At 42.3% G+C, this 144179-nt stretch overlaps 1 protein-coding gene across 1 annotated transcript; it reads left to right on the forward strand.

Annotated features, from left to right (window-relative positions):
* The first annotated feature begins 22436 nt into the window (after positions 1–22436).
* On the forward strand, positions 22437–86923 carry LOC126337753 (NPC intracellular cholesterol transporter 2 homolog a). Its single transcript, XM_050001496.1, has 4 exons — positions 22437–22729; positions 78267–78374; positions 83572–83768; positions 86716–86923. The coding sequence occupies exons 1-4, from the start codon at positions 22648–22650 to the stop codon at positions 86800–86802; spliced, it is 474 nt and encodes a 157-aa protein (XP_049857453.1). The 5' UTR covers positions 22437–22647; the 3' UTR covers positions 86803–86923.
* The last annotated feature ends 57256 nt before the right edge of the window (positions 86924–144179 follow it).

Consider the following 144179-nt stretch of genomic DNA (forward strand, 5'->3'; position numbering starts at 1 on the left):
ATGCAGTGCACAAACACTCAGTGTGCATGAAAAAACGTTTTTCAACTGTCATCAGGTCACGACGTATCAGCGAACTGTTCCACTACAAAGGTTCCAACGTGTGCACACACTGCCACCACCGGCTCTGGACATGAGCCACCACCAGAGAGATAAACGCAGGGGTGTGAGCTATTGTTCAAAAAATGGTTCAAATGGCTCTGAGCACTATGGGACTTAACATCTATGGTCATCAGTCCCCTATAAGAACTACTTAAACCTAACTAACCTAATGACAGCACACAACACCCAGTCATCACGAGCTATTGTTCTCAAGCCACTGCTGCCTACAGCCGGTAGGTGAAAGTTGCATCTATTTTTGAGTATACAGTTAGAATTCTTCGTGTCTTATACTGACACCACATGCCTACGCAAATAAGACACCAAACCACCATGGCTGAGGCATACCTGCCAGTCCAGTGCTGAGAGAGATGTTTGTAGAGTGAGTAATTACTTTTTTTGCTCTGACTTCAAGGCATTAACACTTCATCAGGCGACTCCTGTCCATTCCCTCAAAGAAGTCATCATCATCATCTAATATGGCCAGATCAGAGCGCCTATCCTTCTCTAGTTCAGTAGCTAGTCTGACCCATTCAGGCATGTCATCAGCCTCGTCAGAATCGACATCCAGTAATTGGTCGGTCTCGCCTACAACAACAGCAGCAAACAACATATATAAACCGAAAAACAGATATGAAATAAGAAAATTTTGATTTGCTGCTATACAAGAACAAATTACAATGAAAATTAAACTCACATAGCAATTTTAGCTGTGAACTCACCACATGAGGCTGGACTGCGAGTCTGCCACAGTCCAGCTTCCTCCTGTCTCTCCTTATACTCCAAGATAAAATCCTGGAGTTGTTCTGTAACAAGGAGACAGAATTAAGAAGGTGAATTTAACATACTTATGAAAATTTGCACTCAAAATACAAATCATTTACTCAATTGGTAATCCTGTCTCCAGAACTCTATGCCTCTTGCCGCTACACTCTGAAGCATCGCTGCAGCTTCCTCTCTTTATTTTGGGGAGAGAAAAAGCAAGTACACACAGAGATGAATGAATGCACAACAAGGCAGACGACAGCAGACTGAGGGCAATGGAGGTTGGTTGTGGGTTTATATATAGACCGACGCCCAGTCAGAAAGCTTCATTTGAATGTACAGCCAATGAGAAGCTTTTATGGAATGTCACTTTTCCTGGAAGGACTTGATGCGACCATCGTCCCTTTTTTTAAATAACAAGAATGCTTTTATGATTAACGGTGTTTTCGCAAGTGTGCACGTACATGGTGAATGCTTTCAGTGGTGAGAAGTTTACCGCTTGTGTGACGTATGTTGAAAGCAGGACATTACCATTTCTGGGAAGGGTAACTCGTGGTGCCTCATTAGGACCATCAGGAAGAATGCAGTTCATACTATTCTGGGCTATTTTCGCGAACAGGACATGTTATGACAAGAATTTCCATGCAGACGAGCTGAGACGTCGCGAAAGTACCAACAAAAGTGACGGTTAACTATTTCTGTGACACTTAATCCCAAGAAGGGACTGATAAGTAACGTGACGGGCTGTCCCTTTATGATCGCGAGGAAGAATGCAGTCGGTGTTATTCTTGCTGTTTTCGTGAACAGGTCCTGTTAGGACCAGAATTTCCATCCAGACAAGCTCAGACATCACAATAATTCCTACAAAAGTTCTTATTAACTTTTCATGCAGCACTTTACTATTACTGAGAGGTAGACTTGCCACTTATTTACATAGACATGTGACATCAGTATAACATTGAGAACCTTTTAGCTGTGTCTGCAAGGGTGAGCCACTATGCAAACATATCTATCGGCGATGGACAGGTAGGTACACCTCAGCCACAGTGGTTAGTTGAACACGTGCATGTCCAGAGGGTGACTTGACTCTTATTTGCATAGACATGTGACATCAGTATAACACTCAAAGAATTCTAACTGTATACCAGAAAATCGATGCGACTTTTACCTATTGGCTGTAGGCGGCAGTGGCCTGAGAGCAATAGCTTGCACCCCTGCATTTGGCGCTTGTATGCGTTGGAACCTTTGTAGGGAACAATTCCCTTGTACGTCACGACTGACGATAGTTTGAAAGTGTTTTTTCACGTGCACTGAGTGTTTGTGCATTGCATTATTTTCGGCTGTTTAAGCATTGTGAGCATGTTTGCAGAGCCTCTTACATGCAATACTTTGACAATTTACGAGTTGTTTGCGTGTCTGTAAACCAGTGTATGTATTATTTCGGTGATTTACGAGTAGTTTGCAGGTCTGTAGGCTATATAATGTGACATCAAAGCACACAAGAGTGAGTGTTTTGTAACAGTGTAATAAATAAATCATGTGAAATCCATCCCTAAATAAACTGTTCCAAAATAAATAAAATACAGTCCTTCCTATCCAGCAGTCCAGAAAAGGCTGACTCATATTCCCGCCATTTTTCCCCAGACCGCCGCATGACCATAGTGCCCTCTAGTGGCAGTACTGTGTACTAGGTCAGTTGGACACTAGACCTCATGGTGAACACACTGGATGGAGCTACTGCTTGTGACAACTCAAACTGATTAAATAAACACTGCATGCAAAATAAAGAGTTACATCCACCCTATCCAGCAGCCCGGCACAGGCTGAGTCCTTTTCCTGCCAATAACAAGGAAGAGGAGGCTGTCGGATGCCAATTTACCAATTTTCCCGCCAATATTTGAACTTACCACGATTACATCATTGCGATATTACCATATCTACTGTCGCCATCTTGAATGCGCCATCTTTAATAAATTTGGCAACAACACCATGTGGGGTGGTACATAGGTTGTCCCACTACTATGTAGATGGTCTGCATCAAGGGTACAATACTACGATGTGCCTTGACAGTCATAATGCCTTACACGAGCTCCTCTTGACTCATGGATGCCCACATGAATGTTCCTCAGTGCATAATGGAGCCATTGCCAGCCTGTCTCTGCATCTGGCCATCCAGTTGTTGGTTTTCCATGATGTCCCTAAATCGTTCGAGGCAAATGCTGGCATGGCTCCTTTTCATTCGCCATCTATGCTACAATCCAAGCTTTTGCTCCATCTCTAAGGACCTCGATGTCGCCAGGACATTAAACCCAATCGTCCTTCCTTCTGGCTTGTCTCAGTCTCACAGTACAGATGTCAAGCAGCTGTTTTCCTGAAAGACGACGGATTCGCGCTCTCCGATCGGCATGATGAAGACTGTATCGAGATACATCAGATCATGTATTATTCTGCCAGTGCACCTATGTCCAGCTTCAAGAATCACACTCCCATTGCAGTCGTAGTTGGAGATGTCATGTTGCTAACATTGGCACATGCATTGGTCATCAGCTTGTTTCGTCGCATGTTGAAGATCCTCATCACAGCACTCCTCGAACACCAAACAAGTCTTGAAGTTACCGAAATGCTCGCACCAACTCTCTATGCCACCACAATCGGGCCTCGGTTGAACTAACATAGATCTCGCACCTCCCCTATTCCACACAAAGACGAGCACACTCACTGATACTGCATGCACCATGCATGTGGGGCTGGCTGCCAGTCATTCCTCGCCAGGTGACGCTGCTATAGCCTGTAAGGGTTTGTATCGATAGTAGGCAGGTGGTCATAATGTTCTGGCTGATGAGTGTAAACCAACACTCTATCAAGCAAAGATACTGTCTTTGCACGAATAATGTCATTCTTTTAATGTTTTTTTTTTCTTTTTCTTCAAATAGTGTAATGTTGTTGCATTAATTTGTTCTGAAAGCGGTGCTGATATTCAGGACCATAAAAGTGGGTTAAAAGCTGTGAGCTATCTGAGGAAGTTAACCTTGCATTACTGTGCAACTGTTTTACCAGGTATCCAGTCTAGCTTACCACATTCCCAATCAGATTAACATTAATTATAATCTTTTAGTACTCATCTTACGATAACCAGTGATATATATACAGGGTGTTTCAAAAATGACTGGTATATTTGAAACGGCAATAAAAGCCGTCCAGGTAAAAATAAACTTCATCAGTAAACCAAATGCTGCCCACATGCATATCGCCGTCATCAATCCTGTGCACTATATCGTTAGTGAATGTCTCTCGTGCAGCACTGGTAGCGGCGTTGAGCGGTTGCCGCGTTTGAATTTTGTATGGATAGAGGTGCAAACTCTGGCGCATGAGACGATACGAGGACGTTGGCGTCATTTGGACCGCAGCTGCAACACGGCGAATGGAAACCCGAGGCCGCTGTTGGATCACCTGCTGCACTAGCTGCGCGTTGCCCTCTGTGGTTGCCGTACGCGGTCGCCCTACCTTTCCAGCATGTTCATCTGTCACGTTCCCAGTCCGTTGAAATTTTTCAAACAGATCCTTTATTGTATCGCTTTTCAGTCCTTTGGTTACATTAAACCTCCGTTGAAAACTTCGTTTTCTTGCAACAACACTGTGTTCTAGGTGGTGGAATTCCAACACCAGAAAAATCCTCTGTTCCAAGGAATAAACCATGTTGTCCACAGCACACTTGCACGTTGTGAACAGCACACGCTTACAGCAGAAAGATGACGTACAGGATGGCGCACCCACAGACTGCGTTGTCTTCTATATCTTTCACATCACTTGCAGCGCCATCTGTTGTTGAAAATTGTAACTACTGTAATTTCGAAAGTTTGTCCGCCTAAAAATGTACTGTTGTCCCAAGCATATTGCAACAAACGGTGTATTTCTATCAATGCTCGTTTAGTTTTTATTGCCGTTTCAAATATACCGGTCATTTTCGAAACATCCTGTATATATATATATATATATATATATATATATATATATATATATATATATATATATATATATATATATATATATATAATTTAAATAAAAAGAAATAAATCAGTTTATATTTGGACATTTATTTTAACATTGATGATTGTTCCATTAAAATTTCAGCATATCAAACTTGATTCATAACTAAACTGGTGCCTTATTTAGGATTGTGAAAATGTGAGTTTGTAATCTTACGGAACACATCAAATAGGGAGCCAAGATTGGGAGACTACATACAACACTGCATTCATAAAATAACACACGAAGAACGTTGAGACATACCCAAGAGAAAATTAACCACAACCAACCAATTCAATTTTCACCCAAAGAAGTTACGTTCGTAGCGCAATCCTGTCCATCATGAAATTACCGCACACTGGTATACTAAATTCATACTAACTCTCTGTGAAATCTTCCCGAAAAGAATAGCTGAGGGCTACTTTGATGCTTACACCACATGCTTCACGTGGTCAACTTGGTTCACACAAAGAGTGTAACTCCACAATAATTTTGATAATTAAAATGAATTACATCGAAACGCAATTTACAAAAGAAAAACCTCGAACTGGTTGCAATCGTCTTACTATTAACCTGATGGGTCAAACAACTGTATAAGCACGTGATACTGGTCTCACAAAGTACACCCCACGTGGCTTGAACATAAAGAAAAGTTGCTATATTGAAACATATTGTCAAGATGAGACATTATAATCTCATGCACATTCGCATTTAAGATTGATGATCTTAGTTAGAGTTACTGATCAACACGTGGTTCCACTTTACTCACAAAGTAGCGACAAAGCAACTACCGGAAGACATTCTGAACTTCATACTCGAATTACACTGCGTTGCAATTTAAGATAACATTAGATATTTTAGATCTGAATCTGAAATACAGGTGATTAAATTTTCAGTTAGGATGAACTTAAGAAATCCATTGTCCTACGGACTTAACAGAGACGCGCTTAGCCGGAGATCTTACCACTTCAGACGCTCGCCGTAGACAGACTGACCTGGACCCTACCGAGCGTGCTTCACAGATACAAACGGAAGTGACCAGAGAGGCAGCTTCCTATACCAACATGACAAGGGACGGACAGGACCATACTAAGAATAGAAATCTCTCTGCTTTTAGAAAGCGTAGCCACCTGTTCCAACGTTGGTCGTACTGTTCTCTAGCAGACAGGCTTGTCTGCTACCATCAAGCATGCAACTAGAAATACATTTGCTCATTCATCCTCTCACACAGAAGGGAAGGGGGATGACAGTATCTTATCATATAAAGTATATAAAAGAAAGCGGATGTCGGTTCCGTATGAGACTGGGTGACATGAATTATATATAAACTGTGTTTTAAAGTGTAGTAGTGTGACAGAGCGTTTTTTTTTTATGTGTAAAAGTAACACATTTCACTGCTTAGTCTCCTCCCAGATAGTCAGAAACACCGCAGTAAATTTAGAAGAGGAATTTATGCCGTAAATGACAACAGATTTAAGAAATTAACATGAAAGGAATCCAACAGAGACCTTTCAATAGTCTAACAATACATTAAGTTTTCGTAGAAAACTAATTGGTAAGAAGCGGTTCAGCTGCCTGCTGCCATATTCAAGTTGCTACATAGGTAGTTTACAATGAATTAAGCACATCTGAAGATACAGTCTGTTTCAAGTGGCGATGTTTTGATTAATTATTTCATTTACGTTGTACACGGGATAACGTCTGTCAAGCAATATACTGTACCCTGTGATGAATTATGTATATGAAAATAGTAGATGTTTTGTAAGGTTTTTAACATTAATAAATCATAATAGAATACGTTTTTCGTTCAGAAAACTCTTTCACACTGTATATCAGTTTCTTTTTTTTTCTTTTGCAGACCTTACACCGGCAATGGATAACACGTAATTCTGTCCTGAGTTTGAGCTCGTCTCACTCATTATGGAAAGATGAAATCGGGAACCGTGATTCACAAAACAGAAACGACACATCATTGTCATGATCGTAATGTGTCACTTACATTGAAGTGACTGGAACGCTCCAAAGATTCTTAAATGCCTATATTACATTGCAATACGTATTACTAAAATACTTACTACTGTGTATAAATCGATAATGAAGATTACAACGCGCCACAGAAGCAGGTGGAGCTAATTTTACTTGGTTATGAACAGAGGGCAAATCCAGATTTTGCTATACTGCATTAAATTCTTATATATACTGACTCAAGTATCCAGGCATACTTATGTAACGGCGTAATTGAGCACTAGATGTAACGTGAGCCTAACCGTCCAGTATACAAGGATATGGAGAGTATCGTGTTATCAGTCAGTAAAAGCAGAATATTTGGGCGGGGGGAGAGACCGGTGTCTTAGAACAGGGACTAATCGTCGGTTGTGGCCTCATTAACAACTCCACAGCAGCCACTTCAGCCTTTTACAGCCTGTTAGTAATGTAGTTGTTGTTGATGTGGACTTCAGTCCTGAGACTGGTTTGATGCAGCTCTCCACGCTACCTACTGCAGCCTACATCCTTCTGAATCTGCTTAGTGTACTCATCTCTTGGTCTCCCTCTACGATTTTTACCCTCCACGCTGCCCTCCAGTACTCAATTGGTGATCCCTTGATGCCTTAAAACATGTCCTACCAACCGATCCCTTCTTCTAGTCAAGTTGTGCCACAAACTCCTCTTCTCCCCGATTCTATTCAATACCTCCTCATTAGTTATTTGATCTACCCATCTAATCTTCAGCATTCTTCTGTAGCACCGCATTTCGAAAGCTTCTATTCTCTTCTTGTCCAAACTATTTATCGTCCATGTTTCACTTCCATATATGCTACACTCCATACAAATACTTTCAGAAACTACTTCCTGACACAAATCTGTAATTGATGTTAACAAATTTCTCTTCTTCAGAAATGCTTTTCTTGCCATTGTCAGTCTACATTTTATATACTCTCTACTTCGACCATCATCAGTTATTCTGCTCCCCAAATAGCAAAACTCCTTTACTACTTTAAGTGTCTCATTTCCTAATCTAATTCCCTCAGCACCACCCGACTTGATTCGACTACATTCCATTATCCTCGCTTTGCTTTTGTTGATGTTCATCTTATATCCTCCTTTCAAGACACTGTCCATTCCATTCAACTGCTCTTCCAAGTCGTTTGCTGTCTCTGACAGAATTACAATGTCATCGGTGAACCTAAAAGTTTTTTCGTCATTTTTAACTGTTTCCCGTCTTATCCTTTAGTTGCTTTAAATTCGTAGAGGTATGTGCCGTCTATGCAACTAAATTAAGGCAGTTTGTTTGTTGCCATACGCGTTTCGCTTCATTTATTTGGGAAGCATCATCAGTGGCCTGATATACATGTTTCTTTTTATATATACAATAGGCGTATTATCTGTTAGATATAATCTGTTGATATATTACATTTTGTCGGGGTTTTTTTTAGGTTAGAAGCAACTTTTGTAGCACAAGTTCCATAAAGTGATGTATCTTTCGTTTTACATACGATTTCCAGCGCTGCTAACACATATATGTGTTTCTGGAGATGTATTTGCTGGTCTTCATGTTCCAGTTAGCCGAATCAGGTGTTGTTTAGCCATTTGCCACATCACATTTCACTTTCACTGCCATTTGGCGATCAACATATGTGTGTTTGCAGTGTGTAGTGTTGCCAACTGTTGTTATGTGTTTGTCTTTTGTTTCTGTTGTGTTTTGTGGCTTTCATTTGCTGTGTGTCTGTGTGTATGATGTTATATGATTTATATCTTGAGTTATCAGCTTTTATTAACAACCCAACAGTGATGATCAACATAATACAAAAAATTGAACGCATCACAACAAGAACACTGCAATACACACACAACAAACATGAACGAAAAATCAAAACACTCAGTAATAAAAACAACCATAGAGGAAAGTATGACAAAGTGCAACACACCCATCAGCACAAATTTCACCCCAAATTAATAAATCTCACAGACACAGAATTAACTGAGAAAGAAACACAGCTATTATAGAAAGGATTCAAACACAACATCAGCACAAAAATAGATAACCAGTACATAGAAAATTTGATTGTAGAAACAGAAAGCATCCTGACAGAGGAAGAGAAAAATAAAAATAACACTATAAATATTGGACTAACACGAGAACTAGTGAAGAAAGAAATAAATAACATAATCACCATGTCAAAGAAAGAGCAAAACAGTAAACTTCAAACAGAAAAAAACACCACTATGAAATTAAAAGAAAAACTGCAAGCTAACAACATCATAGTCACAAGAGCTGACAAAGGGAACAGCACAGTACTGATCAATAATGAACAATATATAGAAAAAAAACTATGGATTTCATCTCTTCTAACAATATCACAATACTAAAATTGGATCCAACAGTACGCTTCCAGACATACATAAAAAACAACCTCAGAGAGATCAGACACATACTTACAGATAAACAAAAACAACATATCACACAGAAGAACCCAAAAGCACCAACACTCAGAAGCCAACCCAAGGTCCACAAACCCCACATTCCATTGAGGCCTGTTAATCATACCATGTGGCAAAACACATGAACAAAATCATAATGCAACACTATGAAATGAAAAACAGCAGAACAGTGAAAAACACAAATGAACTCATAACACATATAAAAGACTTACACATCCCACAAACAGCATCACTCATCTCTTTTGACATAGAGAACATGTACACCTCAATACCCACTGCAGACACAATAAAACTAATTGAAGAAAACTTACTAACACACAACAAACTACCTGTAGACAATATTAATGAAATAACAAAAACCCTCAAAGTAATCACATCCCAAAATTACTTCCAATTTGAAAAGGAATTTTACTTGCAAGAAGATGGGCTCCCAATGGGATCCCCAATTTCAGGAACACTAGCAAACATATTCATCAACTACATAGAAAACACAATCTTCGATACAGTCATCACAAAGAAAGGATACAAAATTGTTTACTGGTACAGATACATAGATGACATAATCTGTATGGTAGATGAACCAACAGAGAAAATTGATAAACTTCATACAGATATAAACAACATACATAAAAATATTCAATTTACCATAGAAAAAGAAACACAAAAGCAAATACATGTCTTGGATATAACAATAAAGAGAGAGAACAATAAACACACATTTGACATCTTCAGAAAGCCTACAGCCACAGACATAATCATACATGCTTCATCCAACCGCCCACAAAATCAAAAATTAGCGGTCCTACGACACATGTTACACAGGCTAAATAACATCCCACTCAGCAAAGAAAATTATGAAAAAGAGTTACAAACAACACAACTTGTAGCCACTAACAATGGTTACAGCACCCATATAGTACAAAAACTCAATGAAAAAATTAAAACACAACTAAAGAAAAATCAAATCAAACAGAGATTACAGAACCCCACAAACACTACAGCACACACAGAAACACAAAACAATAACACTCATGACGTGAATAACAGAAAAAAATGGTATACTCTCACATACAAACACAAAACAACACACAAGATAGCAAATATATTAAAGAAACAGGGATTACAAATAGCTTACAGAACAAGAAGCACACTCCAATCACATTTACAAACAACAGAAAAACCAGACAAATACCAAGGAGCAGGTATATACCAGCTAGAGTGCCAAGAATGTAAAGCAGTATATCTGGGGATGACAAGCAGGAACTTTAAAACTAGGTATAAAGAACATATAAGAAGTTGGAAATATGAGAACAGTCATTCTACCTTTGCCGAACACCTGATAAAACATGGACATGAACCATCCAACATGGAATGTGACATGACAGTTATCAGAGTGAATAATCACAACAAAAACCTCCTGACATTGCAAGAAAACTTCCACATACAAAGAGCCATTGCAATGGAAAAGAAGGTACTCAATGACTAAATCCATATAAACAATAACTCGCTGATCATGCTAGCCACCAAAACAATAACAAACTGAAATGCAACCAGGATAAATAATTAATGAATATCCTTCCTCTCTTCTCTCTCTCTCTCTCCCTCCTATTCCCCCCCCCCCCCCCCATACACACACATACTCACAGACAAACACATGAACCCACTGATATAAAAAAAAGTAATGCACTCAGCAAATTACACACACACACACGCACAAAAAAAAACTCATACCCCCCCCCCCCCCAAAAAAAAGGTGAGGATTGCACACACACACACACACACAGACACACAACAAATGAAAGCCACAAAACACAACAGAAACAAAAGACAAACACATAACAACAGTTGGCAACACTACACACTTCAAACACACATATGTTGATCGCCAAATGGCAGTGAAAGTGAAATGTGATGTGACAAATGGCTAAACAACACCTGATTCGGCTAACTGGAGCATGAAGACCAGCAAATACATCTCCAGAAACACATATATGTGTTAGCAGCGCTGGAAATCGTAAGTAAAACGAAAGATACATCACTTTATGGAACTTGTGCTACAAAAGTTGCTTCTAACCTATAAAAACCCGACAAAATGTAATATATCAACAGATTATATCTAGCAGATAATACGCCTATTGTATATATAAAAAGAAACATGTATATCAGGCCACTGATGATGCTTCCCAAATAAATGAAGCGAAACGCATATGGCAACAAACAAACTGCCTTCATTTAGTTGCATAGACGGCACATACCTCCTCTAAAAGATTTTATTTCTTCTCCATGTTTCCTTTACTGATTGCTCAATATACAGATTGAATAACATCAGGGATAAGCTACAACCCTGTCTCACTCTCTTCCCAACCGCTGCTTCCCTTTCATGTCCCTCGGCTCTTATAACTGCCATCTGGTTTCTGTACAAATTGTAAATAGCCTTTCCCTCCCTGTATTTTACCCCTGCCACCTTTAGAATTTGAAAGAGAGTATTCCAGTCAACATTGTCAAAAAGCTTTCTCTAAGTCTACAAATGCTAGAAACGTAGTTTTGCCTTTCCTTAATCTTTCTTCTAGGATAAGTCGTAAGGTCACGTGTTCCAATATTTCTACCGAATCCAAACTTATCTTCCCCGAGGTTGGCTTCTACTAGTTTTTCCATTCGTCTGTAAAGAATTCGTGTGAGTATTTTGCAGCTGTGGCTTATTAAGCAGATTGTTCAGTAATTTTCACATCTCTCAACACCTGCTTTCTTTGGGATTGGAATTATTATATTCTTTTTGGAGTCTGAGGGTATTTCGCCTGTCTCATACATCTTGCTCACCAGATGGTAGAGTTTTGTCAGGACTGGTTCTCCCAAGGCCGTCAGTAGTTCTAAGGGAACGTTGTCTACTACCGGGGCCTTGTTTTGCGCAGTATTGTATCTCCCATTTCATCTTCATCTACATCCTCTTCCATTTCCATAATATTGTCCTCAAGTACATCGACCTTGTATAGACCCTCTATACACTCCTTCCACCTATCTGCTTTCCCTTCTTTGCTTAGAACTGGGTCTCCACCTGAGCTCTTGATGTTCATACAAGTGGTTCTCTTATCTCCAAAGGTCTCTTTCATTTTCCTGTAGGCAGTATCTATCTTACCCCTAGTGAGATGAGCCCCTACGTCCTTACATTTGTCCTCTAGCCATCCCTGCTTAGCCATTTTGCATTTTCTGTCGATCTCATTTTTGAGACGTTTGTATTCCTTTTTGCCTGCTACATTTACTGCATTTTTATATTTTCTACTTTCATCAATTAAATTCAATATTTCTTCTGTTACCCAAGGATTTCTATTAGCCCTCGTCTTTTTACCTACTTGATCCTCTGCTGCCTTCACTACTTCATCCCTCAGAGCTATCCATTAGCCTTCTACTGTATTTCTTTCCCCCATTCCTGTCAATTGTTCCCTTATGCTGTCCCTGAAACTCTGTACAACATCTGGTTTAGTCAGTTTATCCAGGTCCCATCTCCTTAAATTCCCACTTTTTTGCAGTTTCTTCAGTTTTAATCTACAGCTCATAACCAATAGATTGTGCTCAGAGTCCACATCTGCCCCTGGAAATGTCTTACAATTTAATACCTGGATCCTAAATCTCTGTCTTACCATTATATAATCTATCTGATACTTTCTAGTATTTCCAGGAGTCTTCCATGTGTACAACCTTCTTTTTTTATTCTTGAACCAAGTGTTAGCTATGATTAAGTTATTCACTATGCAAAATTCTACCAGACGGCTTCCTCTTTCGTTTCTTTCCCCCAATCCATATTCACCTACTACGTTTCCTTCTCTCTCTTTTCTTACTCCCGAATTCCAGTCACTCATGACTATTAAATTTTCGTCTCCCTTCACTACCTGAATAATTTCTTTTATCTCATCATACGTTTCATCAATTTCTTCATCATCTGCAGAGCTACTTGGCATATAATTGTGTATAAAGCACAATTAAAACTTTTCCGTTAGAGAAGGTTGCTGCAGTGCATATGCTATTTAGCCCGACTGCGATGCGGGTATATATGCACCGACACGAAGACAAGGGAGAAATTTGGCATTGGTGTCTTTCCAACGTGCGTGCGTTAAATGCGGAAACGTGAACTATGGCCATGTTATTATCAAATGCGTCCGAACAGGACCAATGTGCTGTTATTCTGTTCTGGGCTGCCTAAAGGTGAACATCTGTAGACATCCCTCGGGGAATAAAGAATGTGTATGGGGCAGCATGTCTGTCAAATACAACCATTGTGAAAAATTGCGACAAAGGGTTCTGCTGATTCATAATGACGCATGTCCCCAAATCGCAAATGTCGTAACTCAGTAATTACGCCTATTAAAGACACTCGAGTACCCGCCCTGTAGTCCTGTTCTGACCCCATTCGATTATCACGCATTCGACGATTGCTGCCGGACGAGGATGTGCAGCAGGCAGTTACGAACTGCTTCACGCAACAGGATTTCCGAGTCTGGAATATAAGGGGTAACTGCTTGATTAGCCGTTATATCATAGACAGTGAACACGTAGGCGAAATTGTGCGATAACAGAAGCAAAAATGTTGCAGTGAACGTGTGTCGGCAAAAAAGTCGTTTGGGACATATATCCCAATGTTATGTTAGGAGCCTCCACTGACTTCGGTATGAAGCAACGTCCTAGCTAGTACAATAATATTTGAAAACTAAAATTTCGATTAACTTTCCATCTATTTATGTTGAAATTTCTCCCATAGACATGGTTGGGCAATGTGGTGCAGAGTGTTTCACAACGTTCTGACAATTTCTGATTTGAGTAATGCAAAAACTAGTCGCGAAACAACATTTTAAACGATGCAGAACATTTATTCAAGTTTATGAAATACTGTTGTTGTTGTCTTCAGTCCGAAGGCTGGTTTGATGCAGCTCTTCATGCTACTCTATCCTGTGCAACCTTCTTCATCTCCAAATAACTGCTGCATCTGACATCCTTCTGAATATGCTTACTATGTTCATCCCTTGGTCTCCCTCTACGATTTTAACCAACCACACTTCCCTCCAATACTAAATTAGTGATCCCTTGATGTCTCAGAATGTGTCCATTCAACCGATCCCTTCTTCTAGTCAGGTTGTGCTACAAATTTCTTTTCTCTCCAAAATTTCTTTTCTCTCCAATTCTATTCAGAAGATAGTAATTAGTTATGTGATCCAATCTCCAGCATCAGTCTGTAGCACCACGTTTCGAAACCTTCTATTCTCTTCTTTTCTAAACTGCTTATCGTCAGCGTTTCGTTTCCATACATTTCAACGCTTCCCACAAATACATTCAGAATAGGCTTCCTAACACTTAAATATATATTCGATATTAAAAAACTTCTTTTTTTCAGAAACACTTTTCTTGCCAATGCTAGTCTACATCTTATATCCTCTCTGCTTCGGTCATCGTTAGTTATTTTATTGCCCAAATAGCAAAACTCATCTACTACTTTAAGCGTCTCGTTTCCTGACCTAATTCCCTCAGCGTCACCTGATTTGGTTCGACTACATTTCATTATTATTGTTTTGCCTTTTTTAACGCTCATCTTACACCCACAGGTAAAAGACTGACTCGGTTAAATCATGCGAGTTCGCCTTCATGTGTACTGAATCGTAAGCGGTTCTAGGCGCTCAGTTCTAAGTTCTAGGGGCTGATGACCACAGATGTTAACTCCCATAGTGCTCAGAGCCATTTGAACCATTTTTTTAATCGTATTTTTCTGATATCGTACCTGTCTAAGCTTCCCCTGTTAATTAGGATGCACCATACATACCACAAGCGCGTTGGGAAATCATGCGGTTACCAAACGTTTCACGAAGAACTTGCAAGGTCCTCTTGGATGTGTAGCATGTTGCGGCGCCTTGTTGGAACCAAGCTGTCCGGACAGCATCGACGACGGCTTAGCTGTGAACTGCTAGCACACGTTCGATGTTGTAGGCAGTTCGGACAATCATCCGAGGACGGTTGACTTTCGGTTCGATGCAATGGCAGTTGCTCGAAAGTTCCTCGTACAATTCAATATTGTTCCACGAATAGGGTAGGATATCCCGGCTAAATCTTGTATGCTTACCAAATGCACGTTGCACGCGCATTACAGATTCCTCGTAGCGAAAATAACACTTCACCGCGAAAGCACGGTGTAGCCGCGACCATTTACAACATTATTACTGATCTGTATAGGGGATGAAGCTTGACACTCCGCACTTGTAATACATGGCGCCTCTTTTTTAGCGCGCGTTATTCACATCTGAAATCGCCCAAACATAGTGTAAGTAGGCTGTTGGTAACGCCACGTAGCGCTCTGTATGAAAATCACTCACTGTGCTGTGTACAGTCTGTGGCTGATTTGCATTGTTGGAATATTTTCTGTTGTAGTGTTGGGCAGTTGGATGTGAACAGCGTGTAGCGTTGCGTAATTGGAGGTGAGCCGCCAGCAGTGGTGGATGTGGGGAGAGAAATGGCAGAATTTTGAGAGCGGACAATCTGGACGTGTGTACATCAGAAAGAGTAAATTTGTAATACTGGATATCATGAACTGATACATATATGATGACTTTTCAAGATTGTTAAGCTAAATACAATGTTTGTTCTCTATCAAAATCTTTCATTTGCTAACTATGCCTATCAGTAGTTAGTGCCTTCAGTAGTTAGAATCTTTTATTTAGCTGGCAGTATTGGCGCTCGCTGTATTGCAGTAGTTTGAGTAACGATTATTTTTGGGAGGTAAGTGATTCATGAAAGGTATAGATTATTGATAGTCAAGGCCAGTCTTCTGTAGGGATTATTGAAAGTCAGATTGCGTTGCGCAAAAAATTTGTGTGTCAGTTAATTGTTGATCGGAATAAGTAAAGAGAGAAATGTCTGAGTACATTCAGTTCTGCTCAGCTGTTTGAAAATCAAGTAACCTACAGGTTTACCAGCACAGTCATTTAAAATTTTCCAAAGGGGTTGTTTCAATAGTGGAACACCCTGTAGACGCATGATGAGAACTTTTTTGACGCTGACGTAAGTCAGCAGTAAGAAGTAGCGACCTGAAACAGAATTTATCGTTAAGGCTCGCCATGGTTGAAATTTGCACCTTAATCGAAAAATTTACGATTCAAATAACGTTCGTTTCAACTAGCTCATCATTTCATGCTGAAGTCAATGGGGGCACACGTTCGCCGTTAGCTGGCAAACGGACCAATGTGTACTGAATTATACACTCCTGGAAATGGAAAAAAGAACACATTGACACCGGTGTGTCAGACCCACCATACTTGCTCCGGAACTGCGAGAGGGCTGTACAAGCAATGGTCACACGCACGACACAGCGGACACACCAGGAACCGCGGTGTTGGCCGTCGAATGGCGCTAGCTGCGCAGCATTTGTGCACCGCCGCCGTCAGTGTCAGCCAGTTTGCCGTGGCATACGGAGCTCCATCGCAGTCTTTAACACTGGTAGCATGCCGCGACAGCGTGGACGTGAACCGTATGTGCAGTTGACCGACTTTGAGCGAGGGCGTATAGTGGGCATGCGGGAGGCCGGGTGGACGTACCGCCGAATTGCTCAACACGTGGGGCGTGAGGTCTCCACAGTACATCGATGTTGTGGCCAGTGGTCGGCGGAAGGTGCACATGCCCGTCGACCTGGGACCGGACCGCAGCGACGCACGAATGCACGCCAAGACCGTAGGATCCTACGCAGTGCCGTAGGGCACCGCACCGCCACTTCCCAGCAAATTAGGGACACTTGCTCCTGGGGTTTCGGCGAGGACCATTCGCAACCGTCTCCATGAAGCTGGGCTACGGTCCCGCACACCGTTAGGCCGTCTTCCGCTCACGCCCCAACATCGTGCAGCCCGCCTCCAGTGGTGTCGCGACAGGTGTGAATGGAGGGACGAATGGAGACGTGTCGTCTTCAGCGATGAGAGTCGCTTCTGGCTTGGTGCCAATGATGGTCGTATGCGTGTTTGGCGCCGTGCAGGTGAGCGCCACAATCAGGACTGCATAAGACCGAGGCACACTGGGCCAACACCTGGCATCATGGTGTGGGGAGCGATCTCCTACACTGGCCGTACACCTCTGGTGATCGTCGAGGGGACACTGAATAGTGCACGGTACACCCAAACCGTCATCGAACCCATCGTTCTACCATTCCTAGACTGGCAAGGGAACTTGCTGTTCCAACAGGACAATGCACGGCCGCATGTATCCCGTGCCACTCAACGTGCTCTAGAAGGTGTAAGTCAACTACCCTGGCCAGCAAGATCTCCGGATCTGTCCCCCATTGAGCATGTTTGGGACTGAATGAAGCGTCGTCTCACGCGGTCTGCACGTCCAGCACGAACGCTGGTCCAACTGAGGCGCCAGGTGGAAATGGCATGGCAAGCCGTTCCACAGGACTACATCCAGCATCGCTACGATCGTCTCCATGGGAGAATAGCAGCCTGCATTGCTGCGAAAGGTGGATATACACTGTAGTAGTGCCGACATTGAGCTCTGTTGCCTGTGTGTATGTGCCTGTGGTTCTGTCAGTGTGATCATGTGATGTATCTGACCCCAGGAATGGGTCAATAAAGTTTCCCCTTCCTGGGACAATGAATTCGCGGTGTTCTTATTTCAATTTCCAGGAGTGTATTTTTATGATATCGTACCTGTGTCAGGTGATGCTGAGGGAATTAGATTAGGAAATGAGACACTTAAAGTAGTAAAGGTGTTTTGCTATTTGGGGAGCAGAATAACTGATGATATTCGAAGTAGAGAGGATGTAAAATGTAGACTGGCAATGGCAAGGAAAGCATTTCTGAAGAAGAGAAATTTGTTAACATCGAGTATAGATTTAAGTGTCAGGAAGTCGTTTTGTATGGAGTGTAGCCATGTATGGAAGTGAAACATGGACGATAAATAGTTTGGACAAGAATAGAATAGAAGCTTTCGAAATGTGGTGGTACAGAAGAATGCTGAAGATTAGATGGGTAGATCACATAACTAATGAGGAGGTATTGAATAGAATATGGGAGGAGTTTGTGGCACAACTTGACGAGAAGAAGGGACCGGTTAGTAGGACATGTTCTGAGGCATCAAGGGATCACAAATGTAGCATTGGAGGGCAGCGTGGAGGGTAAAAATCGTAGAGGGAGACCAAGAGATGAATCCACTAAGCAGATTCAGAAGGATGTAGGTTGCAGTACGTACTGTGAGATGAAGAAACTTGCACAGGATCAGGTAGCATGGAGAGCTGCATCAAACCAGTCACAGGACTGAAAACCACAACAACAACAACCTGTGTAAGTTTTCTCTGTTAATTAAGATGCACCCTACATACCCCAATCAGCCAGAATATTGTGACCACCGTTCTGCTATCGATACAAAGCCGTCCAGGCGATAGCAGAGTCACCTGGCGAGAAGTGTTTGCTAGTCAGTCACACACGAGGCATGTAGTAGCAGCCAGCGTGCTGTCCGTGTGTAGAATGGGGAAGGGTCGCGATATATCTGAGTTTGACGGAGGGCAGATAGTGATGGCCGTGAGGCTCGGCACTTCGCAAACTGCAAGACTTATCGGGGGTTCGCGGAGTGCTGTGGTGAGTATCTTCAAGTGGAGAGACCAATGTGAAGCCAAGTCTTGACGTCGTGGGGTTGGGTGGCCATACCCCATTACAGATGTCGGACGTCGTAGGCTGGGCAGACAGATAAAACAGGACAGGCGGCGAACTGTGGCGCGACTAACATCAGACTTGAATGCTGGGTAGAATACAAGTGTGTCTCAACACACAGTGCACTGAACACACATAACGACGGGCCTCTGCAGCCGACGACCCACGCATCTGCCAGTGTTAACACCGCGACATCGGCAACTACGACTGAAATGGGCTCGTGATCATCGGCGCTAGAAGTTGGCGCAGTGGTAGAGCGTTACACGGTCTGATGAATCTCGATACCTCCTTCATTATGCAGATTTGGGAGGACGCGAATCCGTCGTCTTCCAGTGGAACAGCTCCTTGACACCTATACTGCAGGACGGAGGCAAGCTGGCGGCAACTCCGTTATGCTGTGTGCAACATTCATGTGGGTATGGCTCTGGACCCTATAGGACTTATCGTCTGAGGTCATCAGTCCCCTAGAACTTAGAACTACTTAAACCTAACTAACCTAAGGACATCACACACATCCATGCCCGAGGCAGGATTCGAAACTGCGACGGTAGCGGTAGCGCGGTTCCAGACTGTAGCGTCTAGAGCATAAACACTATGAACTGTTGTTGTTGTTGTGGTCTTCAGTCCTCAGACTGGTTTGATGCAGCTCTCCATGCTGCTCTGTCCTGTGCAAGCTTCTTCATCTCCCAGTACCTACTGCAACCTACATCCTTCTGAATCTGCTTAGTGTATTCATCACTTGGTCTCCCTCTACGATTTTTACCCTCCACGCTGCCCTCCAATACTAAATTTGTGATCCCTTGATGTCTCAGAACATGTCCTACCAACCGATGCCTTCTTCTAGTCAAGTTGTGCCACAAACTTCTCCCCAATCCTATTCAATACCTCCTCATTAGTTATGTGATCTTCAGCATTCTTCTGTAGCACCACATTTCGAACGCTTCTATTCTCTTCTTGTCCAAACTATTTATCGTCCACGTTTCACTTCCATACATGGCTACACTCCATACAAATACTTTCAGAAACGACCTCCTGACACTTAAATCTATACTCGATTTTAACAAATTTCTCTTCTTCAGAAACGCTTTCCTTGCCGTTGCCAGGCTACATTTTATATCCTCTCTACTTCGAATATCATCAGTTATTTTGCTCCCCAAATAGCAAAACTCCTTTACTACTTTAAGTGTCTCATTTCTTAATCTAATTCCCTCAGCATCACCCGACTTAATTTGACTACATTCCATTATTCTCCTTTTGTTGATGGTCATCTTATATCCTAGTCTCAAGAGACTATCCATTCCGTTCAACTGTTCTTCCAAGTCGTTTGCTGTCTCTGGCAGAATTACAATATCATCGGTGAACCTCAAATTTTTTATTTCTTCTCCATGGATTTCAACACCTACTCTGAATTTTTCTTTTGTTTCCTTCACTACTTGCACAATATACAGATTGAATAACATCGGGGAGAGGCTACAACATTGTCTCACTCCCTTCCCAACCACTGCTTCCCTTTCATGAACCTCGACTGTTATAACTGCCATCTGGTTTCTGTACAAATTGTAAATAGCCTTTCGCTCCCTGTATATTACCTCTGCCACCTTCAGAATTTGAACGACAGTATTGCAGTCAAGATTGTCAAAAACTTTATCTAAGTCTACAAATGCTAGAAACGTAGATTTGCCTTTCCTTAACCTATTTTCTAAAATAAGTCGTAGGGACAGTATTGCCTCACGTGTTCCAACATTTCTACGGAAACGAAACTGATCTTCCCCGAGGTGGGCTACTGCCAGTTTTTCTATTTGTCTGCATAGGATTCGTGTTAATATTTTGCAGCCGTGGCTTATTAAACTCATACTTCGGTAATTTTCACATCTGTCAACAACTGCTTTCTTTGGAATTATTATATTCTTCTTGAAGTCTGGGGGTATTTCGCCTGTCTCATACATCTTCTCACCAGATGGTAGAGTTTTGTCAGGGCTGGCTCTCCCAAGGCTATCAGTGCTCTGTCAAACTCTTCATGCAGTATCATGTCTCCCATCTCATCTTCATCTACATCGTCTTCCATTTCCATAACATTGTCCTCAGGTACATCGCCCTTGTTTAGACCCTCTATATACTCCTTCCACCTTTCTGCTTTCCCTTCTTTGCTTAGAACTGGGTTTCCATCTGAGCTCTTGATATTCATACAAGTGGTTCTCTTTTCTCCGAAGTTCTCTTTAATTATCCTGTAGGCAGTATCTATCCCACCCCTAGTGAGATAAGGCTCTATATCCTTACATTTATCCTCTAGCCATTCCTGCTTAGCCATTTTGCACTTCCTGTCGATCTCATTTTTGAGACGTTTGTATTTCTTTCTGCCTGCTTCATTTACTGCATTTTTATATTTTCTCCTTTCGTCAATTAAATTCAATATTTCTTCTGTTACCCAAGGATTTCTACCAGCCCTCGTCTTTTTACTTACTTGATCCTCTGCTGCCTTCACTACTTCATCATTCAGAGCTACCCATTCTTCTTCTACTGTATTTCTTTCCCCCATTCTTGTCAATTGTTACCTTATTCTCTCCCTGAAACTCTCTACAACCTCTGGTTTAGTCAGATTATCCAGGTCCCATCTCCTTAAATTCCCTATTACACCATCAAATTTTCTTTACCATTAATAGTTGACATATCATCTTTGACTAAAAAAATATGGAAGTGCAATATCGGCCTAAACACTATGAATTGAAGATGAGCCACTGGCCGTGGTGGCCGAGCGGTTCTAGGTGCTTCAGTCCGGAACCGCGCGAGTGCTACGGTCGCAGGTTCGAATCGTTCCTCGGTCATGGATGTGTGTGATGTCGTTAAGTTAGGTAGGTTTAAGTAGTTCTAAGTTCTAGGTGAGTGATGATCTCAAATGTTAAGTCCCATAGTGCTCAGAGCCATTTGGTCCGCAGCTCGTGGTCGTGCGGTAGCGTTCTCGCTTCCCAAGCCCGGATACCCGGGTTCGATTCCCAGGGATTTTCTCTGCCCCGTGGTGACTGGGTGTTGTGTGCTGTCCTTATGTTAGTTAGGCTTAAGTAGTTCTAAGTTCTAGGGGACTTTGGCCATAGATGTTAAGTGCCATAGTGCTCAGCGCCATTTTTTTCGGAGTCATTTGAACGATTAGAACAATATCGCTGAGTGCTGTCGGTTGGGACGGGTGCAGACTGCCACGAAATTGGTCTGTCTGTCGATGAATTGGTGCGTGTGTAGCGGCCTCAACACACAGAGATGGCCGGAGTTCTTTATGCAGCAGCGTATGTCATGTAGAGAACGATAGGGCTGTTTTGGCGTCCCTGAATAACCCTGCCCTTGCGGCTCATAATCTATATGAACTACATGTCAGAGTGTCTCCTTGCCCGTGTGTTTGCACGCTCGTCTCGTACGGTGGGCTATAAAGTCTAGAAGCAGCCGTAGCGGCGGGTCTGGACTTCCGTGTCTGCCGGCGTCGGTGTAGCGCTGGAGGGGTCAGCATAGCCGCAGCTAGAGCGAGTGAAAGCGGGGCCCGGCGGCGCATTGTGGTAGCGGCCGGCCGAAGCCAGTCCAGTGGGGCAGCAGAGCAGAGCGCAGCGCAGCCACAGCACGGTGCACCGGTTAGTCGACGTCTCGCCGCCAGCCACAACACACAGCAGGGAGCATGGCCCGCTTCGCCGCCTTGATGCTAGCCGCGCTGCTGCCCGCCATGGCGGCAGCCACAGCAGTCAAGCACTGCGGTACAGGTGGGTCGCCAGACGGTTGCTTTCTTACTACCCCAATTCGTATGAAAATGTAGCTGTACAAGACTGATCAATTACATGCGAGATGGTAGCTATTGTCTGAACAGTTCCTGGTGCAACTGTATTTTGCGTATTCCAGAGTATGCCCTCAGTGTTCAGTGCTGTTGACAAGGGATTTCAATTTGATTCCGAATTTCTGGATTTCCACCAAGTTATTGACACTGTACCACGCAAGCGGCTTGTAGTGAAATTGCGTGCTTAAGGAATATGGTCTCAATTATGTGACTGGTTTCGTGATTTCCTGTCAGATGTCACAGTTCCTAGTAATTGAAGGAAAGTCATTGAGTAAAACAGGTGTGACTTCTAGCATTCCACAAGGTAGTGTTGTAGACCCTTTGCTGTTCCTTATCTATACAAACAGATTTGGGAGCCAAACTGAACAGCCGCCTTAGGTTGTTTGCAGACGACGATGTCATTTATCGACTAGTAAAGTCGTCAGTTGATCAAAACTAAATTGCAAAACAGATTTAAAAACCATACCTGCATGGTGCGAAAACTAGCAATTGACCCAAAATAACGAAAAGTATGTCATCCACATGAGTGCTAAAAGGAATCCGTTAAACGTACTTGAATTTGACATTTAGATTTGACTGATTTATCGTGTAACCGAAGTACCTAGGAATTACAGTTACAAACAACTTAATTTGGAAGGAACGCACAGAAAATGTGGGGAAGGTTAACCGAATACTGCGTAAATGTAGCAGACCCTAGACTGCATGCACTACGCTCGTCCGTTCTTTTAGAATACTGCTGCAGGGAGTCGGGTACTTACCACATTGGCTTGACGGAGTACATCGAAAAAGTTCAAAGAAGGGCAGCACGTTTTGTGTTATCGCCAAATAGGGGAGAGCGTTATTGAAATGACTCAATTTGGGATGGAAGTCATTAAAACGAAGGCGTTTTTCGTTGCGGCGGAATCTTCGCAAAAAAAATTCCCATCACCAGCTTTCCCAAAAATGTGTGTGAAATATTGCGGGACTTAACTGCTAAGGTAATCAGTCCCTAAGCTTACACACTACTTAACCTCAATTATCCTAAAAACAAACACACATCCATGCCCGAGGGAGGATTCGAACCAGCTTTCCCTTCCGAATGCGAAAATATTTTGTTGACGCACAGCTACATAGGGAGAAACGATTACCACCATAACATAAGGAAAATCAGAGCTCGAACGGGAAGATACAGGCGTTCGTTTTTTCCGCGCGCTATACGAGATGAGAATAAGAGACTTGTGATGCTTCGATGAACCCTCTGCCAGTCACTTAAATGTGATTTGCAGAGTATCCATGTAGATGAAGTTACCTTCAGAAGAATATAGCCACTGTTCTTCGAACATGCAGCATACCCGTTGTTCCGTAGATTAAGGAAACGGGTAGCTCAGTATATATGCTACTGCCTACTTTAATATTTAAATATACAGGATGATACGATGCTATATTATTCGTATTTGAAACTTAAGTCAGAAAAGTTGAGCTGCTCTGTGCATAACATAAGCTCGGAACAGTCCGTTCTCGCCAAAACTGAGCCTACAATGCGGATCTATTTCGATCAGAGTTTTTATTTTGTTAGATACCCTAGCTTCATCAATAATAGTTTTGGCAATGAAGTTTTGTTTGCAGATCAGACACCAAACAGTACTTCCGACTTTACACTGTCAACCCCTCAAGTAATAGGCATGGTAGACACCAAAAGCGTGCTACATGCAGCTCCACGTTCTCTACATTTAATAGAATGAAAACCAAACGCTGTACGCCATCAGACTTTACACATCGGTAAACACAAGAATCATTGTTTCTGGTCCTTTCGCGGATGGAAACATAGCGTATAGTTCTTGTTTGAGCCGCGTGTACGGAGCAGATACGTAAGAGAATTTATATAATTACGACCTTAAAGTTTTGTAGTAGGATTTCTTGAGATACTAAACCTCGTTAGTGCGCCCGCAGGTTCAGATTTTTCAGCATTTATTATCCTGTATGTCTAAGAGCTACCTCACACTTACTCTTAAAGAGGTCTATGATCAGTATTTAGTACAAATGATTTGTCTTGATCGTGATAGAGATTTCATGTGATTGTCAAACTAGTTATCATTCGCACTGTTCTGTATGTGGACAGGTAGCCATACAGCTCGGGCAGATATGAATCTGTCGTGCTCGTGATGAAGTAATAAGTATTCACCAGAACTAGTTTCAGAAAACTTAAATCAGAGAGGATGGAGAAAATGTCTGTACGTACATTAGCAATCCGTTTTATCCAATGACTACGTTGTTACAGCTCGCGAATGTATAAAAACGGCAGCTAATTCACATTTTGTTGTTCCGTTCGTCTCTTTACGGAACTTAACCATGGTGTTGACTCAGTGCAAATCGAGAAGTAGGAGGTAGTCACGCAGTTTTTATGTGCCCATTATTTCACTCTATAGGAACGCTTCAGCATAAAGTTTGTTGCGAATATCTCCCTGATCCCAGTTGTGTAACACAAATGATACCGGTATGATCATGCGTTAGAGGCACACCTGACCGTTCTCAAAGACAATGTGCTTCGTTCTGTTTGCCACAAAATGCAATTAAGTAGCAGATATCGGTAGAATATCCGGCTAATGGAAAGGTAACATGTGATCCACTTCGGTTCCTCCATTACAGAATAAATGTGAAAAGCGTTGTTCCGAATGATCAGTATGTTTTGAATTTACACTGGCTGTTGCATGCAGTTCATATGTTGTGGGACAGGCATCAGAATCTTCCAAATTCCACTACATTCTAGTCATTGGCAAGAGTTCAGTTTTAAAGATTCAAAAGTATGAAAGTGAACTTCGGTGTTCTGTCGCATCTGAAATATTCTTACTTCGGGGTTATAGGTATTGCATCATGAAATTCACTTATAATTCAAAGGGAGTGATTATCTTCGAGGAGTCCCTAGTAAAATACTCACTAGAAGAACTTTCGGCATTCGATATTTATGAATAGCTCTTCACCAGCCTAATTACTAGATTTCATCAGGGACACCATCTGGTTTATAGAAACAGCTGCATGCAAATAGTTTCCATATTTACACTTATTTGAAAAGTTCTCGGGTAGGGAAAAAATAATAGATGGCAAATATTGGTTCAAATGGCTCTGAGCACTATGGAACTTAACATCTGAGGTCGTCGGTCATCTAGAACTTAGAACTACTTAAACCTAACCAACCTAAGGACATCACACACATCCATGCCCGAGACAGGATTCGAACCTGCGATCGCAGCGGTTGCGCAATTCCAGACTAGCGCCTAGAACCGCTCGGCCACTCCGTCGCGCTGAAAATTATCTTAAATGATTACATAGCGTCAACATGGTAATCTCTGACCGCTGAATTAAACAGAATTAAATTGTGGACCTCATTAAAAGATAAAAAAAACTTGTGTGTAATAGTGATAACGAATTTCGAAAAATTTCTGCGTATCGAAGCAGGAATCTTTCTTCCGGGGTGTCCAATTGTAACCCACCTACTAAGATGCCTGTTCTCATGGACCGTGAGTAGGGCTAGATACCGTTGTCAATGATAAATCCTACAGATTTGAGAGATGATTTGTGGATGAATAAATCTGATCAGTTTAGATATGGCTGAAATTTTGTCTTATCGGTGCCTTAAATTCACTGAGATTATCACACTCTTTTTTACTAAATTTCCACGTCTCTGCCAGTGCAAGGCAGGAATAAATTACTTCCACTACAAAAATCCCTTGCACCAATCGTCTGCGTTAGAAGATTCAGTTGTATATGGCAACGCCAATGGAATGACTCACTCTTCATAAACAAAACGCCAATGAACAGTTGAGGTGACCCAAACGCCTAGTATTATAAATTAAGTGAATGCCGCTGTAGGTTAGTGAAGCCAGCAGCGTGCCAGCCTAACAGGCGTCGGTAATCGGTGTGAAGGCCCACGCAGAAGGTGCCGCCCTTTCGCTGCTCAGCCGTCCTCCTTCGCGGCGGTCGTGCTGACGCTGCCAGACCGCGGGTGCCCCGTAACGAGCCGCCTTTAGTGTAAATGGGCCATTGTTTCGGGCAGACTTTAACTCCGGCTGCGTCCGTATTAACGGCACGGATCAGCCAACTGCACGAGCATCGCCCTCGTCTGTGATGCAGAACACTGCATGCCGACAAGAGTCCTTGCTAGAGTGCCAGTCGTAATCTGATTCAGCCTTCTGCAGTAAATACAAGCTTTTCACATTGAAAATCATCAAATGATAATTGAAACCCTCAGCTGCCGACAGGTGTTGATATACCTCGATGGGGACAGCTGAAAATGTGCCTAGACCGGGACTCGAACCCGGGATCTCCTGTTTACATGGCAGACGCTCTATCCATCTGAGCCACCGAGGACACAGATGATGCGCGCGACTGCAGGGACGTTGTCCCTTGCACGCCTCCCGTGAGACCCACAATTCTACATATGTAATGTACCTAACAGATATTTGCCCATCCACTCATTACTCGCGCACACTTTGGCGATTCCCGTAAGAGTTCGGGCAACTTGTGCGCATTCGCACAGACGGTCAGTGGCTGGGTAGCCTTTAACTATATCTATGAAGATAGTAATTGAAACACTCAGCTGCCATGTCTTCGGTGGCTCAGATGGATAGAGCGTCTGACATGTAAGGAGGAGATCCCGGGTTTGATTCCCGGTCGGGCCACATTTTCAGCTGTCCCCATCGAGGTATATCAACAACACCTGTCCGCAGCTGAGGGTTTCAATTATCATTTACTCTAGAGAAACTGTACGGTCATCAATGACATCTGTTCTTTCGAAAACACTATCTTCATATGTATGAAAATACATTGACGTGTAATCTCGTTGGTTTTGTTGGTACGTTGGGCTGCACACACGCCAACCGACCAATTAGTGTGCAGCCTTGGCGCGTCCCGAGCGGCTATACTCAGCGCTTACGACGAAAGATGAACTTTTCCCGGGGGGCGGAGGGGCGGTCAACACTCGTTATCGTATGCAACCGACCGCTCGGTAAAAAAGCTAGTCGGTCGGTTGGCCATAGCGCCTACACACATTAAATTTGTGGATCGCTCGATTGGTCCTTGTGTGGATTCCTGAATAAATCATTAGCGCTCCTTCCGATTCTTAGCGTCCACGGTCGCCTGTAGCAGTATTTTTAGATGCAAGAAAATTCCTGCCTACTGTTATTTTGTAGCTTCACTGCCTCCCCCTGCCCACTACCTCTGGATGCGCTTCATGGGGTGACTCGATTTGCGAAGGAAGACAGGTGATCAAAGATTATGTTCGACTAGTAATGCTTTGATAAGGCACTTATTATCCCTAACTCATTGACACCGAGTAAAAAGACCAAGCGAGGTGGTGCACTGGTTAGCACATTAAATTTATGTTCCCAAGGGTCAGTGTTCCCTAAGCCGCTTATGGTTGCCGACATGATTTGCGTTCCCGAGGATCGAGGTTTAGATTGCCGACATAATTACTTCGATAAAAGCACTATTTCCTTACATGTCCTCCCTAAACGTTTGTCACTAATTATGTCGACTAGACACTGCATCCAAACTTCATCTCCACAAGAATTGCAAGAATTGGTACTCGTTTGTGGAACGTATTGAAGTGCTCAGCTATGATAACTTTAGTGATAATTGTACAGTTCAGAAGGAAAGGTGCAGAATATATTAAAAAATACGATATGTAGGTGTATCGGCGACAAACGGTTATAGTACAGAGAGCACTTCAGCTCTGCAGCACGGTCCCTCGGGTGGTATTCCACCAATCGAGTCACTTAATAAATAGAAGCGAAGACGGACAAGGAAGTTATAGTACGTCTCATCGACATCACAGGTTGAGCGAATTCGAACGTAACACTTCTCAGAGAATTGGGCGTCGTGGTGAGCCATGGCTGGTACAGAACATGCAGCTGAGACACGGCCGCGAGTGTGTGACCATTGCATAAGAGGGCTGTGATCACCATAAATGAGCACGGCCGGAGTGGCCGTGCGGTTCTAGGCGCTACAGTCTGGAACCGCGAGACCGCCACGGTCGCGGGTTCGAATCTTACCTCGGCCATGGATGTATGTAATATCCTTAGGTTAGTTAGGTTTACTGATGACCTCAGAAGTTGAGTCCCATAGAGCCATTTGAACCAATTTTTAACCATAAACGACGGCCATAGAATGCCGTACAGCGTCACCCACTTTATTGGTTGCTGTGGACCAGTCAGTTTCTTCGGTTCGACGCTGTCTGCCTTAGACTTATATGGTGACATGCACGTCAATACGACTGCTTCCTCCACCCAGAAATAACAAGACTTCTTTGACACGTGACGAACGTCGCTGTGTGCTGAGCTGTCAGCTACGTGGTGTTTTTGGACACGCTTCAACCTGGCAGACAGGGATGGCTGAATACGTGTTGGGTGGCTACCATGTCTTCGGAGCCTGCAATGGAGCGCTGCAGAGAGCACATACACTACGAACGGGACGCGCATATTCATCAGATTTCGTCCAGATTTATCGCATATTGCAGGGCTTGACCAAAAATGAAAGTGGTGGAATGTGAGCTCCACACTGCCAAGCTTCGAGAGAAAAATGGGTTGGATGGGGTTCATGGCCTATTTATGTTAACATGGTTTCCAAAGAGCAGTTTGCGCATTAGAAAGAATACAGACGTTCAATAAGAGGATCGATTTCCTAAAGGAAAACGTTTATTTTTAATTTTCAAGTTGCTTACACTCCAAATAAACCGAAAAAATAATCAGTATACTGTATTTTATAAAAGGCATGAAAGGGAAATCTGACACTGCAGATAAATGTTAAGAAATGGATTGTAGGCCGTACCAAGATATATATATATATATATATATACGAGGATGTGCTAGAAATTAATGCCTCCGAGCTTATGTGAAAACTTACTTAAATAAAACCAACGTTATTAACATTCTACATCTTTATTCATAAAGTATTCATTTATTTCTCAGGTCAGAGGGGCGACGAACCTCTTTCTCCCATCGAGAGACTGGTTTGTTGATACCACCACTCCAGAATGTGACTTTGCCGAGTCACCTCACTTATGCTTGCATCGCTTCATCACTATCAGTCAAGTCCTGGACGCCGTTCTTGAAGTTTTGGAAACAGATGTAAATCGGATGGGGCCAAAACGGAACTGTGGAAAATAGTCGACGACAGTGAACTTAAGACGTCGGATTGTTGCAGATGTCGCAGCGATGGTGTAGGGTTCAGCCATTCTCATTCCGAGAGAGAGGATGCTCCATTTGTGTGGACGAACTCATAAAAATTAGAAGCGATTAAGCACTCTCCGTCTCGTACCCCTCAGTTAAGATACGTGCCACCATGTTACAGCCACAATTTGGGGCCCTCTTGCTGCAGACGGTTAGAGATATGTAGACATGAAGAAACTAGTAGTACCCTAATGACGTTTTTCATTTAAAGTTTTGAGTTGTCACAAAATTTGGAAGCATTACTTTTCAGCACCCTCTGTAATTTCCACAAGCGTTCGTTTTCTATTATAATTCACTCCTTTCATTTCGATCTCTTGATCGACTTGCCTGTCTGTCAGAGGAGTTTCATAAGGTACAACACAGTGACTCTTGTTGGGAAAGTAGCTGGTTCGAAATCGGGTGATGGAAAAATTATCGTTATTTAGCCAGAAAGTTGAAAAAGAAATAGTCACAGATAATGGTTCGAGTAACGTCTGTGCCCATTCCGAAATTTTGTCGTATTCTGTAACAATAATGGGGTAGTATATTTTTGTTTGATTTATTCGTCGGATACTGCATTAAGGTCGGAACCTCCTGGTGTTCTTGACCCCACGTTCTATGATCACCGCTTCACTACAGAAATCCGTCATAACACAAACGCAACATACCGCTATGTAATAGCATTCAGTGTAGTAATAAAACTTCATAGACTAAAATAGAAGATATTACATCGTGATACTTCATCTTATTCCACGCAAACCCATGAAAATGTTTTAAAACATTGGACCACGAATTAAAAAGAATATTTCTTAGATTTCATCCCACTTCAAATTGTCAGTTTGATTTTGTTGTACTGTTGCGCGATTTATACCTTCGGCCACTTTTAGGCACCTAAAGGAATTTGTTGACAGTATCTCTCTCTAGGTCTTGTGTGTAAATCATGTCTATAGCTTCGATCTTCTGCAGATGTCATTTGATCTGCACACAGAAGTAAAAGCCTATAGACGTTATCTGTGACCTAAACTTGGTCATACAGTCGAGAAAATTTATTTAGGTGCGCGATACCTAAAACCCGTCTAATGGCGAAACTGAGCAATAGTATAAAAAACATCAAAAACTAGGTTGCAAACGAGATGGTCATCTAAAAGGTATGTAACTATGGACCCAGTTAGTATTTTTCGTATTTCCAGTTTTCTTACCCATAATTATCCGACCTTTCAAAAAATATGGTTCTTTTCGCACTCATACGGGACCAATTCGTCGTCCTTTCATTTGTGGCAGTGGAGTCCATCAATAGTTAATGACATTTCGCAGACTGGCTTACAATAACGCATTTTATTCACGAACGTTATTTCTAAATGTAGCGTGTGTGGACCATGTGAGAGCTTCTGTGCGTTGTGCTCACTTGGAGTGCTTGGGGATCGTTGCGAAACGTGCCACCGTGGCATTTCACAAGCTTGGATGCCTATAAATACTGCCATTAACTGAAGACGGTTCGAATGGGCAACTGGAATACGCACCTCGATGCCTGATCGTGCGTGGCTGACATTCAAACAGCCTCCTTCTCCAGTCTTCATGGCTCTCGGTCTTTCAATTTCGCTTTCTCTGGAGACTCACTTTCTCTCGGTGGCACTCCGTGTCGTGTAAGATTACGCCGCTCACACATAACAAGGCTGGTCGCTGACAAAACAAATATTGACATGTGGAATAATCGGGTCTCCTGCCGGATGTTTGTGTCGCTGTGGCACAATATTTGGGCCACGTAACTCGTTGCCCAGTATGGACAAGATCCTCGAATACGGCAGTCTCAGGTAGCACCTGAAGAAGGCAACGGCTTACGTGGACGAAATATTGTGGAAGAGCGACACAAACATCCGGCAGTAGACCCGATTATTCGACATGTCAAGATATCGCCGGGAAAGCCTGGAGAGTTAAAAACAAATATTTTTTTGTTCGCAGAATGAAATTTTTACTGTGAAGCAGCGGAGTGTGTGCTGAAATGAAACTTGCAGCCAGATGAAAACGGTATGCTGGACCGGCAGTCGAACTCGGGACCTTTACCTTTCAGAGCAAGTGCTTTACCGACTGGGCTACCTAAGCACGACGCATGAGCCGTCCTCGCAACTCCGGCAGTACTTAATCTCCTACCTTCTGTGAATAGTGGAAGGTAGGAGACGAGGTCCTGCCGGGTTGTGAATACTGCTAGGGTAGCTAGTCGGTAAAGCATTTGCTCACGAAAGGTAAAGGTCCCGAGTTAGGATCCCGCTCCGGTACGCAGTTTGACTATTTAGGAAGCTATTTTTGGTTAGTTAGCACTACTTCTATAGTGCGGAAGGCCACATTTACTCCACAAAAAAGGTTTTTGCGCAGTTCACATCTGTCTTCCTTGTAGTAGTGTTTTTAGTAGTCTCAGAATTCCTGCCGTTTCTTCCGTAAGATGCTCCAGAGTTCTGTCTCCCACATGTGACCTGTGACGTCGTAAGTTAGTGTTGACAGTATTACTTTTTGCATCTAACTCGCACATTAGAGGTGTTAGTAACGTTTTATGGAGTATTTACCTCACTGTATTTACGTCACATCCAGAATAGTCGTATAGGTTTTTATTCCATCGACTTCAGTTGTTGTTTACATTGATTAACCTAAACATTATGACCTCCTGCCTGATAGCTTTTTGTCCGTCTTTGGAACGAAATACATAACTGATTCTGCACATCATCCGACAGTATGTTAATTTGTGGAGGTATGTGGCATTAGTCTACGCACACGTCATGTAATTCACGTAAATAACGGCCACTGTTTTGCGTACGCGGTGATGGCTCTCGATAGCGACCCAGTTGGTTACATAGGATTTACACCAGGCGAATTTGGTCGCCGAGACATCGTGAGTTCACCATAATGCTCGTCAAACCGCTATCGCGCGGTTCTGTCTGACACGAACTATTGTCCTGCTGAAAGATGACTTCGCCGTCGGGGAAGACATCAAGCATGAAGGGATTCAGCTGACTCGCAGGTATCAGCGTGTCTCAGATTATTACCACAGATCCCATGCAAGCACAGGAGAATGCTTCCATAGAAAAATACTGCTTCCAGTATGCACCGTGGAGCGCTGCACTTCCGAGCCGCCTTTTTCGATGAGGGCGTTTGGAGAGACGACCATCAACCTAGAGTAGCAAAAATGTGATTCACCCGAAGAGCTCACGTGTTTCATTGACTGACGCTCGAATCTCGATGGTCCCGTGCACACTTCAACCGTAATTGACGATATCGTTACGTCAAAATGTGAACACGTAGGCGTGGTCTGCTGCGGAGATCCATGTTCAGCAATGTACGATGAACGGTGTGCTCCGAAACACACATGCGTGCTCCAGCATTGTGCTCTTTCGGCAGAAATGCCACAGATTCTTTCACAGAGCAGACAAGTCTCCGAACCCCATGTACTGTGAAGATTCGTGGACGACCAACCATTTAGCGCCTTGTGGTAGTTTCACTATCCTACCTCTTTCTGTAGATGTTGGACATGAACATTCGACCAGCTTAGTGATTTAGAGACACTGGTTCACCGGCTCTGCGTAATAATCTGCCGTTTGTCAAAGTCGCTTATCTCAAAGAATTTGTCTCCAACCCATATACTCCCTAGGTGATCCCCGGTCCGTGTCTGCTACATACTTTGGTTTTTGCGTCACGTGTCTGCAGCGGTCATGTTTTGGCTTATTGTATGTTGTATGTACATTTATCGATTTCCTAGTTAACTAATTTTCAGGGTCGGAACAGCTGGGATGCTACCCCGCTCATCCATTGAAAGTATAAGGACCATTGAGGGCCTGGCTGTCAGCGCCCATGGTAGATATAAACAAATTGCCTGCACAGAACTTCCTCTTAAGAAATATAACAGTGATAGTTATGAAGAAGGTTTTAATGTCCAAGATGGCAGTCAATATTGAACGCAATCTGTCATCAAAAGTTTTTTCAAAATAAATACAGCCGGCCGCGGTGGCCGAGCAATTCTAGGCGCTTCAGTCTGGAACCGCGAGACCGCTACAGTCGTGGGTTCGAATCCTGCTTCGTGCATCGATGTGTGTGATGTCCTTAGGTTAGTTATGTTTCACTAGTTCTAAGTTACAGGGGGCTGATGACCTCAGATATTAAGTCCCATAGTGCTCAGAGCCATTTGAACCAAAGTACAAATCGCTCCTTCCCCTTTCTGCTTTTGAGAAATTTCTATTATGTTATCCAACCCGTTGAACTCCTATGAAATGATGGATTCTTACGGTAAAGAAGTGACCGGTCGTTCCAGTAAGATAGTTCACTCGGAGCAGCTCCTGTTCACATACTGACTGTATGAATGCTTAGGAGGGAAAGCTGCTTATTCAAGCCAAACCTGTAAGAAAATAGTCTGTCCCTTGCCTGTGACTCTGGTTGAAGTCATTCTGAAGTCTTGTCCTTGAGCGTTTCTATTTTAGGAGCGGGATGCATAAGAATTTTTTTCTGGGAACTAAAATTTTAAAAAAATCTTAGAGGGCAATGAGCAGTGAACCACGATCGAACATACGCTCCTACCAAAGCTACTGATGGTCTTAAATTTTGTCACAAGTGAACATAGATGAATCAGACACTTTACAAAACTACTACTTCACTATAGTTCGGAGAGGACTCAAAATTAGGGGCTAAATGCGAAAGAAAATGACTTGCCGGTTCGCCACGTGTGTACTTAGGCTATCGAACATGTATCTCGTCTCATACTGTTTTTTTGTTGTGTAACCAGTATGGAAATGTTGTGAAAGTTGTTGTGACTACTCAAGTTTCGGTACACTCAACATTTCCAGAGAAGCGGCTCACCGCTTTACCTGTCGGGCGTTATTTCGAAAGTCTCGTGTGACCGCGCGGACAAGTACGGAAGCGATTGCGCAGTTTGACGAACATGCGGGCATCACGCTAGCAGATGCAGCGTAGCGAGGCCGGCCTGTGAAACTGTGCTGACGCAGTAGTCGATGCAACACCTCGGCTGCTTGGCCAGGATTGCGTGACGGAAGAGGGAGCTCCAGACGGCCAAGCGTTTAGAAAAAATGAGGGCATGAGCTGCTTCTTGTAGTAGATTCCAGGTAGCAGCTGGCGCAGCGGAAAGTAGGTAATGAGGATCGTTCGGTAGAGTCCCTATGCGGAAACATTTTATCAGTCTTTACGTTACACTGCGGATATTCCAATGGTTCAAATGGCTCTGAGCACTATGGGACTTACCATCTGAGGTCATCAGTCCCCTAGAACTTAGAACTACTTAAACCTAACTAACCTAAGGACATCACACACATCCATGCCCGAGGCAGGATTCGAACCTCCGAACGTAGCGGTCGCGCGGTTCCACACTGAAGCGCTTAGAACCGCACTGCAGATAAGCCGAAATAATACTAAATATATTGTCTTCATTATTTGTGCATAAAAAGCACGATTAGAAAAGCCGAAAGAAACTTCAGAATTGCAAATGAATTTCCAGGAAGGGATTGAAAGATGGAAAGAACTTCATGTATAAAACCGCGTACTTTTATTATTTTTCAGTTAATGATTTCCACGTTCTGGGGTGATATTTGTCGTAAAAATAAGTAAATTTTTTCACACACGTTAAAAACGCCGGATTTTGCAATTATATGGCTGATAGCTTCTATAAAAAAATTCTTGGATTACATTGATGAAAGGCTCTCTTTATCATCGCACAGTTCTGGAGCAAAGCATAGTTTCGCCAATTAGTGGCTAGGGTAGCAAGTAATTTAGAATGGAGTTCATTCTGAAGCGGTCTTCTCGCGATGTTTACCTTTTTCCTCTCTCCATAAGAGCGGTCTTGAAGCTTTATGGTCATATTCTTTACCCGACGATAAGAAGAAATAAGCGCGGGGTTACGCTACGGGAACGCATTTGGGGAAGAAATGCTCCAAGACGGCAATCCTTTAATTTGAAAAATCTTATTTTTTTTGGATTTGTTTGTCCTCGCTGCGAGACAAGTAACAGAATAAATTTGTTGTCCGGCATGTACGATCTCATCACATCAGCCAAAAAATTTTTTGGGTGCTGCAAGTTTAACAGATCTTGATGTGATGATTTTCCCATTTCCTGTGCAGCCATCCACAGTTTCTGGAGGCCTACTCAACATATATATTTCTTTTCGTGGCTCTTGTAAAACCATTAGTAAATACAATATACTGAGCATTATTTTGGTTCGTTTGCAGTTTCACGTAAAAATTGAAATTAGTTTCCTCATAGGGTCTAGATGTAGGGTCTAGGCATTTATTTTTCCGCAACAACCGCTGCCTGGAACCTTCGCTAACACAAATGAAATGGCTTATGCCGCACCCAACCGTCTCCAAAATGCTATTTCTTCTACACACTTTTCCCATTTGGAGCTCGCACCTCTTCCACATTCCATTCTGGCAAGGTCCTTCATATACCAAAAATTAGAACGAAATTGGTGATGAGGATTAGGCTTGGTCCGCTTGTGAGTGTCGGAAAAGGGCTACAAAACCCACTATCAGATACAAAAAATTTCCGCGCTTTGACCATGAACAGAAGGAAATTCCCAAATGCTACAAAACCGTACTACGTAGTCAGGTTGTTCATGCAGGCTAGAGCGGTGCTGTCGGGAGCTGGATGAAACTCTCCACCATTGATAGGACAGTGTCTGAACCACACGGCTCACCCGATTCCCCTCCACTGTGTATAGATGGGTTGCGAACACCGACAAGAACAGCGTGACGCCGCCGTCTTCCCAGTTATACACACAATCACAAATTCATTTTATTGCCATCCTGCTAGTTACTTTGTTTTATTCATTCCTGCTCCATTTGCAAAAACGGATATTCATTGCACGACTATGAAGAAACTGCCAAAGATATGTAGAATGCTTTTATCTCTTATAAAATGCAACAAAAAAAAGAATTAAGAAACGCCTACAAAAAACAAGAATGGTTTCAGAATTTGTTTAAAATTAAATTCGTGATACACAAAGCAAAATGTATAAAAAACGAATGGGTGAAATAGGAACGGTTAATAAATTGCACATATCTTGGAGAGACCATGTAGCAGAATAGATACGAAAGATGTAAAAGACATTAAAATTTACTGTTAAAAAATAACAATATATGAGTAGAGCATATGGTTTTACTACAGCAAGAAAAATAGCGCCTCTAGATATGCAAACGTAGACCACTGTATTATTGGGGCGGTAAAAACTACGTATTTTGTGAGATGTTCACCGTAAATGCTGTTTAAATCTTATAATCGATGAGAATGACAGTCCGAACCATCATGAAATGTAGGCGATCACAGCCGGCGCCTTCTTTAATTCAAACTTCCGGACTAGGAGGCAGTGGTAGAATTTCTACTGTTCGACCACGGGCACATAGCCCAGAAGTCTTAATTAATGAATCCTCACTATAGTTTTAACTCAGGAAAATAGCTTATTCGTCGCATCGACGTGAAAAATCGCTCTGTGTATAACATCCAAATGAAATATCGTAACAAGCCAGTTTCCTTAGCCTAGTTGAATAAGAATGAAAAGGTATATTTATGTAATTACAGCTAACAAAATTATAGGATTTCGTCACGTGATCGAGAACGCAGTTATTCGCTGATGCTCTGGTGACGTCACAGACTAGGAGAAAGGCGAAGCTATACGTGTGTTAAGGGAACGTTCACGTACTTTTTCTGCAAACAGTTCAGGTATATATAGTCATGGAAAGCGCAATTACAACTTTTAAGTAACAATAGAAAGCAATTTTCTGAACGCTAATAGTGGTAGCCTTGCGAAAGTTGATGCGTTTATGCTCCACCCATTTAGAGCGGCAAAGTGTCCAACGGTGGACATTTTCTCTGCTGCCTGCAACATCATTAAACTCACTCAAAACCAAGAAACTGTAGAACTTTTGCATATGTCCCCTTATATAATAACTAGATTGTGGATTATCAGTCATGAGCAATGATCCAAAGCACAAAATAATTATTCTTGGCAAAACCTAGTACTGATTTCGTCTGTAGAAGAGGCTCATCAGAGATACTGCATTCAGCTGTGTTCAGTGGCGCAACGGTTAGTGTATCCGACTACTAAGTCACACGTTCGAATCCTGGGAGAGTCGTAATTTTTAAATTTTATACTAAATACGAAAATAGCGTTAGCAAGAACTGATTGCAGCAGTTGTTTAGATTGTGGGATATATTACACACAGCTTCACATTAATATTAGTCTGAGAAATGGACAACAGAGGATAAACCCATTTACTTTGCGAGCAAAAAATTTACATTTTTGAAAAGCATTGCTAGTAGTGAAGATGTCAACGTGCGCCCACAATACGAAATGTAGGACAAAGAGGTTATATGGAGAGATATAAAGCGCGTACGACATGCAGGAGACACAAACGCAAGAGCTCTGATGTTTGTTTCAGACATTCGCGTTAGTTCACACTCTGACTTCCTTCATCTTTATGTAAGATGATGAAACTGCAAAATTTTAAACAATAAGAATCCTAACTTGACACTACGAAGATAAAAACATAGTTTTTAATCATGTAAAAAGTGTGTGGTCACGTAGCTGGAAAAATCTTTTTGAACGTGACGCGTGTGAACAGCGATTGCAAATATAAGCCCATGTAAACAGCAAGGAAAAGTCTTCTGTTTCTGGCCGATGCGGTGAAGTTCCGTAACTGTGAATTGGTTTTCATAAAAGAGGACTGTAGAGTCGTTTTGTAAATATGTTGGAAATATTCTCTCGTGTTACATTCGAACCAGCGATCCATGGACATCAACTTACAAAATTCGACTATCTACCGCCCTAACAACATATCAGCCGAATGACGCAGGAAATGACAATTTACAGTAAGTTTAATTTCCTTCAGTGGCGCTACCCTTCAGACCGTATGTCGGAGGTAAATTAACGTTAACTTCACAGTGTAACACGTTTTAAATTTAGTCAACTTGTACGTCGACGTGGTGGCAATTTGCCAGTACAGTGCAACCACGTTTCATGGATCTTCTCAATCTCTGGAATATTCAATAACTTTTCAGGAGTTTTTATAGATGTATTTGTACAGTATGGTACTACACACCATTTCTAACTTATTTTCGAAAACGTAAATTGCAACACAGGACATTCTGTGAATTAGCATTGTAACTGTAGTAGCAGTGAGCTACCCAGTGACGTCACAGGCATCACATGACTCGAATGGAGCGTTTTAGCGGGCTTTAAAATTTGAGTTTCATTTCCGTTTTTATAAAATACTGAAATTAAAGAAGGAAAAAAGCATGTTGGGAGCATAAAATGACGTAATCCTTTAAGACTGTTTCCAGGATACAAATATCCGATTGAGCTATTGTTGGGGACGCCAAACAGGAAGAGTTGCGTAGGACGGAGGTGTGTGAACGGTAAAGCAAACGTTTGCGGCCAGACACGTCTGGGGCACAAAGACGGCGGCCAACGGTACAGCCGTAACGGGGACGCGACTGGCTCTTACCTACCTATCCACCCACGCAGCTGCCGATGCTTCTGCGTCATCACTTAAACACTTACTATGCTGTCACTCGTTGTACTGGCGTTCTGCCCTCGGTGAATCATTTCCTGTGCGTAACGACTTACGTGCTTTTGAAACGCAGACTGTAGATTCAGCGTTCGCTGTAACGAAGCAGAAATTTCAACAAAGCAAGCTGGCATTCGTTGATTCGTGACCGAAAACGTACCTGTAGATGCCGGTGGTGAATCATATAAGAAAACAGCGCATGTTGCTTCGATATGCCTGGAGGCAGTGCGTCACAGAACAGTGTTATAATAGATACAGGTAAGATTGTATTTCCACAGTTGAAGTCCGAGGTTAAGCGAATAGGAGCAATAACATATGAAGTAGTAAGAGGTATGCGAGGACATTGAGAACAAATGATTTTAGGGTCACAAAATTTGAAACAGACAGCAATAAATATGCGGCAGTCTGTCTGCGAAAAAATGATAAATAAGCTTCTAGCTAAATGTGCTTCACCATCCAAGATACACAAGAAGTTAACCCTTGAAATATGTAATTCAGGCAAAATTAAGGAAGATGGTGCACAGTGCCAAAACGTGCCTGAGCTGAAGTAAAAACAACCATCGAACTGTTTTACTTAAGGTGGGAACGTAGATGTTATCCTGAAGCAAGCAAGCATGGATGTAAACACTGAGCTTAAAAAGTTGCCCATTTCGTAAAGTTTAACATGCTTTGATACTACGAAGGAAGGTTATTTATGAAAATGAAGTAAAGTGAAACCACAAATTACTGTAACCAATTACATCTGTTCTTGCCGGTATTCGTTTTAGAGACTTAAAAATACATTTCGTGGATTTAAGTAAATTAACTAATCTAATGTGGTGTAGCCTAATGGAAAGTTAAATACAATAAATTAATCGACCCACTACATAAAAAGGAACACAAACAAAATGTCAGACTAGAGAAGTGACCCTCCTCCAGTGGCATACAAAATGTTACGAAAAATTATCATGAACAGTTGCAGGAAATGTAGACACAGCAGGGAGTGTATTAGGTTGTTTCCGAAAGGGAAGATCCCGCACAGAACAGCTTTTAACTTGAAATCAAAAATCCGCCACCAGCAAACGTATGGTAGTAACACTCATTGCTTTCAAGGACGCATTGGATACGGTTCATACAAACAATAGATAAAAGCATTAAAGACTTCGGTGTTGAAGCAAAATTACGCAACATAATTCGTGAAACTCGAACATAAACTGTATCTAAAGTTAAATTTATGGGTGAGATCTCAACCGTTTGAAATAAAAACTGGTGGTGGACAAGGCGGTGGTTTATCACCTTTTCTACTTAACTGCCTTCTAGGAAAAACTGTAAGGATATCGAGGGATTGGAACTAGTCACAAAATTGAGCCAATGATCCTGGGAAGGAAGAACAAATGGAGTTAAGGTACATTATCTGGCTTTTGCGGTCGATTTTGCAATACCTTTAGAAAATGTGATCGAAGCAGTTATTCAAATAATTCCCCAGAAAAAATCGCAAATAGAATTGATCTCCCTATTTCAGACAAATGCACCTAAATTTCTCCCTATTTCAGACAAATGCACCTAAATTTATAGACATACATAGGTAAAACAGAGCGAGTAAGTAACTATAAATATCTTGAAGAAACTACCCAACAGAATAGACTAAAAAAAATGGAAGCAGAGAGTTAGGAAAATGGAAAGAGAATATGGTTTGCAAAGGAATATTTACAAGAAATCCATATCTAGAAAAACAAAACTAAAACATCGTACCATGGTGACCAGAATGATTATAAGCATGTTAATGCCTAGTGATGAACTAAAAGCTTGAACGAAATAGATATACTTTAAAGACGGTTTATTAGAAAAATAATGGGTTCAATACAAACTGAAGACGATTGACAAATTGAAAGTAATGATTTACAATGTGAGAATATCAGAAGTAATAGCTAAGCGAAGATTAAATTTTTTGACACCTCCAGCGAATGAATGAGAAAAGGCTAACGAAACAATAACGGCTGTATTTCTGGAGGGAGAAATCGACAATATCATGGATGATAGAAATAAGAACTAAAAAGAACCATCGAGGACTGGGGAAAACAGACCTCTTTAAAATACTGAATTCTGAAGGTTTTCAAAGCAGAAGCAACATAAAATTAGTAACATGGACGAAAGAAAGAAAGCCAACATGGAGAGAGAACGGAATTCTGGAAAGATAGGAAACAAAGAACAGCAAGTAAAGTTGGTACGTGGTCCTAGTTGGACAACACTAAAATACAAAAAAGGCTGTTATGTACTTTTAGTTGCTATTCACAATGAACACGGTGAAGCCTAAACCAGAATCGTTGCACGTAAAAGTAAACGAAGAGAAAGTGGATTCCATACACAGGAGGAATAAGGGTGTTTCGATAATTTAATATTAATATTTCAGTAAAGTTGTTAAGTATTGAGATTAAAAGTGCGAAGAAATCTTGTAATACAGGCGGTAACATATCAAAATCGTTCAATTTCCCTGCATTTCACATGGCTTCGTGCAGTCACGCCCTATTTGACTCATTTAGGCGAAGAATTGTTACAGAACAGGACGAAATAGATAAAATAGTTACAGTGCGATGACCTCCTGGCACGTTCCTGTAACCATGGAATGACCCAAGAGCTGACACACTATTCACAAATTTCACTCACACCCAAGTGCAACGTCTGAAGGTTATGCCGTGTGAGTACCCATGCAAACTGGCCAGTGGGTAAACGCGTGTGCGCTCTAGTCTCGTATTAATGTTATCGATCACGGGGGAGAACAAACAGTGAAAGCAACTTCCATTGTTCCTCTTCTTTGGATTGGGACGCTCAGAGAAGTCAGTGAAAAGACGAGGAAAGTAAATAATTGTTCGATAAGAGGAAAGCAATCCGAATTAAGCTTGTTTGGTGTCATCCCATAAAGACACCAAGGGAAGCAACACTCTATCGCACCCCCTCCCTCCCTCCCCCCCCCCCCCCATCAGATTTATTGGTAAAACGGCGGCCCAGTGGACACACCCGTCAAAAACTGAACACAAGGTCACGCATGAAAACAGGAAGAAGGTATGCTGAACTGTGGAAAAAAAAAGAAAAATAGAAACTGAACGTTCAAAGATATAGAAGCGCAGTGTAGAGCACGGTCAAAGAGCAACGGAGTTGTGGTTAAGCGGCGAGCCGTGTTCACACTTTCGTCGTGCGTGTCGTCTTCTTTTTTCGCCGTGTAACGTCCGTTAGCAACAGGATCTATGGCAGTTGATTCTGCACAACTACAGTGTTAGCAGTCGACGTGGCTTTCGAATGGGAACCGCAAACGTTTGATGACATGACTAGTCAACCGAATCCTCCACGGGGAAAATGTCTGGTGTGCCATACACGGCATTGTCATGTGATACAAATCTCCTACTGATACACTTAATGTGCGCCTGGTGAGATATGCCTCCATTCCCAATTTAGGCGGTCGTACGAATGTGAACGTGATCACTCCAAAGGAAATGATGAAAACATAATAGTTCGTCACAGAAGCTGCAGCAAATGAACGCAACAATTTCAGAATCACAGTTCCTCTTTGCTGCGTCAAAAGATGTTCTTAACGTTTTTGAAGTTGCGTTCAGTTTTAGAAGTTTTGGTTCTTGAATTCCTTTGTTGTAACAGTTTTGTTTTCATTGCTGTGAGACGTCTATGTGGTGTCTCGCCTGCTTTCACTATTCATCGTATGTAATTGCGACGGTGACGTGTTCTTACATGACTCAAATACTATAATCAGTGTTTAGTATTAGGTCTACATCATTGGTTCCGTCGTTTTGCAGTAGACGGCAGTAGCGGCAAGTGGGGTTCAGGTGGTTGCTCATAGGTGTAATATAATAAGCTTAGGCATCTGTAAACATAATGCAATAAAAATATTAGTCGATTTGTGATTGCATCATAAGGTTATTCTCGATTAAGTACATCGACTTAAGTACCCATTTCTCGCCATTTGAGTGAAGTTTTAATTTTCTGCTTTACCACGAAGAAATCTGCGGCTGTAGCTCTTAAAATGCTGAGTAAGACCAGTGGTGAGGCAACTATTAGTGGAAGAATATGCAGAGAATATTTTTAACGCCTCAAGAACGGTGACTTTGATGTATAAGTGGCAGTGGAAGACAGAACGTTTTCGTAGCAACTGAAGCAGAGGAAGAGTCACAGGAAATTATCGAAAGCAATTAATGCGTTCGATCCCAGCACTGAAAGACAAGAGGCCACAATACAGCGATAGGCACGTAACGGTAGTTACGTAGCAGGTCATTGCTCGACCCCGTCAAAATGTACATGGAAACGTTGAAAATTCTGACTACCACCTTTTTCGATCAGTGGCATACAGTCTGGCTGACGAGCACTTCCGATCATATCAACAAGTGCAAAAGTGAATCGATTCAAGGATTCCCACAAAAGATGCCTAGTTCTTCCGCCACGGGATTCGTATGCTATCCGAAATATGGGAGAATGTAGTGGCCAGCGACGGGCAATACTATGAATCGTGATTTCTTTTTCACAATAAAGCCCCGAACTTCGAGAAAAAACGGCGGAAGCAACGTTGTAGACCTAGTATAACTGCCAAAACTACAGAAAGAACAAACATTTCATTGACCCGACGGACAGTTAATAATTTATGAAAAAAAGAGAAAGTAAATGGCACGAAGACGTTTTGAACCCAGCAGACCAACACCATAACCACTTGCCCAAGACACCACGGTTATTTGTTTTTTTGAACCCTTCTTTTCTTTCCACGGTTCAGGACACCTTCCTGTTTTCATGCTTGATTTGTATTTAGTTATTGACGGGGTATCCACTGGACCATCTTATCACCAAATCTGAGGGGATTGCGATAGGGAGTTTCAAGGGGTACCACCGGCAGATCATACATCTGCAAGGAAGACGTGTAACTAGATGTAACCGAATTGTAGGAAGTATTTTACTGCAAGGTTCACGCTGGTTTCCTTCACATCGGACATCAGGCAACCACAATATGGAATTCAGACTCGCCTAGCACACTATCCGTGTGCTCAGCGTCCGTGAAAAATGGTTATCCGTAGCATCTCGTGTGGTTACGTGACTCGCACATCCGGCAACCCCACACGTACCGCGAAAGAGCCCCACTGCACGCCAGTTTTCACAAATGACTGAGTGCCGGGCCGGAATACTCCAATTTGCAGTTCCAGTCTTCTCATCCGTGCTGATAATAGCTACGGTTAGTGCAGTAGCCAGAGACAGCTATTGACCCCCTTGCAGAAATTCTTTAAATAATTTAACAGGATGTTCTTACACTTACATGTTTCTCTTGTACAAACAATTGCGAAATGAAGAGTGGGTGCTTCTCTCTTTAGATGCCATTTTTTTGTGTGAATGTCATAAGTTATGGCTACAAAATAACGGCAATATTGCTGTAAAACACTCACTATACTCCCCACCTCTATCCGTACAACGCTCCATGCGAATTTTCAATTAGTGGAGACGGAGTTGCAAGTCATCTTATGTGAGCTCATTGATTACGCGTGGCGCTTTTTCTTTCACGGCTTCAACGGACGAAAATCTTGTTCATTATACAGCAGACTTAATCTTGAAGAATAGACAAGTCATATGGTACAAGGTCAGGAGAATAAGGTAGGTGATCTAACGCTGGGATGCTGTATTTCGCTAGAAACCTCTTAACAATGCTCTGCAGAACTCACGATTTGTTCCTCAGTTGGGATCTTTTATCTTCTCACGGAGTAAAGCAAGAACCTCAAGGCAGTAACGTTAAGTTCGACCTTCAGGAACCCAAGGAAAATAAAAATTTCTTGAAGATCGCAAAAATAATCGCTTTGAATCCTATTCGATCATTCGAGATTTTTCGCTTTCGGTGACGCTTGGCTCTTCCAGTGCATGGACAGGAACTTAGTTTTTGGATCATAAGGGAAAAAAAGATTCGCCACATGTTAAAACTCTTCTCAAGAATTGGGGATCACTTTCAGTGGTATTCAGAGTGTCAATACAAACATTTTCAGGGGCTTCTTTCGTTAGATTGTGGGAATTTTTGTCAAAAGGCCCACGCAAACTCTTCTCATGTTAAATTTATGTATGATTTGCCCTACGCGTTGTCAATTCCTAGAGTTTTAGCATTCGACCAATCCAACCGACCGTCAGATAGAATAAAATTACGTACTTTTCGAGATTTTCATCCGTTTTTGATGCTGAATAACGTCGCTGGCATGAGTCGTCTTCAACGTATTCACGGCCATGTAGGAAACGCTTGAACCACTCAAAAACTCGCGTACGTGATAACTTGGAATTGCACAATTCGTTGCTCTTACTCATTTTCCTGGGGAAAAAGTTCTAATAGAAACGAAGACCATAGCCACAATGATTTGTCTACAGACACGAGAGATACCACGTTCCACTGACAATGCTTCACGCTTCACGACTATTGGTAGTTAATCTTTGGTGCATGCGAACTTACTGTGCCCAGCATCAATCCCGTCACTTTATAGCCTCGCCTTGCAGATGGCTGACTACTTTTTGATACTACTGTCTCTTCCACAGTCTTAGGCATAGGCTGGTGTTGCTGTGGACCTCCTAAGCCTCGTTAAATTCCTAATTAGCTTGGTTTTGTTGAAACGTAGGTGTTTCAAAATGGTTCAAATGGCTCTGAGCACTATGGGACTTAACTGCTGAGGTCATCAGTCCCCTACAACTTAGAACTACTTAAACCTAACTAACCTAAGGACATCACACACATCCATGCCCGAGGCAGGATTCGAACATGCGACCGTAGCGGTCGCGCGGTTCCAGACTGTAGCGCCTAGAACTGCTCGGTCACCTCCGGCCGGCTACGTGTTTCAGCATAAAATAATGTGAAGCAGCCTGGAAATCATATTGCGAAACTAGCAGCTGCCACAAACTTCAAAGAACGAGATTAAAACATGGCAAAAAATTGCAAGATGCAATAAAGCGGGCCGTAAATACGGAGGTGCAAGTTAGAGCTCACATTAATTCTGAAGAAAAGATGTCATTTTTGTCAAATGCTTTCTTGTTAACACGGAGATGCTTTACCGTAATCGATATGGACTCCCAACTGGTGAAATGTTTCGGCATTATGGTGGAGCAACTATCCTGTAGATTCTTTGCAGTATTTGGAACGTCATCCCAGAATGACTTAGACACACGCGCTCGTGCAAGGGAAACGTCGGTTTCCTAAAATGCAATTTGGCATATCGCTATCGTGTGGACAGATCTTTAAGCCAATATAAAAAGAATTCCATTAATTGCAGTTTATGTACTTTGTTCTATCTAAACTACAGCGCTAATTAGCACATGGAATACTTGGCGGTACAGCATTCCATCAGAGAACAGAATATTCCAGCATGGCACGTATCTGGAACTGACACCTTTTGATGTCCTTGTAAGACATATTCGTTACAGATATAGACGAAGAGAGAGACCTCAGCTTATTTTGTCGCTTAGAGCGTGGTGCAGTTGCTCTCATAGTAATGATTGGAGCAAAGGAAAGAAAACAACCGTTTCAGTCGGTTGTAATTCAGTATTCGTTTATTTCTTTAGAGTGGGAGCAATTGTAGTTTATCATACTGAGTTATTCATTCTTTAAACTGAAACCAGCCTGTAGCTTTTCAGTAGGTTGAATCATATTTCAGCTGGAGCCACTTTTATTTTTTTTTTTAGTGGACCGAGCTATCCATTAATTTTTCTTGGTGAAACATCTGTAGTTCTTTCATAAGCTGAACTACAGTATTGGTATACAACTGGGGCATGCATACCCAGCAGAGGATAGCCCTACCTATAGGGATACGTGAAGGACTCCCCGAGGGTAGTACCCATTATACCTATAATGATTGCTGTTTCATATTTTAAAACTGATTAATATATCGCTGTAGACTCAATTGGTCGAAATGCAGTTAAAGAGGAACTAATAAAATGAGGCATAAGAGTTCGGCTTCATAGTTCCCATAAGGATACTTGCAGAAGAAACAGCTACAGTTTGGATACAGCTTTACAGAAAAGATATGATAAAATCCATATATTAAAAATCATTTGAATCTAGTCCATAAATGACTGCCTCACAATGGCTAGTCCACTGTCACTGCCTTTCTATTTAGTGCCGATACGCAGCTTTTACTTCAGTTTTCCGTCCGTGACTATAATTGTTGCATTTACTTAACCCTGAACTTTGCATCTGGATTAAAAGGCCGAAACGCTTAGTTGCGCTGGAAATAGGAGAAATTATACGGTTTTAGTTATATAATACTTTTATTGTTAACCGGTTTTCGGCTTATTAGGCCATCTTAAGACATGTTGTTTGCTAACATTTAACTTCTTTGGTGATACACAGTAAATGTCTGAAGATCGCCTTGTAAGCCGAAAACCGGTTAACAATGAAAGTAATATTGTAGAACAAAAGCAAATTGGTGCTTTCCATTTATTATAATGTTGTTCTACCAAGAACCGATGGAAGATCTGTTAATATGAGAAATTATACGATTAGATAAAGTGTTAAACACGCATTCAGTGTGATGCACAGTACCTGCAAGGATGACACACACTTAAAATTATATTAAAGAAATTCAAATGATTGTCACCAAAAAATTAAGAAAGAAAATAGTATCATATACGCTTTCTGTTCCTCACCTCAGGAGCTACCGAAATACTTTCATGATAGGTGCGAACCGATGTGAAGAGAAAGCTTCAATAAATTTGAAGTTCATTTATTTAAACAAGACCTTATAGCGTTAGAGAAATCATTTAACTTCAAAAACCTACCGACAGTAGGCATTTAATGCCAGAAGTACGAAAAATTCGTAGTTAAGTAAATATATACATTTTGAAAATACTCTATTTTTAGACACCTTTTGTTTACCTGTCCCGGGATCAAAATACGTGAATTCTCTAAACAAGTTGGCAACCATAGTAACTGCTCATGTGTAAGCTAAAAACCCGAACAAGTGAAAAACCACCAAACCAGAAAATGAGTGGGTGGCATTGGTATAGCTTACGCGGTCGCAGAGACAAGTTTCTTTCGGTTTTTCATTCGGCTGAAAAACTCGACTGAACGAAAAGCAATCGATTGGCCAACGAGGTGTTGAAACCAGTCTACTGTCCCATGCCTGCACACGGGTCGAGCAGGCTGTGGACTGTCCGCAGAAGTGTAAGCCCAGGGTTTCCCGCAGGCATTTGTTTCTGTGAAACCGCCGCAGTCAGGGTCAAGTGGTGAGGCCAACTAAACATGCAGAGGAGGCGGCCGGCGGAGCAGATGGCGGGCTCAGATTGCAGCGGACGATGCGTGGGCCACGGCGAAGGTGGCCGCTCCCAGTCTCTCTGCTCGGCAGCGCCATGTGGAACGTCGTAGAATCCGGAACCGTTACGTACACTATCAGCCAGACCATCGACTACCGATCTATCGATATAAACCCGTCCAGGCAACAGCATGTCACCTAGGTAGGAATGACACACACCACACACCGCACACCACACACCGCGCGCACGGCGCGCATGGCGCGCGCACTGCGCACGATGAATGTAGAATCGCTGAGCGCGCTGTCTGTGTGTAGAATAGGGAAGGCACGCGATCTACAGGGAAAGGCAAAAAATGTAAACACCTGTACGTACTTGGAAATAGTTTAATAAGCGGTTGGACCGCCATTTGCCCGTAATGCAGCTGCGATTCTTCTTGGAATACTGGCGTATGATGATTGTATAGTCCCCAGTGGAATGTTATGCCATACTAGATCAGAACCTCTTTGAACTCATCTAGTGACGATGGAGGCGGAAATCTGCTCCGGAGTCTACGCCTAGTATCCCTCACAGGAGTTCGGTAATGTTAAAATCTGGGGACTGTGCTGGACGGGGAAGACGCTGTTCAGTTGCGTGCTCATCATACCACGAATGTAGTCCTGGCTGTGTGAATGTGTGTATTATCGTCCTAAAATATGGCATCATTTTTGGGAAACATTTGAATCATGAGGTGCACCTGATCACCTAAAATGTTCACACAATCGTTGGCTGTAACACGACCTTTCAGAGTAATGATGGGACCAGCAGAATACCATTCTATTGCTGCCCACACCATAACACTTCCAGCTCCATGCTTAACCGTTGCACTGACAGACGCTTGAAGGGGGACGCTAATTATTTCGTGAATATTTAAAGAGTCAAGAAGGCAGGCTTAAATGTAATGCCTATGAATTTTATGTAAAAGTTAATTAATTTTTAAAAATAAGACATTCTTAATCTTTTACAGAATTACTGTATTTCTAAATGTAACCACCTTGGTGATGAAAGCATTTTTCCGAGAGAGACATTTCGATACTATCGCTGTAGAATGTTTACTTTTTTTGGCGGAGCCACAACCTCGCCTATGCTTGGATCGCTATGACTGTATAGTCATAGATATGAAGTTATGACTATCGAAATAAAATGTTTATTCAACTACGTGTGTATTTAACCACGTAACTCTCGTATGTGCGTCTAGAGACCTCACAAATTCGTAGAAGGCTTTGGGTTCGTAATGTATTACATATAGACGAACACTGGGAGAGTAATGGCGCTGATTTTCCTAAAAGATTTCTAAGACACCTGACCATAAGTCTCACGTTCGTGTCCTACGAAGTTAAGTCGTCTAGTGGAAAATGTATTACGTGCAATTCTTTGTGGTGTACGGTCAGTCGAAGAATTCTGTACATGTCGGCAAATAAGTAACGAAGTGTCTTCATAGATTTATTTTTATAAACAATGTAACAAGTTGGTGGCGAAGAGAAAATTCGTCAAAACGTTGGAGACCCGAAAGTGAGACCTAAGTTTATATATACGCGTGGAATTCACGAGAAGATTTTGATGGCACATCCTTAGCATTTTCCCGATAGTTCCTAATAATTTTCCAGTCAGGTAAGTCAAAACACACTGAGTCACAGAAAAGTCATAAGATTAAAGCTTTAAAGAACAAAACATGCGAAAAGGAATCCAGGAATAAGAAAGCCCAGTAAACATGGACTCAAAAGGCATACCTTACGAGCCACGAGCACTCACCGAGAATTGTGATCGCTTTACAGCCACAGTAGCAACTGAAATATAGCGCACGCTATATCCATACACAATAACAGAAGACTGTTATCTGCATATCGCGTTCTGCAATTCTTCAGTAATACCAAAGGGTTTGTAATAGAAAAGGTTTGGTAGTAGCGAAGGTAAACGCTCACCTCTTCACGCTTGCATGTGAACCCACGTTTCCTACACTTTCTGCCTTGCTTTGGTCGTAATGCCGCCTCTCAAAATATGAAATAGTTTTTATTACTCTACAGATGTCCAAAATATTAGACACTTAGGCAATTGAAACGTGAGAGTGACACAGCTTACCCCATCCAAAGACGTAAGTTGTTGCCGGCGGTGTGGTCGAGCGGTTCTAGCCGCTTCAGTCTGCGACCGCGCGACCGCTATGGTCGCAGGTTCGAATCCTGCCTCAGGCGTGGAGACTGATGGCATCAGATGTTAAGTCCCGTAATGCTCAGAGCCATTTGAACCATTGAACGTAAGTTGTTATACACTCAATTGAGCTTATGGAGACCAGCGGTCGTACCACGTTACATACAGAGCATGGCATGAAATCCACCTGTCAATGTTAGGATTGTATATTAGTATTATTGTCGCACGTACGGCTAAAGAAGGAATACTGTTTCCTAGGAGGTGGTAAGTCACATTTGGATTGTCGAATTAATGAACACATACCTACTGTTCTCACACTTCTCATCTTCCCAGGACAGTGTTCCAAAAAGTCGTCCCTGGACACTTGAGATGTATAGCAAATTGCATTCGTTCCTTTGCAGAGCTGTGCCTCGTTTCAGCAGAGCAGCATCCCCTGGTAGCCAGTAGAATGGTACTCTTCACCATGCTTATGGTGAGGGAAGAGCGTATGTACAGTGTGGACCATGGAATGGTCAGCTATCGTGACACCTCGCGCGCTGTTTGAATATCGCACGTAGCGTTCAGCATTTTCAGCCACGACAGCAGCAATTTCAATGATTTGTGGCTTAATTGGCCGTCAGCCTCACCCAAGAGCAATTCCCAAATCGCCAGTTAATTGGAACTTCCGAAGCATGTTGTTCAGCCCCGGTGCAGGAAGAGGGCCTATACATATTCCTTTAATGCGTCGATACTCACGAAGAGCAGCAACGTATTGCTGTTGTTTTGATACAACAGCTTTACGAGTAATGAAAGCCCTGCTCGCCTTATCCTAACCCATGTTGAGTGTCTGCAACTATTGTTTCAGACCAGCGTGTGTCGGTACCTGCGCCTAATGGCAAGTCATACACTAACGCTATTAACAAAGCACAAGTCCTCCAGCGGAACCTGAACAGCATTCCTATAAAGTTAGGTAAATAGTTTTCCGTCTACAATTGCTCAAGTAGAGAAAGTTTAATTTAAACCACCTGATAGTGTGAAAGCAAAAGCTAACCAGTTAGAATATACACAACTGGCCATTAAAATTGCTACACCACGAAGATTACGTGCTACAGACGCGAAATTTAACTGACAGGAAGAAGATACTGTTATATGCAAATGACTAACTTTTCAGAGCATTCACACAAGCTTGGCGCCGGTGGCGACACCAACAACGTGCTGATATGAGGAAAGTTTCGAACCGATTTCTCAAACACAGACAGCAGTTGACAGGAAGGTAATACGGAACGCCGCGCTGGATCCCAACGGTCTCGTATCACTAGCAGTCGAAATGACAGGCATCTTATCCGCATGGCTGTAACGGATCGTGCAGCCACGTCTCGATCCCTGAGTCAACGGATGGGGGCTTTTGCAAATCTACTACTATCTGCACGAACAGTTCGACGTTTGCAGCAGCGTGGACTATCAGCTCGGAGACAATGGCTGAGGTTACCCTTGACGCTGCGTCACAGACAGGAGCGCCTGCGATAGTGTATTCAACGATGAACCTGGGTGCACGAATGTCAAAACGTCATTGTTTCGGGTGAATCCAGGTTGTGTTTACAGCATCGTGATGGTTGCATCCGTGTTTGGCGACATCGCGGTGAACGCACATTGGAAGCGTGTATTCGTCATCGCCATACTGGCATATCACTCTGCGTGATGGTATGTCCGTATGGGGTGCCATTGGTTACACGTCTTGTTCGCATTGATGACACTTTCAACAGCGTACGCTACATTTCAGTTCTGTTACGACCAGTGGCTCTATCCTGCATTCGATCCCTGCAAAACCCTACATTTCAGCAGGATAATGCACGACCGCATGTTGCAGGTCCTGTACGGGCCTTTCTGGATACAGAAAATGTTTGACTGCTGCCCTGGCCAGCACATTATCCAGATATACCACCAACTGAAAACGTCTGGTCAATGGTGGCCGAGCAACGCTTCACAATACGCCAGTCACTACTCTTGATGAAATGTGGTATCGTGTTGAAGCTGCATGGGCAGCTGTTCCTGTACACGTCATCCAAGCTCTGTTTGAATCAATTCCCAGGCGTATCATGGTCGTTATTATGGGCAGAGGTGGTTGTGGGTACTGACTTCTCAGGATCTGTGCACCCAAATTGCGTGAAATTGTAATCACATGCCAGTTCTAGTATAATTGTCCAATGAATACCCGTTTATATCTGCATTTCTTCTTGGTGTAGCAATATTAATGGCCAGTAGTGTAGTTTGTGTCAGAAAGTCAAATTGACCTACGAGAGGTGTATAAAAACAGTTTATGAACATCGGATTTCGCACCAGCGTTGTGTGCAAAGTTAAAGCAGGTCCGCAGTTTCTCAGAGTGAAGACGTTCGACGTTGTAAGTGGCACTGCAGCAGTCAGATTCAGACTTCAAATTTGCAAATTCCATTGCTGGGATAAAAGAAGTTAACAAACTTCACTGGAATATTGCCAAGAAAGTAATGCGGGACCCGCCCCGCTCTCGAAACTTGACATTGTATGCGAGGCTGACATAGTGTTTGTTTGGGTAATATGAAAAATTGCTTTGTACTGCACTCGAAGTAAGCGAGGCCACGTGCGGGAAACAGCGACAGGCGTCAAGCGGCCGCAGAGCAACCTGCGAAGCGGAACACCTTGGCCTCGAGCACTGCTGCTCGGCTGTTCTCCCAGTGTGACGCGACCGCCTGCGGGTGAGTGCCGCCCGTCAGTTGGGGAATAAGTCGTCCGTTTTTGTGGCCGGCGCCATCCGGGAAGAGCCCAAGGTAAACGTCCCACGTCTCTCTCCACACAAAGCGCTGTCGGCCAGCCGTAGCAACAGAAACAGGTTATCGGTGTCGGGGAACGCGTGCGGCGTGTCTTGTTACGGCGTGAAACTGGAAACCACAATTCAGTTTCAGCCGGCAGGGCATTCTGAAAAATAAGGAAAGTCTGGCACCTCCGTGTGGCATGCTGTACACGAAAAAGTGAAAGGAACGTGTTGTAACAGGTCAGTTACACAACTACGTTAGTGGCGTTACGAAAACGAGAGCACAGCAGATGTTCCCTAGGAAGGTGACACTGGGAACAACTGAGCAGTTAATCTACATGAGCTTTTCTCGTCTTCAGTGCAAGGGTATTCATTTTTTTAATTACAGCCGCGCAAAAATAGGGTAATTATTGTTTGGCGGTGCATGTGTGCAGTGTTAGTGCTCATTGAAATCCTGGCGCCAAAGTACCACAGCACGTCGTTAGAGGAGCCACAAGAAATTGGAGCAGCCCATGGTCAGTGCATCAGTGGGCTGCAACAGCACCCGAGACAATGTCCCCCATGTTTAATCTAAACCTGTGGCCCTGCAAGATATTTGGTATGTTAACAGTAAACGCCAGAAGTTGTCAGCAAAGTTTCCTGCAACTCGCCGTAGCAGTTTCGGCGGCTACCAGGGATTTTTTGTGCGCTCGGCCATTCATTTTGTGGATCTTTTATCAGGAAGAATCTTGAATTCGTGTCTTACGGTTCGAAAGCAAAGACGCACAGCTAGTCGCTCTTACTCCCAAAGTTTCTCAATCACGTCGATGGAAACATGGTACTGTACCTAGCTCCGACAGTATTATTCCGAACAGTTAGTTCAAAAATGTTCAAATGTGTGTGAAACCTTATTGGACTTAACTGTTAAGGTCATCAGTCCCTAAGCTTACACACTACTTAACCTAAATTATCCTAAGGACAAACACAGACACTCATGCCCGAGGGAGGAGTCGAACCTCCGCCGGGACCAGCCGCATAGTCCATCATTGCAGCGCCTTACGCCGCTCGGCTAATACGGCGCGGCAACAGTTAGTTAATGAGGGCAGTTGAGATAGATTCTACCTTCCGTTTAGAATTAGTTTGGAGAAGAGTTCATTAAATTTTTAATATCTGCATATGCTAAACTTCGGCAGCGCTGGATCAAGGATGTTTTCTTCTGTTAATTTGGTGTTTAATAAAGGTACGGGTTTTTATCAGTTGATTAAGATGCAAGTTTTTTTGGCTGTTAGTGTACTTGTGACGCAGACGATCAACTTCTGTCCACAGCCGATAATTAACTAGTGCAGAGTTACAAACACACTAATACAGTTCCTTCCTAACATTTTCTTACATACATGCTAATTCGACCATGCCTGCAAAACCGAAGACACATTTGTGCCAAAGATAGTTTCCCAACAAGTTACGTTAGTATGAAAACATACATGACAAATTTTTATACATCAAAAGTTAGAAAATTGTACGTTAATTCAAAATGGTTTGTATTACTGTATTAAATTACTGTATTATTCAGATCAAACCTGGAGATGCACTCGACAAGAGGTAGAAAGCAGCTAAGCAAGTGGACCCTATCAGTGTTAACATTTTAATCACCTCGAAAAAAAAGATGCGTAATTCTTCGTATCTTTTGTAGTTAAATGACTATAATACTAGTAAACACTCAAATACGAACGCCGGCACTTCAGTACAGAAGCACTCCACTAGAGGAGTCACTGAACCGCGGCGGGGGTATTTTTATTTCTGTGTTTGCGAGGATTGTAGACATTTAACTGAAACTACTTTTTAAGGTGACACTAAAAGCTTTACTACTATTAGATCTGCGCGGTATGAGCATTTTGTATTCAACGCAGCATGTGTGTTGTCACAGCATGGTTAGACAGAACTGAAGAGCTTGATGGTTGACAGTCACTCGTTACAAGCGCAGATATAAATCATAAGAGAGAAACCTTGCTGACACACAGCTGTGCTATGACCATGTTCAGAAGGCTAGAAGCTCTCAAAAGAGCTGGAAAACATCAGCTGTTAAGTCTCCCATCATGGGAGAGAGAGGTAGCAGTTTCTTGGAAAATTGTAAATTGTCTACTGTGCAAACAGTCTAAAGCAAATGCGGCAGAAGGCTGTAACAGAAAAGTTCCCTAGAATGCTGCACGACGCCAAGGCCACAGACTTGTACCGAGAATTTTCCCTGCCATTGAAATTCTAGTTCCGCGATTACAGTGCAAGGTTAGTTTTATAGTTCCAATGAAGAAATTCAGGGTATACCTGTTTTTCCTTACACGGGAAACCAATATGCAGATGAGGCTCACATTGTCTTTCGTAATGGCGGAGTTTCAGCCACTGTCATCTGAAGCTGTGGATTCCGAAACAGCAAAAGTCCACTTTGCAAGGTTTTAAATAAACAAGTTTTTCTCACCTTTAAACATACTAGAGCTATTATTTTATTCCATGAATAAATATTGAGACATTTGTGTTTTGTAAAATGTTACATCAAAACTATGAACCGTTTGAGTAAAGAAATTATGAAAACTTTTTTGGGGTTCTTATATTTCATTAAGTTCTATGTAATTGCATACGAGTACATGAGAACTTAAGTTTTGGTGAAATCTTACTCCGAAAGATATCACTAATTGCATGATCCTTACAATATTCAGTCTAAATCTCAGACTTCACTTTTCGAGGCAGCATTATCAGTGAGATTAGATAATGAAGTAGGCGCTCAAATTATGGCCAGTTGTGTAGTCCAATGGCTTGTATATACTTCTAATTGTCCTGTGCTTTCGCAGATTTCAAACTAATTCCACTGTTTCAGACATTCTGTAAACTGCCATATTCGAAAGACATTTTTCTTCAAACTGAAATGTTTCAGTAGCCCACTGGCTGATGTGCTAAGTCATGTCATTGCTGCGATACTGAATTGTTGTATGATGACACCCCACTTCTCATGTTTAGACAGTGACTCATGTTCTTTTACTTTTGAAAAGGTTTCGAAATCCATAATCGTAGATTTATCGGCGTGAACAATGTGTGTATTATTTACGTCGATCAATTGCTAAGTGTGTGCACACTGCCGTTCTATCTCCTCTGTAACACTATGCGAGCAATATCTCTGTTTGTAAATTACTCACATCTATAATACTTTTAGTTTCATATACTTAAAGGTAACGCCTAATAAAATTTTAAGTGTTAACAGCACTAACAGATGCTATGAACTTTGATTTTCGATTATCGGAGCAGCACAATTAACATTGCTTAAGACCAAAATTCGTCAGTTACGTTCACATAGGAAAACTCACTACTTGCGAGTAAGTGTCTCCATCATAAACGTGAAACATTTTTTTTTCCTCAGCCTACAGTAGTGTTTGCATTGGAAAAGACAGAGACCAGGCTGGTCTTGGTCTTTTTCTAGTAACAAGGAACGGTGAGGTAACCACCAGGTTTTAACCATCCCTCGAATTACCGACAAGAACAAGCGACAGGTGCCCACCAATGCACCACACTTCTTGGCAGAGCTATTCAAAAAATAGTTACCAAATTACTACAGCTTATCTTAAAAAGTAAAATTCATAAGATCGTAGACTGTGCGAATTTTTTTCTATCCAGAGATCAGAACTCAAACTCCATATTTACAGGTGACATACCCGTTGGGAAAACGGAATTTACGTTGTGCTTGGTGGTGGAAACTGGAAGCTTAGGACTACAACGTTCAGCGTGAGAGATGAACTCTGCCGTATCTAAATTGCCTAAATATTAAAACATTGTAAGAACTTTATCGAGATCAGTGGTAAAGAAGCGTACAGTAAAACCTCTGCCTGAACTCAAAACCAGTGAAAAGAACATGAACCAAGACACCAAAAACAGCATTTTCCGAGCTATATCACCACCACCAACCTTAATTCTAATAAATAGTTGCCAGACGTCAGGAGTACGCTGTCCGTCCCTTTGTTTCACGAAGTTGGTGCTAGGACATAACGCAACAAAATATTTAAATAAAGCTCTTGTCCGTTTCTACTTTTTAAAATGTTGTTTAATTCAACAAAAATGTGACGAATGTATTCGTCAGATTTTCGAAGAGACACAGTTTTATGTCAATGCTCCATTATTTCCAGTGCTTCAAAATAACTGCACTGATGTGCACACAAAATCGTAATTATTGAAATCTGCTAATGTTTGATTTTACCCCGAAAATTAGCAGTTCGATGTACTCTGGGCTTTCTTTCTCCTTCTAGTGCAATGTTTTCAGTTAAAACAGATGTTTCTATGATAGAATCTGGGAAAAAGCCATGATTCAGTGTCAAAATTTAAATTCCTTCCCAACATTTGCTGGTTTCAATTCGGGAGGAGATCCATAAATGTAGCATAGTTCTGTTTATGATGGAAAAATGATCAGTAATACTAGCAGGTAACTCCTTACGCACAGGAGAAACTGTTTACATACATGCACACGCACGCGCGCATCTATGTTCAAATTCTTAGCTAGTGTAGACATCCAATTACTGCAAAGGAAAGGAAATTCCGCTGATGACGTTACAGTTGTTGCAACGTGAATGTAACGTGAAGGGCACAACGCTGAGGGCGTTCTTAAAAAGGCTTTACGTTACAAAAAGGTGATGAGACGGAGACAAGTTTACAAGCTGGTTGTGAAACCGGTCGTAAGAGCAATTGCTGATGTCGGATGTCTGGAAGAGCTCAGGTTTGGAATTTATAGACTGTAGGAAGAATTTAAGCTTGATACGTGAACAGCAATTCATGGTCGCGATCTTGGAAGGAAATAAAATATATGCGAGACGAGGAGAGTGATGTCGGGAATACCTAACTGCATAAGGTTTGCTTCTACAGTGAGTGTCGTATTTACCCAAACAGCCATGTGTTCTGAGGGTGTAATACTAAGAGCCTCATGTTAGACATATTGTCCCAACAGTGAGATGCTAGGGAGGAGACCAGCTCGTGGAAGATTGAAAATAAGTGCGTTGTTTTGATTCTTGGGCTTAGGAAACACTAGGGTGTTAACACTGGCGCCCTCGCAAGAGTAGCTAAATGAAAACACAGAAAACAATGTTAAGCAGTTACCTTATCGCCACAGAAAAAAGTGCAACAGAATGCTTAAAAACAGAAGGTACACGGAATAAAATCACACGACTGTGTAAGTGGAAACATTTCCATCTTTGTAGTGCAAATTATCCTGTTGTGGAAAATGGTACACTTCTGCGAAATTCGGGAGGACGACGGTTCAATCCCGCGTCCGGCCATTCGATTTAGGTTTTCCATGATTTCCGTAAATCGCTCCAGGCAAATGCTGGGATAGTTCCTTTGAAAGGGCACGGCCGACTTCCTTCCCCATCCTTCCCTAATCTGATGAGACCGATGACCTCGCTATCTGGTCTCCTTCCCCAAACAACCCAACTTCGGCGAGAGTTTAGGAATCGGTTGAGATAAAAAAAGATGTTAATTTCCTTTTGGGCTGTCACCAAAAATATTGTAGTGAGCATATGATGATCAGGAAATATAGTGCTCTTCGCACTCTGCGTAGAAAACATGATAAATTACTTACGAATTAGGATAGATATCCAGAGAAGGAAGCTACAAAGTCCACCTGATAAATATACTTATTGCAAAGCGTTTTTGTTCTTGCACTTTAGAATAGCCCTTTTTGAGTTTCTGAGGATGCTGTCAGTTATTAGACATCGTGACAAGGAACACGTAATTTTGTACACAAATTTTGATGCAAAACCTTTTAATATGACACTATCTTAGAATCAAGGTATATCATAGATCCATGAGGGAAACTTGAGACAAAGTTCAGATCCCGAATTTCGAAATAGTTTACGGCTGCCAACGGCCTTGCCGTAATGGTAACACCGCTTCCCGTCCGATCACGGAAGTTAAGCGCTGTCGGGCTGGGCTAGCTCTTGGATGGACGACCATCCGGTCTACCTAGCGCTGTTGGTAGGCGGGGTGCACTCAGCCCTTGTGAGGCAAACTCAGGAGCAAGAGCAACTTCATTGAGAAGTAGCGGCTCCGGTCTCGTAAACTGACGCATGGTCGGTAGAGGGGTGTGCTGAGTGCTGACCAGATTCCCCTCCATATTCGCATCCAGTGACGCCTGTAGGCCTTCATGAACTGTTCGGGCGGGGTTTAGTTTTTTAGTTTATGGCTACGTGTCATCTACATCTACATGAATACTCTGCAATTCACATTTAAGTGCTTGGCAGAGGGTTCATCCAACCACTATCATACTATCTCTACACCTAAACGTTTCTGTTCGAGCTCTGATTTCTCTTATTTTGTTATGATGATCATTCCTACCTATGTAGGTTGGGCTCAACAAAATATTTTCGTATTCGGAAGAGAAAATTGGTGACTGAAATTTCGTAAATAGATCTCGCCGCGACGAAAAACGTCTTTGCTTTAATGACTTCCATCCCAATTCGCGTATCATATCTGCCACACTCTCTCCCCTATTACGTGATAATACAAAAGAGCTGCCCTTTTTGACACCCTTTGGGTGTTATCCGTCAATCCCACCTGGTAAGGATCCCACACCGCGTAGCAATATTCTAACAGAGGACGAACGAGTGTAGTGTAAACTGTCTTTCGTGGACTTGTTGCATCTTCTAAGTGTCCTGCCAATGAAACGCAACCTGTGGCTCGCCTTCCCGACAATATTATCTATGTGGTCCTTCCAACTGAAGTTGTTCGTAATTTTAACACCCAGGTACTCAGTTGAATTGACAGCCTTGAGAATTGTACTATTATCGAGTAATCGAATTCCAACGGATTTCTTTTGGAACCCATGTGGATCACCTCACACTTTTCGTTATTTAGCGTCAACTGCCACCTGCCACACCATGCAGCAATCTTTTCTAAATCGCTTTGCAACTGATACTGGTCTTCGGATGACGGTAAATTACAGCATCATCTGCGAACAACCTAAGAGAACTGCTCAGATTGTCACCCAGGTCATTTATATAGACCACGAGCAGCAGAGGTCCCTTGTTCTAGATTATCATGCCAGATCATTCTAGATAATTCTGGCGTGTGTGCTTGCGCGTGCTGCCTGGCCACGTTAATAGAAGTATAGCTGCACCCCCCTCCCCCCTCCCGCCTGTTTTAGAGAGTATGGGCTCTGTCTGACAATGGGCGTCAACATTTTGTCTCCCTTGTCTTCGCACAGTCGGACTGTAGGCTCGTGCCATTACTAGTAGCGGAAATAGCGCATCCTATACAAGTTCTATCAAACAGAGACAAATTCGCGGATATGTTAAGCGTGGAAGTGCTATTATCGACGTAAACTGCCCCTATGCCGCGAACGAAAAACGCTCGCTGCCTGCCTCACGTGGCATCAAAAATGAGTTGGCAGCACCAGCGGAACACGTCTCTAAGGACCTCGGTAACTTCAGTTGACAAGACAGCTGGGAGACGGCTTCAAGGCTGCAAAAAAACGTTGCGCTTATTTTTACAGCCGACGCAGAGTAGTGTAGCAACAAGAAAAGCACCAGCTAATAACTAGATTGCTCGTAATAAAGGGATAATTACAATTACGCATCTGTATGGGGTTTATACGTGTCGTGTAAGAAACGTTGATTTAACAAATAAAGTTAATGTGTAAACAAAGTCTCGTACTTTATTTTTACGTCACTGGGAAACAATACCAAAGTCGACGATTTAGCGACAATTATTGGCTAACACAATTTCTGAGTTCAGTCTGCTTGTGTTCGTGTGGGCTTAGTTTGACAGCCCGAACCACCACTGAGCAAAGAAACGGTGTCTTCGACTATTGCAGCTAGAAACGAAAGGGACGAATGAGGTCAATGACGTCTTATTACGTCTGGGTGCATGAACACACCTAGTGGAAATGGTTGCGAGCTAGTGAGAATGACAGACTATGTGACAGTGAGATAGCAGCAGCAATAGGAAGGAAGGAATGAGGTATTAGCATTAAAAGAAAGCAAGAGGGCCACAGTGAGAGGAGACCGTATTAGTGAGACGAGGAGGAGGCTGAAGCTGTGACATGGGAGATCAATGTCACACACATATGGAGATGACTTTGAGTTGGGCTGAATGATTGAGAAGGGCAACCGTAAGTCAATGGGTATGAACGACTTACAGCGATGGACTAGCGGGTATGAGTGAGTAGCAGTTAGGGCAGTTTGTGGGAGTTTGACGTAAGATGCTTGTTTCCCCCTTCATGCTAGACAAGTTTCGTTCTTTGTAGTTTTTTCGTTTGACGCTTATTTCGTGAGATATTTGGTCTGGTCACGATCAATGGACCACCCTGTATATAATCAACAGCACCAATTCAAACCTGTGAAGGTCTTCTAAACCTCGGATTTGCGTGACAACTTTGCAGCGCTTCCGACGAACGAATCTTTAACAATGCCTCGAATAGACCTTTCTCATATACAGGGTGTTACTAAAAGGTACGGCCAAACTTTCGGGAAACGATCCTCACACACAAATAAAGAAAAGATGTTATGTGGACATGTCTGGAAACGCTTAATTTCCATGTTAGAGCTCATTTTAATTTCGTCAGTAAGTACTGTACTTCCTCGATTCACCCCCATGATTTCATACGGGATACTCTACCTGTGCTGCTAGAACATGTGCCTTTACAAGTACGACACAACATGTGGTTCATGCACGATGGAGCTCCTGCACATTTCAGTCGAAGTGTTCGTACACTTCTCAAAAACAGATTCGGTGACCGATGGAGTGGTAGAGGCGGACCAATTCTGTGGCATCCACGCTCTCTTGACCTCAACCCTCTTGACTTTCATTTATGGGGCATTTGAAAACTCTTGTCTACGCAACGCCGGTACCAAATGTAGAGACTCTTCGTGCTCGTATTGTGGACGGCTGTGATACAATACGCCATTCTCCAGGGCTGCATCAGCGCATCAGGGATTCCATGCGACGGAGGGTGGATGCATGTATACCCGCTAACGGGGGACCTTTTGAACAGTTCCTGTAACAGTGTTTGAAGTCACGCTGGTACGTTCTCTTGCTGTGTGTTTCCATTCTATGATTAATGTGATTTGAAGAGAAGTAATAAAATGAGCTCTAACATGGAAAGTAAGCGTTTCCGGACACATGTCCACATAACATGTTTTCTTTGTGTGTGAGGAATGTTTCCCGAAAGTTTGGCCGTACCTTTTTTTAACACCCTGTATATCCAAATACTCTCACCCCCCTACCTTTAATAATGACATCCTGAAGTCAAACTTTGCTTCTCCTCTGATAAGCAAAATGTTGGATGCAGAACATACAACAGTCTATTCGTCCATCTCAATGCTAGCCACTAGGTTGCACTAGGCACAGGGGAACAAGTTACCACGAACTGAACTAAATTTCCAAAGAATCTGAACTTTCTGCACGTCTCTAGCGCTAGCTTCTGCCTCCATTTGCCAGCAGAGCAAAAAGTGCAAGTTTAGGGCTTTTAGGGTCTTCAGTATGTTTGGGGGAAAACACGGTTGGAAAATGTGGCAGGTCACTTCTCCATTTCTGCACATAGCCCAATTGGCGCATTTGGCATGCAGCTTTGCTGCCTTGCTTACATGCAGCTGGGATCTGCAGCAACAGAGCGAATGTATCAGTGTCCCACACGATAAGGTGACTGATGCGGAGAGACCAATTTTCTTCCAAAGTGCTGGGCAAGTTAATTCGTTTATTCAAGAGAGGCAGGCAGTGTTTGTCGCGTTTCGGCCCGTCGGCGATGACAGTCGAGGCGTACGCCCTGCAATCTTTCTCAAACGATTTTACAGAAACTACTCGGCAAAGAACTTTTGTTGCACTTATCGCTTTATATGCCGGGGTTCATGATGTGCTCTTCATTTCGATAATGGTCATAGCTAATGTGATATTTATATGGAAGTAACACACCGGGCGAAATTCGAAAAGTTTGCAATGAAAAATGGGAGTCGCTGTGATTTTGCTTTTGGTGCAAATTAGATTATACGTTGCTGCATATGAAATTTAGCTAAAATATCTAATTTTTCTTTAGACGTGTATGGTATGTATGTATGTATGTATGTATGTAAGTCACCAGTCTCGAGAAAATTGATCTGATGTAGCACACTCATCTTTGGTCGCACCGCGCTAGTGATAAAGCCGGAATGAAATATCCTCAACATTCCTTATATCTTATAAACGTTTCGAGATATCGAAATGAAATTTTAGCATACGATATCATACAGAGGAGAGTTATTTTGCCATACGGGTTTATACGCAAAACCTCATTACCCACCGTATTATTCCACTAACTACTCGTTTTCCGAAGGAATGTAATTTCTAAGCGCCATCGATGGCTGATGAAATGAAAAATGCTATGAGTCTCGGAACAACGTAAGTGAACATACTTCACTTTAATTTTGCGCCAAGAATTTTCATCTTCAATAAGCTACTGACCTTACCTTTTCCTCAGTTCCTCACCCAATAAACTTAATAAACTAGTGTTGCACAACATGTTAGAGAGATGACGCTGTGTAAACTCCGCTATGTCCCGGCGAAAGAAGTAAATTTTAACATGGCAGCAAGAGAAATATGTAGGTTCTACTGAAAATTATACACTCATAACGCTTTTCTGAAAGTCACAAATCGTCAAAAAGTCAAACGAATATACTACAAAGCTAACAATTTGTCCATTTTTATTTGGACTGTTGAGCTCCGTGGCCGTGGATAATGATATTTCACTGAAAAAATACGGCAACCAGCCACTTTTAATGCGTTTTTTATTTACGCCAATATGCATTTCGGGTTTGCACCCATCTTCAGCTGGCAAATTACATGGATCTTCAGTTACTACAGTAGTACAATCTCGACAGCAGTTTGGATGCTGCAGGAGGCCTGTGCAAAAGCAACGACTCCAATCATTTGCTTCAATTTTGCGAGTTTAAAGTCACACACTATCAGTTGTTCATTTTACTTACATTCTCCTCTCCTTGTTTTTTTTCTTGGCTTTTCTTCTTTTTTGCTACAACACACACTTTTTATCGCGTATTTTGCACAGGCGCACTGCGTTATCCGCCATGTTGTCGACTGACAGTTTTTGTTTACATACAAGTGGTTTACCTATGGACAGAGTTATATTTTTACGAAAGTTTTGAGGTTCTAAGATAAGCTATTGTTTTCTAAATATTGACTTGGCTGATAGAAGTATTCTAAGTACGATGTATACTCTTCTTTGTAGTATTGAAGATAATAAACTAACAAAACACATTTATACAAAGCAGTAATTCATACATTTAGAATATAACAAAGATAGAATTAAGATTTTATAATTAAGATTATGTTTTATATTATTACATGCATTTGTTGGGTTTACAATAGATTATTTCTTGATTGTGCTTAGTATTAAAAAACTTCCCCACTCTACTTATCAAACCACTTACTAAGCACAATCAAGGAATAACATAATCTATTGTAAACCCAACAAATGCATGTAATAATATAAAACATAAAAATACTAATTCTAAAATCTTAATTCTATTTTTGTTATATTCTAAATGTATGAATTACTGCTTTGTATAAATGTGTTTTGTTAGTTTATTATCTTCAATACAACAAAAAAGTATACATCGTACTTAGAATACTTCCATTAGCCAAGTCCATATTTAGAAAACAATAGCTTATCTTAGAACCTCAAAACTTTATTAAAAATATAACTCTGTCCATAGGTAAACCATTTGTATGTAAACAAAAACTCAGTCGACAACATGGCGGATAACGCAGTGCGCCTGTGCAAAATACGCGATAAAAAGTGTTTGTGTTGTTGCAAAAAAAGAAAAGCCAAGAAAAAACAAGGAGGAGAATGTAAGTAAAATGAACAACTGATAGTGTGTGACTTTAAACTCGCGAAATTGAAGTAAATGATTGGAGTCGTTGCTTCTGCACAGGCCTGCTGCAGCATCCAAACTGCTGTCGAGATTCTACTACTGTAGTAACTGAAGATCCAAGTAATTTGCCAGCTGAAGATGGGTGCAAACCCGAAATGCATATTGGCGTAAATAAAAAAAACGCATTAAAAAGTGGCTGGTTGCCGTATTTTTACAGTGAAATATTACTACAAAGCTCCCTTTTAGCGGAATTTTGTTTAGATACTAATGAAAGTGGAGGTGACAGATCATTTTTAAATGATTACCATGCAAAGTGTGGGCTTCACTTACTATTTACATGAAATGCGAGCGTATGCTTGGGTTTGGAGCGGCGTTTCCCCTTCAGCGCTCGGGCGCTTCCTGTACAGCGCCTGCCCGTCACCCCTCCACTAACGTTCTGCCCACGCCTGCCCTTCCCACTGCGCATTTACCGATCGCGGGATTTCACGAGCATTCTTTAACGGTCGAACAATACTTTTCTTCCTGTTGACCTAATGCATTGAACACGCAAGCACTCACCAAACTGGGATGTTATTTCTGTTTCCTACCGTTTCGGTAGCAACAGATTCTTCTCTGAAAGCTTAGCCAGAACATTAAACGCATATTTGTGGCTGCTTTAACTGTTTTCAAACAATTTTACAACGCACGCCAGTAAAAGCTTACATGGACACGACTGACTAAACAGGAACAGCTTCTCCAGTGAGATTAGAAACAAGAATTCCGTTATTTATATTTAGCACAGCAATTAGCAAAAACACTTAAGACTTGGAATCCTTTAGCATGCCTAATTGTGGTGTTTGCGCCACAGTAACAGTTGAAATGATTAATACGTCATTAGCATCAACTTTCAGTGGCATTCAGAACATGTGTATAGCAAGATGACCAGTTTATTTACACATGTGTTCATGGTAACTTAAGACTACAGAGGCCAGTATGGCAGACTCCATCCAAGTAGTTGTTGTATCTGACACATTAGGATCGTCCTTTTTACATAAAAGTTCTAAGTATGCTATAAATTTCGAGATGATTGGCGTGTTACGTCGAAAAGCAATGCGTGCATGTCTGGACAGCCTGCGCAGACAAGACACAGTTGAGTGTTTAGTGCCGCACTCGTTGAAGATTTGTTTGTGCACAGTATTCTTCAGAAACCCAGGTATGGAACGTCCTCTCTGAACTTAGCTACACTAAACTAATTCGTATGAACAAATGAGTTATAATTAAAAATCGATGGGGTTTAAGTAACAAATTGCCAAACGGACTGTAAAATACCTAGTAGTCCTCTCTCTCTCTCTCTCTCTCTCTCTCTCTCTCTCTCTCTCTCTCTCTGAATAAGGTTAGTACTGATTATCTCATTGTGAGAACAAAGTTACACAAAATTAAAAACAGTATTCCTTTAATTTGCAATAAATACAATGTTACTCAATTTGTGCACAGCGTAAGCGTTCAGTGAAACCAGACAGGAATTTGAAAAGAGAGAACAAGAAAGAAACATTGAAGTTTGTCGATTTCATTGTCAGGCAAAGAAACTGGACGGCGAAGAAAAAGTGAAAGGAATATATACTGTCTTGAAAACAGGTTATAAGATAACATAATGTTCAAATGACTCTGACCACTATGGGACTTAACATCTGAGGTCATCAGTACCCTAGAACTTAGAACTACTTAAACCCAACTAACCTAAGGACATCACACACATCCATGCCAGAGGCAGGATTCGAACCTAAGACCAGAGCGGTCGCGCGATTCCAGACTGTAGCGCCTAGAACCGCTCGGCCACTCTGGCCAGCGAACATTATGTTAGCAGCAAGAAAACTATTTCTGTAAAAGACGAATTTAACATTTGACTAAAATTGTGTGGTTGTGGTTGTTGTGGTTGTGGTTGTGTAGCCTTGTACTGAAATGAAACGAGGGCAGTAGGCAGTAAAGAGTTTAGACGAGAAGAAAACGGAAGAATTTGAAATGTGGTGCTACATTAGAGTGCTGAAGATTAGGTCCACGTGGGTAAAGAACGGAGGTAATCTACTGAAGGGAATTGAGGAAAAAGAAATTTATGGGCAAAAGTATCGGTCGGTAGTACACATCCTGATGTATCGATGAATCGTAAACTTGGTAATGGCGGTAAATGTTGTAGATTCTAATAATGAAGTTCAAATGGATGTAGACTGTAGTCGTTGTGTAGAGATGAGGCTTCTACAGAATAAACTGGCTTGGAGACCTGCATCAAATGAATCTTCGGAATGAAAGCAACAACAATAACAAAAATGTTTCAGGATAATATTTCAAAAAACTTAATAACCTGCGCGTTTTGTCCTGTGTTGACGAAAAGTGATGCTAACATTTCGCGGAAATGTAAAGAGATGGTGTGGCCCCATCTTCCTAGAAGCTTTCAAATTTGAATTGCTGATTGTGACGCAATGATTCCAGGTGAGTGGTGAAGGCCTTTTGAGCGGTTACGTGTGCAACAGCAGAGGAATGTTTGTCTTCGGAGTGGAGGTAACGCATATCACCGGACTACGTGATCAGAAACTGTACCGACTGTGCAACTTCCACTAGGAATGCCGACGGCTGGAGTGAAGGGGAACACAAAGTGGCGGATATCCGGGAGGCGGTGGCAGGTGGCAGAGGAATGCCACGCGTTGTTTTGTAATACTGGCTGGGGTGTCGATGCATTTCCGCCACAGCACAAAAACCTACTAGGCGTACAAGTCGGAAGTGTCGGTCAGTGATTTCGCTTTGAACCTCGGCTGCTGGTGACGGAAGCACGTAACCGCAACGCTGAGACACTGGACAAAATATTGTTCTATTTTTATTCTGAATTACTACTGCGTATACAAGCAAATCTGCGTCCATTCTTAGTTTTCATTGCTAACAGTGACGCTACACGATTACTCTGAAATTTACAAAGTGTTCGGCAGAGGCTGAATGGAACCACTTTGACTATTCCTCTGCAGCTCCATTGTCGATCTACACTTGCGGCTAAACCCACCCCTAAATATTTGCGTACGATCTCTGATTTATCTTCTGTCTCACTGGCCATGTTATCGCTACGTAGGTGGCGGTGACGAATCTTCGGAATGAAAGGAGTTCAAAAATGGTTCAAATGGCTCTGAGCACTATGGGACTTAGCATCAGAGGTCATCAGTCCTCTAGAACTTAGAATTACTTAAACCTAACCTAAGAACGTCACACACGTCCGTGCCCGAGGCAGGATTCTAACCTGCGACCGCAGCTATCGCGCGGTTCTAGACTGAAACGCCTAGAACCGCTCGGTCACACCGGCTGATATGAAAGGAGTGTGGTGGAGGGTACTTCATGTAACACTTCCCCGCTTTCCACTTCCAGTCGTGAAAAATGATAGTTTGCAAGCCTCCAGTGACCTCAAGTCTCACTAATTTTACAGGATTATTTTAAGACTGAAGGGATTTCACAAATTTGCTCTAGCTGTCAGAGGGATTGACGCATTACACAAGTACTCCATATGTGCCGCCGCCGCCCTCACACCTTCTGATTCTACAGATGTAAAATACAGGGCGTTTCAAAATGAATTCACGGGTTCTAAGGCTCCGTAGTATTTATTACATTCAACTTAGTTATAAATAAAACACCAAATGAAAGAGCAACTCAGTTCTGAAACTTCCTGGCAGATTAAAACTGTGTGCCGGACCGAGACTTGAGCCCGGGACCTTTGCCTTTCGCGGGCAAGTGCTCGACAATCTGAGCAACCCAGGCACGACTCACGCGCCGTCCTCACAGCTCTACTTCTGCCAGTACCTCGTCTCCTCAGATGGTAGAGCACTTGCCCGCGAAAGACAAAGATCCCGGGTCCGAGTCTAGGTCCGGCACACAGTTTTAATCCGCCAGGAAGTTCCATATCAGCCCATACTCCGCTGCAGAGTGAAAATCTCATTCTGGCAACTCAGTTTTGTTTGTGTGCCTGAACGCAAAGTGAAGAGAAATTACAGCATCAAGGTAAGAAAAACAATTTGTAGTTGCTTCTCTGAAAAAGAAAGGTTCCACATAAACTTTCCGCCGGGATGTGGCACAGAAAATTTCAGCTTAGTCTCTTTCCAACTACACCGTCTCGTGGGAATTTGTTGTCCCCCAAAAAACACATTACTTGTGTTCACATTTCCGCTTAAGTGAAATTTCGATTAATCATCGAAGACGGCACGATCCAGAAAACCTTCATCGCCATGCAGCTACGTTTCAGTTGCAAAGTTGGCACGTAAACCGTATTCTGTTGGCTTTGGGGCTTGTAACAACTGCAGGCGGTAAGGACATAGTTGTAGGCGTCTACTTAAGTGTCCACACAGGTGTCACTGGAAATGCTAATTCACGAATAGCCTTCCGAACTGATTTCTTGGGACTCCGCATGAAAGGCTCTCACTCGTTCAACACGTTGTTCAGTCACTCTTGGCTCGTTCCATTCTCTTCCCTTTGTACAGATAAACAAAACTGTTGGAGTTGCTCTTTCATTCGATGTATTGAATGTAATAAATCCTACAATTTTGAAACAACCTGTAGATAAGTCCATCCCTCATTCGGCGCGACATGTCCCTATCAATCAGTTCAAAAGCACTGAAGATGCGTTCTGGTAGGTTTGTTGCTAGAGGAGGCGAAAACACTAAATTTCCCGTAATCCCACAGAACAAATATCGCATAGGGTTAGGTCGGGAGAGCGCGGAGGCCATGATACCGCGGCCGATCTATTTAGTTCTATATTTCCTGTGAAAGAATTCGTGAACATCATGGTGGAAATCTGGTGTCGCACCATCCTGTTGGTATATGAAGTCCACACTGTCGGCATGCACTAGTGGCGTGAAACCATTTTCCTGCGAGATCAGATAGTCATGTAACGGCGTTTTCGGAGAAGAAAAATGGACTATAAACTTAAAACCGTGAATTTCCACAGATAATGCCATTAATAAACCTCGCCACATCACTGAAATTGAGTTTCTCACAAAACAAATTTTCTTCCATGAGCAACTGCAACGATGTCGAAAATTCAAAGCGTCTGATTTAATAACTGGGAGTCAGGGCTAGTAACAATTGCATTAAAATATTCCTAGATCGTTCAAAGTGGTTCAAATTGCTCTAAGCACTATGGGACTTAACATCTTAGGTCATCAGTCCCGTAGAACTTAAAACTACTTAAACCGAACTAACCTATCACACACATCCATGTCCGAGGCAGGAATCGAACCTCCGACCGTAGCGGTCACGCGGTTCCAGGCTGTAGCGCCTAGAACCGCATGGGTCCCCCGCCGGCTGCTAGATAGTAATGTTTACTATTACTGATTGACTTCAACTTCCGAATGTGATCTCTGCAAGGGTAGTAATAATAGAGTAACAGACAGCACTAAAATGTATGGCGTGGTGGTGGTGGTGGTGGTGGTGGTGGTGGTGGTGGTGGTGGTGGTGGTCTTCAGTCCTGAGACTGGTTCGATGCAGCTCTCCATGCTAGTCTATCCTGTGCAAGCTTCATCTCACAGTACCTACTGCAACCTACATCCTTCTGAATCTGCTTAGTGTATTCATCTCTTGGTCTCCCTCTACGATTTTTACCCTCCACACTGCCCTCCAATACTAAATTGGTGGTCCCTTGATGCCTCAGAACATGTCCTACCAACCGATCCCTTCTTCTGGTCAAGTTGTGCCACAAACTTCTCCCCAATCCTATTCAATACTTCCTCATTAGTTATGCGATCTACCCATCTAATCTTCAGCGTTCTTCTATAGCACCACATTTCGAAAGCTTCTATTCTCTTCTTGTCCAAACTATTTATCGTCCATGTTTCACTTCCATACATGGCTAAACTCCATACAAATACTTTCAGAAATGACTTCCTGACACTTAAATCTATACTCGATGTTAACAAATTTCTCTTCTTCGGAAACGCTTTCCTTGCCATTGCCAGTCTACATTTTATATCCTCTCTATTTCGACTATCATCAGTTATTTTGCTTCCCAAATAGCAAAACTCCTTTACTACTTTAAGTGTCTCATTTCCTAACCTAATTCCCTCAGCAGCACCCGACTTAATTCGACTACATTCCATTATCCTCATTTTGCTTTTGTTGATGTTCATCTTATATCCTCCTTTCAAGACACTATCCATTCCGTTCAACTGCTTTTCCAAGTCCTTTGCTGTCTGACAGAACTACGATGTCATCGGCTTGCTCAATGTACAGATGGAATAACATCGGGGAGAGGCTACAACCCTGTCTCACTCCCTTCCCAACAACTGCTTCCCTTTCATGTCCCTCGACTCTTATGACTGCCATCTGGTTTCTGTACAAATTGTAAATAGCCTTTCGCTCCCTGTATTTTACCCCTGCCATCTTCAGAATTTGAAAGAGAGTATTCCAGTCAACATTGTCAAAAGCTTTCTCTAGGTCTACAAATGCTAGAAACGTAGGTTTGCCTTTCCTTAATCTTTCTTCTAAGATAAGTCGTAAGGTCAGTATTGCCTCACGTGTTCCAACATTTCTACGGAATCCAAACTGATCTTCCCCGAGGTCGGCTTCTACTAGTTTTTTTCCATTCGTCTCTAAAGAATTCGTGTTAGTATTTTGCAGCTGTGGCTTATTAAACTGATCGTTTGGAAATTTTCACATCTGTCAACACCTGCTTTCTTTGGGATTGGAATTATATTCTTCTTGAAGTCTGAGGGTATTTCGCCTGTCCCATTCATCTTGCTCACCAGATGGTAGAGTTTTGTCAGGATTGGCTCTCCCAAGGCCGTCAGTAGTTCCAATGGAATGTTGTCTACTCCGGGGGCCTTGTTTCGACTCAGGTCTTTCAGTGCTCTGTCAAACTCTTCACGCAGTATCGTATCTCCCATTTCATCTTCATCCACATCCACATCCACATCCTCTTCCATTTCCATAATATTGTCCTCAAGTACATCGCCCTTGTATAGACCCTCTATATACTCCTTCCACCTTTCTGCTTTCCGTTCTTTGCTTAGAACTGGGTTTCCATCAAAGCTCTTGATATTCATGCAAGTGCTTCTCCTTTCTCCAAAGGTCTCTCTAATTTTCCTGTAGTGAGATAAGCCTCTACATCCTTAAATTTGTCCTCTAGCCATACCGGCTTAGCCATTTTACACTTCCTGTCGATCTCATTTTTGATACGTTTGTATTCCTTTTTGCCTACTACATTTACTGCATTTTTATATTTTCTCCTTTCATCAATTAAATTCAGTATTTCTTCTGTTACCCAAGGATTTCTACTAGCCCTCGTCTTTTTACCTACTTGATTATCTGCTGCCTTCAAGACTTCATCCCTCAAAGCTATCCATTCTTCTACTGTATTTGTTTCCCCTATTCCTGTCAATTGTTCCCTTACGCTCTCCCTGAAACTGTGTACAACCTTTGTACAACCTCTGGTTCTTTCAGTTTATCCAGGTCACATCTCCTTAAGTTCCCTCCTTTTTGCAGTTTCTTCAGTGTTAATCTACAGGTCATAACCAATAGATTGTGGTCAGTCCACATCTGCCCCTGGAAATGTCTTAGACGAAAATAATGAAATGTAACGTTTACCCCTATGGCAATTTGAAGCGGTAAGTCTTCAGGGACGCTAGTGAAAAGTGAATGATTATCCTAAGTAGGCATGAAATTAACTTAGTCCCTTTATTGCGGGGATATCGTTTCGGGGAAACCGAGCTTTAGGGCAAGAGGGTACTCGTAGCTATAAATATTGAACGTTAATGCTGGATAGATTTCAAAAGTAAGGCTAGCAAATGGAGTTGCTCACTGGGAAGTCTAGGAGCTTTCGAAGAAAAATCATTAAAGGTTTTAACAGGTACTGGTCAGCGAACTAAGGTCCAGAATGAAGAAAATATAAGAAAAGATAATGCGAAACTATTATAACGATACTAAATAATCAGCTAAACCAAAATCACTAACGAGAAGACCCTGCAAGTGCCACAATGCGATTTCCCGGAAATTTGGCTCAGTGGAACGGGGGCCAAAGTAAGCAAACACGTGCCTCGGTTTGTTCGTAAACACTCGACCGTTTGTGAGAAAACGACCGCCAAAGTTTTAGACATAATTGAATTGCCTTTTAGCGCTGAATAAGCTCACCCCGACTGTGGCATAGGGACTAGCGTCGATGCCGCCTCTTTGCGTCCCGTGTTCGAAACCAATTACTTTTGTATTTTGTCTGATTTTTTTATCTACCCACGTCCGTGGAATGTTATTGCTCGTTCTATTGTAAAATTCCAACTGAGTTTCACAATAAATGTACATCTATTACATATCCATGTATAGTATTTTCAACGGTTACTGTCCTTTCCAATTTTCGTTCTTACATTTCATTTCTATATCAGTTCTTAATTCTTACATTTTGTTTATTGTTCAGGAAGATTTGGTGCATTCTCTTGGATGTTACCGATCTTAGAAAAATTCGAAACGTAGAAATCTCGGAAACCAAAAACCTCGCGCGAAAGCAGGTTTGCAACAGCGACCTTTTTTGGTATGAATCTCTGGGAATAAACGCCGTTAATACTGCTGCCTGAATGAACTCCAGGAATTTCACCGAAGAGTTTCAAATTTTTTCCTATCATTTCTTCTTTAAACCAATTACCAGACACATTAGTCCCCGCATAAAGCCAACGTTATTTCAACATTAAACATTCGTCTAACGATCTTCTACAGACATTTGTAGATAAACAAAACAATCAATAATAATAATAATAATAATAATCTGGTTTCGGACACGGGGCGCAAAAGTGAGATGATGCGATGTTAGTTACGTTGAACTGCTTACTCGCTCAAAAGACACGCAAACTACGTCGAAAACTTTGACTGTCGTTTTCTCGAACGGTCGAATATCTACGGAGAAGCTGAGGCACACGTTCTCTTACTTTGGTCACCCTTCCATTATGCAAAGTTTCTGGGAAATCCGGCTATGGCACATACCTTGTTCCCCTCGGAAGATTAGAATATTAGAAATTGTGTGTAGCATATCTAATAGGGGGACCGCTCCTACCAGTCAATACAGATTACGTCCAGAGTTATGGTATATGCAGGTCTGGCCATAAATGAGTGATAGAAGTGGGAGCTTCAGGCGCACAAACGTTTAGGGCAAAAGATGTACTGGGTGATCAAAAAGTCAGTATAAATTTCAAAACTTAATAAATCACGGAATGATGTAGATAGAGGGTAAAAATTGACACACATGCTTGGAATGAGATGGGTTTTTATTAGAACCAGGCGCTCCACGCCATATTGCTAGACGCGTGAAGGATCTCTTGCGCGCGTAGTTTGGTGATGATCGTGTGCTCAGCCGCCACTTTCGTCATGCTTGGCCTCCCAGGTCCCCAGACCTCAGTCCGTGCGATTGTTGGCTTTGAGGTTACCTGAAGTCGCAAGTGTATCGTGATCGACCGACATCTCTAGGGATGTTGAAAGACAACATCCGACGCCAATGCCTCACCATAACTCTGGACATGCTTTACAGTGCTGTTCACAACATTATTCTTCGACTACAGCTTTTGTTGAGGAATGATGGTAGACATATTGAGCATTTCCTGTAAAGATCATCATCTTTGCTTTGTCTTACTTTGTTATGCTAATTACTGCTATTCTGATCAGATGAAGCGGCATCTGTCGGACATTTTTTGAACGTTTGTATTTTTTTGGTTCTAATAAAACCCCATTCCAATCCAAGCATGTGTGTCAATTTGTACCTCTCTATCTACATTACTCCGTGATTTATTTAGTTTTCAAGTTTATACTGACTTTTTGATCACCCGGCATTTTAGGCATCAACCATTAGCTGGAGTACATCTCAGGCAGCCGTTGGCGCCACAGAGACAGAACAGAAAACCAAAGGTCGTGGATCGATACTCCATACGGAAACTTTTTACGTTTCTTACACTGCAAATATGCCGAAATAGTGCCAACTATATTGTATTTATTAATATTTACGTAAAAGTCATGAAAAAGTCACAAAAATTCTAATTGCAAATAAACTGCCACGAACGGATTGCAAGGTCTACTGGGAACGTTGTTTATAAAATTACGTATTTTTGTTTTAAACTTGATTTGTGTGTTTTGATATTCATAGTAAAAACGGGGAAGTAGTAATTGTCGCGGCGTCTTGTACACGTAATCAACGTCGCAATTTTACAACTACATGGTTGTTTTATAGTTTCTGTAGAAAATATCGTTTACATTCATAGTACAGTTGGGAGCAACCCATGCGTAACGTATCATTTCGCCAAATCCTGGCGTGCATAGCTGGTGATAAACAATGTATTTTGATGTAGCCTTCTAGAGATGCCGATAGCTGCTAGGAGGTCGAAATGAAACTGATAAGTCCTGTACGCTTCTGTTACAACCCTTTCTTCAAAAATTATTTGCGGAGTTCTCGTAGACTCCATATTCTTTATTTGAAATGTATTTTCCATCCCAGATTATTTCACCTTTTCATGAGTTTGATGAAAACATAAGTACAATTTCTTGAGAATGATTTCGGTGTATTTGCAGTGTAAGTAACGTAAAAATTGAAATTAAAGTTTTCACGCAGCAAATGGATCCCACTATACGCGAATTATCTTTCTGTAATGTTACTACTGCGCCAACCGCTGCCTGGAAACTACGATAACGTTAGCGGCTCGAGCCTCGCCCCACCCGCGCCGGAAGTATTTTTTTCTAAACGGCTTTTGCTATCTGGAGCTGCCACTTTTATTCCTGACCAAGTCATGCATGTATCACAAATTTGGAAGTAATCGGTGTTGACGAGCAGGCGCGATCCCCTTGGTGAGGTAGAGAGCGTGACTCGGGATAACAAGAAAAACCATGCGGTAAGTCATAAAGTAAATTTCAGTTGTGTAACGAATGTTAGAAAGCTGCGAATAGAAATGACCACGTTACAACAGAGCTACCGCATGCCAGCGGCTTCACTTTTTCTATTTTATCTGCAGAATGTTACCTTCCATCTTACCACGACTCTCCGCTGTCACTCATAACCTGTTATACAGTCAGAGCGCTGTAGAAGTCACCTTCGCTCAGACCGGACGACGAATGTAATTTCAGCTTCCTTTGCAGGCCTTTTTACGTAACTGCGTGCATTTGACGTCATAATTATCGCTCCGTTCTTTTCTCTTTGCTTGCCCCTCTGCCACACACACTGCTCATTAGCAGGTAATTCCTGTCCTCGCATCTAGTATTTCTTGTCCCACCAGTCTATGTCTATTCCCCTGCCATTAGTTTAGCATTCAGTACGTTCCTGATGTCAAAACTATCCTCATTTTGCTTTTGTTGATGTTCATCTTATATCCCCCTCTCAAGACACTGTCTATTCCGTTAACTGCTCTTCCAAGTCCTTTGCTGTCTCTGGCAGAATTACAATGTCATCGGCAAACCTCAAAGTTTTTATTTCTTCTCCAAGGATTTGAATACCTACTCCGAACTTTTGTTTCCTTTATTGCTTGCTCAATATACAGATTGAATAACATCGGGGAGAGGCTACAACCTTGTCTCACTCCCTTCCCGACCACTGCTTTCCTTTCATGACCCTCTACTCTAATAACTGCCATCTGGTTTCTGTACTAATTGTAAATAGCCTTTCGCTCCCTGTATTTTACCCCCGCCACCTTCAGAATTTGAAAGAGAGTATTCCAGTCAACATTTTCAAAGGCTTTCTCTAAGTCTACAAATGCTAGAAACGTAGGTTTGCCTTTCCTTAATCTTTCTTCTAAGATAAGTCGTAACGTCAGTATTGCCTCACGTGTTCCAATATTTCTACGGAATCCAAACTGATCTTCCCCGAGTTCGGCTTCTATCAGAAAAAACTTATTACAGAATGGAGCGCATGTGGCCAAACCTCGAAGTCTAAGATTAAACAAGATTCCGCTCTTGATACTGGACCTAGAAGAATTGTACATAGGTTTTCGTTGGATAGCTGACATCTGTCGTCAAGAGAGTCCAGTTTTTTTTTAGCATTTCGTTGGCACCCTCCCATGGCTCAGACAAACCTGTGACTAATCTTGCAGCCTCATTCGTTCTATACACCCCCCCCCCCCCCTCCCGTCCGTTTTAGCTATTGTCTGTCCTACTCCTGTTAAATAGTAAACTAAGGAAGAAACTGTAATAACGGATTTTATGAAATATCGCAACTTCTTCCATAGCTCGTCTCTTTGAGCGTATCTGCTACACAAGGCAAACACAGATCTGCTGCGACCCCAACAGCGCGTTTCTTAAATTTATTCGGTGCCCTGTTTTGCATACTCGTGATGGGCTTGTAGGGATTTGCTTTAGATGTGCCGTGCTATTCAAGAACCATTCCATACTCGTACATTCAAGTGTGCCATTGATGTTCCCTGAAATTGATTTTACTTTTTCGCGCCGTTTCAAATCTCATCGGACTTTCCTCTACGTAGTTAAACGATGGAATGGTGTCTAATTAAAAATTTGTAGTAAGGTCTTATGGGACCAAACAGCTGAGGTCATCGGCCCCCAAGCCTACCCCGCGCGTCCTAATGGTGTCAAAGTTCGTTACTAACCCTTAATTATGAACAATTGCAAAAGATAAATGTTTACTTAGTTTATTTCGTCTATCGATATCGTAAAGCATACATAAATCCTTCTAAAATATCTACTAGTAGCATTCTTTAAAGACAGACTTCAACTGTTGCAGATTCGCCGTACGAAGATGTGAACGAGGTTTTGATATCTGGATGCCAGCAGGGGACCTGCAAACTCAAGAAGAAGACGGAAGTGGGCCTCGAGTTCAAGTTCACTCCCAGTGAGTACACAGATTATCTTCTGAGATGCGTTACTTAATGTATTCTCTTCCAGTTTTCTACAGCTTAGTGTTAATCCTGAAAAAAAAATCGTAAGTATGAAAGGGGGTGTAGAAAATGTGCTTGTTTTTTCCTATTCTTGTATAGGTCACAAAGTTCCTGAGCACAGATTCTAAACAAGTGTGTTTAATGTCTTTTGTGAAGACTGGAAGTGCACTTCTGAACGTTTAACATTCCCTAACTAAAAGATATTTAGATACAGATTAATCTGGCGCATAACGAAATTACGTTTGTACAGTAGTCCATAGAACAACAGATAAAGCGATTTGATGTTTCTCTTTCACCTTATATGGAACTCTTAAGGTAAAAGGATTGGGATACAATGGGCGATGACTTAATTGTAAATCTTTTACGCAACTAAAAAGATTCCTTTCGTGATAATGATACATATATATTCACGTAAAGCCCAAGAATTGGCAGTAACGATCAGGAAAACACGTAATACATTAGATGCAAACATAAGGGTTAAATAATACTGAAATAGACTTCATAGAATTATCTAGGTACACAAGGTGTCGCGAAGAATGGGAATTGGAGGGGGAGGGAGGGGGTTGGGGGTGGGGGGAGGGAGGGGAGAGGGGGTGGGAGGGAGGGGAGTGGGGGGTGTGGGGAGGGAGGGGGGGGAGAGATGGGGGAACAAACAGCAGGCAGCAAAAGAAAGTGCTGACGGCTAAAAGCAAGCTAAGCAAAGGGCATACATACTGGATGGTGGAAGCTCACACACACACACACACACACACACACACACACACACACACACACACACACTACCAAAGACTTAAATAATTCAAAAAAATTGTTACCGAAAAGTAATACTTGCAGCACGTAGATAGTCATAGATTTAATGTTCTACACAATTTAAGGTAATGTATCTTATTAGCTGAGACCATAAACACATGTGGTGGATGGTGCTAGCGCACACAAAAAAATTATCTTTGAGAGGCCCAAACTCTCACAAGCTTCTTGTTTATCCTGACGGGTGAGCCAAAACAGTGTAGACACGGTGGGCAGGGGGGGCAAATACACAGAAGTCGGAAAAGTAATCCAAGGTTACAAATTCTTACGTGATGGAGGCATTGATTCTGCGTGGATTTTAATGTAAATAACGCATTCTGGTGATACCTCTGTCGTAAACTCAGACGCCATACAAAACACAATGTCAACTGTCTGTCCACAGCAGAGCTGAAGGGCTAGGATCATAGTCGTCAGCGAGAAATAGCTCCACTTAGTGATGGACGAGAAGAAGCCATTGGGCCTGGTCCACTATCTCATGACAAAAGCTCGAACCTGACGTATCTCCCCGACTCCTCCCCTATTCCTCGATATTAGGTAAACTCTCCTGAAATTTGTGGACTTACTTTGGCCATTTGCTGGAGGCTCTGTGAAGACTGCCTGTGTTTCTGATGAACTGTGCGGATCAAAATGAAAAATTACATCATTCATTACCTCACCAAACGTAGCAGAGATCTTCACCCCATAACGATTATTAAGAGTAAACTTCCCTTATATTGGGAACCGATGTCCATCACAAGTATTGTGATCCCTCTTGAGCACCAATACACTCTTCTATACATGGTACCATATAAAACAGCTTTTGTGTTATCTTGATGAATTTATAGCCGTACCTAAAACACATCGTCACTTCATACACATTCCTTGTGGGACACTGGTATCAAAGAATATGTCTTCCCATTGCATCCTAGACTAGCTAAATGGCTACAGATTAGGGGAGCAGGCAAACCAGTCAAGAATCCATACACCCTCAAGGCGTTTGATGTGAGCCGCAGTGTGGGGCCCACAAATTACCAAATCAGTACTAAGATTCCAGTTGTGGTGTGCGTGTGTCAGACTAGCACCTTCCTTTGCCTTTTCACCACGTAGTCTACGGTGGTGTTGCAATCGGTGGCCACCGCCACAAACAGATGACTCATCGCTAAACACAACAGAATGCCTCTCACGTCCCACTTTACACCGGTTCTATACGATATTTCGTTTTTTGTGTAGTGCGATGTTAGCAGTAAATGGCGTACCACAATTGGAGATCTCAATTTTGTTTCCAGTAATCTATTCCCAACCGTTTATAGTTACTCAGTGGCTGTAACATCCTGCCTGGATTCAGTCTTCCAGCCATCCATCTGGAAGAATCAGTAGAACAATTCTACGATCTTCTCATGTAGTCCTTCTGGATGACGTACCAGCTTTGAGTCGATTTGTCACCAATCGCTCCGCATCCGTTGCACTACAGCCAAGTCTATACGGCCTGTCAGTGTGGTGGTGCCATGTCCCTCATGCCAATAATTAGACCATCAGGGTTGGAGAGAGTGTAGTGAAAAGCTGAACGTGCGCATCTTTTCGACGTGTTTTGTTGCCGTCTCCACCTGAGTAGTTTCCTGCTACACGCACCTAGTAATCATACATTGATATTATCCTTCCTTCACAGCTGGCATATGCAACCTTTGGTGACCCGTGGACCTGATTCATATACGTTGCTCGTGGGTTGCCTCGTTACGTCACGTGACGCGACAGCAGCGCTCCTACGTCTGCGATATGAATGATTATGGCGTAACGCTCCGATATGAATGGCACGCCTTTGCCGACACGCCACGGTCACAAATTATGCCTCAAAATACTCATACATTCATTTCATTTTGATTCAAAAGTCTCAGGGGCCGGACTGAAACCAGTCACAGGTCGGACTTTTTTTTCTTTGGAAATGCCGAAAATAGTGCAAGCATAAAATTTTGATCATCATACACCACAGGTATGGAAATAGTGACGTATTTACAGTCTTAATGTTACTGTTCATTCTTCCTTTGTTTCCATGACACTGTGAAGGTTGCATGAGGTTCTGGTATTTTTCCTGCAAGTATTTTTCTGCTGCAAGAGAGTCGAACTATCTGAAAGCGGACGGTATTTACGTTTTACAGGGAAAATGTTTACATTATGCATAAATAAGACGTAAATATATAAACGTACTTCAATGAGAATTATTTTAACAGCGAAAAAATCAATTATTTGACGAGAAAAATAATTTCTGATGTTTGGCATTTAGCAAGAAAAATGATAAAAGAATAAAACAAAAATTATCTATTTACTGTGTTCTAGATTTTGTTCGATGTGCTTGCAAGTATATATTTTCTCGAGCAAATAAATGTTTCAAACCCCCAAATTAATCCGCCTCACAACTCCATTACGGTCTGATCAGTCATGATGCTGTAATGGCTCAACAAAGTGTATGTTGGTGCCATGAGTTATGGCAGCCGACTTGCACTTATCACAACCTACTTCATATGCCCTATTCCTGTCCAAACTGTTTCCCACCAAACCCACTATCATTATATGGTCGTCTGAAAAGTCCTTGCATATAGATGGTATGTCCCTATCGCTTAACTTAGCTCTGCACGTGGTTTGAAGCTGGTGGTGATTGGTTACACTGCCCATAAGCTTTCCTGTAACAGGGCCTGAACCTTGCCTCTAGCTACTGCCTAACAGAGGGCCTAACGTCGCCTATGGCTATTACTTTGCCTGGCACTTCACACATTACTGGCCTTCATATCATCAGCTGAAATGTGCTGCACATTTCCTTCTAGTCCTACCTCAGGCTCTTCTCCACTTAACTTGGGCAGTGGTGGATACCTGTTTTTAGTGTTGGAAATTAAACTATCTGATCGCGTTCCTTCTATCTTATCAGCTGGCACTTTCAACCCACACTTCTCCAACACTTCCTGGCAAATTAAAACCGTGTGCCTGACCGAGACTCGAACTCGGGATCTTTCTTTCGCGGGCAAGTACTTACCAACTGAGCTACCCAAGAACACTCATGGCCCGTCCTCACAGCCTCACACCCGCCATTACCTTCTCTCCTATCTTCCAAATTTCACAGAAGCTTTCCTTCGAACATTGCAAGCTGTGAAGCTGTGAGGGGATGGGTCATGTGTCGTGCTTAGATAGCTCAACTGGTAGAGCACTTGCCCGCGATAGAAAAAGGTCCCGAGTTTGAGTCTGGGTCTGGCACACAGTTTTAATCTGCCAGGAAGTTTAATATCTGCGCACACTCCGCTGCAAAGTTAAAATTTATTCTGGCCACGATCATCCCCTCTGTCTCCCTATACCCTGATGAATTCCTTGCTTCCTTCCTCCATCTGTACCAGAGTTTCCTGTCCCCTTTCCTGTTCGTCAGTCAAACATTTCCTACTGCATTCTTTGCATTTAAAGAAGAGTGTCTTCAGTTTTGCGAACGTTATCCGCACCGCATCTCCTCTCCCCGTGAGTATATTTCATGAAACATTCGTAAAAGAGCGCCGTCCTCATTTCCCTATAACAGCTCCAACATTTCTCGCTCATGGTCAGTTTCGATAGAATTAGTTTAACTTTAAATAATGCGTCAAATATGTCAAGGACGCTAGATTGATCATATGTAAACCAAAAGTTTTTTTACTGTTGGCGCTATTTTGTACTGACAATGATTTAATAACTGCATTTTTAGAGAATTTGCGTGATCAAAATTGTATGGTTAGGCTTTTCAACGTTTATAACTCGGAAAATCTACGTCTAGATTGCGTCTAAATAATGAGTAAATAATATGAAACTAGTTAAGAAATAATCATTAGAAACGATTAATCAATACTTTCATGGCAACAGTACACTACTGAAACTAGTAGCTGTAAAAAATGCAGTAGTAAAAAATGCAATTAGGGTTTTTACTGTTTGTCAAGAAAAATTTCAGACTACTTAAAGCGACTGTAAGGATTTCAAATAAATTATTTTCAAGAGAAAGTACAACGCTAAACATTCACTTCTGTGACAAGAACACAGTACAGCGATTGCTCAAAACAAAATTAATTGAACTATATTCACTCTTAAATAAGTACTTTTCATGGAGGAAATACAGCTGCGTATCTCGCTGTTCCCACAGTGAAATGTGGCAAGCGAACATCTGTGACAATTGCAGATCACTTACATAGACTGCCTGAAAGCTCATGTCTGTTAACAAATGGCTCTGAGCACTATGGGACTTAACTTGTGAGGCACGGTTCCAGACTGCAGCACCTGGAACCGCTCGGCCACCCCGGCCGGCTCAGGTCTGTTAGTTGCGTTGTTGCCCACACGTGATCAGAGGTATTGCTGGTGTGCCCGCAGGTGAGGACATCAAGCAGCTGAAGAACAGGGTGTACGCGGAGCTGCTGACTCTGCCCTTCCCGTTCGCCGGCGTGGACGGCACCAGCGCGTGCGACCAGGTGTTCGACGCCAGCGGCCAGAAGGCGGGCTGCCCGCTTAAGGCCGGCCAGGAGTACGTCTACAAGAACAAGCTCAAGGTGCTCGACATCTACCCCAAGGTAACGCAGCTCCCTTCCTTAGCGGCCAGCCGAGTTGCTCGGTCGCACGAACATCGAAATAGCAGATATTCAGGAAAGTCAACGAAGAGTAGCAAATGAACGAAAAATCGCTCAAGTATTTACTTCCTAAATTCACCCGAATTTTCGAGGTAAAAATAGCGATTTCAAAAATTGAATTTTGAAGCGCATCGGACAGTCAAACTACATAATGTTTGTCAGCATACTGTCTGCAACAGGATCGCAAGTCCATTTTGCTGACTAAGAACTCAGTAAGAACCACCTTCAGTGATACCCAGAGTTCTGTTTTACTCAATCATTTTTAATTTAAAGTTTATGTCGAATATTTCTCTAATATTAGTTCCAACAAACATGACTTCTTTCACTTCCCTTTCTGAAAGTAGGGATTCCACAACTTTGAGCCATCAGTCTGAACAATAGTTTGATGGGGCCTGCTGGGAATTCCTCTCCTATGCCACTTCAATTTCATAGTAGTACTTGCATCTAGCGTCCTCAGTTTTTTCTTGGGTGTATTCCAAACTGTCTTCCTCTACTGTTGTTACCCTCTACAGCTCGCTTTATTACCATGTAAGTTATTACCAAATGTCTTAGCTCTTGTCCTATCAGCCAGTCCCTTCTTTCTGTCAGTTTTCCATATGTTCGTTTATCAGTTCAACAAATAACCACCTTATTCCTTATCTTATTAATCTACCTATTTTCCAACATCTTTCTTTTGCACCACGTTTCAAAATCCTTTACTTCTCTTCCTTTACTGTTTTAATGCAGTGCTTCAAACGTAGATTCTCAGAAACGTCTTCCTTGGATAAAGGCCTATGTTTGACAAAAGCAGACTTCTTCTGGCCAGGAATGCCTTATTTGCGTTAGCTTGTCTCTGTCGTCCTTACTTAATCTGTTGTGTGGCATTTTGTTTCCAAGGTAGCAGAATTCTTTAACTTTCCCTGCTTTGTGGTCCCTAATTTTGAAAAGTTTGTAGCTAATATTCTGGTATTCTTCGTTACTTTACCCTTTCTTTGGGTTACTCTTAATCTGTATTTCGTACTCGTTAAACTACTCATTCCATTCAACAAGTCCTATAAGTCTTCAGTTTTACTGAGGATGGCAATGTTATCAGTTAATCTCATCATTCATATCCTTCCATCCTGAATTTTAAGTTCACTCTTGAAACATTTAATTTCCATTAAGTTATATTTCAGTGTATAGGTTGTTGAACAGCAAGGGTGAAACATTGCATCCAAGTCTTATACTATCTTCAATCCAAGCACTTCATTCTTGGTTTTCTGACCTAATTTGTCCTCCTTTGCATTTGTACATATTGTATGTTACTGTTACATCAGGCTCAGCTTTGTTTAGAGGTTCCTGTGCAAAAAAAGCCAAAACACGTACTGTATTAGTTCAGGTATAGAGAATGTTGTTTTAACTAGAGACAACTAATTATCTTGAAAATAATGCATTGTACGAAAAACGTTTCAGATGAAAAGTTTAATATTAGTTAAGGAGACATGTCTGTTCTACAACTGGCTAGTTACTAGACATCCCTCCTGTGTGGGTGAGGTCACCTTTGTATTTTCAGATGCCCACCCCATCCACCCATCAATTTTACTTGCATACTCGAATTTTGCACCAAGAAATACCATATGGTCTGCTCAAACCATCATTCTCCATTTGTGGTAGATGGCACTGTAACAAATATCAAGTGTGCCTGTTTTTGCATTTAAGAACTGACACATCTAATTCTGCATTTCATTTGTGATGTAGATGTGAAATTAGTGTTGCAAATTTGTGTGGTACAATATAGTTAGCTAGTTCAGTGACTGGTTAGAAAGTTTAGTGAGATCCAGGGACAGTGGCGTGGATGTGTAATAGCTCTGTTCCAATTGGTATGCTTGATATTGGTCCCTAACCTCTAACAATTGAGGCACTTAATTTTGGTGAGTACCATGGCAGTTGTGCGTGTTACTATCACTCCATGAATATTTTACCTTCTTATCACTGTCGTGGTTTGTATTCTGCTGGTAGTAACTGGTGTGAGAGTTACGGCAGATGGATGGAAATTACACTGAAATTGAGCATTCATATGGTTTGAGGACTCACCACAGTCAACTATGTATGGAACAGAAACCTAAGTTATCATACAAGTAGCTCATTTGCCAGCAACGTATAGCTATATTATTTGTTTTATAGGGTCCAAAATTACATTGGCAACACTAAAGTATAATTTGAACATAAATATCAATTGACAGAACACAAAGGTTAACATTTACATTGTAAATGGTATGATGAATCAAATGCAATGGTTCTTAATTGCAAAAACACACACTCGATATTCATTGATTACACCATCTTCTTTCACAAATGGGAAACGAGGGTTTCAGTAAACTATATGTATTTTTTGGTGTGGAATCTATGCCATAAAAGTAGGGTTTCGCATCTGAAAATACAAAGTTGACCCCACCTGAGCAGGTGGTGTGATTAGGAGGTGGCCATTCATAGCTGAGACAGAGGTCCAATTTATTAGGATTAACCTCTTCATCTAGAACCTTCTTTCGTACAATGTGTCATTTTCGGGAATTCAGATGTCCCAAGTTAAAACAAACACCTTGTGTACTAGGCAGGGCATATTGTAACCAGTGCAACCAGTGTGGCTGGAATTCTAGATTATTAACAGAAATATAATGAACTATGTCATTAAAATCTCCAAAAACCAAACTTTTCACTATTCTGGTTTAAATGCGAAAAGTGGATGGTGCCATGGCTTTATCACATAAATTTCAGTGCCATAAAAAATCCACAAGAAAAACCACTTAAATAAAACTTTATTGTTGGGTCTGTTACCTGTGGTATGTATAAACCAGTTAAATTACGTCTACAGTAGTTTTGTATTATTCTAATGGTGTTTTGGGATGAACTAAGAGGAAACTTTTTGTTTCAGATCCGTGTGCTTGTGCATTGGGAGCTGCAGGATCAGAATGAGAAGACACTAAAGTGCTTCGAGGTCCCCGCCAGGATCACTTCATGAGTGGCACTTCCCAGACGATGTGTGCACTCATTCCTCCACACTGAAATTGTTTACTCGTGGTTGTGTTAAAGTGTTAGCTCTATATGTGTCCTTTCTTAATAAAATTATTTAATTGAAAGAATTGTACTTTCATTTTTGTTGCCAAGAAACTTTTACTGGTTATGCAACATTAATGTTGTTTGCTATTAATAATTTTTACACATTGTTAAATCTTGGCAAAATATAATTTTTTCTGAGCATGGGAGAAGCCAAACACAAGTAATATGAAATTTGTGTGGACACAAATTTATGCAGAGACTGATAATTGTTAAAAATAGTCTAAAAATTAGTTTTTTCGAAGGGAGTGCAGGAAAGGTGGATACAGATACTTTGAAGTATGATACAGCAGAAACTAATGACAGTAATCTATCCCTCTTTGGTATCATAAATTAATAAATTTACAATTTTATTTTAGTCTTCAGGAGGGAGATGTAGTTGAACAGGGATAATAAAAGGTAAACGAAGAATTATTAAGATGGAAGAGAATAAAATACCCTACACAGGTGGAATGCCTAGTGCATCAGAAAGAGGCATATAGTACACACATTCTTGGAGCATAGGAACATCTTTACAGCAAAGCATTATAAACTGAGATAATTTGCTAATGATATTTATTCCGCTGTAGATGATGAATTCCTGTTCTGTAGAGCTCAGTTGGCTGCTGATGAATAAACAACGCCCATTCTTGCAGCTCATTTGACTGAAATTCACATCCACAGATGTCTTTCTTCCGACTGCTGAAGGTGTGAAAACCGGACTGCAAAAGATCCAGGCTGTACAGAGGATGTTAACGTTTAACAACCAAATTGTTGAAGTGTAGCCTTTGTCTGATTGGCATTGCATGTGATGGACGTTATTGTGCAACAGGATGATTCCATCAGACCTCATTCCTGGGAGTTTCGACTTCATGGGTTTATGAATTTGTGTTAAGTGTATTCATAGTTAAAATTGAAAGAAAAGAGCCCTCAGTCAAAATTTTTTTAGTTTTATTAACCGGCTTTCAACACTTCTAAGAGTGCCTTCATCAGAATTTAGACATTTAAAGCGGTCTGTAACATAATTACACATTTGTGGAAAGAAAAATTTTTTATACAAAAAAGTGTAAGTACTGCAATTAGACAGTAGACGAAGTAGAAGTAATAGGTCAAACTGGAGAAGAATGAGAGGACATAATCGGACATGAAGCTTTCTAAGGGACAATATCCTTTTGCGTTATGCCTTTTGGAATCTTAACTTTAGATGGCCGAGAGGGTATTTCATTCCTGCTCCCCACCCCCTACGAATGAGTGTCTACCGTCGTTTTCACGTTTGCTATAACGGAAGGGTGTCTTCACGTGGTATGGAATCAACCAGGAGCGACCGAATAAATTACCTACTCATCTCTTTTTTCCATACTAACTTCTAAATCGTTTAGCACGAAATAAAAATTTTGACAAAATAAAGGCGAGTACATGCTATAGCATTGACATTCTCCAGAGGAACATCCATGTACACTCGATAAATGTCTTTCGATAGTATGTGGTGTGTAGTTCAGTCACTTTTCCTGCTCGTTGCGCTATTTTACAATGCATAATACCTGTAACACTATTTTCACTTAATTTCAATCTATAGTCCAGAAGAAGAAAATTAACAAATGTGGCCAGAACTGATTTTAATACACGTGAGTTTAAATATTATTTAACTAGAAAAAGTATTGTCAAAAGTAAAAAAGAAGCAATTTAACCTTCGAGTGTCTGGGTCACATTTTGTAATTTACGTTGACAATACTAAGCAGGTTAAAGTACTTGTTTCGTCTCTGAAGCTAGTTTTCATTGGTCCTTCATACGATTGGTGTCAGCGTGAAATGATTAATAATAATAATAATAATAATAATAATAATAATAATAATAATAATAATAACAAATGATTCACGTGGAAAGATTTCCTACGTGATTACGGCCACACAACGGGAATTAACAGGTTTTGAATGCAGAATCGTAGTTGTAGGCCGATCCATGGGACATTCCAGTTCAGAAATAGTTAAGGAACTGAATAATCCGATATCCAGTGTCAAGAATGTACTGAGAATGCCATATTTCAGGCCTTACCTCTCACCACATTTGTTGAACCCTAGACTGGAAAACCGTTGCCTGGTCACATGAGTCCCAATTTCAGTTGGTAAGAGCCAATGGTAGGTTACAAGTGTGGCACAGACCTCGTGGAGCCATGGATCCGAGTTGTCAGTTAGACACTGTCAAAGCTGGAGGTGGCTCCATAAAGGTGAGGACTGTGTGCATGGAATGGACTGAACCCTCTGGTCCAACTGAACCGATCATACACTGGAAATGGTTATCTTCGGCCACTGGGAGCCATTTGTAGGCAAACAATGATGCAGTTATTATGAATGACTAGGCACCTTGCACCCAGCCACAACTGCTCGCGATGGGCTTGAATATCATGGACAGTTCGAGTTAAAAACATATGATTTGGCCACCCAGGTCGCCCGACATGAATTCCATCGAGCATTTACGGGCCAATCGAGAGGTCAGTTCATGCACAAAAGCCTTCAGTGGCAACTATTTCGCAATTCTGGGTGGCTATAGAGGCAGAATGGCTCAATATTCCTGCAGGGGAGTCGCAACGACTTGAGTCCCTGTCTCGTAGCACGATTACTGACAAAACTATGTCCAATTCGACATTAGGAGGTATCCCATGACTTTCGTCACCTCAGTATGTTACTTTACAGATGAATGCATTCATAAATACGAAAAAAGCTAAAGAAAGGTGAATACTTCTGTGTTGAAGACAAATGGGTGCAATAGAAAACAAGAGCTGTATGCGCATGTGCAGAACGCAGCATTTCGAGCGGGCTTTCTGCTTGTTATTGTTTTCATTAGTAGTCAGCAAACGAGGTATTTGTGAGGGCTCTTATGGCTATTGCACGGTATAATCTATAAATTTTTCAGTGAGTTATTTTCTTTATAAATAATATGATAAAACAAACGACAATTCACTTTCCTGTGTTGCCCATGAATAAAGCTACCTCCAATATTGGCCTACTATATAGAAATGGAACGAAACAAAGAAAGCGTAAGCGTGTTTATTGAGACATACAGCAAGGAAATGCGTCTATACAGGGTGTTACAAAAAGGTAAGGCCAAACTTTCGGAAAAGATGCCTCACACACAAAAAAAGAAAATGTTTTGTGGACATGTGTCCGGAAACACTTTCCATGTTAGAGCTCATTTTATTACTTCTCTTCAAATCACATTAATCATGGAATGGAAACACACAGCAAGAGAACGTACCAGCGTGACTTCAAACACTTTGTTACAGGAAATGTTCAAAATGTCATGCATCGACCCTCCATCACGGAATCGCTGATGCACCCCTGGAGAATGGCGTATTGTATCACAGCCGTCCACAATACGAGCACGAAGAGTCTCTACATTTGGTACCGGGGTTGCGTAGACAAGAGCTTTCAAATGCCCCCATAAATGAAAGTCAAGAGGGTTGAGGTCAAGAGAGCGTGGATGCCACAGAATTGGTCCGCCTCTACCAATCCATCGGTCACCGAATCTGTTGTTGAGAAGCGTACGAACACTTCGACTGAATGTGAAGAAGCTCCATCGTGCATGCACCACATGTTGTGTCGTACTTGTAAAGGCACATGTTCTAGCAGCATAGGTAGAGCATCCCGTATGAAATCATGATAATGTGCTCCATTGAGAGTAGGTGGACAAAACTAAAATGAGCTGTAACATGGAAAGTAATCGTTTCCGGACACATGTCCACATAACATCTTTTATTTGTGTGTGAGGAATGGCTCCTGAAAGTTAGGCCGTACCTTTTTGTAACACCCTGTATAATCCTCTAGATACGCTGCAGCATAGAAGGTACCTCTACAAACGTTTAATTCTAAGTTCATATTTTTTACATAAATGTGCATATAATTTTACCTTTGGTATACGTGCTTATCATCTTAATTGGTTAAAGTACATCACGCGTTGATTGCGTCTTTTGTTCAATTTCACAATACCAGGACGGATAAGGTTTAGAGAATAGCCACAAGAGTCAGAGCAGATGTGCTAACCACGACCAGCGAGGACTGTAAAAGCCATTATGCATCTTTGCGATCGCACTATTGCGAAACAGCTTCCCTCATTATCTGTCACTTGGCGGGAATCCCATTTTGAACGATCGACAGCAACTTGTCAAAACAAGCCACACACATTCTGACGAAGTTCCTAAATACCTTGTATACTCGGGCCTCGCAACGCAACGCTCGAGTGTGAGCCGGTAACACTCTGAAACGGCAGGTAGCGCTCGGAGCCGACGCTCCTAACAAGGGAACCTCCCCATCGCACCCCTCTCAGATTTAGTTATAAGTTGGCACCGTGGATAGGCCTTGAAAAACTGAATAGAGATCAATCGAGAAAACAGGAAGAAGTTGTGTGGAACTGTGAAAAAATAAGCAAAATATACAAACTGTGAAGATAGGCAACATCAAGGAAAATGTGTGCTCAGGAGAACCGTGGTCCCGTGGTTAGCGTGAGCAGCTGCGGAAAGAGAGGTCCTTGGTTCAAGTCTTCCCTAGAGTGAAAAGTTTTTATTTTCGCAAAGTTATGATCTGTCCGTTCGTTCATTGACGTCTCTGTTCACTGTAATTAGTTTAGTGTCCGTGTTTGGCGACTGCACCGCTAAACCGTGCGATTAGTAGACGGAAGGAAGTGCCTCTCCAATGGGAACCGAAAACATTTGATCGCAAGGTCATAGGTCCACCGATTCCTCCACAGGAAAACACGTCTGATATATTTTATACGACACTGGTAGCGGCATGTGCGTCACATGACAGGAATATGTTGTCGACCCACCTAACTTGTACACTTGACGAATGGGTAAAAAGATTCTTCTACCTTGCCCGATTTAGGTTTTCTTGTGGATGTGATAAACACTTCCAAAAAAAGTGATTAAAACGTAAGAGTTTGTCACATAAACTGCAACAAATGAAAGCAACAATTTCACAGTCGCACAGTTTTCCCTGTTCTCAGTCAAAACATATGTTTTTAACGTTTTCAAATTTTTCCGTGTGTAGACCGTAAAATCCTGCATATGTCCAAGCAAATCTGAACATGTCCTGGAATTTTGGAGAGCGAAGTTGATTATGTGTGAGTGCCTGAACTTTGATAATTGTCTGAAAATAAAAAATTAAGCTTTTCGGTCGAGGGAGGACTTCTCGTTCCACACTTGCTCACGCTAACCACGGGACCACGGCACTCGCGCTATCCTTGATGTTGCCTATCTTGCGCATGAACTACTCAGTTCGTATATTTTGCTTATTTTTTTCATGGTTCCACACAACTTCTTCCTGTTCTCTCGATTGATCTGTATTCAGTTTTTAAAGGCCTATCCACTGTGCCGACTTATAACTAAACCTGAGGGGGGTGCGATGGGGAGGTTCCCTTGTAAGCACACCTGAGCTACAGGCTGACGTCAAGACCTTGTAAGATCTATTGGATCATGTTCTATACTGACTTAATGATGACACCTTAGATGCATCACTTCAAATAAGCTTCGACTGTATTGTGGTCATGTTTTAAAGTCTGTTTGCTGTCTGACTCCTATAGGAGTCACAGGCGTCATTTGAATATTCGTGATTTGTTGATAATGTAACAAAAAATACAGTTCAAACAAGCAACAAATCCACTGCATTCAGGAAAAATTTGGATTCCAAAACGCAGATTCTTAAGAAGGAAAAAAAGGAGACTGCATTCATTTGAAATTATGTTTACTTCAAATGCGCGTTTTTAAGATTGACTTTGATAGAGGTCGTCAATTTAGTAGCATGTTTGCTTCTGGTATGAGAGAATTAGCCGTCTACATTTATCATAGACGCCCAGGGGACGCCCGGACCTGTAGAAAATAGTAAGCGAAATACACCCTTCGTGGAGGCTTCTCTCGTGTCCCCCCTCACTTCAATTGTGGTGCTATTAAAACAAATTTAGCGCAATAAGTTATTTCGCAATAGACTGACGTGAACGCTTTACAGCGCAATAAGAAATAAGTCGACTTAACACAAAAAGAAAACCTCATTTTCTGAGTACTCGTGAAAAAAGTTCTAATCTTTCGCGCCATAAAAAGAAATCACGTAATGTGAAAAGAAATAAAAGTTCTCTTTGATAATCGGAATTTCCCCGATATTATCGCATTTTTGCCACTCATGGGAAATTATACAGCTGTTCAAGCAGTATCCAGGTTTGTCTGGACAGGTTGTACACTCGTATGGTGTATCAGTTCGTTCGCCTTGTTCCGCGCACTTCTTACACCGCTTCCTCAAACTTACTTCTTCCCTGCAGTAGCTTCCCGCTTTTGCACAACGTGCGTTTGTTTGTGATGTTTCTTGCTGACATTTCGCTGGACGTCCATTAGTGGAAGAAAGCCCGTTATAATGTTCATTCCGTAATCGTACAACGTCATTTTATTTCTTGAGTATTTGATGTACAGATATAGAGAATTGAAAACTAGCATATCAATGACATTAAAGAATAGTTTTTTCGGCAAGCGGATAGTCTTTCGGTCACATAAATAATACCATAACATCTGATCTTGTTTATGAGTGCCAGACATAAAAGCATTGTACCTAATAATAGGGAAAGGTTTCGTGACTATTTGCTGGCGCGCTTTCGTCACTTGCTCCATAACATTTAGATGTTCTGTGGAAATGTAGGAAACCTCTCGTCGATCCTACCATTTTCCACTCATAACTCCATTAGAATACCGCGCAATTGTCTCTCCTCTCCCAAGTTTTGCCGATACAACGTCTTCGGGGGTCTATTTCCTATTTAATTTCAGAGTACCTTTTTAGGTTCGACAGAGTAGTAGCTAAATGAAAACTGTTATAGTAATCGTCCAAGTAAATGTGATGGCCAACATGCACCTTTTCTGCCATCAAATGTAAAACGACCTCTTCAGCGTGACCTTTTCCCCCCATATCTCCACTACTTCCTGTGTACACCGCGCACTTATTTATGAAACTGTTTGGGTTGTTGACATGTACATCTTAATGCCATGTTTATTACGTTTGCTTTTTGTGTGTTGTCTAAATGCCAAACTTCCCCTCAAAGAATCATTGATTCATCTATTGATAAATCTCTTCCCGGGTAATACACTTGAGACATTCTCGTGTTAAAATAATCCAATACAGGTAGTATCTTATATAAACGATCGTCTGGTTTCGGGTTTCCTGGAAGTGGATATTTTGCAAAATGCAGAGAGCGTAATATAATCCAATACCGGTCTGCGCTTACACTCATCGCTATTCCTCTTTTCTTTAATAGCGGTTCTTTCTTCCAGTAGTGTGGTAATCGCGGATATTAATTAACCATATGTAATGGTTCAAATGGCTCTGAGCACTATGGGACTTAACATCTGAGGTCATCAGTCCCCTAGAACTTAGAACTACTTAAACCTAACTAACCTAAGGACATCACACACATCCATGCCCGAGGCAGGATTCGAACCTGCGACCGTAGCGGGCTAACCATATGTAAGGAAACACCCAGGAATACTAGTAATTCGCCTATACTCAGAGGTTTCCATTTACGGATCCTAGATCCCTCTTTTGTCTTTTCGCTCAGCAATATGTTGACTGCGTTATCGTTCGTTTCGTCAACTATAAGTTGCAACAATTCGTCTGTTAACAATAATCTGAAGAAATCCATAGGAGAATTGACAGCAGGATGAATTTGCAAAACTTCTTCCTTCGTAAATGGGTGATACTGCATATTGTGTGGTTCTTTATGCCAGGACTCACCTGGATTATCTCCGTTTGACAGGTCGGGCTCTTTTTCGTCGTCGATTTCCACACAGTCGTCGTGATCTGTATCGCCAGATTTGGAACAGTCACGAAACAAATTCGAAAGCTGTGCTTCCACACTATCATTATTCTGGAGTTCTTCTACAGCCTCTAAATGACAATCTCCGTGGTATGCCTCGTCCCCACTACGCAGAAGATCGCTGTTGTCTAGTACACTAAGTAACTGTTCCTCTGTCAATTTAACACTTTTCCTGCTCCTTTTCACATTGGTGTCGGCTCATTAGCCGCCATTACGAACAATATACGTTCGATAACTGATCACACAAAACAAAATTTCACACGCTTTGATGCTAGCTTAGACGCCGCAACTAGACTGAGTAATCCGACAGTGAGCGGGGACGCTTATAAGCGTCAACCGCACTGGTTCGTGGCTTGCTGTGACGCTTATAAGCGTCAGCCGCAGCTAAATTGTTGACAGGAAACATAATATCGCTGCCTTCACCTCGTCCTCCCACCCAAGGTCGAATCCAGTACCTACTCCTGGCAGTAAGTCGTCGCTCTGACCTCCTACAGACTAAGACGGACACTGTCAAGGCAAACGCTGCATACATAATTGCACCATCCATGCCTAAAAGGCTATGAAACGTGAAAATATATAGGTAATCATTTGCTTATACCAGCATGAGATAAAATGAACTTTTGTCCACAGTTCAGCATAATCATAAAGTAATTTCATTCTAGCTGCACAAGATAACAATAACTGCTTAATAAATACGAACCTAGAGCTCTCAGAAGTCTCAGTATGAGTAAACAGCAGCTCTACAAAAGCATCATCTTTCTCACTGAACGATGTAAACAAGCCTGCTGTTCCGATAGGTAAGTTACTTTTGGGGCACTGCAGCAGACGCATACATTAACTGCATAATTTTATATGGCTAACGAAAAAGTTGGCAATTCCAGAGTCGTACGATTGTGGTGCGGATACAAACTTGTATGTGATCGGTGTCTCGTAATAACAGCTATAGCGCTGACCGACAAACCTCCTATGCTTCAAAATTTATTAAACAACATTCCACTGTTCTGTAATTCTTCGTATGTTCTTGGATGACTTCGTCCTTGACATTTATTTAACAACATCCGAAATTTGTAGTTTTTCACGTTGTGAGCCGCACTTGACACCACCAAGCCGCTGCGCCCACCTTACACTGTGACATATGAGATGCTCAAGCTACATCCAGCCGTGAGAACAACCTTAAGTTACAATTCGGTAGCTCTGTTAGCTACTGCTCGAGCCAATGAAAGAGATTTAACTAATAGTTAAACAATCTAACTAAAGGGCACCATTTGACAAGAAAGGTCAGCAATTAACCTGACATCGATTAGGAACTCATGTGTATATGTGGTGACATTTCCAGCTGCACTGTTATTTGTTTATAAATGGCTTTCTTTCGTCGTTGATAATATCCATTTGGAATTCCGGTTACACTGGTTCTTTTCTTCTCCAGTTACAAATGAGTATTAAAACCGCTCAAAATAACCAGTAGTAGTGGCGGAACAGGGCGTTTTGTTAGTGCCGGTTGTCTACATTTAGGGGCAAGTATACAGCCAAGGGCAACCCTATTGTTCTCTTTCGAGTGACAGGTCTTTAATCTATTGTTGTGTTAAGTAGATTATGACCCTGCAGATAATCCTTCCTTTTGACTAACAGGTCCTTAACCTGTTATTTCCTCACCCCTTCCCCTCCTCCTCTCAACCACTCAGGAAACCTCCAACTCTCCCCCCCCCCCCCCCCCCCCCCCGCCCACTTTCAGGCCTGAGTTATTTGAGTAGCCCCCCTCACTCTATCACTTTCTTTGACTACTTAATTATATTGATCAATTAAATAACCTCTCCCACTCTGGTTAACCCCAACCTTCCCCTCTGCTCTCCCCCTCCCCTACATGGAAGTTCGCAGCTGTGTGCTGGAGAGGAAGTATCTCAGATAGAAAATTCAATTAACAAAGCAGGTGGTACAATGACCTCCGCAAGGCGTTCGACACAGTTCCCCACAGTCGTTTAATAAACGTAGTAAGAGCATATGAACTATCAGACCAAATGTGTGATTGGATTGAAGAGTTCCTAGAAAACAGAATACAACATGTCATTCTCAATGGAGAGAAGTCTTCCGAAGTAAGAGTGATTTCAGGTGTGCCGTAGGGGAGTGTCGTAGGACTGTTCCTATTCACAATATACATAAATGACCTTGTGGATGACATCGGAAGTTCACTGAGGCTTTTTGTGGATGATGCTGTGGTATATCGAGAGGGTGTAATATTGGAAAATTGTACTGAAATGCAGGAGGATCTGCAGCGAATTGACGCATGGTGCAGAGAATGGCAATTGAATGTCAATGTAGACAAGTGTACTGTGCTGTGAATACATAGAAAGAAAGATCCCTTATCATTTAGCTACAATATAGCAGGTCAGCAACTGGAAGCAGTTAATTCCATAAATTATCTGGGAGTACGCATTAGAAGTGATTTAAAATGGAATGATCATATGAAGTTGATCGTCGGTAAAACAGATGCCAGACTGAGATTCATTGGAAGAATCCTAAGGAAATGCAATCCGAAAACAAAGGAAGTAGGTTACAGTACGCTTGTTCGCCCACTGCTTGAATATTACTCAGGAGTGTGGGATCCTACCAGATAGGGTTGATAGAAGAGATAGAGAAGATCCAACTGAGAGCAGCGCGCTTCGTTACAGGATCATTTAGTAATCGTGAAAGCGTTACGGAGATGATAGATAAACTCCAGTGGAAGACTCTGATGCTCAGTAGCTCGGTACGGGCTTTTGTTGAAGTTTCGAGAACATACTTTCACCGAGGAGTCAAGTAGTATATTGCTCCCTCCTACGTATATCTCGCGAAGAGACCATGAGGATAAAATCAGAGAGATTAGAGCACACACAGAGGCATACCGACAATCCTTCTTTCCACGAACAATACGAGACTGGAATAGAAGGGAGAACCAATAGAGGTACTCAAGGTACCCTCCGCCACACACCGTCAGGTGGCTTGCGGAGCATGGATGTAGATACAAAAAGTTCAGTTTGCAGGGGTTGGATCTCTCTTGCTCTTCATGCTCTGCTGTTTGGGAATACACATTGAACAGAAGTAATTAAATCGATCGATTTTTTCTTTATTCTGATTGCACAAGGAATACCATCATGAAACAGTTACCACTTGTAATTGCACTGTTAAAAATATTTCGGTTGTGAAGCACACACCATCCACCATCTTGCACCCAGTGCCATCTCGCGCCACACGTGCAGGCTACTCGGAGATGGGATGCACTGGGGGGGGTGGGGGGGGGGTGGAGGAGAAGGGCTGCAAAGGTGATGTCTTCATCAGCGGCAGTGCCGCGTGGCAGTGTCAAAGAGGTGTCCGCTCAGCCCTGGGACTGACAGCTGGATGTCTTGCTAATCCATGTATAAAAGCATCAGATGGGGGCTACCTTTTGATACCTGATACCTGAGAAAGCCCTATAAACACATGCACTCTCTCTCTCTCTCTCTCTCTCTTTCATCTCAGTCATTGTCAGACAGAACCTCGAAAAAATCCATGTTTACCTGGTAAACCGCTGTGGAATACCAGCACACGTGAGAACTCCTTCCACAGCAAGATGAAAATGGATTCTGCTGTGCGCTCTAAGCTGCTGTCTGTGCTGGAGAGAAAGGATCCCACGGTACGAAATTCAATTATAAAGCACAGGATATACTGTTTATTTATTAAATTCAGTATGCGTGGGCTGGCTCTCACTTTTATTTGGTGGGAAAAGCTGACATCCAGCAACTGCATGTCCTAATTATGCAATTACACTGCTGCAGATTTGAGGTGTCATATGTTTGTAGGTTATCATGTGTGCAGGGATCGACTGAGCTAGTGCACAGCGCCACCACCAGAGGCTGTCCCACCTCCTACTCCTCATCCTCTCCCCACACAAATTGGTAGGAAAAAGACTCATTCTGTGCTGGAAAGGAAGAATCTCATGACACGAAATTCCAATCAGAATCAATAATACAGGGTGTTACAAAAAGGTACGGCCAAACTTTCAGGAAACGTTCCTCACACACAAAGAAAGAAAATATGTTATGTGGACATGTGTCTGGAAATGCTTACTTTCCATGTTAGAGCTCATTTTATTACTTCTCTTCAAATCACATTAATCATGGAATGGAAACACACAGCAACAGAATGTACCAGCGTGACTTCAAACATTTGTTACAGCAAATGTTCAAAATGTCCTCCGTTAGCGAGGATACATGCATCCACCCTCCATCGCATGGAAGCCTTGATGCGCTGACGCAGCTCTGGAGAATGACGTATTGTATCACAGCCGTCCACAATACGAGTCTACATTTGGTACCGGGGTTGTGTAGACAAGAGCTTTCAAATGCTCCCATAAATGAAAGTCAAAAGGGTTGAGGTCAGGAGAGCAGTGGGGCCGTGGAATTGGTCCGCCTCTACCAATCCGTCGTTCACCGAATCTGTTGTTGAGAAGCGTATGAACACTTCAACTGAAATGTGCAGGAGCTCCATCGTGCATGAACCACATGTTGTGTCGTACTTGTAAAGGTACATGTTCTAGCAGCATAGGTAGAGCATCCCGTATGAAAGCATGATAACGTGCTCCATTGAGCGTAGGTGGAAGAACATGGGGCCCAATCAAGACATCACCAACAATGCCTGCCCAAACGTTCACAGAAAATCTGTGTTGATGACGTGATTGCACAATTGCGTGCGGATTCTCGTCAGCCCACACATGTTGATTGTGGAAATTTACAATTTGATCACGTTGGAATGAAGCTTCATCCGTAAAGAGAACATTTGCACTGAAATGACAAATTGTTGGATGAACCATTCGCAGAAGTGTACCCGTGGAGGCCAATCAGCTGTTGATTGTGCCTGCACACGCTGTACATGGTACGGAAACAACTGGTTCTCCCGTAGCACGCTCCATACAGTGACGTGGTCAACGTTACCTTGTAAAGCAGCAAGTTCTCTGACGCTGACGTTAGGGTTATCGTCAACTGCACGAAGAATTGCCTCGTCCATTGCAGGCGTCTTCGCCGTTCTAGGTCTTACCCAGTCGCGAGTCATAGGATGGAATGTTCCGTGCTCCCTAAGACGCCGGTCAATTGCTTCGAACGTCTTCCTGTCGGGACACCTTCGTTCTGGAAATATATCTCGATACAAACGTACCGCGCCACGGCTATTGCCCTGTGCTAATCCATACATCAAATGTGCATCTGCCAACTCCGCATTTGTAAACATTGCACTGACTGCAAAACCACGTTCGTGATGAACACTAACCTGTTGATGCTACGTACTGATGTGCTTGATGCTAGTACTGTAGAGCAATGAGTCCCATGTCAACACAAGCACCGAAGTCAACATTACCTTCCTCCAATTGGGCCACATGACTGCGAATCGAGGAAGTACAGTACATACTGACGAAAATAAGCGCTCTAACATGGAAGTTAAGCGTTTCCGGACATATGTCCACATAACATCTTCTCTTTATTTGTGTGTGAAGAATGTTTCCTGAAAGTTTAGCCGTACCTTTTGTAGCTCCCTGTACATTGATACATATATTTTATTTGATCAGTTGGTGGGAGGCACCATTCAATTCCTTCACTTCAGTAGACACCATGACTGCACCCCCCCCCCCCCCCCACACGAGCAGTATAGTGAGCACCAATTGGGGCCTGGGGGCTATGGTAAGGACGCCACTATGAAGGTTAAAACAGCCCAGTGTCCTAACTACAGATCATGTGACTAAATACCACAGACCATGGACAGGATATTAGCATCCATTGATCTTGTGGCCCTCAAAAAAAGCATCAAGTGGCGGCATTCTGTTGATCGGCAAATTCCAGAGCTACTTCCTGTCTCTATCCTTCTCAAGAGGCCAGTCCCTACTTGTCTGTGTGAACCAACACCTCCAAACACGAAAATGGAGGGTTTCATCTCTCCTCAGAATCTTATATTCCTTGTGGTTAATGTTGGAAACGAAGGGAAAGCTCACACAAATTCGCCATCAAAAAGAGAGTTCGATAATCCATTTCCGCTACCCTGTCATATTAATTGTTTAACAATTTACAGAAGTCAAATAGATCGCCGGCCGGGGTGGCCGAGCGGTTCTAGGCGCTACAGTCTGGAACCACGCGACCGCTAAGGTCGCAGGTTCGAATCCTGCCTCGGGCATGGACGTGTGTGCTGTCCTTAGGTTAGTTAGGTTTAAGTAGTTCTAAGTTCTAGGGGACTGATGACCTCAGAAGTTGTCCCATAGCGCTCAGAGCCATTTAAACCATCAAATAGATCGCTTAAAACATTCACTTCCACCTTACAATGATCCTTCTTCATTATAAAATGTATTTTCAACATTTGAGTGTCACATGCAAACATTATGCAAGTCAAGTAATGAAATTCCCATCACAAATAGATCGTAGTGCTAAATATATCTGAGGTCTTTCACGTACCGACGCTTGAGAGCATAAACATCCTCCTCCTCCACAACGTTTCCACTAAACATAGGCGGTGAAAAAAAATAAAGAAGTTTCATCTGTCGACCCTTAGCCCAGGATACCTCACTGGAATCCTCGGATTTTTTGGTATTTTGAATAATTAGTGCATGATTAGACATTAGTTTTTGTAACTACTAGCGCGTAATTGTATAGAGAATTTCCTTTGTAGTTATAGTTTTTATTGTTGTACAATATCGTAATGAGCAAAGCAGTTGTGGCATGCATGTGGAATTGCACCAAGTATTTCGCAGTCGCGTTTACAATTAATTAGATATTATTTTCAATGCTACTTTTAATGTGTTTTCTTATTTTTACTCATGTTACAGATTTTTCTAAGATGGTGCCTAACAATGAAAATTCTTTGTTAAGGCCCATATCTACTTAAGGCAATCTAGGTATCAGACTATCAATTGATTGACCACATACACAAATTCTTTTGACAAAATAACCATTATGTTTCTCGGGTCTTACGTACATTTTACATTACCAGCTGGTACAGCAAGATGAGCTTTACACAGGAACGTCCACTTAGGTCCGAATCCAAGCAGATAAGATAAGCAAATGACAAAGGGAACATAGTTCATGCATAGAAGAGCAAGAGTCCATGGAATAACATGTCCATTGTAGTTCTATTTCTCCTTCTTTGGCGTACTTGTCGTTTATTTATAAAATTTATCGTATTATTTAGTTTACATTTTTTTAAAACCCAAGTCCACCCAGAAGAAACAGTACAATGTCTAAACACGTGTGGTGCCAGAGCGTCTGCAAACAAATTCCATGTTGCCCAACTGTGTTGCTCCGGATAACGGTCAGGTTCATTTGCCTTCGTTACATCATTTTATTCGTTCGAATCCATGATGAAATAATACATTTTAAAACAGAATTAGATCAGTCGTCTACATAGAGAAATCTTACTTCACATCTTCAGTTTGTATCCACTGCTCCACAGCAACTGTGTGACGGCAGCAGGCGAGAACAGCTGACGCAGCTTTGTGAAGACAAATAGAATTTTTCCCAAAACTATGATTTATTGCGATTTGAACAGTAAGTAAAAATGAAATCACAACAAAATAAAATTCAAACTCAAACCAAAATCATTTTATTTGTTTTACAACTGCTTCTACTCCATATCATTTTTTAAAATGTGTATACTGCGCGTACCTGGATGTGTTTCATTGCAATTCAATGTAAATCACTATGCGTAAAAAAGAATTACTGGTAGCAAAGACCAGTGCAAAAGACTATCGTAAACATTGTCAGTATGTTATATTTTTTGGTGTCAACAGGCATTATGAATTTAAAATAATTCGTTCGACATTACAGTGGCAGAACGCATGTATGATTCACCAAACAAGCAAACAATTAACCATATTCTGTGAATAACTCGACAGAGTACTGACAAATAACGTTGAAAACCACCGATATCTCGTAAGGTAACCCTCTCTTTTATTTCAAAGCATTTTCCAATTTGTGCCTTGAAAATGGCAGAGGTTTACTTGTCGAAAAATTGGAGTTTTTGACGAATTTATCCGGCCACATTCTCGCGAGCAATTAGAGCATACAGCATGCTGGGAGAAGCTTAACTTCTTCTTAGGCAAAGCGTTGAACATGGCAGACTGAGTATTTCATGGGCTACATATTCCTAATCAGTTACAGCTTGGAAATTCTCTTGTACTATGTATGCGATTGATATGTTGGCAAAAAGTTTTTAGACCATGAGTCTTAAAAAACTTTATTTTGCTTCAAAGTCTACATCGTAATACCATCTGCTATCCGTCCATGTCTGAATCATTTGATTGTACATTTAGGATGATGTCATCCGAATGCTGAGCTGGGTAGTGACGTATTTGCCTCCCATGCACTGGGCCTGGGTTCGACTCCCAGGTGGACTGGAGGTTTTCTCCACCCAGGGACTGGGTGTGCCCCTCATCATCATTTCATCCTCATCATTGGCAGCAAGTCGCCACTGTGGCGCCGACTGAAATGAGACTTGCACTTGGCGGCCGAACCAGGCTGGGATATACCGGCCGACAATGCCATACGATCATTTCATTTTCGCCTCCCTGTCAGTCTTATTTCTGTAACTTTTCAGTGGGCCGCACAGAATGTGATCACGCTGGATGAGGATTCTATCTATTGCTTCGTCGTGCACAAGTAGTTTGTCTGTTATTTTTAAGGCCCCCCCCCTCACTCCCCCCCCCCCCCCCTCCCCGTCGCATCGTGCCCCGCCTCTCCTCTCCACTTTGCTTGTAACATGTGAGCAAATTAATTCTGTCGGATTATACTGACAGTCACATGTGGGCAAACGCAAAACTGTGTGACCACATCACACCCAAGGAAGTCAAATTTGTATATTCCGTTGCATGACTTTTATAAATCAATGAGCTGCAGGAGTTCAGCATAAGTCTGGCTCATGTTGTCCGGGGTAATTTTATTTTTAAAAAAATGGTTCAAATGGCTCTGAGCACTATGGAGCTTAACTTCTGAGGTCATCAGTCACCTAGAACATAGAACTAATTAAACCTAACTAACCTAAGGACTTCACACACATCCATGCCTGAAGCAGGATTCGAACCTGTGACAGTAGTGGTCGCGAGGTTCCAGACTGTAGCACTAGAACCGCTCGGCCACTCCGGCTGGCTTTATTTTTCAGCCAGAGCACAATATTCCCTTTTCTGGTGCTTGTAGTTGGTCTTTTCTCTGTAACAGCTGAATGATAACTGCCATGGTAATTACAATGACCGACTTTGAAGCAAGATATGACAAGAATTGTTCAGTGAACTACATTTTGAAAGTGACAGCGTTTATTTCCGGGGGGTAGTCACCACTATTTTTGTTACATCTACACTTCAGAGCCAAAGAAACTGGTATAGGCATGCATATTCAAATAGAGAGATATGTAATCAGGCAGAACACAATGCTGCATTCGGCAATGCCTGTATAAGACTACAAGTGTCTGTCGCACTTGTTACATCGGTTACTGCTGCTACAATGGCAAGTTATCGAGATTATAGTGAGTTTGAACGTGGTGTTATAATCGGCACACGAGCCATGAGACACAGCATCTCCGACGTAGCGATGAAGTGGCGAATTTCCCGTACAACCATTTCACGAGTCTACCATGAATATTAGGAATCTTGTAAGACACGAAGTCTCAGACACTGCAGCTACCGGAAAAAGACCCTGCAAGAACGGAACCAAAATGACTGAAGAGAATCGTTCAATGTGACAGAAGTCCAACCCGTCCACAAACTGCTGCGGATTTCAGTGCTGCGTGTCCAACAAGTGCCAGTGTGTGAACTATTCACTGAAACATCATCGATAAGGGCTTTGGAGCCAAAGGCCCACTTATACTGCATGACACAAATTTTTACCCCTCGTCTGGGCCCTCAGCACCGACATTGGACTGTTTATGACTGGAAACATGTTTCCTGGTAGGACGAGTTTCATTTCAAATTGTATTGAGTGGATGGACGTGTCCAGGTATGGAGACACCTTATGAATCCATGGACCCTGCATGTCAGCAAGGAACTGTTGAAGCTGAGGGAGGATCTGTAATGGTGAGGGACATGTGCAGTTGGAGTGATATGGGATCCCTGATACATCTAGATACGACTCTGACACCTGAGACATACGTAATCATCGTGTCTGATCGTCTGCACCCATGTCCATTATGTATTCTGACAGACTTGGGGAACTCCAGCACGACAATGCTATGCCCCACACGTCCGGAATTGTTACAGAGTGGCTCCAGGATCACTCCTTTGAGTTTAAACACTTCCGCTGGAAACCAACTCTCCAGACATGAGCATTATTCAGCATATCTGGGATGTCTTGCAACGTGCTGTTCAAAGAGATCTCCACCCCCTTGTACTCTTACAGATTTGTGGACAGCTCTACACGATTGATGGCGTCAGTTCCCTCCAGCACTATTTCAGACATTAGTTCAGTCCATGCCACGTCGTGTTTTGGTACCTCTGCTTGCTCGTGGGGACCCTAAATGAAATAGGTAGCTGTACCAGTTTCTTTGGCTCTTCAGTGTAAATACAAGTTTACTCTCAGGAACCAAATCAGAAGAAGAGCCAGCATGCAGAATAAGTATCTGAGAACCTTTTCCTAAGGGAACTTTATAACTGCCAGTACCATCACTCATTTTGCAGGAAGTATTCATGGAATGGTTCCGATTCACCCATGTTTCATCAAGGTAGTACACTGTACATCTACCTGCACTTCTTCTACCATGCATCTTTATAAGTTCGTCCTACTTCTTCTTTCAATTAAAAACTCTCTTCTTAACTATGACCAATGTATTTTAAAATTCTTTACATTTATGTAGCGCTATCTTTGAAGCCAATTTGCTCAGGTATTATTGTATCGTGTTTTTGTGATGTCGGGTGTTCACTTCTTATACAGGGTGAGTCACCTAACATTACTGCTGGATATATTTCGTAAACCACATCAAATACTGACGAATCGATTCCACAGACCGAACGTGAGGAGAGGGGCTAGTGTAATTGGTTAATACAAACCATACAAAAATGCACGGAAGTGTGTTTTTTTAACACAAACCTTCGTTTTTTTTAAAATGGAGCCCCGTTAGTTTTATTAGCACATCTGAACATATAAACAAATATGTAATGAGGACCGTTTGTTGCATTGTAAAATGTTAATTACATCCGGAGATATTGTAACCTAAAGTTGACGCTTGAGTACCACTCCTCCGCTGTTCGATTGTGTGTATCGGAGAGCACCGAATTACGTAGGGTTCCAAAGGGAATGGTGATGGACCTTAGGTACAGAAGAGACTGGAACAGCACATTACGTCCACATGATAAAAGCTTTTTATTGGTTTTTCACTGACGCACATGTACATTACCATGAGGGGTGAGGTGCACGTACACACGTGGTTTCCGTTTTCAATTACGGAGTGGAATAGAGTGTGTCCCGACATGTCAGGCCAAGAGATGTTCAATGTCGTGGCCATCATTTGCTGCACACAATTGCAATCTCTGGCGTAATGAATGTCGTACACGCCGCAGTACATCAGGTGTAATGTCGCCGCAGGCTGCCACAATACGTTATTTCATATCCTCTGGGGTTGTAGGCACATCACGGTACACACTCTCCTCTAACATACCCCACAGAAAGAAGTTCAGAGGTGTTAGATCAGGAGAAGGGGCTGGCCAATTTATGCGTCCTCCACGTCCTATGAAACGCCCGTCGAACATCCTATCAAGGGTCAGTCTAGTGTTAATTGCGGAATGTGCAGGTGCACCATCATGCTGATACCACATACGTTGACGCGTTTCCAGTGGGACATTTTCGAGCAACGTTGGCAGATCATTCTGTAGATGTGCCTGTATATTGCAGCTGTTTGGGCCCCTGCAATGAAGTGCGGACCAATGAGGAGGTCACCAACGATTCCACACCATACAGTTACAGTGCACGGTCGCTGTCGCTCTACCTGTCTGAGCCAGCGAGGATTGTCCAGGAACCAGTAATGCATGTTCCGCAGATTCACTGCCCCGTGGTTTGTGAAACCCGCTTCATCGGTAAACAGGTAGAACTGCAACGCATTCTCTGTTAATGTCCATTGACAGAATTGCACTCGATGATTAAAGTCATCACCATGTAATTGCTGATGTAGCGACACTTGATACGGGTGAAAGCGGTGACGATGCAGTATGTGCATGACACTACTTTGACTGAGTCCACCAGCTCTCGCAATGTCCCGTGTACTCATGTGTGGGTTCATGGCAACAGCAGCCAACACACCAACTGCACCCGCTTCTCCTGTGACGGGCCTGTTACGGGTCCGTTTGCGTGCTACGACCATACCTGTTGCATACAGTTGGCGGTAGATGTTTTGCTATGTGCGGCACGTTGGATGCTCTCTGTCCGGATACCGTTCTGCATACACCCTGCAGGCTTCAGCTGCATTTCGTCGACACTCGCCATAGATGAGTATCACCTCCGCCTTTTCAGAGTTCGAATACACCATGGTCACAGTTCCTACAACACTACACTATCACAGACGTCTGGTAAGACGGTGTACTACAGTTGGTCTGCGTGCGGAGACGAATGCAGAATAACAATAACAGCAAGCGCTACATGTGGACACTGCGACAGCTAGACCAAACCACAACAGTGCACTACAGCCACACTCGTAAACACGGTCGTCATCGTAAACATGTCCCTGCACATGCTGCTCGCTGACCGTGGCCCGTGTTTGTTACAACACGCAACTGAACGTCAGAGGTTTCAAGCGTCAACTTAAGGTTACAATATCTCCGGATGTAATTAACATTTTACAATGCAACAAAAGGCACTGATTACGTATTTGTTTATATGTTCAGATGTGCTAACAAAACTAACGTGATTCCATTAAAAAAACGTAAGTTTGTGTTAAAAAACATACTTCCGTGCATTTTTGTATGGTTTGTATTAAACAATTACACTAGCCCCTCTCCTCACGTTCGGTCTGTGGAATCGGTTCGTCAGTATTTGATGTGGTTTACGAAATATATCCAGCGATAACGTTAGGTGACTCACCCTGTATACATTTTAGACATGGAGCGCTTTAAAATATAGTTCTCAAAAAGCATCTACTTGTGCTACTTGTTGCTTGATGCTTTCCAGGCGACACGAAAACAAATTTTCCTGAGGTTTATACAGCTCCAACACTTTTGTTTACTATTCTCTGTACAGTCCTCTTCGGGAGTTCGTTCTTGAGCCTCCAAAACATCAAAAATAAAAATTTCACTTTTAGATTCACTTTTGAAAAAATTGTAAATGCAGGACATACATCTCCTCAACTGCTTGTGAAGCATCTACGTTACAGCTCTGCAATTCACAATTAAGTGTCTGGCAGACTCTTCATGCTGTTTCTCTACCATTCAACTCATAGGAAACACAAACGCATTAATCTTTCTGTGTGAGCTACAATTTCTCTTATTATATTACTATGACCATTCCTCCCTGAATAGATGGGCGCCATCAAAGTATATTCACACTCTAAGGAGGAAATTGGGGAATGAAATTTCATGAGAAGATCCTGCCACAAAGAAAAAACGTCTTACAAGTCACATATTAAAAAAGATCTGAGCCGGAAAGGCGACGTCATGAACAGTTGTAAGTGAGATGGCGAGCCGCTAATGGCTGCTCGTACTGTGAACAAGGGTTGCAGCGAGAGTCGTTGCAACTCTTGTTCACAGTACGAGCAGCCGTTAGCGGCTCGCCATCTCACAACTGTTCATGACGTCGCCTTTCCGGCTCAGATCTTTTTTAATATGTGACTTGTAAGTACTGCATCTTTTCCAGTCAGTACAAACTTTAATTTTATTAATGTACTATATACCTAATATGTTTTAGAACAATTAGTCTAATTCTGAAGACGACGCTCATAGTAGCCTCGAAACCAGGTCAATTTTGACTTAATATTTGTAACCGAGGGCTTATTTGTTCCAATGATGCAAGTTTGTTGTGAGTCCTCTCGTTTTTAACCTTTTAAAAGCAAATGGAGCATTGTACTTCAGAGCTATTGCACTTTGTGAAATACTTCAAAGCTAGGGATGGCACAATTCTGAAATACAACTGTTGCCTGAGAACGATGGCGAGAAAGTACCCCTCAGCCCAGGTTAGGGTAAGACTTGCACACTGGATGCAAGGGCGTACCGGCTAGTACCCCACGCCACACACAAATACGTACATTATTTTCTCTGTAACGCTCCACCGATCTTCATGACGTGTTTGTTGCTGGTTTCTAACTGTGGACGTTGTTATTAAAACAGTGCTGATCGCTTTTCCCAGTTGCTATAATAATATAATAATTAAAATCAATGACAATTTTACTAATAAACATTGCTCGTTTAAAAAAAAGACTTTTATTTAAAAACCAAAAAATTTTGCTATTCTTCTATAGAAAACTGATATGCTGGTCTCTTTCATATGGTTATGAATAAAACTGGTAAAAACCTATTACTACAGAAAGCAAATAAATACCGAAAATGTCGATTATTCGGATGTTATTCGTGATCGGTTTCAACCAGCCGGTTTTTCCGTCCCTATTTGTCGTGACTAGCTAAGCAGCTATTTCTACATCGTCGACGCGTCTCGATTATACAGGGTGATTCAAAAAGAATACCACAACTTTTAAAATGTGTATTTAATGAAATAAACATAATATAACCTTCTGTTATACATCATTACAAAGAGTATTTAAAAAGGTTTTTTTTTCACTCAAAAACAAGTTCAGAGATGTTCAATATGGCCCCCTCCAGACACTCGAGCAATATCAACCCGATACTCCAACTCGTTCCACACTCTCTGTAGCATATCAGGCATGACAGTTTGAATAGCTGCTATTATTTCTCGTTTCAAATCATCAATGGTGGCTTGGAGAGGTGGCCGAAACACCATATCCTTAACATACCCCCATAAGAAAAAATCGCAGGCGGTAAGATCAGGGCTTCTTGGAGGCCGTCCAGAACTTTTCCCTTTGCACAAACACCCATTCTCTGTAAACTGTTTATACCAACGTTTAATACACCACCTATCAGGAGGTTTAACACCATACCTCGTTCGAAATGCACGCTGAACAACTGTCGTCGATTCACTTCTGCCATACTCAATAACACAAAAAGCTTTCTGTTGAGCGGTCGCCATCTTAGCATCAACTGAGGCTGACGCCTAGTCAACAGCGCCTCAAGCGAACAAATGTACAACTAAATGAAACTTTATAGCTCCCTTAATTCGCCGACAGATAGTGCTTAGCTCTGCCTTTTGTCGTTGCAGAGTTTTAAATTCCTAAAGTTGTGGTATTCTTTTTGAATCACCCTGTATAATCCTTGCTGTTTATCTGCGCTGGGTTTTCTTCTGTGGATCATGTGGCTGCTCCTATAGAGAGCGATAAGACCAACAACCTATGGCACTCCACGCGGGTGCGCGTTGAATGACCAAGTCGTGTGGTGACGTCTGGTACCTTGAACTTCATGCTAAACTTGTGAGCATCGAGGGAAATTAATTACCGTACCATTTTTATCCAGTTGCCGGCCGCGGTGGTCTCGCGGTTCTAGGCGCGCAGTCCGGAGCCGTGCGACTGCTACGGTCGCAGGTTCGAATCCTGCCTCGGGCATGGATGTGTGTGATGTCCTTAGGTTAGTTAGGTTTAAGTAGTTCTAAGTTCTAGGGGACTAATGCCCACAGCAGTTGAGTCCCATAGTGCTCAGAGCCACCATTTTTATCGTATCGGCAATAGCCATAATTAGGGATGTCTGAAAATAACTTATCAGCTGACCGTAATTTTGCAGCATGTGATTTATCATTTTTTAAAAGAAACATGTATGCGGCGAGATAACAAAACAGACAATCGGAGCCGATAAGCCATAAATAAATATGATGAGCCAAAGTTAATGAGAGTTCAATCAAAGTCCGCCCCCGATAGCTCAGTGGTCAGCGCGACAGAATGTCAACCCTAAGGGTGCGGGTTCGATTCTTGGCTGGCTGGGAGATTTTCTCCGTTCAGAGACTTGGTGTTGTGTTATCCTAATCACCGTCATTTCACCCCCATCGACGCGCAAGTCGCCGAAGTGGCGTCAAATCGAATCACTTGCACCCGGCGAATGGTCTACCTCAGGGGTCTCCAAACTAAGGCCCGAGGCCCGAAACCATCCTGCGAGGGCCGGCAAACCGGCCAACGTTAACTGGCCGGACATCCCCGGTATCCGGCCTGTCAGATGTTTGAGGTGGTACCTACACTGCCAACAATTGAGTTTTGAGGCCTATCGCGTCCAATATACCGCCTCATTGGCTCTGCTACTCGCTACAAGACTACATAACTAAAGTTATTGTTGCGCCCCTTGAAATAACAATGCGTTGCCGTACTCTACCTCTGTTACGTCTTGCAGTAATAGTGTTGCTAACAATGATTCTGAGATTTCGTTAACTTTGCAGGAAGCTTTCGTGAAGAATGTGCAATGACATACTTTTTTGTCGGTGAAATTCCCCAGAACAAAATACGCCAGAATTTCGGTCAGGTACGTCCACCAATCAAAATTATCTAATTAAATACAAATATTAGTTCGTTTCAGTGCTAGCTTTTCCCACAACCTTAGATTTTTGCGATTTCATCTTTCCTTTAGCCTTGCATTACGGTGGTAATGGAATGCTAGGGTGCTTTAATCCCACTAGGTAGATCTTGGCCCTTGTGACTTCGTGGAGGAGTTAATGTGACCCGCGGACTAAAAAGTTTGGAGACCCATGGTCTACCCGACGGAAGGCCCTAATCACACGACATTTGCATTTATTAACCTACATAAACTGTCCAGACAGCGTGCGAGCGTGTCAAATTTTGAATGCCTGCGGAATTAATTGTGTCTGAATTGGCACCCCTTAATACGTTATGTTCGATTCCTACCTGATGAGTAACTTCACGTCTACTAGAAATGTTTCGGATGCGCTATCAGCTCTAGCAAGAGATACTGAAATAAAAGTACAATTAGAAAGTGGCGTCAAGTCAAATGCAAGGTTGGTGGCTATCGCTGAAACAACCGGTTTTCAATTTAACCTGACAAAACAGCTGGATATAACCGGTTTCTGAAATAACATATTTATACATATTATTTCCTGTAATAAACGTATAAATCAACAAATATTGGAAAAAAATTTATTCTTTCGATTTCAAATGCATAGAATCAAAATATTAAACAGCCAAATAAAACCGACTTTTTCCGCCGATCGCTGCTCTTCTCGAAAAGTGATAAATTGTTCAGTACTAAAAAAAGAATCTCCAGTATTCTCCTATTAATTCTAATTTTTTGAAACTCTGCTCAAACATCACGCTGTAATCGGGGATCACACCACTATTCAGGGATTATAAATAGTCATTGCTAAAAAGTGAAAACTAAGATTGAAGAACTACGTTTTAAAGGGCTACAAGGAGATAAAGGGATATTATGAAAACACTCACAGCAGGTCAGCTACTTTCTATTTTTATTGTATACTATTAATGAATTGTTAGCATAATTTCCTTCCTCTTTTATTATTTCATGGAAAAGGCCTACAAATTTTTAATCTTTGGAAGCAAATGAAACATTATACTTCATTGCTACGTCACTTAGTGAGAATATTTTCAGATTAGGTCTGGTGCCATTCTTTAATACAACGTATGTCCGGCGACGACAGCGAAGAACTACCGTACATACCAGGTGAGGGCAAGCCTTGTACACTGCACGTATACACTGAAGTGCCAAATAACCTGGTACAGGCATGCATATTGAAGTACAGAGATACGCAGACAAGCAGAATACGGCCAGGGTGAAAAGTATTTAAACGGACAAACTCTGGGAGGTTGTAGGGGACATCAAAACAAATATTTTTCCCTAATGTTTTTTTTTTTTACTATGAGGAGTATTTAAACCGGTAGAGGAAGATTTCTCTGGTGGCAAATTAATTAAACCAACAAACACTTTTACATTTTTTTATAACCAAGAGACAACACATTAATGCAACCCAATTTCAGTTACAGTAGATATTCAAAAATGCCTCCATTGATACGTAAACAAAGGTGACACTGTCGGATCATGTTATGTCTGACACAGGCAAAACTCCAGGAGTATCCTGAATTGTTCCTGCTGCTGCTACTATCCGGGCAACCAGCTCCTCTTCTGATGCAACAGGAGTTGGTTAAACAAGGTTGCGCAACTCTCCCCACACAAAAAAGTCCAGAGGGGACATATCTGGGGATCGAACAGGCCATGGTACAGGACCACCTCTGCCAACACACGTTTCTGGGAACCGTCGGTCCAGGAATCGACGCACACGACGACTGAAATGTGCCGGCGCCCCGTCATGTTGGAACCACATGCGTTGTCTTGTAGGGAGCGGGACGTCTTCCAGCAGTTCTGGCAATGCTTTGGCGAGAAAATTGTAATAGTGCCTGCCATTTATGGGATAGGTAGCAGATACGGCCCAATTAAACAGTCCCCAACAACACCGATCCACACATTAACGAAGAACCGCACTTGATGAGCGCTAGTAACTGTGGCATGTGGGTTATCCTCACTCCAAACATGCGAGTTGTGCGTGTTGAACACTACATCACGCCCGAACGTTGCTTCATCGGTAAACAGCACAGAGGATGGAAATGTAGGATGCATTTCACACTGTTCCAGGTACCACTGCGAAAACTGTGCTCAGGGTGGATAATCGACTGGTTCCAGGTTGTGGACCCGCTGTAAGTAAAATGGACGCAACAATTGCTCTCGAAGGACTGTTCTTACATTCGTCTGATGCGTTCCCATGTTACGTGCAATTGCACGAGTGCCGATTAAAGGATCCCGCTCCACATGTTGCAAGACAGCTTCCTCAAAATTGCAGCGTTCTTATCGTGCGACGGCGTCCCTGTCCAGGTAATCTACTAAATGACCCGATATCATGCAGACGTTGGTACACAGCAGCAAAGGTAGTATGATGTGGGATACGGCGATTAGGATATTGTTGTTGATAAACCCGCTGTGCAGCTCGTCCGCTGTGGTGCGCTACGCAGTACGCACCAACCATATGAGTGTACTCACTCCAGATGTATCGCTCCATTAGTAAACAGAGGCAATGCAGTTCTACACTAGTGGACAGCAGTTGCCTACAATTGAAGAGTGTAATACGGCCTCCACCGGTTTAAATAATCCGCATAGGAAAAAATGACATTAGGGAAAAATATTTGTTTTGATGTCCCCTACAACCTCCCAGAGTTTGTCGGTTTAAATACTTTTAATCCTGTATATTAGACAAGTGTCTGGCGCAATTATTAGGTCGGTTACTGCTGCTACAATGCCAGGTTATCAAGATTTAAGTGATTTGGAACGTGATGTTATAGTTGGCGCACGAGCGATGCGACAGAGCATCTCCGTACTATCGATGAAGTGGGGGTTTTCCCGTACGATCATATCTCGAATTTACCGCGAATATCAGGAATCCGGTAAAACATCAAATCTCCCATGTCGGTGCGACCGCAAAAAGATTCTACAAGAACGGGACCAACGACCACTGAAAAGAAACGTTCAGCGTGACAGAAGTGCAACCCTTCCGTAAATTGCTGCAAATTTCAGTGTTGGGCCATCAACCAATGGCAGCGTAAGAGCCATTCAACGAAACATAATCGATAAGGGCTTTCGGAGCCGAAGGCACACTCGTGTACCCTTGATGACTGCACGACACAAAGCTTTACGCCGTGCCTGGGCCCGTCAACACCGACATTGGACCGTTGATGACTGGAAACATGTTGCCTGGTCGGGCGAGTTTCGTTTCAGATTGTATCGAGTGGATGGACCTGTGCGGGTATGGAGACAACCTCATGAATCCATAGACCCTGTATGTCAGCAGGGGACTGTTCAAGCTGGTGGAGGCTCTGGGCGTGTGCAGTTAAAGTGATATGGGACCCCTGATACGTCGAGATACGACTTTGATAGGTGACAGGTACGTACGAATCCTGTCTGATCACCTACATCCATTCATGTCCACTGTGCATTCCGACAGACTTGGGCAATTGCAGCAGTCCAGAATTGCTTTTGAGTTTAAGCACTTCCGCTGGGCACCAAACTCCCCAGACATGAACATTATTGAGCATATCTGGGATGCCTTGCAACGTGCTGTTCAGAAGAGCTCTCCACTCTTATGGTTTTATGGACAGCCCTGCAGGGTTCATGGCGTCAGTTCCCTCCAGGTCTACTTCAGCCATTGGTCGAGTGCACGCCACGTCGTGTTGCGACACTTCTGGGTGCTTGTGGGACCCTACACGATATTAGGCAGGTGTACCAGTTTCTTACGCTCTTCAGTGTACGCGAACCTTGAACCACGACACAAGGCATCAGGGGTATTATTGTCTCAGCCATGCCGTTCCAATTTTTATGCTACGTATTTGTTGCTCGTTTCTGTCGGCATTATTAAAATAGCACTGATGGTTTTTCCCATTTTCTGTAATAAATCTGTATTTCAAACCAATGCAAACTTTATGAATAAAAAATCACTCCCTTTCTAGAGAGGGTTATTTTAAAACGAAAAATTTTAGCACTGGTGCTATGGGTAACTGATATATCCGTTTGTTTAGTCAATTATTAGTAAAGAATAAGAAAAATACGTGTTATAGCCGATGCAAAACAAACACTGAAAATTATCTGTTATTCAGAATCAAAATACTGATATCAGTTTTAACTGGTCGGTTTTCCCAATCCCTAGTCAAATGCCGGCTGACAGGGTAAAGTAGTGGCGTGCCAAAGAATACCCCTCCAAGGTGTGGACGTATTCACTCCGCAAGGCACTGAACAGTTGACGGCAGAGTTACTTCGTACGTTTATTGGTGAATGTCTGCCCTACTCCAGTTAGGTATAGAGTGTCAGAAAAATTGCTGTCTGCTTGCTCTAGTACGTGTTCTGACCTCTCTAATTTCATTCTCGAGATTCTCATGATGGAAGCAACAGAATTCTTGCACGATCTTCCTCGATTACCTAATCCAAATGGGATTTTGGAAGGATAACGTCACAGTTCTTTCAAAGACTCCCGTTTGACTTCGTAAGGGCTACCGACCTCGTTCGAAACCAGCAGCGCGTCTCTAAATACATTTGATTTATTCTGTTACGCCTACTTCATAAGAACTCTGGAGATTGAAAAGTTGTGTAGAATTGGTCGCAGCTCGTCTTCTATGAGAGTTCTTTTATAGACGGACCGTACTTTTCCAGAACCTGTAAGATGACCCTTACCTTTTCCTTACTAAGTCTCCAGAAGTATCTCAGTTTAGGCAACAGCGGCGTGCCCGTTGACATGAAACTTTCTGGCAGAGTAAAACTGTGTGCTGGGCAGAGACTCGAACTCGGCAAAGGTCCCTAGCTCGGGTCTCGGTCCGTCACACAGTTTTAATCTGCCGGAAACTTTCCTGTTTCAGTATAGTTGGAGAGTACGTAGAGGATGGAATAAGAGGTGTACAGTATGACCGGTGGTGCTTCTACAGGGACGAAGACAACTCGTCCTTGGATTATTTTAGCAAGTCGTCGCCTAGGATTTCTAGTTACCTGTTTTGGCTCAAAGCTCTCGTAGTTGATGATCCTCGCAGAGGCAGTATCAGCGCCATCGGATTATCTAGAAACGCAATTCTATATCCAGTAATTTTTAACTGATGAAAGCGGGATGCTTTATAAATAAAATGTAAATGTCGTGTGACTAGGGCCTCCCGTCGGGTAGACCGTTCGCCGGGTGCAAGTCTTCCGATTTGACGCCACTTCGGCGACTTGTGCGTCGATGGGGATGAAATGATGATAATGACAACACAACACCACACCCAGTCCCTGAGCGCAGAAAATCTCCGACCCTGTCGGGAATCGAACCCGGGTCCTTTGGAGTGACATACTGTGCACTGATCACTCAGCTACCGGCGACGGACGGAATGCTATATTAATTGAAATAATGTTCCTAGTTACCCTTATGATATGTTTGATTGCGAATACACCGCTGTCTGACAATAATCAAACATTCCGCCGATTTTGACTCAAAACTAGATATTTCCTGAGGGCATGGTCTTACGAAAGAACTAAAGCGAAAGGCGTCCTATCGGCGATTGGCGACAATGGCGCGCAGTCTAGATCTCGTACTTACAATTAGGGAACATTGTACTTCTCGTACAACTTCGTTATCTTAAACATTATTCATCTGTTTATTGAAATTATTGCTTTCTTGCATCGTTATATTGTTATAAGAACGTGTTTATGATCAGTGGGCGTCTTCTAATACCTACAGTGAAATTTACTGTCGGCTGCCACTTATATAGTGAAACAGTGTGTAATACGTCTGGTCAGTCGATTAATACATTTTGGGTCTTTTGCGATTTTCCTACCCTTTCGGCTATTATTTTTTAATAGAAGTGTGAGGAGAAGCACTTCTTCATACGACGCCGTTCCCGATGAGAAGTGAGCAGTTATGAAAAAGTGGCGCCACATGTTGCCTGATTCGTAAAATCTCTGGCAGTTAGCGGCGGCACTAGTGACGTCACGAGTGGCGCCAGTTCTGTCCCTCAGCTAACAGCGGCCTAGAGTCGCTCATGGTCAACAAGCTATTTGTCACCACGTCACTGCTCTTGTGAAAGGAGGAAATTTGATGTCATTTGAGGCTTGAGCACAGTATAGTGTTGCTCAGCGCACTGCGCAACCGATAAAACTACACTCCTGGAAATGGAAAAAAGAACACATTGACACCGGTGTGTCAGACCCACCATACTTGCTCCGGACACTGCGAGAGGGCTGTACAAGCAATGGCCACACGCTCGGCACAGCGGACACACCAGGAACCGCGGTGTTGGCCGTCGAATGGCGCTAGCTGCGCAGCATTTGTGCACCGCCGCCGTTCAGTGTCAGCCAGTTTGCCGTGGCATACGGAGCTCCATCGCAGTCTTTAACACTGGTAGCATGCCGCGACAGCGTGGACGTGAACCGTATGTGCAGTTGACGGACTTTGAGCGAGGGCGTATAGTGGGCATGCGGGAGGCCGGGTGGACGTACCGCCGAATTGCTCAACACGTGGGGCGTGAGGTCTCCACAGTACATCAATGTTGTCGCCAGTGGTCGGCGGAAGGTGCACGTGCCCGTCGACCTGGGACCGGACCGCAGCGACGCACGGATGCACGCCAAGACCGTAGGATCCTACGCAGTGCCGTAGGGGACCGCACCGCCACTTCCCAGCAAATTAGGGACACTGTTGCTCCTGGTGTATCGGCGAGGACCATTCGCAACCGTCTCCTTGAAGCTGGGCTACGGTCCCGCACACCGTTAGGCCGTCTTCCGCTCACGCCCCAACATCGTGCAGCCCGCCTCCAGTGGTGTCGCGACAGGCGTGAATGGACGGACGAATGGAGACGTGTCGTCTTCAGCGATGAGAGTCGCTTCTGCCTTGGTGCCAATGATGGTCGTATGCGTGTTTGGCGCCGTGCAGGTGAGCGCCACAATCAGGACTGCATACGACCGAGGCACACAGGGCCAACACCCGGCATCATGGTGTGGGGAGCGATCTCCTGCACTGGCCGTACACCTCTGGTGATCGTCGAGGGGACACTGAATAGTGCACGGTACATCCAAACCGTCATCGAACCCATCGTTCTACCATTCCTAGACCGGCAAGGGAACTTGCTGTTCCAACAGGACAATGCACGTCCGTATGTATCCCGTGCCACCCAACGTGTTCTAGAAGGTGTAAGTCAACTACCCTGGCCAGCAAGATCTCCGGATCTGTCCCACATTGAGCATGTTTGGGACTGGATGAAGTGTCGTCTCACGCAGTCTGCACGTCCAGCACGAACGCTAGTCCAACTGAGGCGCCAGGTGGAAATGGCATGGCAAGCCGTTCCACAGGACTACATCCAGCATCTCTACGATCGTCTCCATGGGAGAACAGCAGCCTGCATTGCTGCGAAAGGTGGATATACACTGTACTAGTGCCGACATTGTGCATGCTCTGTTGCCTGTGTCTATGTGCCTGTGGTTCTGTCAGTGTGATCATGTGATGTATCTGACCCCAGGAATGTGTCAATACAGTTTCCCCTTCCTGGGACAATGAATTCACGGTGTTCTTATTTCAATTTCCAGGAGTGTATTTCATGACACTGGGGCCAAGTAGGCCGTTGGGATTTAGATGTTAGGCTGTCGCAGTTGGGGCTAGTTATGTTCCCGTGGACTTGGGGATGCCTCGCAGAATAGAAGGCCGAATTGATGATGTCTAATATACTCATATTATGGCAAAGTATGTTCCCATCAGTGTAACAGCCATATACAGCGGGATTAATATTTCCGTCAGGATCAATCTTCAATACCTATATCTACATCTACATATATACTCTGCAAACCAGCGTGAGATGCATGTCAGAGGGTACGTCCTGTTGTACCAGTTATTAGGGCTTCAAAAAAAAAAAAAAAAAAAAGTTCAAATGGCTCTGAGCACTATGGGACTTAACATCTAAGGTCATCAGTCCTCTAGAACGTAGAACTACTTAAACCTAACTAACCTAAGGACATCACACAACACGCAGTCATCACGAGGCAGAGAAAATCCCTGACCCCGCCGGGAATCGAACCTCATTTACGAAATATCAATTTTCGTTTGACAAATACAGTCTGCATTTTACTTGTAAAGACGAGACAATCCGTTCTTTGCTTTTATTTTTTGTTACTGTCCAGGTGATTATTTCATTTGGTGACCTTTTTTTAGTATTTTTCGAGAGTCTGTCAGTCTGAGTTCGTTTCTGGTTTCTTGCACTGTTTATTGTTGCAGTTTAGCATTTTCTGAGTCTTTGTAGACTACATTTGTGCGTGTGGCAGAAGGAATTTGGAATAAGCATTGATTGTACGATCTAGTTATTTACACAGAATAATTATAATTAAAAGTTATTTTATGGAGATTTTTACTTATTATTAGCTGCGTTATTATTATTATTGTTATTATTTTTATATATTTTTGAGTTGTGGATGTGCTCTATTCATTTTAAAATAATGTTGAATTATTACTATCTTCTTATTAAATATTGTGTTAGAAAACAAAAGGGGGGGGGGGCATTTTACGTTGGGTCTTGGAAAACGATACCTTAGTGGGATATACACTAGACATGAGATCAGTCTGACAGAAATATTAACGGGTGTATCAATTGTCAGCTGTTGTTTGATGAGTAAAGTGGTATCCAAAGGGGAAACAATCATGAAAAAAAAAGAAAAAAACTATCTTAACATATTAAACAATCCATGACAAAAGAAAAGGACATTACCAATCAGTTTTGTGGTACTCACAGTTGCGCACACCTGTCGATTGCACACGATGGAGGGTAGAAAACAAAGAACAAAAACAAAAACACTCTGAGCTATGGTTATATTGACACGATATTGGAAACTTTTACGCGTTAGATCACTTCTCGCTGTCACATTAAAAAAAAAAAAAAAGAACGGGAACCCGGGCGTGGGAAGCGAGAACGCTACCGCACGACCACGAGCTGCGGACATTAGGGTTTCTTCCTGTTCTATTCATGCATGGAGCGTGGGAAGAGTGATTGTTTGAATGTCACTGTGCATCCAGTAATTATTCTAATCTTATCCTCACGATCCTTGTGTGAACGATACATAGGGGGTTATACTATATTCCTAGAGTAATCATTTATAGCCGGTTCTTGAAACTTTTTTAGTACGCTTCCTCAGGATTGTCTACATCCATCTTCAAGAGTCTGCCAGTTCAGTTCCTTCAGCATCTCTGTAACACTCTCCCACGGATTAAACAAACCTGTGACCATTCGTGCTGCCATTGTCTGTATACATTCAATATTCCCTGTTAGTCTTTTCTGATACGGGTCCCACACACTTTACCTATATTCTAGAATCGATCACACGAGTGATTTATAAGTAATCTTCTTTATAAAATGATTGCACTTCACCAGTATTCTACCAATAAGCAGAAGTCAAGGAGCTGCAATATTGACCTTACGACTTATCTTAGATTAAGGAAAGGCAAACCTACGTTTCTAGCATTTGTAGACTTAGAAAAAGCCTTTGACAATGTTGATTGGAATACTCTCTTTCAAATACTAAAGGTGGCAGGGGTAAAATACAGGGACCGAAAGGCTATTTACAATTTGTACAGAAACCAGATGGCAGTTAGAGTAGAGGGTCGTGAAAGGGAAGCAGTGGTCGGGAAGGGAGTGAGACAAGGTTGTAGTCTCTCCCCGATGTTATTCAATCTGTATATCGAGCAAGCAATAAAGGAAACAAAAGAAAAATTCGGAGTAGGTATTAAAATCCACGGAGAAGAAATCAAAACTTTGAGGTTCGCCGATGACATTGTAATTCTGTCAGAGACAGCAAAGGACTTGGAAGAGCAGCTGAACGGAATGGGCAGTGTCTTGAAAGGAGGATATAAGATGAACATCAACAAAAGCAAAACGAGAATAATGGAATGTAGTCGAATTAAATCCGGTGATGCTGAGGGACTTAGATTAGGGAATGAGACACTTAAAGTAGTAAATGAGTTCTGCTATTTGGGGAGCAAAATAACTGATGATTGTCGAAGTAGAGAGGATATAAAATGTAGATTCGCAATGGTAAGAAAAGCGTTTCTGAAGAAGAGAAATTTGTTAACATCGAGTATAGATTTCAGTGTCAGGAAGTCGTTTCTGAAAGTATTTGTATGGAGTGTAGCCATGTATGGAAGTGAAACGTGGACGATAAATAGTTTAGACAAGAAGAGAATAGAAACTTTCGAAATGTGGTGCTACAGAAGAATGCTGAAGATTGGATGGGTAGTTCACAGAACTAATGAGGAGGTATTGAACAGAATTGGGGAAAAGAGGAGATTGTGGCACAACTTGACAAGAAGAAGGGACCGGTTGGTAGGACATGTTCTGAGGCATCAGGGGATCACAAATTTAGCATTGGAGGGCAGCGTGGAGGGTAAAAATCGTAGAGGGAGACCAAGAGATGAGTACACTAAGCAGATCCTGAAGTATGTAGGTTGCAGAATGTACTGGTAGATGAAGAAGCTTGCACAGGATAGAGTAGCATGGAGAGCTGCACCAAACCAGTCCCAGGACTGAAGACCACAACAACAACAACAACAACATTAAACAAAATGAGATACGGATGTCACATAATGACATGTTCCATGGGTAGACGAGGTAAACTGAGTCACAAATAAAGATCTCAGCAGCCTGCTTTATCTATGACTGGGCCTATGTGATCGTTCCATTTCATATCCCTACAAAGTATTACACCCGGGAATTTGTACGAGTTGGCCGATTCCAACAGTGACTCATTGATATCGTATTCATGGAATACTATGTGTTTTCGTTTTGTGAAGTGCAAAATTTTTGTATTCCTGAAATATTTAGAGCAAGTTGACAGTCGCTGGCAAGTTTCAGTCCGACTGAATATTTATGCGGCTTCTTTCAGATAACTGCGTCATCAGCAAAAAGCTGATTCCACCATTAGTATTGTGTGCAAGGTCATTAATGAACCATAGGAGTAGCAAGGATCCCAATAGTCAATGCCGTCACTGCGCGATAGCGATGGAAATGGTACCGATGATGTTACCGCTATAACGGAGTTACTAAATAGTTTTCCGTAATTCTTTTGCGAAAGAAGACGAATTAAATATTCCAGAATTGGAACCAGAACAGCTGTTAGCATGAGTAACATAAAAGTACATATCTTAGGTGTTGCGAAACAACTCAAGTCACTCACGAAAGGCAGGTCCTTCGCTCCAAATGCTATACCAATCAGGTTATTTTCAGAGTATGCAGACACAATAGCGCCTTTTTTTTTAGCAATCATATACAACAGCTCACTTGACGAAACGTCTGCTCCTAAACACTGGAAAGTAGCATAGGAGTAACTCACTGAATTACAGACCCATATTACTGACCTCAACTTGCAGTAGGATTTTGGAACATATACTATACTCGAACATTATGAATCACCTTGAAGAAAATGACTTATTGATACAGAACCAAAACGTACTCAGAAAATATCGTTCTTGTGCAACGTAGCTAGCTCCTTATTCCCATGAAGTAATGAGTGCTGTCGACAAGGGATCTCAAATCGATTCCGTATTACTAGATTTCCAGTGATACCGTTCCTTACAAGCGACTATTAATGAAATTGCATGCATATGGAGTGTCGTCTCAGTTGTTTGACTGGATACGTGATTTCCTCTCAGAGAGATCGCAGTTCGTAGTGATAGACGGTAAATCATCTGTGATATCTGGCATTCTGCAAGGTAGTGTCATAGATCCTCTACTGTTCCTGATTTACGTAAATGGTCTAGGTGATAATCTGAGCAGCCCCCTTAGATTGTTTGCAGATGACGCTGTAATTAACCGTCTAGTAAAATCTTCAGACGATCAATTCCAATTACAATATGATCTAGAGAGAAATTCTGTATGGTGCGAAAAGTGGTAAATGGCACTAAACAAAAAAAAGTTCGAGATTATCCACATAGGCACTAAAAAAAAACGATGAATTTCAGGTATACGATAAATCGCACAAATCTAAGGGCTGTCAATTCGACTAAATACCTAGGAATTACAATTACGAGCAACTTAAATTTGAAAGACCACATAGATAATATTGTGGGGAAGGAGAAAGAAAGACTGCGCTTTGTTGGCAGAACACTTAGAAGATGCGACAAACCCACTAAAGAGACAGCTTAAATTACACTTGTCCGTCCTCTGCTGGAATATTGCTGAGCGGTGTGGGATTCTTAGCAGTTAGGATTGACGGATGACATCGAAAAAGTGCAAAGAAGGGTAGCTCGTTTCGTTTTATTGCGAAATAGGGGTGAGAGTGTCACTGACATAATACACGAGTAGGGGTGGCAGTCCCTGAAACAGAGGCGGTTTTCTTTGCGGCGAGATCTATTTACGAAATTTCAATCACCAACTTTCTATTACGAATGCGAAAATATTTTCTCGACATCCACCTACATAGGGAGAAATGATCATCATAATAAAATAAGAGAAATCAGAGCTCGAACGGAAAGATTTAGGTGTTCCTTTTTCCCACTCGCCATTCGAGTGTGGAATGGTGGAGAAGTAGTATGAAAATGGTTCAATGAACTCCCTGCGAGGCACTTAAGTGTGAAGTGCAGGGTAACCACGTAGGTGTAGATGCACACACTTCCCTGGAGCACACACAAAGTTATTTCTACATCTGGTGATGACTCTCCATCCAAGAACACGCAGCGTCCTCCCTACCTAAAAGTCCACAATCCAGTCACAAATTTCACGTCGTACCCCATATGATCGTACTTTTGACAACAAGAATAGGAGCAGTACTGAGTCAAACGCTTTTCGGAAATCAAGAAATACTTCATCTACCTGGTTGCCTTGAACAGCTGTGCTACAGGAGCGGTTTGCAGAACGGAGTCAGATTTCTCTTGCCGACAGCTCTCCTACTGCATTATAAATCAGACGCCGGCCGAGGTGGTCTAGCGGTTCTAGGCGCTCAGTCCGGAACCGCACGACTGCTACGGTCACAGGTTCGAATCCTGCCTCGGGCATGGATGTGTGTGATGTCCTTAGGTTAGTTAGGTTTAAGTAGTTCTAAGTTCTAGGGGACTGATGACCACATATGTTAAGTCCCATAGTGCTCAGAGCCATTTGAACCATTTTGAACAAATCAGACCCATTAAAAACTTATAGATGGAGATGAAATGGACCATGAGAAAAAACTGGCGTGGGTCCGTGCCAAGAATTCGTGATGACCTTTGGAATATCGCCCTAGCTGCCTGGGAGAAGATGGCAGAATAAAAGAGATTTACTACTGACCTCACAGACTCCTTTCCTGACAGGGTGTAGCCAGTCATTGAAGTCTGTGTGCAGTAATGGAACCACTTGCTGTGCTCTTTTCAAGGCTGAAAAGATCTTACGAAGAATCTAGGTGCTCTGCTAATTTCGCGTTTTCTATTGATTAAATAAATTAACGTTATTAAACCAAAAAAATCAGGAATTGGGATCCTATTCGAAGGAAGGAGGTGCTTACCAGACTGTCCACCATCTCACAAAATTCTAGCGAGGTGGCGCTGTGGTTAGCATAATGGGCTCGCATTCGGTAGGGCGACGGTTCAAATCCGCATCATGCACCCAGATATTTTCCCTTCAGTTTCCCAAAATCACTTAAGGCGAATGGCACAATGGTTGCTTTGGAAGGGGACGGGTGATTTTTTTGCCCATCCTCCATTCGGAATTTGTACTCCGCCATTAGCGACGGGATGTTGAACCCGAATCTTTCTTCTTCTTCCATTAAATACAAATTTTCACACCAGTGTTTTTGAGACAACGTATTTTTCTTTTTGTTGATTGTATTGTGTCACGAAATTTTAACCCTGGATAGCTGGTGCCAGTAGGGACCAAAATTACTAATGCTGCGTAGTTAAAGAAAGCAACAATTCTAAACTACAGAAACTTGGCGCCACGCGCTGCGATTGGCTGTGGGACTGCCCTGTTGCCGTTCGTCGGTTGACGGGCAGCGCTATGGTTGTCGGATCACACATACGAACGTCGCTCTCCCCGTCATTGCTCCAACGTGATACGCACACGTGTCGAACAGGTCTTGCTGTTTGTCTCAACCTCACGTCAGAGGCATTCACACGTCAGCTTCGCTTCGGAGAGCACACACGTCACCTGTGATTTAGACATACAGTAAGCATTCGTAAGCATTCGTTCGAAGAACAACGAGATATGGTTTTTGTTCATGGAGAGTTGTATGAAGAACGGCATCCAGCAAAACGCCACCAACACCCGCAAACGTTTACAGCAATTCACCTGCGATTAGCGAAACAGGCTCGTTAGCGTGATATCATTGTGATGCTGGAAGACCTCGAACACGACGGGATTTTGCATTTGAAGAGACTGGCTGTTCTCGAGCGCTTCGGGGAAGCACCTACGACAAGTACTCGAGCGGTTGGACACGACATGGGGGTCACTCATCGGTTAGTCTGGGAGGTTTTGAGGCATCCATTTAGTTCCAAAAATGGCTCTGAGCACTATGGGACTTAACATCTATGGTCATCAGTCCCCTAGAACTTAGAACTACTTAAACCTAACTAACCTAAGGACACCACACAACACCCAGCCATCACGAGGCAGAGAAAATCCCTGACCCCGCCGGGAGTCGAACCCGGAAACCCGAGCGTAGGAAGCGAGAACGCTACCACGAGATGCTGGCATCCATTTAGTTTCCACCCTGTCCAGAGCATCCAGCAACAGGGCAACAGCGCGGCCAATCGGAGCGCGTGGCGCCAAGTTTCCGTAGTTTAAAAATGGCGTGTTCCCGACCTACACAACATTAGTAATTTTGGATCCTACTGGCATCAGCTATCCAGGGTTAAAATTTCGTGACACAATTTTACACAATTGTTCTCTCTCCCTCTCTCTCTCTCTCTCTCTCTCTCTCTCTCTATCTATATATATATATATATATATATATATATATATATATATATTACTTCTCTGCAAATCAAATTAATCATGGAATGGAAACACACAGCAACAGAACGTACCAGCGTGACTTCAAACATTTGTTACAGCAAATTTTCAAAATGTCCTCCGTTAGCGAGGATACATGCATCCACCCTCCATCGCATGGAAGCCTTGATGCGCTGATGCAGCCCTGGAGAATGACTTATTGTATCACAGCCGTCCACAATACGAGCACAAAGAGTCTCTACATTTGGTACCGGGGTTGCGTAGACAAGAGCTTTCAAATGCCCCCATAAATGAAAGTCAAGAGGGTTGAGATCAGGAGAGCAGTGAGGCCGTGGAATTGGTCCGCCTCTACCAATCCATCGTTCACCGAATCTGTTGTTGAGAAGCGTACGAACACTTCGACTGAAATGTGCGGGAGATCTATCGTGTATGAACCACATGTTGTGTCGTACTTGTAAAGACACATGTTCTAGCAGCATAGGTAGAGCATCCCGTATGAAATCATGATAACGTGCTCCATTGAGCGTAGGTGGAAGAACATGGGGCCCAGTCAAGACATCACCAACAATGTCTGCCCAAACGTTCACAGAAAATCTGTGTTGATGACGTGATTGCACAATTGCGTGCGGATTCTCGTCAGCCCACACATGTTGATTGTGAAAATTTACAATTTGATCACGTTGGAATGAAGCCTCGTCCGTAAAGAGAACATCTGCACTGAAATGAGAATTGACACATTGTTGGATGAACCATTCGTAGAAGTGTACCCGGGAGGCCAATCAGCTGCTGATTGTGCCTCCACACGCTGTACATGGTACGGAAACAACTGGTTCTCCCGTACACGCTCCATACAGTGACGTGGTCAACGTTACCTTGAAAAGCAGCAACTTCTCTGACGCTGACGTTAGGGTTATCGTCAACTGCACGAAGAATTGCCTCGTCCATTGCAGGTGTCCTCGCCGTTCTAGGTCTTACCCAGTCGCGAGTCATAGGATGGAATGTTCCGTGCTCCCTAAGACGCCGGTCAATTGCTTCGAACGTCTTTCTGTCGGGACACCTTCGTTCTGGAAATCTGTCTCGATACAAACGTACCGCGCCACGGCTATTGCCCCGTGCTAATCCATACATCAAATGTGCATCTGCCAACTCCGCATTTGTAAACATTGCACTGACTGCAAAACCACGTTCGTGATGAACACTAACCTGTTGATGCTACGTACTGATGTGCTTGATGCTAGTACTGTAGAGCAAGCACCGATGTCAACATTACCTTCCTTCAATTGGGCCAACTGGCGGTGAATCGAGGAAGTACAGTGCATACTGACGAAACTAAAATGAGCTGTAACATGCAAAATTAAGCGTTTCCGGACACATGTCCACATAACATCTTTTCTCTACTTGTCTGTGAGGACTGTTTCCCGGAAGTTTGGCCGTACCTTTTTGTAACACCACACACACACACACACACACACACACACACACACATATATATATATATATATATATATATATATATATATATATATATATATATATGGTGGAGAAAAATTGTGTAAAATTGTGTCACGAAATTTTATATACATATAAGGAAGGGGTCAGTGATCGCACAGAGGCGCGTTTTCGCTCGTTGTTGCCCGACTATGGGCGTGATTATTATGAATCTGCGCTTGCTCCAAGCTAGCGTAAAATGGAGAAATTTCGTAAAAGATTTGTGCAGCCGCCCACATCTGGTACAAGTCAAGTATTTTAAGTATGATTTTACTGTCATGAATAATAACCTTAGTGCGTAATTTGTGGCTAAGTATTGTTACGTGAGAGTCGAAAATTATTAAAGTTTATGTGTCATCTCTCAATTAAACATTTCAAGGAAGCTGATAAACCGTTGGATTTCTTCGAAAGGAAACTGGAAACCCTTAACCAACAGCAAACTATTATGATTCAGGCAATAAAGTAGTATTATTACTTTTGGTTAAAAAATATTTTGTTGTAGCCTATTTATTTGCTTTTCTGGTTTAACAACATTTTTATCTAGTTTTAAGTATCCAGTGTCAACGAGAAACTGATATTGCTATGTTGTCGCACGCAAAGTCGCTAAAGTGGGGGAACCTCATACAGATGCCGAGAATCTTATTTTCCCAAAAGTCCTGCACATGTTTGAAATTATTTTAGGTAAGCAGGAGGCAAACAATCTAAAAAGCATAACACACTCTGAAAATACCACCGAACGCAGAAAAACGACGTGGCCAGGGACATTCAACAACAATTAGTTGAAAAATTAAAGGCGAGCTCACATTTTGCTTTGTAGTCTGGTGGATCCATTGAAGTTGCAGACTGTGTGTAATTTATGGTATTTGTGCGCTGTGAGGCAGATGAAAGTATCATGAAAGAGATTTTATTTTGCGAAGCACTCCCTGCTACTACTGGCCGAGTGGCCGGTTTGTACAACATGGCTTTAGAAAGCACTCGCACCTACGACACTGAATGGACAAATGTGTATCGCCAATTGTGTTGATGCTAAGGCTACGAATGGCAATAAAAGTCGGCTCACTGCGAAATGAAAATCAATAATGCTAAATGGTTCATGGACTCATTGCTTCCTTCATCGACAAACTCTGGCAGCCATGGGTTTAACTTCTGATTTAAATGATATGCTTAAAGACGGGGTCAAATGTGTGAACTCTACAGGGTGCTCCATTGATCGTGACCGGCCTAAATATCACACGAAATAAGCGTCAAGCGAAAAAACTACAAAGAACGAAACTTGTCCAGCTTGAACGGGGAAACCAGATGCCGCTATGATTGGCCCGCTAGATGGGGCTGCCATAGGTTAAACGGATATCAGTTGCTTTGTTTTAAAATAGGAACCCCCATTTTTATTACATATTCGTACAGTACGTAAAAGATATGAATGTTTTAGGTGGACCACTTTTTTCACTTTGTGCTAGATGGCACTGAGATAGTCGCAAACATATGGCTCCCAATTTTAGACGAACAGTTGGTAACGGGTAGGTTTTTTTTAAAATTAAAATACAGAACGTAGGTACGTTTGAACATTTTATTTCGGTTGTTCCAATGTGATACATGTACCTTTGTGAACTTATCATTTATGAGAACGCATGCTGTTACAGCGTGATTGCTTGTAAATACCATATTAATGCAATAAATGCTCAAAATGATGTACGTCAACATCAATGCATTTGGCAATACGTGTAATGACATTCCTCTCAACAGCGAGTAGTTCGCCTTACGTAATGTTCGCACATGCAATGACAATGCGCTGACGCATGTTGTCAGGCGTTGTCGGTGGATAACGATAGCAAATATCCTTCAACTTTGCCGGCCGCGGTGGCCAAGCGGTTCTAGACGCTTCAGTTCGGAACCGCGCGACTGCTACGGTCGCAGTTTCGAATCCTGCCTTTGGCATAGCTATCTGTGATGTCCTTAGGTTAGTTAGGTTTAAGTAGTCTAGGGGACTGATGACCTCAAATGTTAAGTCCAATAGTCCTCAGAGCCATTTGAACCAATCCAACTTTCCCCACAGAAAGAAATCCGGGGCCGTCAGATCTGGTGAACGTGCGGGCCATGGTATTATGGTGCTTCGACGACCAATCCGTCTGTCATGAAATATACTATTCAATACCACTTCAACCGCACGCGAGCTATGTGCCGGACTTCCATCATGTTGGAAGTACATTGCCATTCTGTCATGCAGTGAAACATCTCGTAGTAACATCGGTAGAACATTACGTAGGAAATCAGCATACATTGCACAATTTAGATTGCCATCGATAAAATGGGGGCCTATTATCCTTCAAAAAAAGGTTCAAATGCCTCTGAGCACTATGGGACTTAACATCTGTGGTCATCAGTCCCCTAGAACTTAGAACTACTTAAACCTAACCAACCTAAGGACATCACACACATCCATGCCCGAGGCAGAATTCGAACCTGCTACCGTAGCGTTCACGCGGTTCCAGACTGGAGCGCCTAGAACCGCACGGCCATAACGGCCGGCAATTATCCATCCTCCCATAAAGCCGTATCTTACATTAAACCGCCAAGGTCGCTGATGTTCCACTTGTCGCAGCCATCGTGCGTTTTCCGTTGCCCAGTAGTGCATATTATGTCGGTTTACCTTACCGCTGTTGGTGAATGACGCTTCGTCGCTAAATAGAACGCGTGCAAAAAATCTGTCATCCTCCTGTAATTTATGTTGTTACCAGTGGCAGAACTGTACACGACGTTCAAAGTCGTCGCCATGCCATTCCTGGTGCATAGAAATGTGGTACGGGTTTAATCGATGTTGATGTAGCATTCTCAACACCGACGTTTTTGAGATTCCCGATTCTCGCGCAATTTGTCTGCTACTGCCGCGTCAGCAACTAAAACACCTACTTGGGCATCATCAGTTGTTGCAGGTCGTGTTGACGTTTCACATGCGGCTGAACCAGTTTCCTTAAATAACGTAACTGTCCGGCGAACGGTCCCGATACTTGGATGATGTCGTCCAGGATACCGAGCGGCATATAAAGCACTCGCCCGTTGGGCATTTTGATCACAATAGCCATACATCAACACTATATCGACCTTTTCCGCAATTGGCAAACGGTCCATTTTAACACGGGTAATGTACCACGAAGCAAATACCGTCCACACTGGCGGAATGTTACGTGATACCACGTAATTATACGTTTGTGACTATTAGTGGTCCAACTAAAACATTCATATTTCCTTACGTACTACACGAATATGTAATAAAAAATGTGGGTTTCTATTTTAAATAAACGCAGTTGATATCCGTTTGACCTATGGCAGCGCCATCTTGGGGGCCAACCATAGCGCCATCTGGTTTCGCCCTTCAAGCTAGAAGAGTTTGTAGTTTTTCCGTTTGATACTTATTTCGTGAGATATTTGGCCCGGTCATTATCAACGGACCACCCTGTATTACACGTAAAGGGCTACAATATCTACTGCTTAGAGTCATTTGTGAAGATCCATCAAAATCTGCTTTATCACACAGAGGTCAGGTGCCTTTCCCAAGGAAAGGTATAGGCCCTGTCGGTTAACATCAGTCTTCCAAGTTAGGGGAGCTTGCAACGTCGTCACAGAGAATTTACAACTTCGTCGAGGACACTGGAGCGGAGCTACCGGAGATAAGAAACTGCAACCCGACGAATGTTCACAAACAGTACAGCTGAATACTCCGTGATCGGAGGCATTGTATTTGTCGGAGCTTTTGCTGTACATGACGGAAAGGTACAGAACAATGCGGAACATTGCTTGTTAAGCTATTCAACCAATTACAAATTTACTTTGTGCATTGCTCGTCATGTAGGTCACTGTAGAAGATGCTCGCTAAGCGAAATGTTACTGTACTTTGTTCGTTGTAATAATAATGTAGTTATTAAAAGCTGAATTGTTAATGCCCTTACAAAATTCTAAATCTTGATATCCTAATTACTTTCTGTAGGCCGGTTTGGCTATTAACACTAGCATTTCTCCGATGATCTTCTAACTAACCTAAAGACATCACATACATCCATGCCCGTGGCAGGATTCGAACCTGCGACCGTAGCAGTCGCGCAGTTCCGGACTGAGAGACTAGAACGGCTCGACCACCGCGGCCGGCGACCTTCTTAACTACCTAAATATTTTAAACAACGGTATTCAAGGAAGAGAATCAAAGGATTCCCCGCAAAACATCATTTGTCCTTAATGTCTTTACAAAAGTTGATGTTTTAGTCTTTTCCATGCGTCCACGATTGTCGAAGGAATTTCAATGGACCACTCGGTAGCAAGAACTTCTGACGTTCCTTTCATGACTCGAGCCTGCATGATTTCGAAGAGCAAGTTACTTTCCGGAACTGAACCTTGAAGTTGACAACGGACGTAGCTACCAAATCCTTTTTTTCGATATGTCAGTGGAAATGGCTGATCTGAGCTCGTGAATGAAAGAAACACAGTTTTTGCTGCTGATGGCATGCTTAGAATGGAATTTAATTGGCAAAAGATAGGGGTATTCTGGATGAAGAGGAAAGGAAAGCTTTGAAATTATTAGTGCCATTCACCACTTGCTACCTTTGGGAACTAGCGTTCTCTTCAATGGTGAACATGAAAACTAGGGGAGAAATAGGCTTGAACTAGAAAATGAAAGATTATTTGTGTCGCAAAAATTAGAAAGACGATTTGACAAATTATCAATGAATAAACAGCACAGCCTTCTCATTGAAATTGTTGCATTTTTATTGCAGCGTAGGACCTACATCCCTTGTCTACTTTTATCTGGCTAAGTGGCACCGAACATACATTCCGATGGTGTCTCGCTATGCAAAAAAAAAAAAAAATAAATAAATAAATAAATAAATAAATAAATAAAACCTTTTTGAAAACAATAAAAGTCTGATAAGCGTCGAGTATGATTTTAAATAAACCATTTGAGATACAAAAATTAGTAGTAATGAAGTTGCAAATATGCCCATACAGTGCTGTGGATTTGTCTACAAACGCTGAATCGTACCATTATTGTTGTTGACTTTACTCTTGATGGTATCATTTATCCTCGGCGGGATATAAATGACAATAACAGAAAAATTGGAAGAATAAATAGAGCATGTTTATATAATTATTATTATTACGATGAATAAAGTACAGCCACATTTCGCTTAACGAGGACCTTCTCTAGTGACTCGCATGGCGAGCAATAGGCAATGTAACTTTGCAAAAGTTTGATTACCTTAACGAGCAATGTTCCGCATAACGAGACCGTTCAGCGCCTTTTCTTTCGTTTAAAAAATCACCTTCTGACCTATATAGACCTCTTCAGCTGTTATAGTTGCGCAATAAGCTACACACTGTTCTGTGTCCTTCGATCATGTACAGCAGAGGCTCTGACAAATAACAATGCCTCCAATCATGCAGTATTCAGCTGTACTGTTTGCTATTGTTAGCTCAAGTAGCTCCCCTCCGGCGTCCTCGACAAAGTTGTAAATTCTCTATGACGAAGTTGCAAGCTCTCGTAACTTCGAAGACTGATATTAATTCATGGCCTTCAAATACTTATTTATGAATGTCATTTTAGATTTGTTGTCGTTAACCAACACTAATTCAATAAAGCAGCCCATTGACCAATACGAAGAGCGATATTGCCTTCAGTCCCCCTCGTCTGTGTTTAGGACTCATTTTGAAAAATAGGCAAAAACAAGGTAGGTAGAAACAAGTGTGATTAGACAATTTTCTTGTAAAAAGGATATACCGTACTATAATTTTACAAATTGTTTTAGTATTTTTTTCGACATGGAACGCATAATCCGATTTTTACGTTAATTCCGACAGAAAAATATGTTTCGCATCACGAGTGTGTCGCATTGCAAGTAAGACTAAGAAGCAAATTATGCTTGCTAAACGAAATCTTACGCATTTAGTTATGAATCGGTTCCTGAGAACAGCTGTCAGGTTTTGCGTTCATTCATCGTTAACACACTATCTATTACAAAACAATCAACATTTTCTTCAATTCAGAATTTATCTTAAACATGGAATTACGTAACCTTTTCATAACAAATAAATTTCACTTTTCCTCGTCCTATGTTTTTGTATTACAGAACTTCTAGCATTCAGACTTGCACTGGGCTGGTTGATTCACTTACTTTCAGCCAGTGTCAAAAGAAGACAACATTTATTTTTAATCAATTGCGAGAATATGTGGTATATTTTATTACAAATTATTGTACTAGTTTTTAGAACATATTTTTCAACTCGTTTACAAAACACTGTGAAATAACAATGGTTCACTTCATGGCACTCACAATTAACAACATGAATTAAATCAGAAATGAACCTGCGCGACGATTTTTTTTTTTGAATCATCATCAAGTTACAGAACTACGAAAATAGGAACTACGTCAACACAGTGCGTCGGTTACAATCCGAGGTGAGTTCAAGCGTCCTATATCCGCTAGGTAGAAGTAACTGTTGTACTTCGTGCCTTCTCTGACCGCTGCCAGTCCTAGCGATCTATGTTTTGGTTCGAAGCACAGTTACTGAAGTGCATTCTAGTAACCATGGTACGAAGTCTTGCACGTGAGCTGCGTAGATGTTGTTGTAACCATTTTGTATCACTTTTTTTGAATTTTTTAAACGCGCTTTCACAGAATGTGAAAGCAGGCCTTTATTTAATTTTGTCATTTAAACACTGACTTACAAAATTTTCCCTAACGAAGACAACTCAAACTTGTTGTTCTTGTGGTCTTCAGTCCAGAGACTGGTTTGATGCAGCTCTCCATGCTACTCTAATCCTGTGCAACCTTCTTCATCTCCCAGTAGCTACTGCAACCTACATTCTTCTGAATCTGCTTAGTGTATTCATCTCTTGGTCTCCCTCTACGATTTTTAGCCTCCACGCCGCCCCAATACTAAATTGGTGATCCCTTGATGCCCCAGAACATGTCCTACCAACCGATCCCTTCTCCTAGACAAGTTCTGCCACAAATTTCTCTTCTCCCCAGTTCTGTTCAGTACCTCCTCATTAGTTATGTGATCTATCCATCTAACCTTCAGCATTCTTCTGTAACACCACATTTCGAAATCTCCTCTTCTTGTCTAAACTATTTAATGTCCACGTTTCGCTTCCATACCTGGCTACACTCCATGCAAATACTTTCAGGAACGACTTCCTGACACTTAAATCTATACTCGATGTTAACAAATTTCTCTTCTTCAGAAACGCTTTCCTTACCCATGGGGGTCGTGACCCACAGATTAAAAACACTGCTCTATGCTAGACGCTGCGATTTTCAGAAAAAAAATAAAAAAAATAAATACAGGTCCGTTCGACCCTCCTTTCTTACACTTTTATTTATTCGATTGGTCAGACAAAGGCTCTGCGGTCAATGTGACTACTATTAGAGAAAGTTGACTGTAATTGTGATGCTGAATTTAATGGTACCTACGTGCATGAAGTCATTAGATGTGGAGCAGCCGATGGCTTGTTTTGTCCGATGCCCACGGCTGTGGCAGGAATACGACAAGTCGCCCGTACAGGGAGAGTGAAGGAGGACCTATGCAGGCTAAAATATTGTAATCAAATAATTATTTCGTACATAAAAGATGCAGAAAACTAATTTTTTTGTCGTATATCAAATGGCGCAAGATTCAACGTATGAATAAAAAATATTTACGTATTTTAATATAATTGAATTTTACCCTACTATCATATACAACCGTTCACACGACGAAAGAACGGTGCCCAAAGAATGGAAAGTTGCACAGGTCATACCAGTATCCGAGAAGCGTAGTAGGAGTAGTACTAATAGGAGGCCCACATCATTAACGTCGACATGCAGCAGGATCTTGGAACATATACGGAATTCGAATATTACGCATTACCTCGTAGAGAAGGCTCTATTGACACACAGTCAACAAGGACTTGGAAAACACCGTTCTTGCCCAACACAACTAGCTCTCCACTCACACAAAGTGCTGGGTGCTATTGACAAATGATTTAAAACTGATTCAGTATTTCTAGATTTCCAGAAGGTTTTTGACACTGTACCACACAAGCGGCTTGTAGAGAAATTGCATGCTTATGGAATATCGTCTCAGTTATGTGACGGGATTCGTTATTTCCTCTCACATAGGTCACAGTTCGTAGTAATTGACGGAAAGTGATCGAGTAAAACAGGAGTGATTTCTAGTTCACCAAGGTAATGTTATAGGCCCTTTGCTGTTCCCTACCTATATAAACGATTTAAGTTAACAGCCGTCTTATGTTGTTTGCAGATGATGCCGTCGTTTATCGACTAGTAAAGTCATTATAAGATCAAAACAAATTTCAAAACGGTTTAGAAAAGATGCCTGTATGATGTAGAAATTGGCAATTGACTCTAACTAGCGAAAAGTGAGAGGTAATCCACCAGAGTGCTGAAAGTAATTCGTTAAACTTCGGTTACACGATAAATCAGTCGTATCTAAAGGCATGGTGCGATCCTTGGCAGATAGGACTGACGGAGTACATCGAGAAAGATCAAAGAAGGGCAGCACGTTTCGTATTATCGCAAAATAGGGGACAGAATGTCACTGAAATGATGCAGGATTTGGGATGGACATCATTAAAAGAAAGGCGTTTTTTGTTGCGTCGGAGGCTTCTCACGAAATTTCAACCATTAGCTTTCTCCTCCGAATGCGAAAATATATTGTTGACGCAGACATACATACGGAGAAACGATCATCGTAATAAAATAAGGGAAATCAAAGCTCGCACGGTATGATATAGTCGTTCGTTTTTTCCGCGCGCTATACGAGACTGGAGTAATAGAGAATTATTGTGAAGGTGGTTAGACGAACCCTCTCTCAGGCACTTAAATAAGATTTGCAGAGTATCCATGTAGAAGTAGATGTAGATGTACCCTGATAGAGCGACGGAAATACAGAAACACTATTTAATGCCTGACAATTAACCATTTGTATCCCCGTGTAAAAGGAAACGACACAGCTCTTTTTATTCCGTTCCGTTTTGCCTTCATTAGAACGTCAGTTGGAAAAAATACAACTTTGTTTTAATTATTACTATCATTATTACATTGAGTGTGAGGTAGTTTGAATTAACGGTAGAAATATGTTATTAACTTTACCATAATATGCTTATTAGATGATAGTTTTGATTTTCAAGCGATTAATCTGTCGCTGCAAAGTTTCCCAGACAACACTAGCCGTTAAAAGAAATGGTTGCACCATAATCGATATTCAACATTAAGTCAAGTGATGACTTGGTGAGTAAAGAGATCTCTAAGAGATATTGACTCGTTATAAATTAGCAGAAGTTCAGAAGGCCATTTCTCAAGCAACGTGCTGTTTACGCAGAAACGGCGTTACCGATTGCAGATAGCCACAAATCAATTACCAGAAATAGCTTTCACTTGTAATCATACTGCAATTTTTCCAGTGTAAGCTATTTATGTTATAGATAAAGGAAATATCATGTAGATACGGTGGCAACTTACTCTAATTCTGCGAAAAAGTAGTTCCCACGAATGTTGTAAATACTTCAGCGAAGTTCCCAGTGGAGGTCTAATCTCTATGGTTTTCAAGTGCTTTTTGTCGTTAAAAGCAACCATGTGTAAAGCTATACTTATCTTTTGTATGCTCTACGGCTCTCGTGATCGGTATCGCAAAAAATCGACAAACTTTACGGATACGTTCCTCAAACAGCAATAAGTAAAAAAGTCCAGTAAACATGGGCGCTAAAATGCACACCTTCGGATGTATGAGCACTTGTTCCTTTCGCTAATGTGAAACAAGTCTCTTCTACCGAACAAGGGCTCATAGCTCCTAAAGTATACATTTCAGAGCCCATGTTTACTAAGCATATTACCTCTTCCCAAAATATGAAAGGAAAAGAGCTTGCATTAAAAGGGATGTGTTCATAGTATCAAAGGTAAACAAGTCCTTATATCTCTTAAGGTATGTGCTTTAGAGCCCTTGTTTACTAGACACTTTTCTCGTTTTGTTGTAAAGAACCTGCCCTTAAAGTTCGTCGGCACTTTTTTTTTTTGAGAGGGAGGGGGGTATACACTGCATAATGTGCTCAGCATTTGTCAGTGTACTCTGTGCTCTGCAGACATTCGTCCCTGACATTTCGCCTGCAGATGAACCAGGCATCTTCGGAAGTTCTGTGGTCATCAGGCGGTTCATACACACCGTACAAATACATACGAACCACGTGAAAACATCAATTACTATCGGTTCCCATCTTCATGCGTGGCGGTGTAAAAATAACAAATAAAATGGACAACATTAGATCTATGTGAAATACGACAATGTCAGAGAAAATGACAAGGAAAGTCATATTCTACTCTAAGATGGTACTTTCAACATTGTATTGCTAAAAGGAGAAAAACTAGATCACACAGCGCAAGAAGGAAAAGCTTAGTTTTCGCACGTTCTGTTTATGACACATGTAAATGACCTGGCACATAACGTTTATAACTCTCTAATGATGTCTACACACGTGTTATGTTTCTCAATGCGAATCACACCAAACGTGGTTTCAAGGTCGTTGTTGCTTACTGAGAAACGAAATGGTAGATCATACTTGTGTGCTCTCCAACGTGATTTGAGATGGCAGCGTTCTTCTGGCATTCCTTTGCATTACTTCACTCAGTAAAAAAAAAGCGTTTTAGCTATTTAAATACACGGTAAATCGTCTCATAACAACGATGTTTATTCTAGTAACTGTTGTTTCAAACATTATAGAAACACTGCACTTATATCACTGCGTCCATTAAATCGCATTTTTGAGCACTTGTCTATAGACTAGCCACATTGTTCCGTCTGCAGCGTACACTGTACTGAACTGTGAAGGAATTAGCCAGTGACGTAGGCACAAAACTTGTAATGGATTGGTCGTTCCGAAGCACAATCAAAAAATCTAACAAAACCATTTCTGAAAGGAAAGTGCTGTTATTCGCGCAAGCCGGCCGCGGTGGCCGAGCGGTTCTAGGCACTTCAGTCCGGAACCGCGCTACTGCTACGGTCGCAGGTTCGAATCCTGCCTCGGGCATGGATGTGTGCGCTGTCCTTAGGTTAGTTAGGTTTAAGTAGTTCTAAGTTCTAGGGGACTGTTGACCTCAGATGTTGAGTCCCATAGTGCTCAGAGCCATTTGAACCATTTGTTTATTTACGCAAACCATCAAATATTCCAGAACATACCTCTGTCAAAATATTAATAAACTCTCGGAAACTGTTAGAAAACGTGAAGGCGAATAAAAAAACTGTTTTCAGGAAACAAGAAGCAAACCAGCTGCCCCTCAATGCAGTCCAATCTCTAACTACTAAGCTAACAGATATTGTCAGTTGTAGGGCTGAATTCGTTTGAGGACAAAGAGTACGTTGTACCAGACACTTGCCCTTTTACGCCTTACGAAAAAAACCGCTCACTTGGACTCTGTATTGTTTATTTAGGATTTAATTAGTGGTCTACAACTATCGTTTTAATTATCACAATCTATCCCCCAAAGTGTCCGCCGAGTCGTGTACTTGCACTCATGTTTACCCAGGTGTTTGACAGCTTTTAGCTTAATCACCATGACCATAACTTACTCTCTTACTCGTGTATTACGTTCGTGGCGGTGCTGCCCCCCCCCCCCCCTCCCCCTCCACACTGCCCCTCTGCCCCCTTCCACCTCCCAACCACAACCACCAGTCTTCAGACAACCAGCATCATGAGATGGGACTTAGCATTTATGCTCTGGACCATAGTTGATCAACAGCAGCAGCAGCAAATTTAAGTGATATTCGCAATTTCCAGCAATCATACCCAATCTGCAGCATATGACGACCACCACTATGCATAACCTGCAGCCACTTCAGCATGTGACGCTATTTACGATTCCAAGGCGATTCGCTGCCATTTTACCAATTTTCCCCACTTTTCAAGAAGATACATGCAAATACGTAACTCTAATTGTGAAACAAATATCGCCACAGTATAATACACTACTGGCCATTAAAATTGCTACACCAAGAAAAAATGCAGATGATAAATGAGTATTCATTGAATAAATATACTAGAACTAACGTGTGATTACATTTTCACGCAATTTGGATGCATAGATCCCGAGAAATCAGTACCCAGAACAACCACCTCTGGCCGGAATAGCGGGCTTGATACGCCTGGGCACTGAGTCAAACAGAGCTTGGATGGCGTGTACAGGTACAGCTGCCCATGCAGCTTCAACACGATACCACAGTTCGTCAAGAGTAGTGACTGGCGTATTGTGACGAGCCAGTTGTTCGGCCACCATTGACCAGACGTTTTCAGTTGGTGAGGGATATGGAGAATGTTCTGTCCCGGACAGCAATCGAACATTTTCTGTATCCAGAAAGGCCTGTACAGGGCCTGCAACATGCGGTCATGCATTATCCTGCTGAAATGTAGGGTTTCGCAGGTATTGAAGGAAGGGTTCAGCCAGGGGGGGTAACACATCTGAAATGTAACGTCCACTGTTCAAAGTGCCCTCAATGCAAACAAGAGGTGATCGAGACGTGTAACCAATGGCACCCCATACCATCACACCGGGTGATACGCCCGTATGGCAATGACGAATACACGCGTCCAATGTGCGTTCAACGCGATGTCCCAAACACGGATGCGACCATCATGATGCCGTAAACACAACCTGGATTCATCCGAAACAATGACTTTTTGCCATTCGTGCTCCCAGGTTCGTCGTTGAGTACACCATCGCAGGTGCTCCTGTCTGAGATGCAGCGTCAAAGGTAACTGCAGCCATGGTCTCCGAGCTGATAGTCCATGCTGCTGCAAACGTCGTCGAACTGTTCGTGCAGATGGTTATTGTCTTGCAAACGTCCCCATCTGTTGACTCAGGAATCGAGATGTGGCTGCACTATCCGTTACAGCCATGCGGATAAGATGCCTGTCATCTCGACTGCTAGTGATACGAGGCCGTTGGGATACAGCACAGCGTTCCGTATTACGCTCCTGAACCCACCGATTCCATATTCTACCAACAGGCATTGGCTCTCGACCAAGGCGAGCAGGAATGTCGCTATACGATAAATCGCAATCACGATGTCATCTTAGTCTTGTAGCAATTTTACTGGCAGTAGTGTATTTAAAAAAACTTGCACGGATACCTCAATAGTTTAATGTTTAACAAAAATGTTCAAATGTGTGTGAAATCTTATGGGACGTAACTGCTATGGTCATCAGTCCCTAAGCTTACACACTAATTAACCTAAATCATCCTAAGGACAAACACACACACCATTGCCCGAGGGAGGACTCGAACCTCCGCCGGGACCAGCCGCACAGCCCATGACTGCAGCGCCTTAGACCGCAATGTTTAACAACAGTGAGAAATCAAAGTACGAGTGTTTCTACACACACACACACACACACACACACACAGGACATCGCTAAATTAGTACCCAAGAGAAGGATCGTCTTACTGTACCTATTCTACAATACAGGGTCAAATTTTGAATATTATACACTTCCTCCAACAGACACTGCCATGCATGAAGTTGGGAACCGGTAGTAACTGATGTTTTCACGTGGTCCGCCTGTGGGTATTGACCCCGTGATGACGACAGAACTTCTGAAGATGCCTGATTCAATGAAGCAAATCAGTTGGTTCTTTTTGCATTAGATGTGCTCTACAATGCGCCTTAAGGGGCTTATGGAGGCACCATTTAGTTCATGGGCGTGTCTTGACCAAACCCGAGAAAAGTGGGGTGGCAAAAGCGAGTCACGGAATTCAAGACGGCTGAAATTCTTACGATATATCCATAAGATTCCGATCTTGAACAACATTAATAATTTTCTTGATATATTTAACCGTTTCCGAGGTACGGATGTTTAAAGGTACCCTCCCTGTGCACGCAAAATAAGCACGTAAAATTTGGTGTCAGGTGAAAATGTAGTTTATAAAGTGACTTAGCACCGAGAAATATGTTGTAAAGTGTCTGCCTTATCAACAGAAGGGTCCTGCGAACCCCATGTTGTTGGAATGCTGAAGTATTCGTCTCACGCGTAAAATTATATACTTGTGCGTTATTTCAATATCTGATCGAGCGGTTCGAGGCGCTTCAGTCTGGAACCGCGCGACCGATTCGGTCGCAGGTTCGAATCCTGCCTCCGGCATGGGTGTGTGTGATGTCCTTAGGTTAGTTAGGTTTAAGTTGTTCTAAGTTGATGACCTCAGATGTTAAGTCCCATAGTGCTCAGAGCCATTTTATTTCAATATCACATAAATAAACTATCAAAATTTTACTGACCCATAAATTTCTTTCCATAAGAGTTACAGGCTCTTCTGCAGCAGGAAAAAGGGAACCAACGGGAAAAATATTGCTGTCAGAGCACAAAAAGAGCGAATATGCTCCTGTTTATTCAAAGATTCTGACTGAAAAGTGTGGTACCAGCTGCCTCATTGTACTTTCCTGAACACCTTCAAAAATTTTCCCTAGAATGTTGGCATGCGAACACATTCGCACTTTTTTATGCTCAAAGAGAACGAGATGGTGGCAGTGGTAAAGGGACGGAAAAGTGGTAAATACTGGAATACAGTAGACAATGGTTGTGGTGTAGAAGGAGTGAAGCAGACATTGGCAGTGTGAGGGAAAGAGAGGGACGCTGTGACAGTCGAACATAATTGACAGTGACAAAACAGCGCTAGAAAAAGAGTGAAGGAGACAGTTAACTGGAAGAGGACGAGGAAGAGGAAAGTGGAGGTGGGTGAGAACCAGTGATAATAAGAAAAGGACTCTATGACAGGGAGAACGAGGAAGAGACAGATGGTGATAGCGAGAAGAGACAGCAGCAATGGGAATGAACGAATGAGACAGTAGCAGTAAGGGAGTGCAAGAGAGTGATAGCAGACAATATTATTTGGGCAGAACGAAGGGGAATGAGGCTGTGAGACAGGGCACAGCGACAGTTGGAGAGACACAAAGAGATGATAACTATCAGTTGGACTGAACGAACGAGTCAGAATGGGTTTAGTGGGAGTGGATGAGTATGAACGATTTACAGCTATGGTCCTCTAGATTAGTGGGAGTGACCAAGTTACAGTGGGGAGTGGGGGCGGGAAAGAGTTGTGGGAGTGAGAGGAGATTTGCATATTAAAGAAAGTGCGATATGTTCACTTGCATATATTCTTGGGAGAATTTAAAGTTGATAAGTTACTGAGAAAGGTAGAATGAGGTATATGGTACCGCACTTTCCAGTCAGAGTCTTTCCATAAACAAGAGCGTATTCGCTTTTACTGTGCTCAAAACAGAAGCATTTTTCCACTGGTAACAATTGCAGCTATACGTCTGTTGCTGCGAGCGCCTCCATCGAGGACAGAAAATTGGACAAATATACACTTTGGTATTTAAAAACAGAAGAAAATGATGGAGGGCGTCTCCAATCGTTCATATTGAAGTAAATATCCTCGGAGTAGTGAAGCAACTTAAATCACTTAATAAAAGCAAGTCTTCTGATTCAGATTGTATACCAATTAGGTTCCTTTCGGGGTATGCTGATGCAATAGCTTCATAGTTAACAATCGTATACAACCGTTCGCTTGATGAAAGATCCGTACCCAAAGCCTGGAAAGTTGCACAGGTCAGAAAGTAGTAGGAGTAATCCAGTAAATTACAGGCCCATACCGTTAACGCCGATATGCAGCAGGATTTTGTAACATATATTGTGTTCAAACATTATGAATTACCACGAAGGAAACGGTCTATTGACACAAAGTCAGCATGGGTTTAGAAAACATCGTTACTGTGAAACACAACTAGCTCTTTATTCGTATGAAGTGTTGAGTACTATGACAGGGGATTTGAGATCGATTCCGTATTTCTGGTTTTCCGGAAGGCTTTTGACGCTGTACCAGACAAGCGGCTTACAGTGAAATTTTGTGCTTATGGAATATCGTCTCAGTTATGTCACTGGATTTGTGATTGTCAGAGAGATCACAGTTCGTAGTAACTGACGGAAAGTCTTCGAGTAAAACAGAAGTGATTTCTGGCGTTCCCCAACGCCCTTTGCTGTTCTTTATCTATATGAACGATTTGGGAGAAAATCTGAGCTGTCGTCTTCGGTTGTTTGCAGATGACGCTGTCGTTTATCGACTAATAAAGTCATTAGAAGATCAAAACAAATTGTATAACGATTTAGAAAACATATCTGAATGGTGCAAAATTTGGCAGTTGACCCTAAATACCGAAAAGTGTGAGGCCATCCACATCAGTACTAAAAGGAACTCGTTAAACTTCGGTTACATGATAAATAAATCTAATCTAGAAGCCGTAAAATCAACGAAATACGTAGCTATTACAATTACGTAGAACTTAAATTGGAAGGAACACATGGGAAGTGTTGTCGGGAAGGCTAACAAAAGACTGCGTTTCATTGGCAGGACACTTGTAACAGATCCACTAAGGAGACTGCCTACACTACGTTTGTCCGTCCTCTTTTAGAAT

The sequence above is a fragment of the Schistocerca gregaria genome, chromosome 1 (genome assembly GCF_023897955.1).
Source record: "Schistocerca gregaria isolate iqSchGreg1 chromosome 1, iqSchGreg1.2, whole genome shotgun sequence".
NCBI lineage: Eukaryota > Metazoa > Arthropoda > Insecta > Orthoptera > Acrididae > Schistocerca > Schistocerca gregaria.

What these genes read in the sequence shown, in the direction of transcription:
- LOC126337753 (XM_050001496.1), top strand. Translation starts at nt 22,648, where the DNA reads ATGGCCCGCTTCGCCGCCTTGATGCTAGCCGCGCTGCTGCCCGCCATG. An exon ending in CGAGTTCAAGTTCACTCCCA is followed by an intron (nt 78,375 to 83,571) that starts GTGAGTACACAG and finishes GTGTGCCCGCAG; the next exon opens with GTGAGGACATCAAGCAGCTG. An exon ending in TGCTCGACATCTACCCCAAG is followed by an intron (nt 83,769 to 86,715) that starts GTAACGCAGCTC and finishes TTTTTGTTTCAG; the next exon opens with ATCCGTGTGCTTGTGCATTG.